The sequence below is a fragment of the Ursus arctos genome, unplaced genomic scaffold (genome assembly GCF_023065955.2).
Source record: "Ursus arctos isolate Adak ecotype North America unplaced genomic scaffold, UrsArc2.0 scaffold_5, whole genome shotgun sequence".
NCBI lineage: Eukaryota > Metazoa > Chordata > Mammalia > Carnivora > Ursidae > Ursus > Ursus arctos.
This window is the reverse complement of record NW_026623067.1, coordinates 16,846,419-16,968,314: the sequence shown is the minus strand read 5'-3', so window position 1 is coordinate 16,968,314 and position 121,896 is coordinate 16,846,419. Positions and strand designations below refer to the sequence as shown.

At 44.5% G+C, this 121,896-nt stretch overlaps 3 protein-coding genes and 1 long non-coding RNA gene across 7 annotated transcripts; 3 read left to right on the top strand and 1 right to left on the bottom strand.

The window, feature by feature from the left end:
- The first annotated feature begins 3,745 nt into the window (after positions 1–3,745).
- TMED7 (transmembrane p24 trafficking protein 7) lies at positions 3,746–17,692 on the top strand. Its single transcript, XM_026507789.3, has 3 exons — positions 3,746–4,219; positions 8,954–9,199; positions 13,147–17,692. The coding sequence occupies exons 1-3, from the start codon at positions 4,028–4,030 to the stop codon at positions 13,381–13,383; spliced, it is 675 nt and encodes a 224-aa protein (XP_026363574.1). The 5' UTR covers positions 3,746–4,027; the 3' UTR covers positions 13,384–17,692.
- Positions 17,693–19,701: 2,009 nt separating this feature from the next.
- LOC130542797 (uncharacterized) lies at positions 19,702–33,991 on the bottom strand. Its single transcript, XR_008957632.1, has 2 exons — positions 28,433–33,991; positions 19,702–22,059 (listed from the first exon to the last, which is right to left on the bottom strand). It is a non-coding gene; the product is annotated as an uncharacterized LOC130542797 (long non-coding RNA).
- Positions 26,833–101,955, top strand: FEM1C (fem-1 homolog C). 3 transcript variants are annotated; one of them, XM_057307447.1, is made up of 5 exons: positions 26,833–26,976; positions 34,660–34,770; positions 72,489–72,574; positions 78,318–79,048; positions 97,185–101,955. In XM_057307447.1, exons 4-5 carry the CDS (start codon positions 78,505–78,507, stop codon positions 98,492–98,494), a joined length of 1,854 nt encoding a protein of 617 aa, XP_057163430.1. In that variant the 5' UTR covers positions 26,833–26,976; positions 34,660–34,770; positions 72,489–72,574; positions 78,318–78,504; the 3' UTR covers positions 98,495–101,955. The 3 variants fall into 3 exon arrangements, with proteins under 3 accessions (XP_057163430.1, XP_057163431.1, XP_026363569.1); XM_057307448.1 differs by lacking the exon at positions 26,833–26,976 and having other exon boundaries at positions 34,689–34,770; positions 72,489–72,584; XM_026507784.4 differs by lacking the exons at positions 26,833–26,976; positions 34,660–34,770; positions 72,489–72,574 and adding an exon at positions 77,159–77,469.
- On the top strand, positions 26,889–47,918 carry TICAM2 (TIR domain containing adaptor molecule 2). Of its 2 annotated transcripts, none has more exons than XM_044387338.3 (2): positions 26,889–26,976; positions 43,883–47,918. In XM_044387338.3, exon 2 carries the CDS (start codon positions 43,942–43,944, stop codon positions 44,644–44,646), a length of 705 nt encoding a protein of 234 aa, XP_044243273.2. In that variant the 5' UTR covers positions 26,889–26,976; positions 43,883–43,941; the 3' UTR covers positions 44,647–47,918. The 2 variants fall into 2 exon arrangements, with proteins under 2 accessions (XP_044243273.2, XP_057163432.1); XM_057307449.1 differs by lacking the exon at positions 26,889–26,976 and adding an exon at positions 34,669–34,770.
- Positions 101,956–121,896: the final 19,941 nt, after the last annotated feature.

Sequence of the window (121,896 nt, the reverse complement as noted above, 5' to 3'; positions counted from 1 at the left end):
AAGATAGTAGTCTTTTGAAGGGGAAATATACAGTTTCTACTGCATTCCAAGCAGTTTCAAGTGTGCTATTTGGATATTATTTCATTCAGTTCTTTCAGCCACCTACAAAATAGCTATTATTCCTTCACTTGATGGATGAAGAAACTGGGCATCAGAAAGGTTAGGTAGGGGCACCTGGGTGGCACAGTGGTTAAGCGTCTGCCTTCAGCTCAGGGCGTGATCCCGGCGTTATGGGATCGAGCCCCACATCAGGCTCCTCTGCTATGAGCCTGCTTCTTCCTCTCCCACTCCCCTTGCTTGTGTTCCCTCTCTCGCTGGCTGTCTCTATCTCTGTCGAATAAATAAATAAAATCTTTAAAAAAAAAAAAAGAAGAAAGGTTAGGTAACTTGCCCAACCCTGCATGACACCACCCTTCCTGTTAGGAAGGGATTTGAGACCACGTAGGCTCAAAGACAGTTTGGATCAAAAGTTCCATTGCTGTGTTCACTGTAAACTGAACAAATCACAGTTTATTTTTTCCTCATAATATTTTGTAGTTTCTAGGAAGAGTGTGTACCTGACATAAAGATTATATCAATTTGTGTATTTTATAAAGCTTTTTCACATATACCTTCACTGGTTCTTAGAATAATTATTAGAAATGAGGAAAAAAGTCAAAATCTAGAATAAAACCAAATGTGTATTTTCTAGGTTATGAACACTCCAAGGGCAAGAATCTAGTTTTATTCTTTTTCTGCCCTTATCCAGTTCAATAGATTGATTTGGAAAAATAAGCACAATTCTTCCCTCATACCCATTTCCCACTTTTGCATATTAATTTTTCGCCTTTGATTGTGAAATCAAACACACATACAAAAAAGTATATCAAACATATATAAGTTTAATGAATAATTATAAAGTGAAAATACATATAACTGCCTCCCAGTTCAAGGAAAAGAGTATTGCCAACACAGAGGGGAGCCCCCCCTTCCCCTCTTATGTTGCTTCTTCCTGATTGCTACATTCTTCCCCGCTATCCTGACTTTCGAGATAATCATCCTCTTGCTTCTTTGGATAACTTCACCATGTATTAGGGAAAAGAGTATCCTTCAGTTTTGTATACTGTCAGCCTTTATATTATTTACGATTTCCTTTTTGCCTAGCTTATTTTGCATAATGTTTATAAGATTTCCCCAAAATGTCCTAGATAACTATACTCTGTTCACTCTTATTGTTATGCAATGTTCCATTTTATGAATGTACCCCAATTTACGTTTATGTGGGGGGTATTTCCAGTTTAGGTATTTCCAGCCTATGACTAGGCTTTGGCTTTAAATATTCTTCTATATGTATCCTAGTATACTTGTGCAAGCATTTCTCTAAAGTAAATTTTGATCCCAGACTCTTACAATCTAAAAATTAAATAAAGTACATTAAATTAAGTAATTAAAACTTTTTTAAATTTGAAAATTTTAAATTATTGAGATCTGAGACACTTAGAAAACATTTCTTACTTAATTCATTTAAAATAACAAAAATAAACCCATTACATGTTCTAATTGTTTCCTGAGACTGTTGTAACAAATTTCCACAAACGTGGTGAACTAAAAACAACAGAAATTTGTACTCTCAGAGTCATGGAGGCCAGATGTCTGAAATTAAAGTGTTGCCAGGGTTGGTTCCTTCCGGGGACTCTGAGGGAGAATGTTCCAGGCCTTTCTCCTAGCTGCTGGTAGCTGTGGGCAATTCTTGGCATCCCTTGACTTGTAGACCTATCACTCCAATCTCTGCTTTTGACTTCGCATGGCATCATCCCTGTGTGTCTGTGTTTGTGTCTCTAATGTCCCTCTCCTTTCTTTTATAAGGACACCAGTCACTGGATTTAGGGACCATCCTAGATCCAGGGTGATCTCAACTTGAGATCCCTAACTTAATTACTTCTCCAAAAAATACCCCGTTATTTCTAAGTAAAGTCTCATTCACTGGGATGTGGAGTTAGGACTCAGACATGTTTTTAGGGGACACACTTCAACCCGTTATACATGTCAACATAAATAACACATTTTAAATGAAAAACAGCTATCTTTTCCAAATAAAAATTTAGTGATGAGTGATATTGCTGCATATTTTTGTAAATCTCTTTAATATTTCGATTCATATAAGGAGTTGGGTGCTCGTCTGCTTTTACTCTCAATTCATCATTTGTTGTTTTGGTTGAGATATATGATGAATAAAACTGACAGAGATAATCTCAGCCCTCCTGGGAGGGTTTCAGAGGCTCCCGGGGGTCTTTGGGGGACACTTTGAGAAGCACTACTCTCAAATTTTACACTGTAAAATATATGCAAAGTGGAATTTCTGGGCATATGTATGTATCTCCTGCTTTGCTAGATAATGCCACACCGTTTGTGGTTTGTATCACTTGACACATGGACTAGCTGTGTCTGAGGGATCTTGCTCCACACACTGCTCACCAACATCTGATATTGTTACACTTTACAAATGTTTCCTATCCGGGTGTGCACTTGCTCAAAGCCAAGAGTTAGAAAATAGAACCGGGGGCCCCTGGGTGGCTTAGTCCGTTAGGCATCTGTCTGCCTTCAAGCTCAGGTCATGATCCCAGGGTCCTGGGATGGAGACCCACCTTGGGCTTCCTGCTCAGCGGAGAGCCTGCTTCTCCCTCTCCCTCTGCTGCTCCCCTTGCTTGTGCTCTCTCACTCTCTCCTCTCTCTCTCTCTCTCTCTGTCAAATGAATAAATAGAATGTTAAAAAAAAAAAAAGATAAGAAAATGGAACCCATTTTGAAACTCATTCTTCCTTCCTCTCACAGACACAAATAATGCTTCTGTTTCTGGCCCGGTTCTCACCAAGGTGCAATCTCCTCCAAATCGTATCTCCTTAGGGCTCCTCTCCCCGCTGCGGAGGCTTTGGGCACCCCAGGCCACTGGAGGTCTTGCATCTCCCCCTTACCAACACCCCTCACGCCCACCCTTCCTCTGCCCCCACCTCCCTCACTTCCCTGCCGGGCTCCTACCCCCTCGCTCTATTTACTTCTCCTAAAGCTCTCTACCACCCTCTGCTGATCATCTTCAAGCGTATGAGCCTCACCATGGTCATTTATTTAAAAAATGGAATGATCCCTAATTTGCGTTTATATGCACAAGAAAATGTATAAGAAATCAACACCTCTTACTGTAAATATTACCTACTATTTTTTAAAGCATTCCAACACACACCAGTGTGTGATCATAGGCAAGTTACTCAACTCTTTGGATCCTCAATTTCCTCATCAGTAAAATGGATGTCATAATACCCGACTGTACAGAAGGATCAAGAGACTCGTGTAATAAACTTAGCACGGTGCCTGATAAGGAGCGCTCAATTGATGTTTATTTTTATTTAACGAAAGCTTACCTAGTCCTTACTCTATCAGAAAGTAAGGTACTTTTTGGAAGTATGGAAGCTTGTAGTAATGCTCTGGGTTAGGTCGTATTATCCTCATTGTACAGATGTAAACACTGAAGCCGACAGGTTAAAGTGGTACCTGCTGGGCAGCACGCCCCACCTAGACACCAGCGGAACACACCCTTTTCTCTGGCCCCGCCCCGCCACGTTTATTATAATAGCCCCGCCCCTTGCCTTCGACGCCGACGAAAACCAAGCCGACGTCTCGCGAGCTTCCACGTACACACTCCAACGTCCCTCCGCCTCCGCCCGCGGAGAGCACATCCGGGTTGCTGAAGCAGGTGCCTCAGGCCCCGCCCCCTTTTACCAGACACTCGTCCCACTTCCGGCCATCTCAGGCCTTTTCCGCCCGTGCTTTGCCGGCTTTATCTCTGCTCTGTAGGTCGTTCCCGGCGCCGGGCCGCGGTCCCTCCGGCTCCCAGCGGGTCGCCCCTCCTCCCGAATCTCTCCGAGGCTCGGAGCGGCTCTGCCGTGCGTCTCCGCGGGCCGCCCGGGCTGAGGCCTGCCCCGCGCGGCGAGTCGGCTCAGACCTGACCCCGCGTCTCCCCGCAGCTCCGTTGAGGCCGCCGCCGTCGCCTCGGGATGCCGGGGCCGGGGTCCGCGCAGCGCTGGGCGGCCGCCGCGGGCCGTTGGGGCTGCAGGCTGCTCGCGCTGCTGCTGCTGGTGCCGGGGCCCGGCGGCGCCTCGGAGATCACCTTCGAGCTGCCGGACAACGCCAAACAGTGTTTCTACGAGGACATCACGCAGGGCACCAAGTGCACCCTCGAGTTCCAGGTACTCCGTGCTCTCAAAGTCCAGGGGCCCCAGCTCGCGGTTTCGGGGTCGGGTCTGCAGCCTGCTTGCTGACTCCCTCCTGCCGAGGTTTTTCCATTCTTTGGCTGAGTCAGGAATCACCTCTAGGTAGTCAATGCGGGGCAATTGCCTTTCCTGTTCTAAACCTGGAGCGAGAGCCATTTTAGACCAGATAGAAAGGTGCATGAATTCCAGAAATGCTTCCTATAGCTGTGACTTTTCCTTCCATGCTCTAATGCCCTTCTCTTTAACGCCTGTGGAACTTTCCTCTTTCAAAGACTCTCCTTGTAAAAAAAAGTTTTTGCTGTGCTGTGGTGCTCAGTGTCCCTACTCTCCCTGACCCCCCACCTCCACTTTAATCAGATTTGAACTACTGCCAGTATCTCATTCTACCGCTTTTCAGTTTTTCCATTGATGTTACTAGGACTTTTGGTTAATTCTGCCTCTGTCATAGGAGGGGCTCCGTTGGAGCCCCGACGAGCACCTGCCAAAGGTGTAGAACGAATGGCTGTGATAGTGAGAGGCCCCTTTTCGTCTTTGCGTTTTTATGGAAAACAAACTTAATTTCACAGAATGTAGTTTCTTAAGTTTGTTACAACAATCTTTATTTCTGTTTTTCTTGGTGGACTGACTTAACATATTTGAGCAGCTGTTGAGTGGTAGGTGTTGGTGATTGCAGAGGTGGTCCAAATAGATTGGGTCACTGCATCATTCTTGATTCCCTACCCATCCTACCCTTTTCTTAGTTAGTACCTGCTCATTCTTCAAGACTGTGCTTTAAGAGCAGAAAATAGGAAATAAAACAGTCTGATCTTTGGGATTGATGAGGGCTTCCTTTGGGAAGTGATTTTAAGCTCAACTCTAAAGGATTAGTTGTAAATACTTTGGTAAGGGGGGGTGAGGGAATAGCCTTTGCAAGAGTGACTGGGTATTTGAGGACCATCGAGAGATCTAGTATAGTTGGGAATAAGGAGCCGGAGGAGGGGAGGTCAGGGGCCAGACCATGTGCCTCGCTGGCCTACTTAAGGATTTTAGTTTTTCCTAAGAGCATGGGAAAGCCCTCAGAGGGTTGTAAGCAGTGCGGTGCCGTGAGCCAGATATTTTTGGTAGCTGCTTGGAAATTCACTTGTACAGGTAGAGAAGGTAATTAGAGTCTTGGAGAGTGGCTGTGGAAGATGGATGAGGAGACTGTGGGCGTGGTCCAGGCTTCTAGGATGGGAGCTGTGGGGAAGGAAAAAGTGAAGGGATTGGAGAGAAGTTAATAGGTGAAATCAGCAGGACGTGGTGGTGATGTGGCTTTTGTGAGTGAAGGGAGGGAGGCTAAGGATCACCCTTCGGTTTTGTTTAACTTCATGGATTAGAGCCAGGGGACAGAAAAAAAGAGCAGGAATTGTAGTATCAAAGTGTGAGCGTACTTAAGGTGTCAGTGTAAGACACCGTGCTTGGTGCTGAGAATACTACCACTACAATTCCGTGCTCAAAAAATTAGCATCTGTTACGTAGCAGACAGTATGTGAAGTATTTCAGGTATGTTACTTAATTCTCAGGACAGCGCGATAGAAAATAAATATAGTTCTTTTTTACTTATGAAGCTGAGGCATTGAAAGCTTTAAACCCAAGGTCACAGAACTAGCCAGTAGCAGAATCAGTATGCAGTCCCAGGTTAAATTCTCAACTCCTTTATTATATACACCACCTCCCAAAGATCAGTAAGACTGACCTTGACCTCCTTGAGCTTCCATGGACACATTACAGTCCTACAGTGTTAAATGCAACAGGGAACATGCACGCTCTGTACAGTGCTCGCCAAAGGCGGAGGGATCATCAGGGGAGAGGTGGCTGAGGGGCCGATGTTTGAGCTGTGTCGAGGAGAAATAGGAGTTACTCTACAAGATGGCTGAGGGGAAAGGGCATCCTAGGCAGGTAGAGTGTTTGTGAGACTCAATTCCTGAAATCTGTTTGAGCCCGCTATGAAATACAGTGAGTAATAGCGTTGCTTTGTAATGGTGCGTCCAAGGGCTTTAGGGTTGGTTGCTACCAGTTTGTCAGCACTGTTCATTGGTAATAGATTGATGATGAACACCATCGTGGTGAAACTGCCCCCAAAAGGGCTGTGTCATGGAGACTGGTTACATGGCAGGAATATGTCGATGTGACCAGCAAACTAGAAAAAACCCAGCCAGGCCTCGATTTTGGGCTCGCTGGTTCCAAGGTGTTCCTTGCACGCTTGGGTGGTTTCTGATCTGAGAGTCTGAGTCCAGCTCCAGTCCTCAGAGAGGGAGGACAAAGGAACCCACACCTAACCTCCCCAACCTCTTTCTGTGAGACAGCTTTTGATTCTGATCATTTATATTCTTTTCCTATAATAAGCTGTAGATTGGTAAGCATTGTCGTATTGGGTCCTGATTCTTGAGCAGACAGGACTTGTTTAACCTGCTGCAGTTCGTGCAGGTGTAGAACAAAGACTTGTTCGGAGAACTTCTGGCAGTCTGCTATTTTTGGAACACAGAGGAAGGGTATAAAAGAGGTGGCGAGGCTACCTTGAAGAGGGTGCAGAGGAGTGGTGTGGCATTGTTAACAGCTTTGGATCTTTCTGGAGGCCACAGGAATTGGGAAAAGGTTTTAAGCGAATGTGGGATGGGGATGTGGGGAGGTGGGGAGATTGCCCCCCCAAACAGGGTGGGGGGAGCTGCTACTGGCATCTGGAGGATGGAAACCAGAGAGGCTGCTAAACGGGCTGCAGTGCCCAGGGCCGCACAGTTCCCTCCCACAAAGAATTATCCAGCCCTGAGGGAGCTGAGGCTGAGAACAAACCCTGGGTGAGAGGGAAGAGCAATCGGGTTGTGGAAGACCTTTTAGGAAGTTGTGGCTTTAGTCCTGTCTAGGCGGTGGATTAGGAATGGAAGAGATGGGATGAATTTGAGAGAGGCAGTAACGTCAGGAGATTTCTCTGAGAACTGGACAAGTAGGGACACTTAGTTCGGGATGATTCCCAGTTTCTAACTTCCGTGACCAGACCGATTGTGAAGGGGTACTTTGTATCTGAAGTAAGATTATTTGTTGTAAAGTCTGATGGAGGAAAAGTGGCGTGGTGATCAGATCCGGTCCTCTTCCGTTTGTGTACTTAGGTGGCTGTTCCAAGTACAGCGGCCACACATGAACACTCGGGTATATAAAAATGAAGTCATGACTTTCACCTGGAGGAAAGGTTGTTGACATTGGGAGGAGTAGTAAATGCCCAATTGTTAAGACACTTTTTATATCGAAACATTATAGCCCTACATTAATATTTACATATTTTTGCAGTTTCCTAAGTATATAATTATATTTCATTTAATTGTCAAAATGATCTTGTAACATAGTCAGTTATTCATCCTGTCTCCTAAGTGACAAAAGGTCACACTAGCAGCCAGTCCTTCTTTGAAGTGCAAAGTTTGATCTCTGTCCTACAGACCTAGAATGTCAATATTACGCTAACCAAGAGGGTTCAAGCCTGAAAGTACAAGCTTGTGCCCCCCCTCCCGCCCCAATGTCAGGGTGGCTGGCAGCCCTCAAACCCACGTCTCTCCCTCACATCTTCCCAGCCTTGCAACCTGCGCCCTTTCTTTCCTATGTCCCTCCCTCTCCCTGCTTAATTCTCACTCCTATAAGGAGGCCTTTCTTCTCCCTAATCCTTTTCTGACTATGCCTGTCCCGTTATCTCAGGAAAAATCGCCCTCCCCTTCTTCTCTGCAACCCCAGTGGCCTATAAACTGTAACTGATTAAGCATAAACCTTTGAAAACAGCTCCAGAATCCTCTTCAGAATGTGTCGTTTACCCCTGGCTTTCTTTTCAAAGGTGCTTTGCCCTAAAATGCAAGCTTTCCAGATAAGCGGAAGATTTGTTTGCTTTCGTTTTGTTCTGTTTTGGTTTTTGCTTTAATCACGAGCGTACAAACAATATACTTTGGTCCTTAATGTTTTTCTGGGGAACAAGTTTGTAAAATAATGATAAACCCTTAGAATAATCCACAAGTCTGTTCAGCTCATAGTGTAGTTCAAAACAAAATGTGTGTCAAATTCCATAGAACCGACCTATAGAAGCACTTACGAAACAAACCCGTTTGTCATTTGGCAGTGGAATGAGTTGAAGTTCTGTAACAGAAACATGCTTGGGTTGTCATGCCAAGGTCCGATCGACTTTATTCCTTCCCGGCGCTATCCATGTGTGTGCTTGGAAGGTGCTCTGAGGAAACCGAGGGAGAAAATTTGGGGAGGGAAGTACTGCGTGGCAGTGAGCTCCAGGGTCAAGAGCCTGACTTGGGGGTTCAGCTTCTGCCTCCGCCTTTTGCCAGATGAGCAGTCTTGTGTAGGTTGCTTCTCTGAACACCGTGTCTCAGCTTGTCAAATGGAGGGCGAAAACCCTCTCTCCTGGGTCGTTGGCAGAATCAAGTGATGTAAGAGCCCTCCCTTAACTAGAGCAGTCTTCTGGCTGGTCAGCTAGTTCCCTCTCTCATGTCAGGAGGAAATGTGTGCAGTTCCTATAAAGCTTCAGTTGAACTGACATCTGCCTCCCAAATTCCATCCACTGCTGAAAAGAAAGAAAAATGTAAAATCGCCTGTGATGGGGAAAGTCCTTTGCCAGTAGGCTCATTGTCATTTTAACAGGAAATCTGGTTGCTTTCTCACACTTGTCAGTTGCAGTGAAATCTTCCTTTTTCCTCTCTCTCTTTATAGGTGATTACCGGCGGTCACTATGATGTAGACTGTCGGTTAGAAGATCCCGATGGTAATGTGTTATACAAAGAGATGAAGAAACAGTACGATAGCTTTACCTTCACAGCCTCCAAAAACGGGACATACAAATTTTGTTTCAGCAATGAATTTTCTACTTTCACACACAAAACCGTCTATTTTGATTTTCAAGTTGGAGAAGACCCACCTTTGTTTCCTAGCGAGAACCGCGTCAGTGCTCTTACCCAGGTAAATAAATCGTCAGCAATATAGTGGTGTGTTTAAAGAGGGGAGAAGCATAAGTTAATATGCCTTCACTAACTGACAAACCAGAATTTTGAGACTTTTATACAGTCTTTAAGATCTGTCTTCATTCTTGCAATAGATGAAGCATTTCACAGACAACTTTGGACATTTTTGGTGAAAACCACTGTTAAAGGATTTTATGAACTTTTAAGTGTAAAGAAAATAAGCCTTGAAATAGGAGGAACACTTCAATGGGAAAGGAAGGTTAGGAAGACTGGACAGTGCTCCCGCATTCTGAAGTCATGGAAGGACGTGACTTATAACCTGGCAGGTTGCTATAACTGGAGATGGCATGATGTCTTAATTGATATATAAATATGCCACAGGGTAGTGTTATACCAGTATTTAGTGTCAGTTCACGCTGCAATTAGAATTATGTTTGCTGTAACTTAAAGTAAAATATTAAAGATGAGTGGTAAGTCATCTAACAGAAAATAGTTAAAGGGCGCCTGGGTGGCTCCGTAGGTGATGCAGTCGATTCTTGATTTTGGCTCAGGTCATGCATGATATCAGGGCCCTGGGATTGAGCCCCAAGTCGGGCTCTGTGCTCGGCAGGGAGTCTCCTTGAGGTTTCTCTTTCCCTCTGCCCCCCATCTCTAAAATAAATAAATCAGTCTTTTAAAAAAATAGTTAAGGAAGCTAAAGGTAGGTTGGATTTTATTTGGAAGAAAACCTTAAGGAGAGAAAGATTAGGAAAGAAATTTAAAGTCAATGAACAGACGCTGCTCAGGTGATAAGAAGGACTCTTTGATTTCCAGTTTAAATATAGTCTGAGCTTAGATTGTATCTAGAAGACACTCAGTTTTGGATCAGAGGAATTATTTACCACCTGCTTGTTAGGGCCTTAACCTGGTATTTCATTCTTCCCAGATTCTAGTTAGTCTGTTGGCCAAAGTCATGTGGTGATAGGGGCGGTTTTGCATAGTGTGTGAGAGCCTGAATTCCTAAACCTACTGTGAGCACTAGCAGGATGTATTCACGTGGTCCTGCTTTGAGAAACGTTCTTGTATCTTAGCGTCCCGTATGAATGGCACGCTTTGTAAAAAGATTTTTCTCTGGGGCCTTTGTTTATAACTCAACCTTCATGAATCTTGATTTGAATAAGAGGGTAGCTTGCCCTAAAAACCTTAATAGGTATGCATGGTAATAAAGCCGTCAGGATCCATTAATCTCCTTTATTCATCTCACATTTAAAATTTTTTTCTTAGTCATTTTTTTCTCCTTTCAAAAGCTGGTAAGTCCCTCATGTGGTAGTGATACTTACAAAGCCACTGTTCACACTTTAAAATAGAAAAATATTACCAGCTGGTAAATGCAGAAAAATTCTAGAGTTGTTGTCAGTCACCATTTTTCACCTGTTAATAAGACGATGGCTCGGAGTAGACCGTGATTACTGGTCACTCCTGAAACCACTAGGCGGAAGGCCAAGGTGAGGTTTGCAGTGACTGCATCACACTGGTATCACCGAAACCTAATGACCGGTTCCAGATGGAGAGTGAACTAGGCATCGTGTGTCTTCTCTGTGTCTTCGCACTGACGAAGTACACAACTTTGCCTGGAAGGTATTCCCACCCAGAACACTGCATCTGAGTCCCTTCAAGTCTCTAGCTCCAACTCCCAGTTTACAAGAGAAACAGAGGATGGAGGAACACCATGAGGATATGGTCATCAAAACCCAGGAAGTTGGAAACGCTGCAGGACGGAGGACCCATTTCTTCAACAGACAGGAAAGGAAAGAACCAGGAAGGGAACCTAAAGATTCAAGGAGACTTAAAAGACACATCAGCCAAATGATTGTGTCGAAGTTGTTTGGATTCCCATGTGGAACCAACTTTTTTGAGATATTTGGGGAAATTTGAACATTAACTTTCTACTGAAAATTTTTAAAAACTATTTTTGATTATTTTATGTGTGATAATGCTCCCAGGGTTACAGTTTTTAGTGTTGCCGTTCAGAAATGAGTATAAAGAATAAGAGTATAGCTGAAATGATAACACACAAGGGATTTGCCTTAAATTAATGGGAGCGGGGAGGAGAATAGGTGAGAAGTACGTGTTGGTGAAACAAGATTGGCCATGCGTTCATTACCGACATGAGGGTTCGTTGTACTGTGCTCGTGTGAATATGAACTTGAACACAAACATTTCCACTTAGCGTTTCCCTTTTTTCCTTACATTTTCTGTCTCAAAAATTATATGACTCCATGAAATTAGTCCCTTAATTTCTGTGATTTTCTCTCATCCAGCACTTCTTAACCCTCACTCCATGTCGGGCTTCAGGGAATCCTTAAACATTCTGAAATTGTGTCAGAGCCTTGCTTTTATGCATACTTCCAGGACTAGCCCACGTACCGCTCTGAGAATGCGTGGAAAGTAGACATGGGCTGGAAGCACCGCTGTAGCCTCCTACCACAAATTAGAAGTCAGTCATTTTAGCACAGTTGTGCTCATCTTTGATTCTTAGGGGCCTAAACAAAACAAGAACAGCAAAAACAGCCATGTATTCTAATAGGTACATGTAATTTGTGGACCACATAATTGTTCGCACTTTGTAGAAGCATTTTAATGGAATATTTTTATAAATGATATCTTTCATACTTACTTTGGTAGAACTTTACTAAATGTTTGAAATCTTTTCTAGTGTCCATATTCCTTCACTAAAATTAAGGCCAGAAAAAAATATTCCCAGAATCTTTTGAGAGACTCTGTGGATTTATTAGTAAAAGGTGGGAAGAAGCTGTAAAAGTTATGAACACTTGAGGAGATATGAGTCCAAATAACTTTGTGACATAGAGGTAATATAGTGACTGAGCTAGCTTGACAATTTTGGGGTCCAAAAGGGGAGCGAGGAGCAGAAAGGAACATTAGAAGGTTGCTAAGAAAACTTCATTTACTGGCGAATTTTCCAGAATACAGGAAAGTAGTAATGTTCACCACCTTCCTCCCCGTGCTTCCCATACTCAGTGGTCCTCATCACTGTCCTGTGTCATAAAAATATTTTTCCTTTGTATGGCTGTGCACAATATATACAACAGTTCCTTCCTTAGTGATGAGGGAAAGAAACCTCAGATTATTTTAAAAATTCTTAATACGTGGTTTGTGATGTAGAATAAGTATAACTTAATAATAACGTATGTATTTCATCACTAGGATTAACTTTTCAGCAGAAGAATACTAAACTCTGCTGTATATAAAAGAAAGTTTAGACACTTAACCCCTCTCAGAGCAGATCGTGTGATGACTGTGTAGAAAGGTAAGGTGCCATCAGATGAAGACAGACTGGTGACACGGTGAGACTGAAACTTCCCGTTGGGAACAGTTGTATTGGTTCAGTTGACGGGCGGGAGGGAGGAGACCGACTGACTTAGCAAATTGGTCCATTAAAAAACGAAAGACATTGACGCTCTGACCAGCACTCGCAGACTCCTCTGCTTTTAAAATAGTTAATAACTTTGACTAACTCCATCTGTTTTTATGTCCTACTTGGTTTATTGTTTGTATATATTTGGGCTTTGATTTGTATTCTTCTCATTCATCAAATTTACCGGCCCGCCGTTCTCATCCTCCTGGTTCTTCACGGGGGAACCTGAACTTGAACTTCTGTCACCACCAGCTGTAACCTATGAGCGTTTGTGCCCCTGTTAGCTCAGCGTGCCGTCTCGCACCTTACAGGTGCTGCCGCGGTGACTTTCCACGGTGGGGCAGGCGCCCCCTCGCCGAGCGGCCGGCCTCCGCAGTCGTCCTGGTGGGGATGGCCGAGAGGGCCGCACTGCCAGGACCGCGGGCCTGCGAGGGAGCGAGGGCCACTGTAGTAGCGGGCTAACCGGTCGAGGAATGGAGATCAGATGGAAAGATGACTGACACGTACTAACCAGAACTGTTTCTCTCTAGATGGAATCTGCCTGCGTCTCCATTCACGAAGCTCTCAAGTCTGTCATCGACTATCAGACTCATTTCCGTTTGAGAGAAGCTCAAGGCCGAAGCCGCGCAGAAGACCTAAACACCAGAGTGGCCTACTGGTCCGTGGGAGAAGCCCTCATTCTCCTGGTGGTTAGCGTAGGGCAGGTCTTTCTCCTGAAAAGCTTTTTCTCAGATAAAAGAACCACCACGACTCGCGTCGGGTCCTAACTACGGTGTGAGAATTGACGCACCATTGCCACCATAATATTGCTGTCCTCTAATTAATTTAGGTACCGAAGAACTTAATACCGGCAACACTTTTAAACCTTACTCATACACTTGTGGGGGGGGGGGGGATGTACAGCGCATATCCCCAAACTGTGGAAAGGACACCTTTTTTTTATTTGTAAAGGTAGGAAAACTTTGGAACTGATTTTGGGCTCCCCATGTTAAATAGCACCAACGATCTTGCTCGTTTCTATCTACTCTTCGCACACTAAACTTTGGTATTTGGATTCCTTTTAGCCATTTACAAGTACTTTTCTTATAGGTAGTGGATATTTTAAAAACCTTCACTTTAATGTCTGTGTGTTGTGGAGGAAGAAAATTGCCTTTTAATTGTTTATAGTAAAGTTTTGTTTTTCAGAAAACCAAATGTGATTAACCGTAGCCCAGGCCCTCTTCTGCACTGTTTAATTTGGGGGTGGGGGGAGCCACCGTGGAAATATTAGTCAATATCAATATAATTTTAAGTTGATGCATTATGGTATAATTTATTTCTCGCTAGCTCGGAAGATGTCAGTTTTTTGTTTTTTTGTGTTTATTCTATGATTTATAAGCAGATGTGGTTTTTTTCATGAAGACGTTCTTACCACAGAGAAAATAGTATGTTTCAATAGCGTAACAGGTTATACAGGCCTTAAAAATCAGACGGTTAAAACAGGTAGAGAAATTACAGAAAAACTTAAGATTCTATAATGGGAAGCAAATGAGAAAAGTTTTAGTGAGTTATCTGCACATACTACATTTTCAGTGCTTTTACAAAGAAAAATGGTGGTCTGTTTCATTTTAACATTTTGATTGGCTGGTTTGTGCCCTAATGTGGCTTCAACGTCTGAGTCATTCCCGGCTTAAATTAACAGTAGTAATCTTCATATTGTAAAAGTGCCATATATTTTATCCTGATGGGTGTGATGCACTGAGAAGTTAGTTTCTTTGGCTTTTTCTTTCATTCTTTCTATTTCTGTTTTGGTTTGGTTTGGTTTTTGGTTTTTGTCTTGGCTATGTAATTTGTACAATCTCTGGTTAGCCACCTTAAGATGATTTAGAACTTCAGAATGCTGTGTGTTTCTTATTTGATAATCTTCATCGATTGTACTGCATTTAATGAATATTAAACCGTGCATATTCTGTACACTATAGGGTTTAGACTGTGTTTGTATTTTATAACTTGTGTAGACTGAGCTGATCGAAGTAAGATTTGTTCAGGTATTCTAGAAGAGAATACAAGACAAATGCGAAACTGTATAGGTGTTTAAAGCTTTTCTGCTGTTAAAAAAAATGCAACTGCTTTTTGCCCTGCGTCCCTCCCCCACCCAGGAGTGATGAGTGCTGAACAAGACTGTCCTATTGTTGAGACTTTGATAAGTGGCACATAGCTAGAATACTGCTTGAACAGCAGTTCGAATCACTTATCACTATGGACTGGAAGTTAACTCTTCATGCTAAACCGGCTTTAACTGTCTTCAAAAAGCATATACACTTCTGCGTGAAAGAGCAAAACAAATTCACAGTTGGCACTCTTGCTAATTTCAGATGCTACAGTGTAGCAAGGGACGAACCCATTTTCAGCCCTTGAACACTAAAAAATTCGAAGACCAAATAGCAACTCCTTAAACTGCGTATCGGGAACTGAAGTCTAAGATTTTGCAGATTTATCTATTCGGGTTCTTGCAGTGGAGTCGTCCTCTGCTTTCGAAGTGGCCTCTAGATTTAGATTTGCACATTTTCAGCAGTAGCGTTAATGTGATTGAGAAGCATGGGCGTGTGTCCCGTGTCCTCCCCCGGTTGCCTGTCTGTCTGTCGCGTTCAGACACGTAACACCATCCTGAAGCAGAGTCGGGTATCATCCGTGCACGGAGTTTAGCAGGGGTAATGCAGTCATTTGGTCTGTGCCTATCAAAAACTTCATGATACACTAGACTATTACTACAAATAACTTTTGGTGAAACTACTGCGATCTGCTAAAATTTCTGAAATCACCACTGTCACCCGCTGTAGAAAATAGTACAGGCTTGGTCTAGTTTGTATGTAACTGGCTCAAGTTTGATGGCTGTCTATACTCAACCGGGTATGTATATATAAATCAGAAAATGCATCTCTATCCAGACCTAAATGTTAAGAACTTATTTCTTTCTTCCTCCTACTATATAATTTGTAGCTCATCTTTTTTCTTTAATCCTTTCATAACTTTTGGAACAGTTTGAATTTCCCAAATATTTATGTTTAGACAGATGGCTCAGAATATATATTTAACATCACTAGCTGTATATATTTTTAAAGTAACATAAATAATAGAAAGGGACTTGATACACAGGTTTATTACTAAAATTTCAGCTGTGTGAAGATCCATTTTAAGATATTACTTTGCTAATAATCTAAACATTCTTTTTTCTATTAAACAAATGGTTTGTGGTTCACAGCTTTCGTCCTGACTGATAACGATAATCAACTTTGAAAATACAGTGAACTGAAAAGCAATTTTATTCTTTGAAAGATTTCATTTAAAGCTGTACATCCATTCTTGCTTCAGTTTGTAAATGTGTAACATTTATAGTTAAATAGGACAAAGCAGACCCTATGACTATTGTTTTAAAAAATTAAACAACTTAATATATAAATAATTCAAAGGGGGTTTTCATTTACTTTTGAAAAGAAAAATTAAACACATGTTGGTTCTGCAGGATTGCACCAATCAATTCTTATAGAATTAAAAAATCTTTCAACAAACTGACTTCACTTGTTTCTGTTAGGATTTGTCTTTTTAAAGCTCCTTACAAACTTAGAGCTTGGGGTACAGTTTGTAGCAAGAGAGTGATTTTTTCTTTTAAGCAGTCTCCACACTCAGCATGGAGCCCAACTCAGGGCTCGATCTCACGACCCTGAGATCGTGACCTGAGCCGAAATCAAGAGTCAGATGCTTAACTGACTGAGCCACCCAGGTGCCCTGAGAGAGTGATTTTTATTTGGTATTTCATTTAAACATCTCAGGGGCTGGCCAAGAAAGAAAGTCAAAGAAAAGGAATACCACCTCTAAACTACCTCCTTTTTAACCTTTTTTGCATTTCTTACTGAAAGTTCGGGTGAAAAGGAGTTAAGCCCTCAGTTCCCTAAAAAGCTCTTTGTTTTTTTAAGTAAATTAACCTTCGGTTGTTTGATACCAAGTTTCCTCAAGTTTTTTTCTTTCCCTTCATAATGCAGTCATAGGGGACGTTCTGGTTCCCAGGCAAAATTCAGCAAAAGTAGCAGAGAAGGAACAGTAAACATAGGTGAATATTTATTGAATGCTTACCCTGTGCCAGGTGCTATGCTAAGTATTTTACTTGTATCGACACATTTCATCTTCACGATAATCCTGTGAACTAAGGATACTCTTCCCATTTCACAGATGAGGAGATGGAGGCACAAATAGGTTAAGGAACCTTCCTATATCTCAGTAGTGAGCAGCAGCGGTGTGACCCATGGCAGTCCATCTCCGGAGCTCTCTCCAGCCACTCTGCTGCTCTGCCTTACACACACGCATTAAGGGTAGATCTCGGAGGGCCTTGCTATCTTGATTTCAGCATAGCTCCACAGCCGTTCAGGGCGTTGGCTTTGGAGTCACAGCCAAGTTCAAATGATGGGCGTGTGACCTCACACAAGGGATTTTATTAACTCTGTATTTCTGTTTTTTCATCTGTTCCTAAGGTAATATCTACTATAATGAGAGGTGTTTATGAAACACTTAGGATCAGTGCCTGTCGTATGTAAGCACTTAAACGGCTCTATTTTTCTCATTGGTCCAGGTCTAGTCTCTTGATCTTTAGTTTCTGAAGTTCTTACCGTAGCCTCTATTCATATGGCTCTTAAGTTATATGTAACACAAATGTGAAAGTGTTTATCTATCATGTACTTCATAGTCTGCTAGACGTTTCAAAAACGAATAAGATCGTCTGACCGCCGGGAACTTAGTTGAGGGAGACAGGGTAGCTCTGCAAGCAGCTCATGTTACATGAGTAGTGAAGCGAAATTGACTTGGAGAGTCAAGACATTCTAGGATGCTAGAAGTCAAAGAGAACATATGGATCTGAAGACTTACTCTCCCAGGAGTTTAACTCTGTCTCCCCACCGGGGAAGCCCATGGTTGTCTAGCTAGGCCCGTGATTAAGTGAGTTAATCTCTAATTCAGGGATATGGACTCTTAGCCAGTCTCCATTGCTACGTATTGAAAAAACATGTTCTTTAACTTTGTTAATAATAAAAGTGATATTTGATCTAACTTCTCTGTCATGGTTGTGTCCAAATTCTGGGACGAAATACAAGGATGTTCTCACCAAATGAGCTGTTTTTCAGTCCACATTTCTCCATTTTTATCCATAGGATATTAGAAATGGTCATATTGCTTGCTGGAATCAAGATAGACTCGAAGTAACACTGGTATGGCACGATCTGTTTTGGGGCTGGTAACTACCAGTGATTCCTACTCCTTTAAAAAGAAAAGGCAGCACAAGAATTTGAGCCTGAATGGTTCAAAGAGTAAAATCCACTCCATCCCACCAGCCACTTGGATGTATTTTGGTTACTTTTATAGGTACGTGTATATATTTTAAAGAATTGGTATTATAGTGCCTGAACAAGAGTTTCAGCTTAAAATGGTGAAATCTGACATCATACAGGAGTTATTAAATATGTATCATTTAAAGAGAACTAATGTAAAGCATACATGCATGTAACCAGTGCTCCGGTTAAATGCGGCACTGCAGGCACCGTAGTAGGCTTCTGTGTGTCCCTAACTGACCACGTCCTTGACCTTCCCCACTAGACATAACCAGTGTTCTGATGGTAATGAAAATAACGCTATTAGTTTTCTTTATATCCTCATCAGTTACGTGTAGTAGTTCTTCTCAAGCTACTTTTTAAGAAAATTTCCAAACCATCACAAACTGATACTTGTATAAATATGAAATCACGTGCTTGAATAATTTGGCACCGTCAAATTCCTGTCAGCCTTTGTGACTGCTTGCTTCCTAGGCATGCTTAGTTCTCTCTTTGTGCTCATCTCTTCTTCAGCCAGTAACAGTTGAGCACGACCTTGTGGACCACACTTTGAAGAGCACTGGCGATTGTTTGTTTATTTTTTTTTAAGATTTTATTTATTTATTAGCGCAAGCAGGGGGGAGGGGGAGACGGAGAAGCAGACTCTCTGCTGAGCAGGGAGCCCGACATGGGGCTTGATCCCAGTACCCTGGGATCATGACCTGAGCCGAAGGCAGATGCTAAACCCACTGAGCCACCTAGGTGCCCTTTAATAAAGTTCAACAGAGTATTACATCCTATTTAGTAATTAGGATAGTGCATGTATTCTCTTGTGACTATTTTGCTGAGTCATCCATGTTGATGCTATGGCTGTGGTTGGTTTCCATTACCGGGCAGCAGTCCATCCTCGGAGTATGCTGTAGGTGTGTGTCTCTTCTGCTGGGTTGGCACCTGGATTCTTGCAAAGCCACAAAGAACATTCTCTTACGTATCTGTCCCATTACATATGTGTAGGATCTCTTGGGAAGAATACATCCCAGAGTACAACTGTTTGCGTATGGAGTATATGTATCTTCTTCTCTACTAGGTCATAGCTCACTTTCCTAAAGCAATGGTAGCAATCAGTGCTTTGGCCAGCAGCAGTGGGAAGGCGCCATGTTTGTATTGTCAGACGTGAAGACTTCCAAAAATCTCCTGAGCATGTGATCTTGTAAGGGCAACACTAGGGCAAGGACTGCAATCCACCCATAATCCATCATCCATTTTAATGTATTTCAGTTACCTCTTTAGATACATGTATAGGTTTTTAAAGAAACTGGTATTCTACTTGTTGCTTAATTTGCATTTCCATGAGATTCATTGGTTTTCTTCTCACAGCTTTGCTTACCATTTGGATTTCCTCTTTCGTCAAGTCCCTGTTCACATCATTTGTTGTTCCACATTTTTTGGTTTACAGAATCCCCTTATAAATTCAGGCGGCTAATCCTTTGGTTATAACTGTTTCACATATTTTCTCACAGTCTTTATCTTTCTGATCCTAATGAAATGTATCCGTTTTTGTTCTGTATTATTGGTGGTTTTGTGTCTTGTTGAGGAAATACTTCTCTGTCCTGGAGCCATGAATATCTTTTGTGCTCTGTTCAAAAATATGTATAATTTTGTCTTCTACTTGAATCATTTTGTGTACAGGATAAGATAAATAACTTGGTTCTTGCTTTTTTTCTCAATTCCCTGAGAACTCGTCTTTCTCTGTTTTGATTTGCCATACTAATTGGGCATTGATCAATGCCCATATTCGCCCGAGTCTATTTCTGGGCTCTTCGTTCTATGCCATTGGTCAGTGTGTCCATACATCAGTAACATACTACCTTAATTACTAAAGATTTTTAAATTCTTGATGTCTGGTAAAACAAGTCTTTATACCTTTTCCTTCAAGATTTTGGCTGTCATCTCTCCTTTGGCTTTTGTACAAAGTTTGGAATTAGCCCAAGTTTCAACTAAACAAAATAATCTGTCCCTTTTCTGTATCACTATCATGGATATTTAGCTCAGATTTTCAACTTTCTAGTCTAATATATATTTAAAACTTGAGATTTCCTTCTAAATGTGACGTTAGCTGTATGTTCATTTTCTCTGCTCAGTGACAAGTGACCACAAACTTACCCGTCTAAAACAGCATACTTCTATTAGCTCCCAGTATCTATGGGTCAAGAGTCTGAACACAGCTTAGCTGGGTCCTCTGTTCAGGGGTTCACAAGTAGTGTACAGGTAGTCATCTGGACTATGTTCTCAGCAGGTTGCTGACAGAATTCAGTTCCTTGCGGCCCTGCCTGCCCATATAAGGAGATCACATCTTGACTGTATGCTGCTTCCTGGCCAGCAGGAGAGACTCTCTGCCTTGAGTCTCTTTCAGAAAAGGCCAGCCAGGATTCACCTGATTAGGTCACAACCACCCAGAATAAGCTCCCTTTTGACTACCTCAGAGCCAACAGAATAGGAGCATTAATCGCATCTCCAGCAGCAAGTTCATAGGTTCTGCCTTCATGAGGGTATGAATATGGGGATGGGGAGGGAATGCAGAGGCTGTCTTGGAATTCTGCCTATCACAGACTCCACTTTACACGTCCAGTGATTTAGTTACTCATTAATTTCGAAGAATTTTCTGATTTCATTATTACTTGTATTTGGCCCACAGATACTCGTCTTTCTGGGCGATACTCATTAATTTCGAAGAATTTTCTGATTTCATTATTACTTGTATTTGGCCCACAGATACTATTTGGAACTAGAGTTCTTAATTTCCAGACAAAGCTATCTAAGTGATAATTGCTTGTTATTAGAGGATATATTCTCTGTGTGAGTGCAATTCTTTGACATTTGTTGACAATTGACTATGACTCCATTTACCTCCCTCTCAATTTATATGTTGTCATGTATTTTGTATCTCTTTAAATATAAGTCATGACTGTTGTTTTGTGTAGTCAGTATTCATTTAGGTTTACCCATATATTTACCATCTTTTTTGCTCTCTGTTCCTTGCTGTGTCTTTCAGCTACCATCTGGAACAATTTAGTGCAGTTCGACTGGTGGCAGATTCACTTGAAATTTTTTTTTTATGTCTTTATTTTTCCTTCCTTTTTTTTTTTATGATTTTATCTACTTGAGAGAGAGTGAGGGAGAGAGCATGAGCAGGGTGAGGGGCAGATGGAGAAGCAGATTCTCTGCCCAATGCGGGACTTGATCCCAGGACCCTGGGATCATGGACCTGAGCTAAAGATAGACGCTGAACCAACTGAGCCACCCAGGTGCCCCCTTTTCCTTCATTCTTAAAAGGAATTTTTTTTTCTGGGCCTGGAATTCTCTTTGGATGAAGATCTTGGAAATATCTTCCCATTGTCTTCTGGTTTCTGTATCACTGCTATGAAGAAATCAACTATTAGTCTCTTGTTTCATTAAAACGAACGGAATCTTTTTCCTCTGGCTGCTTTCAAAGTTTTTTCTTTGCATTTACTTTTCTGCAGTTTTATTATGCTGTGTCTAAGTGAGGATTTCATTATATTTTTCCACTTTAGTTTTGTTTGGCATCTTGGGTATGTGGATTGATACATCAGTTCTGGGAAATTTCTCAACTATAATCTTTAAATATTGCCTCTGCCCAGTATTCTCTCTCCTTGACTTCTGGGGCTCCAAGTAAACACCTGTTAGACCTTCTTTGGTGTATTTCCTATATCTTCATTTTTCTAGATGTTCTGCATTTATTTTCTCTGCAGCATACTAGATGGCTGCTGCTTCTATAGCCTATAAATCATGAATTCACTTTTCAGCTATTTTTAATTGGCCATTAGCCTCATTCATTGAGTTCATTTCTGTTTTTATATTTTATAATTCTGTTTTTTTGGTTAGCTTCTTTTTCTTATCTGCTCTGTTACATTTTATGGTCTCCAGCTCCTTGCTGCATTTTTAAGTGAGAATTTTATTTGCATTCATTATCCTTTGTGTCTGGTAATTCCATTGTCTACAGTCTGCTGTGGTTGTTTCTGCTGTCTCTAGTTCATGTTGCTGGTAATTACTGCTGTCCCGGCATTGTCTTTAATTGTCTGCTTGAAAACCCTGGAAAAAAATATGGAAGTAATTTAAGATCTGTGGGACGCCTGGGTGGCTCAGTCGGTTAATTCTCTGCCTTCAGCTCAGGTCATGATCTCAGGGTCCTGGGATCGAGTCCTGCATTGGGCTTCCTGCTCAGTGGGGAGCTTGCTTCTCCCCTTGCCTGCTGCTCCCCCTGCTTGTGCTCTCTCTCTAATAAACAAATAAAATACTTTTTAAAAATGATATAAGATCTGGGATGATTTTATCTTCCTTAAGAGGTTTTTGTTTCTTTCTGCCAAGTGCCTGAGATCCTTAGGAGTCTGGAACTTAGGCTTTAGATTCTCTGTCCCCCTCCAGATGACCCTCTGCACTGCACTCTGCACCCCAGGCCAGCTTACAACCCTTGGACTCCAGTCTTTGGGTGGATACCAAACCCAACTGTTGCCTTTCCAACTCCAATTGTTGATGAAACTACAACTCTGCCTCTCCACTAATTCCTCTAGACTGGCAGTCCATCACGAAGGCCAAGTAGCTCTGGCACTATTTCCTGAACTCGAATCCTCTTCCTTAATTTGACCTGGTAAATCCTATCTGTTATGTCTTCAAGAAGACGCTTACTGTGTTTCCTCATGTTTCATCTTCAGTGAGGACATTGGTCCAAATGACCTCTTTTCTCATCACCACCTCCAGAAATCCAAGGTTACACTTGCTCATGACTAAGACATGTAACCCCTGTTCATTGATTCTCCACCTCACCCTTGGGTGACTCAAGGAGTTCCAGGTGACCCCCAGATGATACATACACTTTTATCAGCGAGTGACTCATCTGTTCATTCAACAATGATTTTTTCAGCACCAAGTATGTTCTATGCTTTGTCCCCAGAAATAGGGATTCAGGGATAAACAAGAAATTACTGTTTTGTTCCAGGAGACAGACGTGTCAGTTTTCACATGAGAAGTGTTTAACCTGGGGTAAACCCCTTAAAATGATTTACAAGATTTTACATATATCTTCAGTCTTCTGGAGAGTTTGTGGTTTTCATCACATTCTCAAAGGAGTCCATGACTCAATTAGTTTTAAAGAATCACTGTTTTGTGTGATATTAGAATAATTTTGTTTTTTTCATATCGACAAAAAGGTTTAGAGTCTAAGCCCAATTTCTTATTTATTCTGCATTGTGGGATTTGGAGGGGTGGGTGTGATTAGCTTTAAATAAAGCTTTCTACCATTCAGTAGATGCTTGACTAAATGTCTGCTGTGTGCTGACATAAATGTGATAGTTTCTATGCTCAAGGCATCTGGGCACAGACCCTAAACAGAAAATTACAGTATGTTACCTGAAAGTAGTAGTTCTCAAACATTGATGATGCAAGACTCAGTTAGTCTACTTGTAAAATATGGATCTTTGTCAGGTTCCTTCCCCTGGCCCTGAGACTTTGATTCTGGAGTGCATCTTGGAAATCCTCCCAAGGATTCTGATGAAGTGCTGTTAGTCCACTGGTCTACTGCTCACCTCACATGAGTCCACAACCTCGGGTTGGCGGAGCTATGGGCTTTCCCCATTTATTTCCCCTCAAGTTTGCAATTTTTATTGCCATCACCATTAGGAATGGACTTTTTGCCATCCATTGCAAGCCAGTTGGCTCTCTCCAGCAGCGGAGCTCCTGGCTTTCAGTGTCGGCCTCAGCCTCGTAGCAGTGGGGCACCAGCCAAGTTGGGGGAGCTGGCGGGGAGTTGGGAGATCCAAACAGCTTCTGGCAAGAATGCCACAGGCTCCCACTACTGCCCACAATTTGCAGGGTTTTTTAAAAAAAATGAATGATTCTCAATTTGTTGTTTGCCTTTGGTCAATTTCCAGAGTCCTCAAATGATTGTTTTGACGATTTTTTCCAGTTTACTCTTTTCTCGGTGGGGCGTGCAGTGGCAGCAGTGAGATTTGACATCTTCACTCCATCATCACTAGAATCCCACCTATCCCATTTTGTCAGGTCTGAGATTTGATTTTACCCCACTTACCATCTAATAAATTAGCCTGTTCTGTTTCATACGTGCTGGCAGAAAACACCAGACTCCCAGCACAGAGACAAAGGACTTGGTTACCCATGGCAGAGCAATGGGCATTACCATCAGCATATTTGCAGTGGTTCCTCTTGCTCACGAGTCCTGTGGGGGTGACACGACAAGGCTTAGGTGGGTGCTACACACGCAGTGGGTTTGTGTGACTTCCGAGGAACACAGAACTTGAGGAACCCACCACTTTTATAGCAAGCAGTAGGCAAGCCTGTTCTTTATCCTGGAGGGAGACATCACCTCATGTCTCAAGGTGGCTCACTATAAACACCAGCCTGGGAAATGGCTCAGACGAGGAGTAGTCGGGGTCTTGCGTTCTTGACGTACCCAGCAAGACACGGAGAAACATGAGAGACACATGACAACTGTCTCTCCCAGCTCATTTTACCCAGTTTATTGGAATGAAGTTGTTCATAATATCTTTCATCTTTTAAATTTCTTATGATCGGTAGCAGTGCTTCCTTTTTCCTTCTAGTATGATTCGTGTCTTTTTGTCCCTTTTTTTCCTGAGTAGTTTTACCAGTGGCTTATTAATTTTATTAGTCTTTTCCAAGAACCATCTTTTGCTCTTGTTGAACCTAGGTTACTTTTTTCTACTTCTCTGATTTCTGGTCTTATTTTCATTATTTCCATTTTTTTTCCTCTATTTGGATTTCATTTCCTGTTCCTCCTCATCCCCCTGTACGAATTTCTTGATATGGATGTTTAGAAAGTTGATTCTTTGGCTTTGTTTTCTAATATGTACTCTTAAAACTAGAAATTCCCCTTGAGTTATATTTTTAGTTATGTCCCACAAGGTGTGATATGTGGTATTTTTAGTAACACCCAGACCAAAATATTTTATGATTTCTGTTGTGATTTTTTTTTACCCATATGTTATTTTGAAATGTGTGATTTAATTTCCAAACATAGGGGTTTTTCTAGTTATCTTTTTGTTTTTCACACTAATACCTAGGTCAGAGAACTTATTCTGTATTTCAGTCTTTTGATTTGTTTTGATTTTTCTTTGTTGAGATGTGCTATGTGGCCAAAAATATGGTGCAATTTTTTTAATGTCTGACTTTGTTAATGTTCCCTGTGTACTTGAATATGTGTCCTGAAGTTGTATGGGGTGCCATAATCTATGTATGTCAATGAGGTCAAGTTCATTAATCATGTTCAAGTCATTTCTGTCCTTACTGAGTTATGTGTGGGTATGTTGGGCATAGGTTAGATATCCAGGGAAATGGTTGAGTAAGCTAAAGAGGTCAGAGGCTCAAGACCTTGAAAACACCAGCGTTTAATGCCAAATGCTTCAGGGGTGGGAAGCCACAGGAAACACATTTGACATGTGGAGGAGCCATCTCTTCTCTGGTTTAATTAGCACTCCTACCCACTTTGTTTATTTCATTCATTCATCATTACCAATGAACGGATCTTGAGTTTCCTTGCTTATTCTCATGTTATTGTGTTTCTTTTCGACTAGACTGCATGAGGACTGGAACCATGTGTGTCTTCTTGACACTATATCCCTCCTGCCCTGTACAGAGATGATACCAAATATTTGTGACGTAATGGTGCTTTTTCTTGAAATGTATACTTGATCATTTGGGGAGAAAATGAAAGTAATTAACTCATAGCCAATTCAACACATTTTCTTAGTACACCACGTGAATATGAAGAACAATGCAAAATTTGGATCAATTTAAAATATAAAATGGAACAACTCAAGTAAGTTTGCCCTTGACACTGGTGACTCAGGGTTGATTTCTGCATGCCACGTGCGTGGTGAATGGGGAAATGTTTATAACATTTGTCCTTAGTGGTATTTCAGCGAAAAAATTGAAAAGCACTGATTTGAAGAGTTGTCAAATGAAGTACAGGCAGAGGAAACTTGGACAGGAAGTAGAGACTGCGTGAGGATTAAAAAATGGAGGTGGAGAGGATTTGTGAACTGGGTTGATAGGGTATGCCTAGGATTGGGGGCTTGAGGTAGATAGGGTAGAATTAGGTATTTGGCTTTATAAGGCTTTTTATGCTTTTACTTGATTGCTTTCTTCTCCCTCCATATTCAGCGAATTCCAGTTTGTTTCCGTTGGGCAGAAGGAACCCTGGAGAGGAAACTGACACGGTGGCTCTTTCGCAGGGATGTGGCCGACGACAGCACTAGTCAGTGAGGGGGCCCCCAAAGGGAAAGGAGAAGCCACAGGGCAGCCGAGGACCGGGGCAGCGGCAGGACCTCGGGAAGGGTCTAGGGTTTGGGTAAGCCCGGGGTTTGCTTCCTTCGGAGTTTAGGGGCTCCTGTCTGGGATGCGCGAAGGCAGCGGCTGCAGCCCTCATCCCAGCACCCAGGTCTGTGCGGAGTAGACACACTGTCGTCGACGGCACCCACGGCCTCCAAGTCAGGGTGTCCGGGGACGTTAAAAAGCAGCAGCAGCAGCGCAGGGAGCGTGCCTATTTGCCTCGGTGACAGTGCCCCCGCGCCACTGCCGTTCCTCCGCCCCTTCCGGCCCTCTCGTCCTGCGCAGAGACCCAGGAAGGTTCCTGGGACCTGCTGCCGCGGGGACACCCTCTGCGTGCCCGCGTCCAAGCGCCTACCGCAAGGAACCTGACCGCGGGACCAGGGCACCGCCCCCCCTCGCCCGAGGCGGCGCGCGGGGGCGGTGGGCGTGGGCACGCGAGGGGCGGGGCCTGCGCGTCGGACCCGGGCAACCTCCGTCACGCCTGCGCGCGGGGGCGGTGGGCGTAGGCACGCGAGGGGCGGGGCCTGCGCGCCTTGACCGGCACCGTCCGTCCCGGTGGACCCCGGGAGGTAGCAGCTGGTGGGGTAGTTCACGCGGGAGAGGAAGACGAGGGAGCCGCGGGGCCGGGCGCTGGCCGCCGCTGTGCAGGCGAGTACCGGGCGCCGGGGCGGGGGGGCGGCGGGGCAACGGGACTTGGGGCAGGCGGGGCGCGCCTGCGTCCCTTCAGTGTGCGCTTGCCTCCTTCTGCCGTGAGAGTCCGCGCAGCCTTCTGCTTTGCTTCTAGTTTCCCTTTGACCAGACAACCTGTTTCTGGGAAAACCTCAGAACAGAGGCAAGTGGCCGAGAAGTTCTGCGTGAGCCTCAGCCGGACACACGGAGCCAGTGCTGAAACTTTCGGTTTTGGTTTTTGTATTTGGCTGGCGTCTTGGCCAAAAGCTAATTTGGATAAAAGCACTTTGGACTGGCAGCTGTGAGCTAGTTTTCAGGCAGTCAACTAAAAAGGAAAGCAGTCTTTAAAGGTATGATGCATTTTAACGCTTGAAGTAGTGTGTTGATTATAAATGGAGTTCAGTAACTATTTTATACCTCATTTCTATCGGAAAGTAGATGAGCAGGTAAAGAAAACTGCCTTATCTCCTTTTGAAGCACAGTAAATGTCACTCACGTGTCCAGCTGTAGGGAACTTGAAATATAATTTACGTTTAGGCTGTGGAATCATTGGCACCTTGTCTGTTGTCATTTGCTCCTGGTGGTGTTTTTATTTATTTAACCAGTATCTGCTAATCAATCTCTTGTCTTTAACACCCCCTTGACCAGACGTCCCCTTCTAGGTCCCACTCATTTCTTTGTTCCCCTTTATTTAAGAACAAAACAAAAAACCAGCTCTTTGAATGAAAGACTTGCTTCCAAGGTTCTAGTTCCACTCCTGTTCCCTCCTGCATCCTCCGTCTCAGGCTGCCTCCATCACCCTCGTGGCACTTGGGAAGTCTAGGGTCTGTGCAGGTTTTCACGTGACATGACACGGTTGGTTGCTCCCTCGTCTTCCATGTTTTTTCTTCAGTTGGCTTCCAGGTCACCACATTCTCCTCCATTCCTTCCTTCTCCCCGGCCCCTCCTCCTGTGTCTCTAGGTTTCTGTTTCTTTTCCCAGCCACTGAATGTTAGGGTGCCAGCCACAGCGCTCAATGCTTGGACGTACTCTCTTTCTAGCCACACTTTCTCCCAGTGCAGTTTCCATCCCAAGCCCTATTCCCTGGCTGTAAATAACATCTGTAAGCTGGTGACTTCCAGCTGTTTCGCTTTATTTCTGTCCTGAGTTCCAGATGCATATTTCCATCTGTTTACTCAGCATCTCCAAGTTTTAGTCTGATGGGCATTTGAATTTAGGATGTCCAAACACACTCGGTGATACCACACACCCCCAGTCCTCCCTTCTCCTTTCCCCTCATAGACCTTCCTTACCACATTAAAGGTTATTGCCATCTTTTTAGCTCAGACCCAGCATCCTAGCATCCAGCAAATTCTGTTCACTCTACCTTGAAAAGATATCTCAAATCTGACCACATCTCTATCCCTCTCCAACAAAAACTGTAATTCCCTCTTACCTCAATGACCGTAAGTCTCTGATTTGATCTTCCTGCTTCTGCTCTTGTTCCTCTATGGTCTCTCTCCAAATAGCAGTGATTTTTTAAAAAATATAATCAGAACTTTCACTTCCCTTCAAAACTTTCCAGTAGCTTCTCATCAAAATCATAAAAACCAGACTCTGAACGATGGCTTCAAAGTCCTGTGTGATAAAAACTTCTCTGATCTCAGCTCTCCCCTTCGCCCTTGCTTACTCCACTAGTGACAATGACCTCACTGCTGTTCTTTTTGCCTGCAGTGGACCTGGGGTTGACCCTCACAGGCTGTTCACTTCGCTCCCCTCGCTTCCCTGTTTAAATACTATCTCAGGGGTTACTGCCTTTTTGACTATTTTAGCAGCCCTTTGCTCCGGACCTTTGGTGCAGTATTTCGCAAAGCCTGTGGCACCTTTAAACCCTTGTTGGCATCTAGGGTTCTCTAATATTAAAAATGCACAACCATCTTGGGCCTCATTTTGATAAGACATACAGTTTGCTGTTACATTTTCCGCGTTTTTGTAAACTGTGCTTCCTGATTTGGAGAAGATTTGCCCTTTAAATATAGAAAATGAAAGAAAAATGGTCACTTTGCGGAAAAGAATGTGCAGTAAATTTTGTGTGTGTGTGTGCGTGCAATTTCTTTGTTTCAGTAGGAAATGATAGTCTCTCATTTGGAGGTTTTTTGAATGGTACCAGGAATAGGTAGGTTTGTTTTTTTTTTTAAGGTGTTATTTATTTATTTGCCAGAGAGAGAGGGAGTAGTAGCAGGCTGAGGGAGAAACAGGCTCCCTGCTGAGCAAGAAGCCCAAGGTGGGACTTGATCCCAGGACCCTGGGATCATGACCTGAGCCGAAGGCAGGCGTTTAGCAGACTGAGCCACCCAGGCGGTCCAGGAATAAGTAGATTTAATGGGAAGAAGAAGAATGAAGGCCCTTGTTCAGGGAATATTATACAAGTTTCTGAGTTGTGTGGTGACGAAGCCACTGTCAGAATATTAAGATTTTGTAGCAAATTTCAGGTCTTTTTTTACAATACGTGGGGATACAAGCGAAAAACGATATTTTTATCTTTAGAAAAAAGGCCTTTGGGGGATAAAAGACTGTTGAATCTTTAATGCTTCTTTCTCATCTTCTTCCCAAGGAACTAGTTCTGTGATGACGTTAGTAGCATGTGTACCTACCTTCCCTTCTTTTAAAAGAGAAGACAGAGAGGCTCTCATTTCAGGATTGGGATTTCAGGTGCTTGAATAAATATGTACAATGGAGGATTAAATAAGCATTTGAAATGAGGGCGTTTGGAGTACGGAACAAATTGAAGATACGAACAGGTCAGTTAAGGAGAAGCCAGGAGTGAAGTTGAAATCAGAACACATGGCACAGGCTGCCGTGTGTTGTGTGCTCAGTAACCTGGAGCTGCCCAGCAGCCGAGTCAGGAGGCCTCACGGCTGAAAAAGCAGGTGCCCGCGGAGATCTGTTTGTGTGTTTTTGTTTTTCTACCTCACAGAAGCAAAAGTTTTTACATTTGTTTCTGTTGTTTTATAAGTGACTAAACATTTACTTGCTCTAAGGACCTGTTTTCGGTACAAGGGAGGCACATATTCTGCCTTCTAGTGCTTTACGATAAAGTAGAAAATTGGAGGAACCCTGTTTTGATTTAGAATGAGCAAACCTGGACTCTGGGGAAGTTTATATGTACATTAAACAGCAGGAGATCAAACAGTTGATCATGGAGAGGGGCTAAACCCATCTGGAATGCGCAGGTATGGCACATAAGGAATATACCGTCTGGACATCAAGTTAACATGACTTCTATTTAAAAATACAAAACCTGGAAAACCATTTTTTTTTATTTACTAAAAAGCGTTTTTCTTTACAGATTGCATTATCATTGTAGAAAAAGAAAATACATATATATATAGAGAGAGATGCATATAGGTATATGTATAGTCACACATCTACGGTACCCAGATAACCAGTGTTACCTTTTTAGTATACTTTTTAACCATCTATTTTCTCTACAGCTTGTTTTGCAAAGCTGAGATCATACTGTATATAAGATCAGACTGTGTGGTCTACTTTTGTTCACTTATGATGGAAATATTTTCTTAGGTCCTTCCTGAAAATGTTATCTCTAGCAAACATTTTTAATGATTTAATTGGATTCAGTCATTCAAACGCTAGGGCATAGTTTATGGTTCTCCTTCGCCAGTGTTTGGATATTTTGATTCTTGACCTTCAGTAGAACTTTGACTAGCCAGTGATACTACGTCCACGTTCTCTAAAAATGAGAAAATAGAGTCCTGTACCTCAGACTTCAGAATTGCAATGATACGTCCCCATGGATCCTGTGACAGGAGAAAGCTGAGCTACCTGTGGAACTGAACAAAGAGACCATGTGTAGGGAGCTGGAGGAACAAGGGGAGAGACGTGCGATGAGGCTGGAGCCCATCATTTGCCTTATTACGACCTTTGTGGGAGGTAACTAGACTTTTGGGGTGGTCACTTTGTAGGGCATAGAGATGTTGAATTATAATCCTGTACACCTGACACTTGCATAATTCACAAAAATTTTTTATTCTGAGAGCAATAGGACACCCTTGCAGAGTTGTAAAGGGGAGTAATGTGATCAGACGGATGTGTTTGTAGAGATCACGTTAGCTGCTGAGCGGAGAAAGGAGCAGACTGACCAGGAGAGCATGTACCAGACCAAGTGGGAAGCAGTGTGGTAGAAAGGTGTCGATCCAGAGCGAAAGTGTGGTGCAGAGGGAACGTGGGAGGACTTGGGTTGTATTCTGGGGGTTGAATAGACAAGGACTTGGGGAACAGCTTAGAAGTGAAAGCATAGGAGGAGAAGGGAAGGCATCGGGGAGGCCTCCAGGTTCTGGCTGTGGTCACCGGGCAAGTGATGGGGCCATTTACCATCATGAAGTTTGGGAAGATGAGGCGGCAAGGAGAGGCCAGCAAGGAAATTGGAGTGCTGGGTGATACATATTCTCAGAGATGGGAGCAGGATATTATGGGCATCCAGAGGGGCAGTAATTCACTCAGCCTGGAGAGAAAAGAAGATGCTTTCTGCCACATATGATGCTTGGGATGTGTCCTGAATGTACCGTATTTACATTCACATCATTTTTTAAAAACACAAACATAATGGCTCATTTTAAAAAATCCAACAAGGTCTGCTTGGATTGGCTGGTTCCTCTTCCGGTTGAGTCAGTAATTTACCTGATAGTGATGATGATGGTGATGGCAAAGAGCTCTCTGTGGAGCTGGCTCTCTAAACCTAGAAGTCCGCGTTCGTCTTATATTTGGAACGCCGTCTCATTCATTCAGAGGCTCTTGAATGCTGACAGTACTCTAGATCCCAGAGACACAGCGGGGAACGGGGCAGATTTAGTCGTCGTTCCGGTGGAGTTTACATTCTAGGGGGGAAAATGAGAAACTAAGCAGATACACATAAGCATCATAAGCCGTAGTTGTGATCAGTGCTCTGACACCACGGTACAGGGTGCCGGGCTCCCATAACCCCGACCTTTCTAATTCAGGCCTGGTACCTAAAATGAAAAATGCAGGCACTGGTTCCCTTTGACCCTAAATAAATAACCAGTGGGGAATATTTAACAGTTAATCCTTGTATTTAAGTTGGCCTTTGCTATCCTTATGGATTCTGCCCAAACCCCAAAAGAAGAAAATAAATACATGACGGCCGATTGTCAATAATGTTATTTCAGTATAAGATCGAGTGGCTTCAGATTCTACTTACTGTATTCCTGAACTCACTGAATACCCGAACGGGATTTAAAAAGATTTCCAGTGTAAAGAAGTCAAAGAAAAGTCCACGTGTTCCTCCTCTGGCTGGCATAGGCGCCTGTTCTTTGGCATCCTGGCAGCCTGACGGAGCTCAGCACTCCCATGCTGTACGTAGTTCGGGGAATTGCTGTAGTTGAGCAAACTTTTTCTGGAATGTGCTGAACAGTAAATATTGTGGGCTCTTATGGGCCATACAGTTCCTGTTGGAACTACTCAACTCTGCTTCTGTAGCATGAAATTAGCCCTAGACAACACATCAGTGAATGTGCCTGGCTTTCTCCCAATAAAACTTTATCTACAAAAACAGGTGGCGGCCGCGTTTTGCTGCTGACCATTGCCGTAGTGTCTTGTGAATGTGGATGCTCTATCCGTCACGGTTCAGTTGCCGAGAACAGAATCTACTCCGGCCAGTTGCAGCAGGAAGCTCTGCATTTGAGGATATTACAGGATTTACAGTATCGGTGGGACAGTTGAAGAGCTAGACTCCAGGTTGAGTTTCTAGGAACACCTCAGAGCCCCACTTAGCAGCCTCAGTGTAGGGGGGCTGGGCTTCTGCCCTGGAAGCAACCTGCCAGCTCCTGCATGTCCCCTGCTGGAGCTTTAATGACTAGCTGACTAGCTGCCTCCGGCTCCGCCTCGCTCTCTGTAGTTAGCTCAGATGTAGGAGTTCATCTGATTGGCAGGGCTGTACCTTCCCGGAGCCTAGGATATTCAGCTGGTAGCCCTTGTGATGCAGGGGGTACAGGCAGGTCCTGCTAACAGGAAGTTGGAGCGGATTTCGGATGAGCACATCTGCAGCGGCTTCACCTCCAGCCTCTCCCCAGTCTTTGCATACTCACCTTTCCAGAAAGTGCTAGCAGCAACCGGACGCAGTCTCCTGGTATCTCCCGGTATAAAGCAGCTACCCCTTCTGGAAATAGAAGGGCAGGCGCTCGCTTTCTCCCCAGGAGTCCTGTAGGTCACAGCATCATCACAGGCCTTATCGAGGGACCCAGCACACTCAGGAGTCAGATGTCCTCTCTCCTCTCCTGGAGAGGGGGAGAGTAGGGGAGACCGAGCTCCCCAGCGACCAGGAGCCTAACAGCTCAGCTCGAAGAAGCTCACATCCATATCTGTCATCCTCTCTCCACGAGCAAATTGCCTCCATCTCTGAGCATTCCCAGTTTCTCTCTTCTTGAGATCTCCTCCTGGCCCTAAATTCCCTTGTAGCTGCTGGCCTCTTCTCTCCTTAGCGAGGCTTTCCCCTTCCTGACGCCCCCACCTCCTGTAGACTGTTGAGCACACTGCCGGCCCCTTTGGTGATACCTCTGTAATTGCTCCCGGGGGTCCGTGAGGTGCTAAGTGCTGTGGGCACCGACCCCTGCCTGAAGCCCTCTCGTCTTTAGGCTCCCGGTCCCATCCTGGGTCTGATTTCCCTGCTGCCCCGCCTCGTCCAGCCCCCCTTCTGGCCTCAGCTGTGTCTTCAGCTCTCTGCTCTCCTTCTGCGTATTCCCAGGTGCTCACGATTTCATTTCCGGAGCCCCGGACCTACATGTGTGAGTGCCTCCTGGGCAGCTCCTCTTCTAGGTCACGGGCAAGCTCCCTGTGTCACAGACCGGAGGAATAGGTCACCCACCCCCACCCGGTTCCCATCAGCGAATGGCAGCACACCCACCAGGTTACACAAGGCACCGGCTTGGGAGGCATACCGGCTTCTCTGTGCGCCCCCATGACTCCCTGCATATCTTTGTGTCCCCCCGTCCCTTCTTTGTGCAGTGCTCTGTGTCCTCTCCTGGGTTACTGCCACAGCCTCTCCGCGGTGGTTCTCCCAGAGTAGAGCTGTAAGCGCCCCTCTCCCAGGCCTGGTCTCCTGCCCTGCAGCCATGTGAAGCCGTCCTGATCAAGTCAGATCGTGTCTCTCCTACTCACCCCTGCCAGGGGCTCTCTGCCAGCACAACCACCTCCAGTCCTGGGCGCCTGGGTGGCTCAGTAGGTTAAGCATCTGCCTTCAGCTCAGGGCATGATCCCGGGGTCTTGGGATCAAGTCCCGCATCGGGCTCCCTGCTGGATGAGCCTGCTTTTCCCTCTCCCTCTGCCCCTCACCCTTGCTTGTGCTCGCTCACTCTCTCTCTCAAATAAAGAAATAACATCTTAAAAAAACAAACAAACCCGAAAGTCCTCAACAGAATATGTCAGGCCCCTCACTCGCTAACCCTGTGTATCTCCATCCTTACGTCTCACTGGTACCTTCCCCCCTCCTGCCCCCACGTACGCACGCTTGAGCCATATAAGCACCTAGTGCGAACCGATGCTAAGGTACTTCGCTCTGCGGTGCCTCAGTGGTTTTGCAAGTGCTGCTGCTCCTGTCTGGAGAGCGTCCACCTCCCTCGGCCTTACTCACGCAAGTGTCCTCTGCGGCAGGGGTCCCTCCTGAGCGCTTCTGCAGCGCCCCTTTCCTGCGTGGAGCACCAGTGGGTGATCGTCGACTGATCCTGGCTTCACGTCGCTAAAACCCGGATGTCGGGGTGCAGAGTAAGTTTCCCACAACCCTTAGTTACTACTAACCACGAAGCTTACTAATGAAACAAGAGACCATTGCTGTTACGTGTATTCGCCACAAGGTGGCGCTGTTCAATAGGAAAGAAGAAGGTTCCTCGCGGCCGAGGGATTTAAGCCCTGGATGCCTTCATCTGAAATGAGTCCTATTTCAGAGGCAATGAGTTCAGCAGTAAGGTTTTTCTGGGGTAACTACATGGACAGACTGAGAATTATATACGTGCGTGCGTTTTATTCTCAAATTATTACCGATCCTTATTTCACTTACTGCGGTTTGAGAGCCTCTCTTCCCACGTAGTCCAAATGTTTTTAAAAAGCACCTATGAACTCCTAATTCTAGGGCAACACACTCTTCAGGAAGGTTCTCGGTTCCGAGTGTGGTTTCTACTGAATGCGTACCACTTTCGCATCACCGAATTCAAAACGTCAGTCAAACCGTCATAAATGGGAACCAGCTGTATTACTCTGAAGGCTTTCACCTAACGGGCAAGGACCACCCACATTCGGGGGGGGGGGTGGTCTGCTTGACTCACAGTCTACCCCTTTACGTGGTAATCCTGTCTAAAAAATACCTTCCCAAGCAGCATCTGGATGGGCGTTTGAGCAACAGCTGGGCTCAGCCAGGTAGACACAGAAAGTTAACTCACAAAGATCTGGGTGAGAAAAGTCAACTGAGTATGAAGGAAAAAGTTGCAGTGGTTTTGCATGTAGCCAGGGACAGGGGGACTAGAGATCTGATGGCAGTAAGCACCCCAAGGAACCCCTAGGCCGTTTCTGAGAAAGAGGGGCTGTCCTGGGATGGGAGCCACTGGCTGCTGTCCCGAGCTCTCCTCCTGCCTGGGACGTCTTCTGCTGGGGGTCTTACCGGCACTGGGGCTTGGAAGGAATAATAACCTTGGGGACACAGCAGTTTCCATCCTGTACCGTTTATGTTTCAAAAGGAGGTGGAGGTTTGGGACAGTCCCGAGGAAGGGGTTTGGCTTCCTATTTGACTGAGACTGTTGAAGCGGTCAGAAAGGAACTTACGCCAATGTCCCCTGCCGCACCCATGCACCCACCCCTACCTGTCCTGTCTTCTGCCCTCTTTCATTTTCACTGGGGAACACGGTCTCTTTTCTCCCCCGCAAAGGCAGACCTCTCCCTTTGCACATTGGATCCCCCCGCTTGCCTCCATGGGCCAACCCTCCAGCAGCCCTCGTCTGTCTTTCCAGCATCACTGAACAGCCCTCCTCCACTAGCTCTTTCTCCTTAGCTAACAGTCATTTTTTTTTAAAGATTTATTTACTTGAGAGAGAGAGAGCAAGTGAGAGAGAGAGAGAGAGAGCATGCGCACAAGCAGGGGGGAGACAGAGACAGAGGGAGATGCAGGCTCCCCGCTGAGCAGGGAGCCAGATGCGAGACTTGATCCTGGGACCCTGAGATCATGATCTGAGCCGAAGGCAGACACTTAGCCGACTGAGCCACCAGATGACCCGTAAACAGTCATCTTTATAGCAAATGCTCTTAGGGTACCACACTTCCCCCAAACTCTTACCCCGTTTTTCTCCTTTTGTGGCAAAATGTTTCCAAGTCATTCTCTGTACTCAGTCTCAAATTTCGTTTTTCCTTCGAAGCCCGTCCAGTGAGGTTTCCCCTCCCTCTCGTGTGGCACAAGTCCCCTGAAGCTGATGTTCCCTGACCCCACACACCCTCCATCCATGGCTCCTTAGGCCGCCTGGCCCATTTTGCCTTTGGAAGCGCTGGAAAACCATTCCATGCTCCCTTCCCCTCGAACCTCTTCCCTCCCTTAGCATCTTAGCACCACTCTGCTGGTCTCCTCCCACCTTCCTCACCACTCACTCTCTCTTCGTTGCTGGTTCTTTCCATTCTTGACCCTATAACTCTGGAGTGCCCTAGGGCTCAGCCCTTGGACCAGTTCCTTCTTCTGTCTGTACTCCCTTAACAATCTCGTAAGTCTTTAGGTTTTAAATACAGTCCATACACTGTTAAAAGCCAATTACACACCTCCGGGCTGGCCCTCTCGCCCACACTCCTGACTCTGTATTCTCTGCCTACTCAGCTTCGGGAGCAAATCCCGTCCCTTCTACTTCCACAATGCACCCCAGATCCAGCCACTTACCACGTCTGTGTGCCCTGGGCCAAGCCACCAACCACCACGGTCCTCCTGGGCTCCCACAACAGCCTCCTCGCTTGTGTTCTTGCTTCCCTTCACTCTGTTCCTGGCGCGACCGAGGGCTCCCGTGAAACAGAAGTCCTATCCTGTCGTCCGTCTGCTCAAAACCTTCCCCTGGTGGCTCCTGTCCATTATCTCCTCCCTCCGACGCCTGCTTACGAGCCCCACTGCACCCCCAGCTTCCGTTCCTTGTTAGGCCCTCTCCTGTCTCAGGGCTGGGTGTTCTTCCTCCAGATGCTCCCACAGATGACGACTTCCTCACCCGGGTCTTATTTGGATGCGTCCTTTGTTCCCTGACTGCGCATTTAAAAACACCTCGACAAAACTTTCTCCAACAGTCCTTATTAGCCTTCTCTTCTTTATCTTTTTTCCCTAGCACTTAACCACTTTCTCATGTACCATACGAGTGTGCGTATGTGTGTGTGTGTGTGTATAGTGTTTTATAGTCTATTATACATTACATATATTTCCCTTTTTTTTTTAAAGATTTTATTTATTTATTCGACAGAGATAGAGACAGCCAGCGAGAGAGGGAACACAGCAGGGGGAGTGGGAGAGGAAGAAGCAGGCTCATAGCAGAGGAGCCTGATGTGGGGCTCGATCTCATAACGCCGGGATCACGCCCTGAGCCAAAGGCAGACGCTTAACCGCTGTGCCACCCAGGCGCCCCCATATATTTCCCTTTTTATCATCCATCTCCCTTTATCAGAATTTAAGCTCCATGAGAGCAGGGATATTTTCTGCTTTGTTCACTGCTGAACTTAGGCTTCTAGAGTGTTGTAGATGGTTAACTACGTATTTGCTGAATGAATGGATTCAGACCGTGCTTTTCTTTCCCTCTTAAGAACACCAGGCTTCCTCTTTGGAAAGTTGTTTGTGTTTTTTCAAGTTTTTTTATTTACTTACTTTTTAGTAAGCTCCCCGCCCCACGTGGGGCTCGAACTCACGATCCCGAGATCAGGGGTCGCACGCTCCACCACCAGCCAGCCAGGTGCCCCTGTTTGTATTTTGTAGATTCAGCCCCAGCGTATCATCACTTACACATCCTCAGCCCGCGGTCCTGAGGGGCGGGCCCGAGTCTAGTGAGAGGGCAGCCTGAATTTTAGAATTCATAAGCATCTAGAACACAGCTCTGGAAGTACTACGGGTTTTTAAAAATAAAAGGCAGAGAGTTTCTCGAGGATGCCATGTGGACGACGTGGAAACGCTTGGAAGAAGAGGGGTGATCAAGCCGCCCCCTGACGAGTCTAAAGGAATGCTCTCTGTCTCTGTAGATCGATTTGCATTTTCTGGATTTGGGTATAAGTGGAATCAGAATGTGTACTTTTTTTTGGTCTGGCTTCCTTCATACAACATAATGAGTTTGGGATTCGTCCACATCAGTAGCTCATTCCTTCCTGTTGCCAAACGGTCCTTCCACGATAGGGACAGCGAACAGACTTTCTCCCTTCCCCTCTTGGTGGCTGTTTCTCATGTCCTCCTCATTTCTATAGACTGGTGATTGTATCTAAAGACTTGGTTGGAGGTGGGCTAAACGTTTTTGGCAAGACTCCTTGATACGTTATGCTGGGTACGTCATACCGAGCTGCATCAGGAGGCACAGACCGTCTGGTTGTGATGGGTAAGGCTGGGCATTCGCTTGAGGGCGGCGAATCTCTTCTATCTTTGAATTTTGTGTTAACATTCATCGTATTTTCTATTTCAGATGCGTTGGTTTTTACTTTGATTTTTTTTTTTTCCAATCTGTAGCTATGCATTTTTTTTCAAATTGCTTTACTGTCACGGCCTTTTTCCATTCCACATTCTCTGATTTTTTTTCAAGCCTTTCCACCATGTTCATCTGATTTGGTTTTGATCGTGTTTATGCTATTCGTTGCCGTCTCTGTTTTTTCCTAATGGTGTTGGACCCTTGATTCATCTGCAGTCTCTCTCCGTGTAATTCTGTTCTCCCAGCTTCGATGTTCTCATTTCTTTGGTTACACATTCTCTTTAGGGTGTGCTAGGGCAGCGCCCCCCAGAGTGGTTGTCTACGATAATACGAGAAGCACGCACCGAAGGTAAACCGCGCAACTTCCTTCATGGAAAATGTCCCGCAGGGACGCCTGGCTGGCTGGTCAGAAGAGCATGCGACTCTTAATCTCAAGGTCGTGAGTTCAAACCCCATGTTGGGTGTGGTGATCACTTAAAAATAAAATCGTCCCAAAAGAAAGAAAGCAAGCAACTGTCTTGCTCTGAGAAAAACGTCCGGTGACCTGAAAAGCGTACTTAGCTGATGTGGTTATTTACATGCTGGCACCGTCTGTCTCTGCATCTTGTCCCGGGCTGGCGCCAGACCATCCAGAGACCCGCGTCTTGTCCCCGGACTGCACTGGGAGTAGCCCCGTCCGAGAGCCTACACACTGCTTGTGTCAGTTTTTCTCTAGCTCCCTTGTTACGTGTGTAATGACCGTTAACAGCTGCCAACGTGTATGAGAACTGTTCTCAGCCATTTTGATCTTCATAAAAACCCTCAAGGTGGATGCTGTAATCGTCACCACTTGATATATGATGAAACAGAAACACAAAGATACCAGGGACTTGGGCTAAGTCACAGTATTTTTATAGCAGGGTGCTGGGATTTACATTCAGGCAGGCAGATTCCAGAGCACATAGTTCTTTTTTTTTTTTTTTTTAAGATTTATTTATTTGAAAGAGAGAGAGCAGGTGTGTGCACAAGCCAAGGGAGAGAGAGAATCTTAAGCAGACTCCCCGCTGAGTGCGGACCCCGATGCAGGGCTCGATCCCACAACCCTGAGGTCGTGACCTGAGCCGAAACCAAGAGCTAGCCGCCCAGGTGCCCCCAGAGCACAGAATCTTAATGAAATTGGAATTTTTTTGGTCATTTGCATGCTATCTTTCTTTTTTTTCCTTTAATATTTATATATTTGAGAGAGAGAGAGAGCGCGCACACAAGCAGGGGGAGCAGGAGAGGGAGAAGCAGGCTTCCCGCTGAGCAGGGAGCCCAATGTGGGGCTCGATCCCAGGACCTCTGGGATCATGTCCTGAGCTGAAGGCAGACGCTTAACTGACTGAGCCACCCAGGTGTCCCACTGTTATTCTTCTTAGTGTTTGTTTTCATTTCCTGGAGTCTGTACGCTTACTTGCCAAGAATGCCCATCGATCACTGTTCTTTTCACCTTACTCCTTTTAAATGCGGGGGATCCTATTGGGGCCCTCTTTGGCTAGATACAGGGTGGGTACATTCTAGACTCTCTTTCCTTCCTTATCTAGGACGTGTTGCTCTTCCCTTCAGAACTTCAGCTCAAGGACTCCATTCTGACAGGTTGAGTTTTTCGGCAGAATTGTTGCCCCAAGAGGCTGTCATTAGTTCTGTGGGGCTGTCGTCAGTAGCGGTAATCAGTAGCTTTGGTCTTAGATCTTTCCTGGGCAAAGGGTGGAGGTAGGGATACCATTTTATCAAGTTCAAAGCATACACACACTCAGGTTTCAATCTTAGAGTAATTTGGCCAAATCTGTCATTATTACAAATGCATTTGTCCTTTAACGTAAAAATCCCATTTGGGGAAGTTATTCTGGACGTGAACTTGCACACCTATGAAATGACTGTTACACAAAGCTGTTCTCTGCAGCATTGTTCGTAATAGTAGCAGACTGGGAACAGCTCACATAGTCGAGAACAGGGAACAATTATAGTACAATCACGTGGTGGAAGATTTTGTGGCAAAGAAAAGGGAAGAAGTTATCACTACTGTGGAAAACTCTTTTGAGCTTAGAGTATTAAAGGGAAAAGCAATGTATCTCTGTCTCCTGCTGTTTTGCAGTAGGGGTGTGTGTTTTTTACACATACATATATATAAACGATACTTTTTTATGAAAAGGAAAGAAATCTTTCATAAACAGTGGAAGGATCTAGAAGACATTAATGAAAGTGGTCACCAGTAGGAGGCCATGGGGGCAACAGGCGGGATGGGGAAGACACGGATGGAAGTGTGAGTTTCCAGTATAAACGCTTTCAAAGTCATTAGGTATTTCAGCCACTACCTTTTCTTAAAAAGTAAACGAAAAAATGTATACCCAGACGTCTTCATTTCTGTGACCAGTGACCTCGTGTGCCTCTCCCTAGCAGCTGCCTTCACGCTTCTCCCATTTCACAGAGGGGAGGAACGCGTTTTTGCCCTGCATCTACCTGTCCCCGACGGGGAGGGGACCTTCCAGAGGCTTCCTGGCCTGCTTCCGTCAGCCTTCCATGCCTGCCTTGTGTTGTGGGAAAGGCCTGTGGTAGACGGCATCAGTGGCTCAGCAAGACCACAGTCCTCGCCCGTCCTTCCAGCCTTGAGGCCCCAGTCCCGGATGGAGACCATTTGCCCATCTAGGAACCACTGTGGTGCTCCCAGAGGCCGCCCTCCAGGTCACAGCTTTCCACGTCCCTTCCCCGTGGCCAGCTCCTCACTCTCTGCGTCCACATGAGAAGCTTATAGTGAAGTTTGTCACTCACTCTCTCCTCTCTGGGCTGAGGAGGAGGGCTCGGGAGGGCGTGGGAACAGCACCGTCATAGATTTCCAGAGGCATTTGCTCTTTTTTGCTGACCAGTGTTTAAGAAAAATGAGACCTAAAGTTGCAATTCTTTCCTTTTTTTCTTTGCGTTCATGGGAAGAGATTTCGTGAGTCTGGCTTGACACATCATTTTTACCCCAGTAGTTTGGGACCCTTTTTATGACTCTCTGTTGTCGTACTGCACGCGTACTTACCTGCAGCAGCCAGTGATGAAGGTGCTGGTCTTAAGTTGGTTTCACAAACTTATCTCAACAAATAAGTGAAGGTCGTTGTAACTGACACTGTAAATCGTGTCTCCTGAACGCTTTCACCATTTTTTTGAAATCGTTCTATCGTTGACATACAGTGTTGTGTCAGTTGCCAGCGTACGACATAGCGATTCAACAATTCCATACATCGCTCAACATTATTATTATTTTTTTTATACAGGAGAAGCTGCTTTCTGCAGCTTTGCAGGATAACACCTTTTTTCGTGACACAGGAGAGTCAGCAGAGAATCCTAACCAGTGACGAGAGTCCGAGCTCACGCGGTTTTGTTATGGGATGTACGTGTTACTGCTGTAGAGCTCTGCTGTAACGTAGCTCTTGGAAGCTGTTGTGTTGCACTGTGGAGTGGAATCGGAGGTACAGACGTCATGGATTCCCGGCGCTGGCCAGCAGTCCCCTCACTGTGCAGAGGCAGTAGCAAACCCTTTCACGCCTCGGGAACATCCGAAAGACGTTTTCTGTGTTTTTCATTGTCTTTTCTTCCCATCCCAGTTCTTCACCATTTTTTGCTGAGCGGTTTCTTCTAACCTCGAATTATTGTGGTGCATGTAAGCTGTGTTATCTATGGCTTGATGGTCATCAGCCTAATTAAATTCTTGCCTTGAACTCTACTCTTTGTTCATGAACAATAAATTTAAAAACCTCTGGAATAGAGCCCCCCCCCTTTTTTTTGGACATATGAAACCTGTCTTTATCTGTTCTAAATCTTCTACCCTTTGATGAAGAATCCCTCTTGAAACTGCCTCTTTGGGGTTCTGTTAACAACATTGCCAGCGTCATCTGAAGATTTTTTTTTTTTAAAGATTTTATTTATTTGACAGAGAGAGAGACAGCCAATGAGAGAGGGAACACAAGCAGGGGAGTGGGAGAGGAAGAAGCAGGCTCCCAGCGGAGGAGCCCGATGTGGGGCTCGATCCCAGAACGCCAGGATCACGCCCTGAGCCGAAGGCAGACACTTAACGGCTGAGCCACCCAGGCGCCCCTGAAGATTTGTTTGAACTAGATTCCTGTGAAGCACTTTTCTTTTGCAGCTGATCTCATTCTTCCACTCTGACTTGAAAATTTTTAAAATAACAGAAGGCAGGGCGCCCGGGTGGCTCAGTCAGTTAGGCGTTCGACTCTTGATTTCAGTTTGGGCCATAATCTGGGGGTCGTGAGATGGAGCCCCACTCAGCGGGGAGCCTGTTAGGGATTCTCTCCCTCTCCCTCTGCCCCTCCCTGCTCGTGCTCTCTCTCCCTCTCTCTCAAAAATAAATAAATCTATGAAATAAAACAGCAGAATGGAGATAGACTATAATGATTCTTTGTTGATTTCACTGGAGATCAGTAGCCTTTGTTTCCAGATTTCACTCCCAAATCCAGAAGTTAATTTTTCCCGAGGTGAGTACTCAGTTTCCTGAAGCATTCCCAGGATTAGCTAAAAAAAGATATTCCTTACTTTTCACAACCCTTACCGTAATCACCCCACCGCCCCAACACGTGCCTGACCCCTGACACGGAGAAGAGCTCCGAGCCATTGAACCCCCGACGTCATTTCATTCGACGTTTCAGGTCTTCTCTTTGTGCTGACTTCGTCGAGATGTCAGCTCGTCATCTTGGTATTTGTCTTCTGTTTTGTGTTTGTGTTTGATACAGAAGTAAGTTGTATATTTAATATTTGAGTATTCTGTCGCTCTCGACTTTTCCTGTTTCTGGTTTACACAATAACTTGGTAATGAAGAAGTTGGATTTAAACTCCATATGGACAGACTGGCGTGGTACCGTCTCGTCTCCCTCAAATACCAAAGAAGTTGGCTGTATTCTGGAGGCTTCTAGCGCTCACAGAATACCGTGTTAGATTTCCGAATGTCTCCTGTTACATTAAACTGACTCTCTGTTCAGCTCCCCCTTGACCACCCGTGGTAGTTCTCGCGAAGCTCACAGAAGACGAGGGATTTCCTTTCCCCAAGATCCGATTGGCATTTCTTTCTTAGGACCTCTATATTACAATCTCTTTGAGGCTTTCGGGTTGAATGAAAAAAATTTTTTTTCCGTTTGTCACGTTTGGATGACATTTACAACACTCGTCTGCTTTGTTATTTCTTCTCTTTGTAGAATGAAAAGAAATGTTGAGAAAGAAGTAACGCTGTCCTCCTCTGCCTCGGATATTTGTGATGGGTGTTGGGAAGTCTAAAATAGACCCCTGCCCTCTCTCTCTGTCCTGGGGAAAGAGTCCCGGGGTGGAAATGAGTCAGAGGCGCCAGGAGTCCGCTTCCAAGAAGCCCGACGACCTCCCCCTGAGCGATCTGGCCGAGCCTAGCCCCAAGGCCCTGGCGCCCACCGGGGAGGGCGAGGGAGCCGAGGACCGGGGAGACACGTCAGAGGAGGAAGAGGACGAGGTGTTCCTCAAGTTCGTGATCCTGCACGCGGAGGACGACACCGACGAGGCGCTCAGGGTCCAGAATGTGCTGCAGAATGACTTCGGCATCAAGCCCGGGATCGTCTTTGCCGAGATGCCCTGCGGCCGGCAGCATTTGCAGAACTTGGACGACGCGGTGAACGGGTCAGCGTGGACCATCTTGCTCCTGACCGAGAACTTCCTGAGAGACACCTGGTGCAAGTTCCAGTTCTACACGTCGCTCATGAACTCGGTGAACAGGCAGCACAAGTACAACTCGGTCATCCCCATGCGGCCCCTCAACAACCCCCTGCCCCGCGAGAGGACCCCCTTCGCTCTGCGAACCATCAACGCCCTGGAGGAAGAGAGTCGTGGCTTTCCCACCCAAGTCGAAAGAATCTTTCAGGAGTCCGTGTATCAGATCCAGCAGTCTCTGTGGAAGGAGACGAAAAGCAGCGTGCGAAGGCAGGTCATCTCCTGAGACGGAGCCCACAGCACGCGCCTGGCTCTGTCCGGCGAAGCCGACCGCTCGTGTCCGCTTGAGAAAGCACATTTCTGGCAAGAAGTTTACAGAATTTTACAGAAACCCGGGAGCTCAAGCAAGATACGTTTCTGCAGGACACCGCATAGACTTGAGGTGCTTTTCGATATTCAGATAAACTTGAGATTGTCCGAGTTTCAAGAACGTTCGTCTCACGGTTGTCCCGGTCCATGCGTATCACGCAGGGTAGCCTTAGCTCATATCCTTGAACTTGGACTTCCTGAGAGTCGTTTTACAAAGACGATGACACTTCCATTGTGTTGGCAAAGGACACGCGTGAGAGGAGGTCCCCGGGAGATCTGACCACCCTTCCTCGGGAAGCCCCTCTCAGAGATGTCGCAGCAGAGCGTGACTCCTAGCGTCGCCCAGAAATACGGAGAGCCCCACGGGAACACTTAGCCTGTTGAGTAATGATAAATACGAAATTAAAGGCCAATGTGAGAATGGTGGGGCGTTTTACAAGAGGCCAATGAGCTGTGTTTTTCTTTCTGCTGGAATTGGGGGATTTGGAGGCAGTGCCACCACGGACTAGCCACGCATTTGATGGCGTTGCGGTTAGGGGGCTCCGGGGAGCCGTGTCGTGAGGTCCCCTGGAGCCTCAGGCTCTTGTGACGTCATCTGTAACTAGGGCTTTATGTGCATGGTGTCTGGACAGTGCATGTGTCCCTGGCTCTGTGTTCGCCGTCAGCTCTCTTAGGGCAGCCTTTAAAAATTCCTCTCACTCGCAGGAAGTAATTCGCACTCGGTGATCAGAGCAGCCTGACCGTGTGCATGCACGTGGGCGTGTGTGTACGTCGTAGATTATTCGCAGACTTAGGATGGAAGTAGGAGATGCGTTCTGTGGCCTCCTCTTCCGTGGCCCACACTCACAGCACACAGAAGAGGCCCACGCGGCCCTGTTCCTTCCCCTCACGCCCTCCTGCCCCCGCTGAGGCTGAAGGGGAGCCATCAGGGACAGATGGGGGGGCGGGGGGGACACACAGGGTGGAGTGCGGGTCATGTCATGTCGTAAGGAGGAAAGCGCCCGGTGAGGGATCAGGAGACCTGGTTCCCGTCCAGTCTCTGCCGCTGGGGCTCAGTGTGACCTTCCCCTCCTTTATCTGTGAAATCAAAGGCTTGAATTGATGGAGCTCCAAAGGGCTTTTGTCCTCTCTCAGAATGTGAACAACTAGGCACCAGAAAAGAGAACAAGCAAAAAAAAAAACAAAAACAATTTTGTAATGTGATGTGTAATAAGTTGCAAGGAGGCTCGAGCTAGGCTCCCAATGAGAGGCTATGCTAATGTGTTGACAGCATAATTGATTTGCTCTGCTCTCTGTTACACTTTTATAGTCCCAACCAAATTACAATACTTGCTTACTCAGATTCTTTTAAAATACATTTTCTGTAGGGATTGTTGAGCAAAGACGTTCTGCCTGATTTTTCTCTCTCGGTGTCTCCTAGTCCTGGGGTCTGCTCACATCTTTCTGCATCCACCTCTTCATAGCCATGACCGAATGTTCCACGAGGAACTTTTCCCAGAATCCTGCGAGTAAGTCAAACCTCCTCCCTTACCGGTACTCCTTGAAGAAGAGATTGCTTTCATTGCGCGGTGACATTTTCTTTACTTAAAGTCCCTTTTTGTCATAGTATCTCACTACTCCCTTTTTCTTTTTCAGTTTAAATAATAACTTTTCTTTTTTTAATCATGTGGCTTCTTTGTATATCTCCGATTTCATACAGTAAAAAAACATTAACTCACCCTTCCTGCTTACTACCAATGCGGGAGCTAGGGATGCTGGATGGTGTTTTTTAAATAAATGTTTTTATTCATTACCCTTGACTACACTTGATTGTTTCCAGCTCCAGGGAAGACTATGGAAAAGTATTTTGAAAAAAAGCCATTAATCTGTACTCCTCCATACAACACCAGGCACAGTGTCTCCTTCAATCTGGAGTGAAATAGATTTTTTTTTTAAAAGATTTTATTTATTTATTTGACAGAGATAGAGACAGCCAGCGAGAGAGGGAACACAAGCAGGGGGAATGGGAGAGGAAGAAGCAGGCTCATAGCAGAGGAGCCTGATGTGGGACTCGATCCCATAACGCTGAGATCACGCCCTGAGCCGAAGGCAGATGCTTAACCGCTGTGCCACCCAGGTGCCCCTGGAGTGAAATAGATTTTTGGTGATGAAGAAAAATGTGAAGTCCTGAATAACTGTGTATGTTGAAATTAACTGCTGTAAAAAGGAAAATAACCAAGATGACAAGAAGTCAAGGTGTGGCCTTAGTTGTATGTTTGTGTTTGTACACGTATGTATAGATTAGATTTACACACGTGCATGTGCGTGCACACACACACACGGAAATTCTATAGCATTCTGCCACACACTGGAGAGCTTCCGTGTGGAGGGCTCTCTGGGCCTCATTGCTCACCTGGAACTTCACACAAGAACCTGGGTTATGCCTAACAGGTTGGTTAGGATTCTTCCAGCCGCAGGAAACAGAAAACCCAATGCCACATGACCCACACCATAAGGTAACAAGAGGTCCCCTAAGGTTTGGTGTCTCTGAGTTGTCATTAAAAACCCAAGTTCTTGGGCGCCTGGGTGGTTCAGTTGGTTAAGCATCCAACTCTTGATTTCGGCTCAGGTCATGGTCCCAGGGTCCTGGGATCAAGTCCTGCGTTGGGCTCCTTGCTCAGCAGGGAGCCTGCTTCTCCCTCTGCCTGCTGCTCCCCCTGCTTGTGCTCTCTTCCTCTGTCCAATAAATAAATAAAATCTTTAAAAACAAACAAACAAAACCACCCCAAGTTCTTATAAACAAGGAGATATTATTCTACCTTAAAAAGAAATAAAATTCTGAGACATGCTCCAACATTAGATGAACTTGAAAACACATGAAGTGGGGAAAAAAACAACAACACAGACACAAAAGCCAAACACAAATGCTATATATATGATTCTACCCTATGAGGTACCTGGATCAGGTGAATTCAGAGCCACAGGAAGAACAGAGGTGACCCCGGGGTTGGAGGGAGGGAAGACGAGGGAGTCATGTTTAATGGCTATAGAGCTTTTGTTTGGGGTGATGGGAAGGTTCTGGAAATGGATGGTGGTGACGGTTGTACAACATTGGGAATGTTCTTACTGCCACTGAACTGTATGCTTAAAATGGTTAATTTTAGGTTTATTTTACCACAGTAATAAACAGAAAAACCCAGGTTCTTTTCATCCTTTGGTCCTGCTGTCCTCAGTGTCCCAGTTGCGCCCCCTCAGCATTGTACCCTGGCTGCTGTGGTGTCAGGCCCCATCTCTACAGCTGGGGGAGCCTCAGCCTCAGGAGATGGTGGGACCGGGCCACCCAAGTGAGGAAAAGTATATCAGTGCTGCATTATTGAAAATGGCTTATATGTGGTGATGATAAAGAGCCGTCTGACTTCTAGTTGGTTTTACTTTTTTTTTTTTTTTTGATGGATTTATTTATTTCAGAGAGAGAGAAACAGCAGGGGGGAGAGGCAGAAGGAGAAAGAGAATCCCAAGCAGACTCCATGCTGGCTCCATGCCCCAATGCGGGGCTCGATCCCACAACCCTGAGAGCACGACCTAAGCCGAAACCAAGAGTCAGACGCTTAACCGACGGTGCCACCCCGGGCGCCCCGGTTTTTTTATTTCTTTTAAATTTCCCTCCCCCTGCACCCAGCAGACCCCTCCTCCTCTTCCCCTCCCCTACCCCCTAAAACACCACTGCTGTGGAGTCAGACCCCTCGGGTTTGAACACCACCTTTGCCCTTGATAAATTGTGAACTTAAGCGAGACCCCTCACCTTCCCGGTCTCAGTGTCCTCGTCCAAAAGCAGAGCTAAGAATACCTGGCTGGTGGGATTATTTTGAGGATGAAACGAACTAACTAACGCGCAGGTGAAGTGCAGGAGAAGTACCTCCCCCTTAGCCCTGCTACTATAGTAAGATGGGAGGGGGGAGAGTGCAGATAGATTGCCCCCAGCCCTACTTTAGGCACCCTGGCAACTTGCAGGGAACAGATTTTAAAGAAAGTGGGCCTTGTCTCCACATGCAGTACAGATCCCGTCCCAAACCCAGAGGAGCCCCTGACCGCAGGGGTGTGTGAGCTGTTGATGGTGAGTGTGGCTGTGGACACGCTGGTGCGGGCAGGAGGGGGGAGTGGGGGCCCCAAGGCCAGAGCGGGTGGGGGGAGTAGGGCCATCCACCAGAAGAGCAGGAAAGCAGAGTTGGGTAGTGCCAGCCCCGAAGCCAGTTCAGGGGAAGGGCCCAGGGCCCGCCCGCCTGCCTGCCGTGTTCTCTTGCTCCTAACACTCCCTAGTGGTGGATACATTTCCTGTACATTTGAATTTGAGGCGGGCCGCCCATTCAGCTCCACTCCCTTCTGGGGCTCAGGAACTCCCTGATGATTTTTGCCTGGTTTGTGAGTACGGGCGGGCGGACGGGGTGAGGCTTAGACTCCTCTCCCTCGGGGTGGGTGGAGCGTGGCCGGGGTGGGGGTGGGGTGAGCAAGGAAAGCACGCCTCTGCTTTGCCACTTCCTGTCCTGACCAAGGACTTCTACCCTGAGTTCAAGAGGCTGTCTGGGCTCAACGCCTCGCAGTTGCGGTCAGAGCTGTTCCCCACTTGAGTCTTCGTTGGTACGGAGCCTTGGAGGGCACCCCGACCTCTCCCAAGGGCCTCCGGCCTCGGTGTGTAGGAAGAGGATCCGAACAACTGGTTGACAGGAGTCAGGACAGCTTCCTTGCGTCCTCTTGGGGACTGAAGCTGGCTCCGACACCCCAGGGCAGGTTGCTGAGGTTGGACATCGTTCCAGAAAGCCTAAAACAGCCAATCACTTCGTCTCCACTAGTAAAGACTAAATTCACATGCGGACGAAATGTTGCCAAACCATCTCCCTCCGCGCAAGACCCCCCAAGAGAGAGGCCACGGTGATTTGCACTGACTGTCATGGAGAAGTCCGAGCTGGGACCCCAGCTGCGTGGATGTGGGGTGGCTCAGCGTAGATCCAGTTCCCAGTTCAGAGGCACTGTCTCGTGCAGGTTCAGAGACCACAAGTCACACTTCATGGTGGGGTCCGGCTCTTTGGGACTTCAGGTCAAGTCTGCGGACCCAGGACTGGGCTGGGACTGGCCCAGGCAGGGCGTGTGAGCAGCCGCGGCCACAGCTGCCCTGGGTGGTGGCCGGTCCCGTGTCCCTGGCTCTCCTCCTGCACGTAGCCCGGTCTTCCGCCACCTGCTGCTGGGCCGTCCCAGAACGTGACTGTCCCTCTGTGCTTGCGGGAAGGTCAGAAGGGCAAGGAGGAAATTTCAGAAAGCTGCCAAGCGCTTGGTGGAGTGAAACCAGAGCATCTGAAAACGGACCTCCTTAAGCCAGGGACGAACAGGAATGAACCAGTGAGAGAGAATGGATGTTGTCCTTGAACCTGAGGTTTCCTACGAGATGCCGCGAGGAGAGAGAAGCTTTCATTTTCGGACTTTCCGTGGCTGCCTGAGAACAATGTTCTTAGAGAAATGTGTAGTCTGAGACCTGCTTGGCCATCCGCGTCGTTAATACGTGAAGCATGAGTTGGAGTAAAGAGTGCTTGAATGTGCCATTAATGCGTAACTCCAGGCATAGGAAAATTATTTGATCCAAAGCTCCACGAGTGAAGCTGTGGGGAGACATAAGAGAGAGTTGCTCTCTTTGCCAGTGCACTAGCTTTCACAACTGTTTACTCCAACATCCATACTCAGTTCACACCTCCTTCCCTTCCTGGCATGAGCAAGAATTGTTGGGGGGGGGGGGGTCGGGGGTGGTGAATAACGCCTTCATTTGGAATCGTACTCTTCTCCTTGTCTTCAAATAGAGTTAGCTCTGAGTCACTTTACTCGAGGTGAATAAATAGGAATGCTTTTTTAGCAGACAACAGGAACCTGCATTTAAAGAGGGTTTTTTTTTTTCTCCCCCATAATCTAATTAGGAACATCCCTGCCAGCTATCTCCTCAAACCACAGGTTTAAAACAAGGAAATCTCGACCCACTAGCTCCTCCCAGGGGATTTTTGTGGCCACGGTTGGCCAGGATGCGTAACCAGCTTTACAGATTTCCTAACTCTACTTATAAATAAAAACATGAATCTGGAATTACATTGTGGTGATGGTTGCACAATTGTGCAAATATACCAAGGCTGCTGAGTTGTACGCTTTACGTGGGTAGATTTTTATGGTGTGTAAGATACAGCTCAATAAAGAATGAAAAGCAAACAACCCCCCACCCCCGTAAGCTGCAACAATAAAATGCTCTAGCCCTTTGGAACACAGTCTGGCAGCAGGGAGTGATGTTGAAAATGGGGCTATCTCGTGAACCTAGTGACCTTGCCCCTGGAGCTGTGGCGTTGTACTCTAGAGAAAGTCTCCGGCAGGTGTTGAAAGAAGCACGTATAAGGAGGACGTCTGTTGCAACATTCTTTGTGCTAGTGAAAGACTGGAAGCAATTTAAATCTCCAGCAGTGGGAGAATTCAGAAATCCATTATGGTAGGTACTTACAATGGACTAGAGCATTTAAAATAACTTAACAAAGCTGCATCTATCAACATGTGTGAAGTCCCCAAGTCACAACGCTGGGGAGGGTGCATCCAGCTATAAAATAATATGGGCCATCTGATAACCGTTTATATGAGGTGTTAAAACACACAAGGCAAGACGGCACTCTTTCTTAATGGATACACACATAGGTGATGGTATGTTATTTTCTGTGTTTTTCTCTATGTTTGAAATAGCTAATCATTTTTTTTTTGTTAGCCCACACTTGCAGTCATGTTCAGTGCTGTAGGAATGTCTTTACACATACAACGATTTGAGGAACGAAAAAAAAAAGAGAGAAAGTGTTGACAGATAATTTAGAAAAATATCTGCTGGTAATAATAGGTTTCATTTTTTATCACCTCCTGTGTCGGGCACCGAACTTTACATCATGTGTAATATTCCGTGGTTTCTAGATGCTTAGTCTGATCGTGTGCCCTATGAGTCCCAGGAAACCGAAGCTGGAGACATGAGTCCTAAGCCCCAGGATCACAGGCTGGGAGATGATGGAGTCATTAGAACATCCCACGGTCTGGCTCCTAAGCCTGGTGGTTTTTAGGCTCCGTAATGCTCTTTCTCAGTGGATCTGCCTGCTTTCTCGCGGTGGAGAATCTTAGGAGAGGTCAGTGGTGCAAGAAAAAAAAAAAAAAACAACATAGCAATTTCTAAGTTAAACCCTGGTGTCTGTGTGTGGTGAGGTTGCCCTATTTTTAGCCGTCTTTGCCTGCTGTGAATAACTCACGACTGGGAGTCAGGAAATGCGTGTCCTGACGCCGCGGAGCCGTCTTTCCTAATGTTTTCAGTTTTCTGTCTTCATTCGGCTGAAACTGTGTCCTCAGTTTTGCTTAGGACCCCTGTTTCGTTTTGCTTTGTCTTAAACTTGCTTTCTTCGCGCGCACTAGAGGTTGCCGATGGTAGATGAAACACTAATGTAGAGGGAGGAAGAAGAACGAGCGGAGCTGGGTGAGTGGACATTGCCTTTATTTCAGGAACATCATCGTTGCAGTGCTCCTGGATACACAGAGCCGTGGGTCATTTCTGTGTACCTTTAGGAAGACAAGGTGGTTTCACAGCGTCACGAAACTTTGACTAAGGGAACAAATACAGACGTTCACATACGCTATGACCTGTGAGTTTCAGGAGGGGCTAGTTGTAACACAAATTATTTTTCATGAGTAGATGATACTATAGATAGAATTCCTTTGACCTAGGATGCCATACGTTTTGATGACAGGGCACCCTGTGAGGCCACGTTACCTAAGTTCACGTCTTAGGGCTGCTGTGAAAGGTAAATGAGTCAACCCAGGCGAAGGGCTGAAGACAGGGTGGGTGCGGCTTTCCAGGAAGTCACTTTCCTCCCGATCCGGCCCGTGACTTCTGGCCGACTGCTAAGTGATTAGCGAAGCAGTGACAGCCAGATCTTCGTTGTTGCCCTATTTTTTTTTTTTCCCCTCCAGACCATATGGGTTCACTTTTCTCTGAAAAGTTTGCCAAAAGCCAAGGAACAATCCATCTGCCACTTAAACAAGAACAGATTTATTGCTTTTATCTTAAAAAAAAAAAAAAAGATGTCAAGATGAGCCCCCCTCCCCCGTTGTGGGCCTCATCTGTGCTGCCACGTCTGGTGGCTGATGCAGTCCCGACATCCATTCATTGGAGCAGAGCCAAGACAGAGAGCTACGGGGCCGTGCTCTCAAGCGGGAGGTGACAGAAGGATCAGTAGTCGCTGACCCCGGGGGCTCTAATACTTTCTTTGTTTCACTGGATTTTGTATTTGCTAAAGGTCTGGAAGGCTCCCAGCCGTTCGTGCACGGGTCAGGCTAAGTGTGTGCTCTAGTAGGTTCTCCAGAGCTAGTGACCAGGAGAAGAAAGTGAGGGCAACCCTACCCCTGCTCTCAGCTGCCAGGGACATTCAGGCGCTGGTCATTGCCCTGCGACACGGTTGACATGGGGAGCGGATCACTCAGCCTGCCTGACAGTTGGGGACTTAGGGGAACAATGGGTCCTGGTCATTTTCCTCTTGCCGAGATAGTTCCTTTATTCCTTCTTGGGCTGCCTCGTTAGGACCCAAGCTATTTTCTGTGGTCACAAAGACCTGCTCGACTTAAAAAGTTTACTTTAGTTCCATTTAATTTTTAAAGTAGATAATACATTCGAATGCTTCGAAATTCAAACAGTAGTGTGAAGCAATCGAGTTGCCATTCCCGACCCAACTAATCAGAGACGCTGTGCGTACACCATCAACACGTGTACATATCTACGTATATTACACATTTTTCAGTCCATACCTATCAGTCAGTCCATCTCAGAAGCCATCCCATATCGATCCAGGAAGAGCTTCCGCATTTCGCTCTTTTTATCGACTGTCTAATATTTCATTGTTTCAGTGTATCAGAATTGATTTTAGCCAGTCCCTATTTATGAGCTTTTAGATTGTTTCCAGTCTCTAGCTATTCTGACGCTATGACAAGCTTATACATACGAAATTTTGCACGTGTATGGATGGGTATATCGGTAAGATAAAAAGCCTAGTAGTAGGCTCATTGAGTTAATGAGCATGTGCACGTGAAATCTTTATAGATGCTGCCAAAGAGCTCTTCACAAGACTGCATCATCTATATTTCCACCAGCATTATATGAGAGGGTGTGTTTCCCCAGGTCCTTCTGAGAAGGTCAACAAACTTTTCGATCTTTGCCACTCTAATAGGTAAAAACAAAATAGCATCTCAAAAAATACGATCTTATTGAAGTGTTAATTGTACTTTTTTAAAAAGGTGTGGTTAAACATCTTTTCATGTGTAAGAGTCTGGGCAATCCCTTTTTTGTGAACCATCTGTATACACCCTTTGCCCAAGTTTCTATTGGATTATTGGCCTTTCATACCGATTTATAGAAGCTCTTCATGGGTTGGATAAATTAGCCCTTGTCTGTGATTGAAGTTGAAAAAATTTTTCTCAGTGTAGGTTTTGACTTTGCTTAGGGTAGTTTTTTCCCCATGTAAACACTTTTTATTTGTAAGTAATAGAATTTATCACTTTTTTCCTTTATTTATTCCTTTATTTTTTTCCCTGAGTTTTCTTTACCTAGGGTTTTTTTGTTTGTTTGTTTGTTTGTTTGTTTGTTTTCATTCTTAGGAAGAACTTCCCCATGTGAAGATTATTGAAATTATCTTCCTTGGGCTCCAGCCTGGCTCGGTTGGAAAAGCATGTGACTCTTGATCTGGGGGTTTTAAGTTTGAGCCCCACATTGGGTGTAGAGATTACTTAAAATTAAATCTTTAAAAATTAAATAAATAAAATAACATTATCATCTGGTTTCTCCTAGTCCCTTTATGGGTTTATCATTCACATTGAAGTCTTTGACCCTTGTGGAATTTATTTTGGTGTAATGTGTGAAATGTTGCTGTAATAACCTTTACTCCAGTTACATCTTTTGTGACCATCTTTCCCTGGTAGTTTTATTTATTTTGATTATTCATTTTTTAAATATTTTGTTTGTAAGTCATCTCTGCACCCACCATGGGGCTTGAACCTGCAACCCGGAGGTCAAGAGTCGCACGCTCCACCCACTGAGCCAGCCAAGCGCCCCACCTTCTCCGATAGTTTTAAATGCCATCCCTTCACCTATTGAGTGCTCCTAGATGTATTTGGGCCTATTCCTAGACTCCACAGTGTTTGCTGTTAATCTGTCAAGTTATTCATGTATACCCATCACACTGTTTTAATTATTGTCACTTTAAAATATGCTTTAACATCTGAGAAAGCTAATCCACCCTCACTGCTCTTCATTTTCAGAATTTTCTTCTCCTCTACTTGCGATGTTTACTCTTTCCTGGGAGTGTGAAACATTAATTTTAATAGATTAATCTTAAAATATGCTTATAATCCTGCAAAAATCCTTTTGTTACTTTTATGAGGACCACATTACATTTACAGCTTAGTTTATGGAGATGTGATATGTTGAAGATGTGTGTCTTCCCCTTGAAGAACATCTTATGCCAAAGGGCAACATGGATGTACCATCCTGGGAGCTTTTAACAAAAATGCCAAGGTTCTGTATGCATCGCGTGTGTCAGAGTTTAAAGTAGGTCTTGAACTAGTGCACCAAAAATTTTTACCTTAGGACTTGGGAAAAACTTTTCAAATCTGTTTTTTGTGATTGTATCTCTAAAATTAATAGTAATCATTTTAAATTTAAAAATATGTACTAAGAGGTGCCTGGGTGGCTCAGTGGGTTATGCGTCCAACTCTTGATTTTGTCTCAGGTTACGATCTCAGGGTCGTGAGATCAAGCCCTGTGTTGAGCTCAGCACTGAGCATGAAGCCTGCTGAAGATTCTCTTTCCCTTCTCCTCTCCCCCCAGCTCACTCTCTCTCTCTCTAAAAAAAAATGGATAAAAAATAAAAAAATATATGTGTATTAAAAAACTTAAAAATTCCCATTCTAATAATTGTGTTCCAAAGCAAGTAAATAATTATAGATCTATAGGAAACGTTGTATATACTAAGTGTAAAAACACTTATTATAGTATTTTTATGATAACAAAAATTGGAAATTATGTAAAGGCACAGCAGTAGATGTTTGACTAAATTATGGTAATTCTTATCTTGAAGTACCATTGCGCGATTCAAAATTTTTTCTTCTCATAAATATTTATTAACATAAAAACCCCAGTTATAATTTTAAGTGAAAAAGCAAAAAGCCAAAGTATATTTAGTATGGCTCTAATTGGCTTTAAAAAGTTGACTGGGGGCGGGGGGGGGGGGGCAGAAGTTGATGGTGTATATATTATATATACTTTGAAAAAAGACAAGAGTTTAGTAAACCAAAATGTTAGCATGAGCCACCTACAAGGTTGGATGGTGGGTAATTTTAATCTTTTTTCTTGGTGTTTTGTTGTATTTTCCAACTTTTCTACAAGAGGCAGTATACTTTTATACGTGATGGCATTGTTCATGGAAATCGTAACAATTTGCTTGCGTAACAAGGTTGTGGTTGATAACAGTCATGGGAGGCATATTGGTGATTGAAAAATAGTTTCTGAAGTCACAGCAGCCTACAAAGTGCTCAATGTCCCTCCATTTTATTTATGACATACCTGCCCTTCCTGAAGGAACTCTTATTGAGATCATGGTGCCATTCATTAATGGCTGCCACATACGAATCATCGCTTTAAATATGGTGGCTGACAGGAAACCATTTGTTCAGGAAACACCGTAGTAAAAGTAAACGTGCATTATTAAAAGGAAGAGGAACCCTGAGACGATTTTATTTGCCGGTAGCCTGCCTGTGTATTTCTTACAAAACAAAACAACAAAGAAAGAAAAATCAATGATTGTTAGAGTTTTACTGTCCAAAGACAGTTTTAACCATCCACAAATCAGCAAGAAGAGAAAAAGGCTAATGCTGTGCTTTCGAGGTGGAACATGAGCCAGGGAGGACGCCAATATGGCTGCCGCATTTTCCCTACCTCTGAAATACCTATTGCACGCAGAGCGGCATCTGCTTCCCACAGCGCGTCTCCGCGCTCTCAGGGTGAGTGTTGTCAGCTGTGGGCTCCTCACCTGTGCTGAGGAATTACCGTTACTATCCTCAGATACAGGGAAACGGGAGAACTGGAAGGCAACTTTCAGAAATGAACGTCTCTCTTAAGTTTGGTTTTATCTGAAATAGTTCTAGAATGCGTTTTCCTCTTCGTCCCCAAGTATTTTATTGCTGAGTGTTTAAATGTTCTTCCTAATTTTTCTAAGAACGTCAAATGTATCATACACATGGCTTTTTTTTCTGGACACTTGAAAGACCGCTTTGAGCTGAAATTTTGTTGACGTACCACTATAAATTTTAATCAATGAACATACATCAAGGTTTGAAATGAAAGAAGATTTGTATAATAGTAGCCTTTCCGTTTATGAATTCAGGAGGATAAAAAATTCTCTGAATTAAAAAAAAAGGGCCCCTGGGTGACTCAGTTGGTTAAGCGTCTGCCATCAGCTCAGGTTATGATCTCAGGATCCTGGGATCGAGCCCTGCATCGGGCTCCTTGCTGTCAGGGAGCCTGCTTCTCTCTCTCCTCCCCATTCATGCTCTCTCTCTCAAATAAATAAACAAAATCTTCACAAAATTGTTTTCTCCGAACATATGCAGTTTCATTCAGTGCTGAGCCTGTCATTTAGACGTCCCTGTGTAAGATATTTGCAATCACATATTTTTCTGGGAAGTGATGATTTTTCTAAGGTTGAGAAATAGGACTCCTAGTTTCCAGTTGTTGTAATACAGAGCATTCCTACCCTCACCACCATTCAAAATCTTTTATGGAGCACATACCACACACCAAACATTGTGCAAGAGGCTGAAAATAGAAAGATAAGTAAGGTGTGGTCTTTGTTCTCAAGGAGTGTTCATATGAGTGAAAGACACAAGCCAAGGAGATGTATGGCCACAGTAACAGAGTAAATGCCACGTACCAGGTCCTGTGGAAGACGGAGGAGGACCTCCTGGACTTTGAACAACCACCTAGAAATTTCACCCGGTGGGGTGGTATCCTCGGTGCACTTCGGTAATAATGCTGCCGACTGATGATGAAGACGATGGTGATCACAGGGCCAGGCGCTGTGCTCAGCACTTCGCACGTTATCTACTTACTCTTCACCACAGCCAATGGAGTAGGTCAGGACCGTAATCGTAGTACGAAGTCACCAACGAAAAGACGCAAAGTTGAGCAACAGACCTGGGTCTGTCTGACATGGCGTCCCAGCCCGTAAAGAATGAGGGCTTTGAAATGCTACAGAGCTAGATTCGAATTCTGGCAATGCATGTTCTATCCGGGTAGCTGTGGGTCCATCACTTCACCTCCTGAAGCTTGAACTTAACTCTTCTATAAACTGGAGGTAATTACAACACCTGTGAACAATGCTGCCCCTTCCTACCTGAGAGCTGCTACCTCTCTCTCCCTTGCTGATGGAGCCCACCTCCGATTAACTGAGGCTGAAAACTCTAGATATTCCTCTTCTCAATGGCCCCCTTGCAACTAGCGTCTGGGCACATGACCAAATCCTGACCAACGCGACTCAGTGGGAGGAACAGTTCTTCTCTAATGCAAATTAAAGCGAGGGGCACACTTGGGTGGCTCAGCTGGTCAAGTGTCTGACTCTTGATTTCAGCTCAGACCATGATCTCAGGGTGGTGGGATTGAGCCCTGTGTTGGGCTCCACGCTGGGCATGGAGCCTGCTTGGGATTCTCTCTCTCCCTCTCCTTCTGCCCCTCCCCTTTCATTCCATGCGGTGCAAAGCCCAATGCTACTGTAGCCAGCTTGTGGTCCAAAGAGGGGTCCCATTGACACACTGAGGAGAGCTCCAGAAAAGACAGAAAGCAAAGCAGTCCTTGATATCCTCGAGCCAAGAACATCAGGGAGCGCTGTGAACACCATGAATAATACATTTTCTACATTTTTTAAGCCACTTTTACTTGGGCATTCTGTTACTCTTAGATACTGCATATTTATTGAGTTTTAGAGGAGCTAAAGTGTATGAAGCACTTAGTATAATATTTGCATATAGTAAGGCTCAGTCACAGAGGCTATTATAATCTTTTTGGTCAAAGTTAGCATAATTTTTATTTTGTAGCATTTGATCATTAGTATAATATGGAGTTTTCTCTTCTTTTTTTTTTTTTTTAAGATTTATTTATTTGTCAGAGAGAGAGAGCACAAGCAGGGAGAGCAGCAGGCAGAGGGAGAAGCAGACTCCCTGCTGAGCAGGGAGCCCAATGCGGGACTCGATCCCAGGACCCTGGGATCATGACCTGAGCCAAAGGCAAACGCTTCACCAACTGAGCCACCCAGGTGTCCCTCTTCTTTCTTTTTTAATACCTAAGTTGACCAAATCTAAGCGTGTTTGTAATGTATAAAGCAGAGTCCATACTATCTGAGTTCTTAAGGGATTGAGCAGCGCAAAGTCACAGCTAGGTGAATTGGCAGGGAGTATCGAACTATTAGATGAGTCACTGCATCAATCATTAATTGCCTTCCAGACTCATTCTGTGATTGGCATTAAAGGATTATGGACATCCTAACGGACCGTCAGGAACGCACCTGTAGCTGTACTCTCTGCCGTGTTAGGATATAGCGAGAGGTCAGCAGTCTCCAACTCAGAAGAGAGCTCTCCCCCGAGTCCCACCGTGCTGCCACCCCCATCTCTGACTTCTAGTCTCCGGAACCATAAGAAATAAATTTCCGTTGTTTATGAGGGAAACAAATGCCCCTGTAGTTAGCTTGGACTTATTGCCCGCTGCAGAGAGGGAGAGCATACCTCTTAGGGAATGATGGAGCTTTTCATTCAGTAAAAGGGTATTGGAAAGAACCTGTTAGGGGAGCCTGGGTGGCTCAGTCGGGTAAGCGTCTGCCTTCAGCTCAGGTCACGATCTTGGGGTTCTGGGATCCAGCCCCCCCCAAGCATCGGGTTCCCCGCTCAACGGGGAGCCTGCTGGTCCTTCTGCGCCCCCCACACCCTGCCCGCTGCTCGTGCTCTCTCTCACTGGCTCTGTCTCTCTCTCAAATAAATAAAGTCTTTTAAAAAAGAAAAAAAAGAAAGAACCTGTAATAGGATTGGGATTCGGGGTCGGGAATTTGCAGGGGGTGGGGAATCTAAAAAAGGGCGGGGGTTTGTTCTCGGTCAGATGCTACAAGAAAGCAGGGCCAGTTCTATAGTTGGGAATCAATCAATCTTATCTATGGAGAGGGGAGGTTAAAACAAGGGTAAAGTTGCCCTTGACTAATAAGTAGCAGTCAGTCCAGCTTAGCCAAGTGGGGAGATGTTTGGTGTTTTCTGAGTGACACACTGACTTTGTTTTTTGTCTCTGCTTGGACAGAATTACGGAAGGGCCTTATTTTGCCCTCACTCTCTCATGATCTTAGAGTGACGTGAGCTGCAGTGGTGTTCTGTGAGTTGATTTATGTCTCGTAGGGGAGTAGCCTGTGTAAGGCAGGCTTCCGAATGTCAGGGGCTGTCATTGCTGTGTTTTTTCTCAGTGCCAGGTGCAACCACAGAAGACACATGCCATCCTCTGCGTAATGCCGTGTTTTGAAATTCGGAATGAAAGGCAGTAAGGTGATGGTGCTTTAACATAAAGGGAGCAAAATGCTGTGGTTTCTATTAATGGTTCATGTTGTTGGGAGATTCTAGAATTCTCTTGGGCTGATTTAAGGAGGTTAGGCTGCAAGTACCCCACCAAGAGCGGGAAGATCTTTGCTTAGAAGGGTATAGACTGGCCATATCCCTCACCCTGGTACGAAAGATAAAAAAGGTATTCTTCCTATGCGTGTTATTCAACCACACTTAGTTTTTGGCAATCAAATCTCATTTGTCATTCCTGGTTTAAAAAAAAAAAAAAATCCGGTGTTACCTTTTGGAAAATCCTTTGACTGTCTTTGGTTTCTCTTTGTGTTTATTCTTGTTTATATATTTAACAAGAGGTGACAGAAGATCATGGTACTAACTTGTTAATTAACATGCAGGGAGTGGTATTATAAGTCACAGATGAGCTTCAGTTGTTGTGAATTCAGTTCTCAAGTCTAGAAGTATTTTATTTTATTTTTTAAAGATTTAATTTATTTATTTGTCAGGGAGAGAGCACAAGCAGGGGGAACAGCAGATAGAGGGAGAAGCAGGCTCCCTGCTCAGCATGGGATATGGGACTCGATCCCAGGACCCTGGGATCATGACCTGAGCCGAAGGCAGACGCTTAACCGACTGAGCCACCCAGGTGCCCAGTTCTAGAAATATTTTAGAGCCACATGGCCACTTGCAAACAGATAGTAAACCATGAAACCATAGGAGTAATAATGACAACAAAAGCTGCAATTCAATTCTGGATTGCAATTGGGAAATACATCACATAGGAACTATTCAAGGAGACCCTTAATAAAAACATTTAATAAATGTCATTTCCGGAAACCAAAATTTTGAGATAGTACTTGGATAATAAAGGGAATAGATGATTGCTGAATAGATGTTTGCAAAACGGGCACAAAACTTCCTCTCACACGCTTACAGCACTATTAATATATGTGGTTTTAACTTAGGCAGCGTTTTCTTATTTCATTTTTGTTGCAAGAACCATTTTCTTCATTCAGAGAAACTAAGCACCCACATTATAAAATCTTTTTGTTTTTCATGCAAGAGGTCTCAAGGGGGAGGATTATCTTCGAGCTTTCGCGTTGCTTTACTTTTCCATTTTGTGCCTGGCCGTGATTAAGTTGCTAATTGTTCATTTTTCCCCCCTTCTCTCCTGGATCATATTCCGCTTAGACTTGTTCCTGCAGTAATAATTTATGATCCCCTATAAACCCGTCTTGAATTAATATGCATGCATCCAGCTCAACAATAGTCTGCTTTAGGATCTGCTCAAGATGAAAAGCGCAATGAATAGCATTTGACTGCTGCCTTCCCCTTCCGTGGGTCCCGACAGAAAGGCTTTACTGGGAACATCGAGGAAGCCAGGCTAATGGCTTGGCTCTGCGGACCTCAGGGAGAAGGTCAGTGGAACGTACGGGTGAAGACACCGATGCATGGTTCTCAAACCTTATTGCGCATCAGAATGCCCCAGTGGGCACATTAAAATGCCAGTTGCTGAGCCCTACACCCGAGAGTTTCTGATTCCTTTGGTTGCAGATAGCCCTGGAGAATGTACGTTTCCAGCGAGTTCCCAGGGGGTGCTGAGTCTGCTGATCCGGGGACCACACTTGAAAAACCTTCACTCTCTTGTAAATTTCTATCTCTTGAAACTCCCATCTCCGTGGGCTGTATGTTCCTGCTTTCAAGTCTAACCTTTCACCATGATGAGATCACTCCGGGGTGACCCAGGGTGAGGTCTCCTCCTGTGGCTACTGCCCGGGGTGGCTTCCTGGACCTTCTGGTGAGAGCCTGAGTCTGGAGTCCCAGTCTTCACAGGCTGGTTCCTGACTGGTTTTGCAGGCTTTTTGCTCACGTTCCTGATCCTTTATTTCCCTAATATCTTACCTGGGGCTCTGGATCCTTGAAACCTCTTCTCTTGGCCATACCTCCTGCCTGCCTCCTGCACCCACGTGACTTGAGGTGCCTGCCACCCGCTCTTCTGTTGGCATCAACTAGTGGTGGCCCACCACATTCTGCTGTCACTCAAGTCCTTCAGGAAACTTCTCACCTATAGAATTCTGATTCCGTTCAGTTCCACTGCTGGGATTATTATAACCAATTAGAATTTCTCTGGGGGATTTCAGGCACTTGGAAATGTGTGATTTGATTGGGTTTGGATGCGGGGGTATGTGATTATTAGCTGTCGAGTCATCATAACTTCAGGACAATGAGCAGTGGATGATTTGAGTAATAACTGACTTCTCCAAAAGTTCTCCAAAGGCAAACTTAGACCGAGCAGATGCAATGCGTATTTAAGAATTGTGTTAGTTTTGGGGCGCCTGGGTGGCTCAGTCGGTGAAGCGTCTGCCTTCAGCTCAGGTCAGGATCCCAGGGTCCTGGGATCGAGTCCTGCATCGGGCTCCTTGCTCAGCACGAAGACTGCTTCTCCCTCTGCCTTTGTCCCTCCCCTCTGCCCACTCTCTGACTACTTCAGTTCTCCCTCTGACCCCCAAGCATTCATGTCTGTCCCACAGGCAAAATACACGCACCTCCTGCAGAGGTTTCTGGGGGATTTATTCCTTTATAGTGTCAGTTCAAAGTCCCAAATCTCAGCCCCAAATGGTCAGCTCAGAAGTCCAAAATGTCGTCATCTGAATCAGATGCTGATGAACCTCCTGGATGTCATTAGTTCTGAGCATTATTCCTTTATATTTGTGGATCTGTGAAATTAGACAAGTTATCTGCCCCCCACATGCCCCAGTGGCAGCACGGGCAGGAGATGACAGTGACAGGCATTTCCATTCAACAAGGGGGTAAATAAAGGCACATAGGAACTATTAGTCTAAAGCAGTTTTTTTAAAAAAGATTTTTATTTATTAGAGAGAGAGAGAGAGCACATGAGCACGGTGGGGGGGGGGCAGAGGGAGAGGGAGAAACAGACTCGGCGAAGAGCAGGGAGCCCAACTCGGGGCTCGATCCCAGGACCCTGAGATCATGACCTGAGCCAAAGGCAGATGCTTAACCGACTGAGCCACCCAGGCGCCCCAGTCTAAAGCAGTTTTGATATCCAACGGGGCCAACTTCCTTGGGTTTCAAGAGTTGAAAGTAATCTTCCCTGACTCTTTGTCTCACTCTCCAGGCTCTTGGTTTTTCCCTCCTGACTCTTTTTTTTTTTTTTAAGATTTTATTTATTTATGTGACAGAGAGACAGCCAGTGAGAGAGGGAACACAAGCAGGGGGAGTGGGAAAGGAAGAAGCAGGCTCATAGCGGAGGAGCCCGATGTGGGACTCAATCCTGGAACGCCGGGATCACGCCCTGAGCCGAAGGCAGACGCTTAACAACTGCGCTACCCAGGCGCCCCTTCCCTCCTGACTCTTGGTTCTGCCGGTTGGGTGAGGGTCATTGGAGGTCATTCTTAGACTGTTGCCTTCCATAGCAATGATGGGATTTTTTGTGTAGCCGACGTTTCAGGTATCTTGGGGAATTTATGGCCGATCCATAGGAACACATGATACAGTGATAAGCATAATACGACCCGAATGTTTATAAAGCTAATAAAATGGTTCCCCAGTTTTCAAGCCCGGAGCTGTTAACCACCACATGTCAGGTTGTGAGTCATTCCCCCCAGCAGTGAGCTCACACTCATAAGACGATGACTTCTCGAAGGAAGGAGCATCTGTCGGGAATGATCATCTGATAGACGATTATCTCAAGAACAAAACACGAGGAAAGCAAAGAATTTAAAAAAAAAGGTTTACAATCAAGGCTTTAAACAAAGTCCACTCACATTTCCTTAAGCCAGGGCTTCTCTAGAATAGTCAAACTCATCAGTAAGAAAAAGCCAACTGAATCCATTTGCGTTTGGGTGGTTAACTTCTTAATATAAAATAAGAAATCACCAAGACCTACTCTGGGCACAGCGTCCAGCACACGGAAAGCTCTTAGGGGGCCATTTCGGCAGTGGAGTTAATTTAAAATCCTGTAACGTTGGTGAGCACTTCCACGCAAAGCTGTCTTGAGTGGGGCCCTTGGACAAAGTCACGAGAAGGCTGAGACAGGCAAAAAGGAGGGATCTTCAATGATCTGAAGGAGACAGAGTAGAGGAAAGGACCACCTCGTAAATGAAACCTAGAACACAATCACGAATGTGCTTCTGATTCAGAGGGAGTCTTTGAGATTTCTGGATAGAGGAGAGGGGATAATGGTGTTGGAACAGCAGACCAGAGATCACGTTAGCAACAGAGCAGAAAATGGACTAGTGGACAGAGTGAGGAGAGGACAGGGGAGGCGGACACATGACAGCGATAATGTGGACATTTCGTTCTTCACAGAATGAAACAATGGTCTGGGCCCACCATCAGCACAGAATGTTCTCTGGGGCATTTCTGGAGGAGCAGTCGTGGATTGGTGCTAATATAATCGTCATTTCTAGTTGGGTTTCTCCCGTGAACAGGGGTAAGCATGACAGTGGGTTATTGTTGCAATTACAGCAGTGTGTAAGGTTCTGTGAAGATTCGGTGTGTGGTCGGAGACGCGCACAGATTCAGCTGGTACGGACAGGACGAGAACTCCGGGTCTGGCCTTATTAGGATAATCTAATGGATACTCTTTATAGAGTTCCTCCTGGATGCAAAACCCCATATTGAGTGTCTTACAAATGTTATCTAGCTCAGTTCTCAAAGCAATCCCTGGGCAGTAGGAACTTTCATGCTGTTGTGCAGTTCAGGAAACTGAGGCTCCAAGAGCTATTGCTATTTGGCCTAAGGACACACGATTAGTCAAGAGGTTTGCCTGTGCAGTGCTCTGTATACTTTCCTTCATAGCTTGTCCATGAAATTCAAATGACCTCTTAACATGTCTGTCACCCACACCAGACTGTCAGGTCCCGAGGAGAGGACTCTGTCTTATTTCGCACCCAGTACGGGCCCTACGTGGGTGTTGAACTGAACTGTCTGCCTGAAGCCTGTGTTCTTGTCATCCGGCAGGTGTGCCAAGTCCCCAAACTCGGTAGCCTTAGGAATGTCCTAAAAATGTGGCAGGGACACAATTAGGGCCCAGAGGCAAGGAGAGCACAGAGTCTTAGAAGGCCTTCTAGAAATGACCTCTGTTCTCGTCAGAGGAATCGTTCTCAAAATTCTTCATTCATGCAAATTCTTATTTATTTTAAAAAAGATTTATTTGAGAGAGAGAGAGCACAAGCAGGGGGAGTGGCAGGCAGAGGGAGAAGCAGGCTCCCCGCTGAGCAGGGAGCCGGATGCGGGACTCGATCCCAGGACCCTGGGATCATGACCTGAGCTGAAGGCAGACGCTTACCCCACTGAGCCCCCCAGGCATCCCCATTCATGCAAATTTCTTGATGATGAGGAGAAACCGGACTCCATGAATAGCACTAATGTTACAGAGACACTGTTACAGAAATTCTTTGTTCTTCTAACATCCTCTCCCCTCCACCTCCCAGAGCACACAGCATCACAAGAGAAACTGGGCAAAGAGTCGTTGCATGTGTCCTGTGTTCCCGGCATTGCTGTTCGGCACCAGGTAACAGCAGGAGATGGGGCATAGGCCCATGGAATGCACAGATGAGCAGACAGTGATGAAGGCCCGACAGCAGCAAGGAACACGTCTGGGACTACATGCTCCAAATTAGCCTTTCCAGGTAGAGAAAGTACGGAGGACAATTAAGAGGCCTACAGGCAGCATGGTGATGTAGACATTCCCTCGCAAAGGGTTGTGTGTGAAGCCTGAAGCCAAGTGCTGAGCAAGGGTGTGTCCGAGAGGCAGGGTCACGATACCAAGATGGCGGGTAGGAAGGCTTGGAGGGGGAGAATGGTTAAGAACCGAGCACATGGGGCAAGTGGAGGCCAGATCCTGGAGGACCTTGTAAACCACATGGCCATTTGTAGCCTTCTCCCTAGGAGCCGCGAGAAGGCCCTGAGCACAGAGGGGAAGCACGATCTTCATGTGTTCCTCTCTGGGCAGTGGAGGGGAGCATGAGCTGAAGGAGGCAAGAGCCATTGTAGGGAGTTAGGGGAGGAACGCCTCTGTCTGCGAGGGTTAACAGGACCACCCCAGGAAGCACCAGGACCACGTGCATCACCAGGTTAATTCTCTGCCCGGCGAGACCTACTTTGCCTCCATCATGAGTCTGTCTGGACACTTGCTCAGGGTGGAGAGAGATGGATGGCGGACTGGCTTTGCCTACTCCTACAGCTTGACCCATCCAGACTCTCTCCTCCATGACGTCCCACTCATGTTTGACTTTCACGAGTGCCTGGAGCTCTTTTTCTTTTTTTTCTTTCTTTTTTTTTAAACTTGAATTCAATTAACCAACACACAGTACGTACCTAGTTTCAGATGTGGTTGTTCAGTAATTCATCGGTTGCGTATAACACCCAGATCTTTTCTTTTTAACTTGGCAACAGGCCTTTAATCCATGATGTTTTCTCCTCCTCCCACCCCCCAACCACTCTTTCTCCCTGCTCTGCTCATTCCCACTGGATGGCTGTTGTTCCTCCAGCTTTCTCGTCAAATGTCCTTTCCTCAGGGCAGCCCACCCTGACCCCTGAGATACGTCAGGCCCCTGTCGCACTCGCTCGCAGACATCCCGTGTTTCTCCTTCCTAAGTGCGTATCGCCGTTTGTATACATTATGTTTAGTTGTTCCTGCTGTTCAAAAATCTTTCAATAGCAAATGAATGAAATCCTACTCGAATGGGCTGAAGCCCAACACAAAAGAGGTAGCAGGACAGAGAGGCTAGTTCAGGGTCAGCGTGAGCGGGAGCACCGTGGTCCACGGTCAAGAGCTTGGGTTCTGCAGTGAGGCTGTCGGGATACTGACTCCACCTGCTGCTGGCCGACTGCCCACGTGATTTCCAAGTTACCCTATCTCTCCATCCCTCAGTTTCCCCATCTGTGTCCCAATGGTTCCAGCGTTAGGAAGATCAATAAAGCGACCAGCCTCCAGGTTTTCTGCCAGCCCCTTACACAGAGAAATGAGAAAGAAATGCTCCCTGTTATTGTCCGAGGCAGAGCTTCTAGTACTCCTTAGCGACAAAGGAAACTGAGAAACGGACACCTGATTCCATATTCCTGGAACCTCTTCTCCTGCCGCTGCATGTGGCTGCATTCCACGCCTCCTTTCAGGTCTCGGCTCACACATCCCCTTCTTGAGCTTGAGGCTTCCCTTCTGATGAGTAGGTGAAGGGGCTTGGGGTCCGCCTGCCCCGCGTCGGGTTCGGTCGGTCTGGGAACCAGGGCAGAGGCTGAGTTTCTGCCTGATGTAGAAACAGACTCAGCCTCAGCGATGAGTTACGTGATCCCAACTCGGGGACCCAGTCTGCTGGTTCTACCCCCCAAAACCCACACCCTGGATATTGTTGTTTATTCTAAGGTCCGAAGAGGCAGAATTTCTGGGCAGGAATAATACGGGATTCTAGCCCCAGAACCTACCGAATAGACAGATGCACTGGATTAGAGTTTGGGCGTGGACTTGTTTATCTACGTGTTGTGTTGTCGTGGATTAGAGATCGGGTGTGGGCTTGTTTATCTGCATGTTGTCGTGGATTAAAAATCGGGTGTGGGCTTGTTTATCTGCGTGTTGTTGTTTGAGAGGGAAGTGGATCTGGACAACTCAGGCTTTCCGACTCGCTGATCCGGAAAGGAGACTTTGAGATCTGGGTGAAAGACTTGGGTCTGGGACAGCCCCTTGGCTGTGGAACCAGCGACTTGGCCAGGTGTTTTTCGCATCACGTCCAGCTTTCTCTCAGTAGAAGCAGAAGTCGATGGTTACCTGGCAGGACTTAGGCTAGCAGAGGCCAAACGGTGCCCTGCCCGGCCTGCTCAGGGAAGTTGCATGGCCACAGCGTCAAGTCCAGCTTCTCTTGTGTGGCTTCCTAGGCTGCTTCAAGCCCTGACTCCTTCCAGACTTCACCTTCATTTCTCACCACTCGCCTGTCTGGGTTGTTTCCCAGCCACACGGAACTTCTGTCAGTTCCTCAGCAGCCAGGCCCTCTCTTGCCTCTGAGTCTTTCATTCTTACTGGAAATTTCTTCACCTCTTTCTCTGTGACAGCACCAACCGTCACTGCCTCTGGAAAGCTCTACTCCCAGCCTCCCCCAGCCCACGCAAGACGCTCCCAATGCTCCAGGAGGACCTGTAGGACGTGATCTTGCTTATATGTTTCAGGTCTCGTCGCTGGGCATAGTGCATATCAGCAAAAAATACACATTGAGAGACAAAGAGACCAAGTGAAGCAATGAATGAATGGATGGGCAGAATATACCTATGCTCCACGAATGACCAATCAGAGGGTTACTTTCAATAGGGAAAGACCTAGAAGGTGAGGGGTGTGTGGGTGTTCTTGGACTGGGTGCTCTAGACTAAGGAATTGAAGCCTGTCCAAAAGCCTTGGGAGAGCCCCAGGTCAAATAATAAAGTAAAAGAAAATAGTAAACTGATGTAGCCGAAATACAATGAATTCTAGAAAATGGACTGATTGTCATGAGCCCAAGTAGGATGGATAAACAGCAGCACTCAGCTTCAAGGACACATCTGCTAGCTTGCTCCTGAGGATGCAATCTACACTTCTCGAGGAGAGAACCTTCCATCTATAACACAGGTCTACCACCAACGTCGTCTTCAGACAGTTCCTCAAGGGCACTCTGCAAGAGCGCGGAACTCACGAACTGACACTTAGGGCCTTTTCCCCTTCTGACCAGGAACCATAACCCAAGATTGGATTGTAAGAACAGTAGGCTCCTCTGGCCATCCAGGGCAGGAAGAGAGGCTGCGACTTAGCTTGGCGCCTCCCTACCAGTGTGGGCCAGGCTTTGAAGAACTAGCTTCGTTGCAAGGAACACTGCCAGTAGAAGGGCCAGACAGGAGCCACTGTTATGAGCAAACACAGCAGCTTTGGTTAACAATTCAGGCAGCCAGTGGCCAGAGCGTTTCTAATCAGAAGTATTGGGAGTTGGAAGGTGTGTTCATGAGTGGCTTCAGCCAGCGTCAAAGGAACAGAATCCTCGGCGTCAGGGTTGAGTTCAGGGTTGGGGTCGGCACAAGTTCACGTGGGAACTACCAGCTGGTGGCTGGAGAAAGAAGCCAGGAGCAAGTGGAAGGGGTCAGGGAAAGTGACTCTGTTGTAGCACTGGCCTCTTCAGAGCGAGGTCAGCAGGGAACCATGTTAGGGCCTTCCTTGCAGGAAGGACCTAAAGATGGGGTGGCAGACCCAGAATCAGAGGACAGGGTCCCTAGATGCTCAGGAAGTCACAGGGATGGGAAACGAGGGGGGCTGATCCTCAGGGAGAACCATCTTACAGAATTCTGCACTAGGACATAGCAGGTTCCACCAGTAGGACAGATGGCGGCCTGTGGTTTCTAGAGCCGTGAGCACCTGGGAGGTATGGCAGCCACCCTCTGTCACCTTGGCAGAGAAAGAGAGTCATTACTAATGATTCATCCCAACGCATGGGGGGTAGGGGGCCTTCCAGCTGAGTGCCCAAGGAGGCGCCCGGGAGCTCCTGTGTCAGGGTGCTTCAGTGGGTGTGGGAGAAGGCAGCTTTGAAGTGGAGTCTGGAACTGAGGCAGGATGGTGAAAACACCCAAGGGGGGAGGGTGGTGAGAGCCAAATTCACTTTCAAGGCTCTTTGTGAAGTAAGGCACCAGATGACCATGCAGGGGCTTACGGGCAGGAGTGGTGACTTTGTTCCCAGGGCTGGGAGAAGGGGGAGGCATGCCCTAGACCCAGGGTGGGGTGGCAGTAGGGGACCTAGGTGGGCTACTGGATTAGAAGTGGTCTGACTCCTCCCTCTCTACTAAAGTGTGGTTCCTAAGACATTGGGTGGAGTCTCACATGTTCGCAACTGACATGAACCCAGCCTATGTGACGTCAGTCTGGGCAGCGACAGAATTCAACACCAGGATTTCTTACTGTGGCTCATCAGGGTGTAAACCAGGTTGGTAAATTGCCCAATAAGCAATTCTTACAGCATCGGTGGGGTCATCTGTCAGGCATACTGCCAACATCCTTGGGCCTGGGCTGAATTTGCTCTTGGCTAATGACGGTCCTGGGTTTTCTGTCCAGTGAGTCCTATTGAGCAGACACTAAGGTAATTGGAAGAAACCGGGCTGGGACACACACTGGTGAGGTCACGTTCTCTTTCCAAAGTTGGTGGACGAGAACCCATAAGCCCATGTTCTCCAGCTTAGAGCTCGAAAGAGTCATCCGTTGGACTTGTTAAAAAACGCAGACTCTTGTGTTTCACATCGAAGCTAGTGAATCTGAATTTCCAAGAATGTGTGCCAAGCCTCTGCCCCCTCAATGACTTTCCTAGGTGTTCCGTATTCTTAAGCTCTGTGCACCATACTCTAGGAAACAATAATGTCGAGGCCCATTCTGCTGCAGGAAGTAGAGATGGGTTTTTCATCTTCTGAGGACTGGATGAAATCCGCCCTCCCCCGCCCCCATTCGGCTCACTCACGATGGCCTGGATGCGGCTGTAAGAAGTCTGGGAGAGATGTGGTCTTGAGACCCGAGCCCAAATCAAGAGTTGGGCTCTTAACCCACTGTGCCACCCAGGCGCCCCCTAGAGTTCACCACTTCTTTTACATCGTCCTCGTGGTGAGTTTGTTCTGGTGGCAAATGGAAGAATTCAATGGGTCACATTTCCTGTTACTAGTCATTTATTTTGAGAACAATCTAAGCATCTCCCCCACCGTACTCATCACTAACTCTGTGTTCTGGTGGAAGACCTCGGCAAAATCAAGTGTCAGTGCGGGTGCAACCGTAGTATTTTTTACCTGCTCTCTTATTAACAGCAGCTAGGACTTTTTTCAACCTCGGAGCGAGTTTCCCAAAGGTAAACACTTCCTCTGTTCACCAGTCCTTGGTCAGCGTGCAACTGGTCCACCTGAAAATTAGCCAACATATCATTTGGGTCATTCTGTTCTTTGTAAATCAAGATGTTCTGTATATCCTGCCATGAAGGACTGGACCTTTGGCTGCTTCCTAAGGAAAAAAAAAATGTAGATTAGTGGTTATTATTTAGAGTGTAGAAGCCCATTGTTAGCACCTTGCATTAGGAAGTCATTCTGCTGAAGATGACAAGACTCGGTCTGGTTCCCTAGAGGACCAGCCCACCTGAGTTTAATTCTGCTTCCTAGCTCGCACAAAGGGACGCATTCAGATACTCAAAAGAAATGAAAATGCCGAAATCTGAAAAAAGAAAAAAAGACGAGATGGATAAATACTCAGGGTGGGTAATTACTAGACTCGGCCACCAGACTGGGGCTGAGGCCAGCGAATTACTGGTGAGGAAGCAGCTATTCGTGGTTGATTAATGGCCACCCACACAGCCGTGGGCAGCCAGTCAGGGGCAGGGACAGAGGTCAGGGCAGGAAGAAGGGCCGAGACAAAGGTCATGAACACACAGGGACCATTGACAGCTGCTCTTGATGTGCTCACAGGACTGTGCTCCTGACAGTGGCCTCATATCTGGGGTGACTCTGGCCTCTGTCATCTGGACTCTGTTACCTGGGAGCCTCTCTTAAGCTCTTCAAGATCCGCAGAACAGATTTCCAGCTCTGAGTGACCCATTACATCCTCACCTCTTGGAGAAATTGGGGCTTCTGTGTCAGGAGTGCTGGACGTTGTTGCATGGGCTGGGTTGGGATGTATCAGGGGTGGAAACCAACTCTCGAGAATTTTCAGGATCTTTCTCGTCTATTGCTCCTAGAGAGCTGGAGTCAGGGCTCTGACAACTTCAGGAAATGGGATGACAGAGGAAAGAAACAGATATTCTTACAACGACGCGAGATTTCTAGCTTGTGATAATGTGATGAGTAAGATGATGGCCCTGTACCAGCGAGGGAGACTGTGCCAAGAGACGATGATCAGAATTTGGTGATCGAGTTGCTGCCTCCTCATTTGGCATTGTTCAGGGAAGGAAAGAGAGGCTAGGCCAAAACGCACGGGGTGGGGGTGGGGGGATCCAGAGATCTCCCTGCTAAAATTCTGCTCTGCATTCCTTCAGTGATTGTGGGATTCATCAGAGCTCACGAGTTTCCTTTGCAAAAGGTGAGTACCCCCTGGATGTACTTGGATTCTTGCTTCAGGTAGATGACTTCCACCCGGCCGAGCTCCTGCAGCCTCTAAGAGGGCGGCCGACCTAGAGAATGGGAATTCTGTTGGAGTTGCACAGGTAAGGAATGGTGAGTTATGATGCACTTTGAGGGAGGGGAGTGGGGGCTTTGCGCATTCAGAAGGTTGCTTAGGGTTCCGCCCTGTGTCTGGGGGCGGGGCGTGTGGGGAAGAAGGGAGGGGCCATCTGCCTGTGTCTTGCCAGCCCCCCCCCCCCCCCCCCCCCCCCCGCGCTTTCTCCATTGGGCTCCCTCCCTCCTCCCACTGCCTTTCGGCTGGGCCTACTCCCACTCATTCTTCTGGATCCAGTTTAACCACACCTCCTTCCCGGACTCGCCCAAGGAGCCTTGGCAGCGCCATCCTTTGGGCCCTCGTGGTTGTTTACATACATATTTCACTCTGATCTGTTTATAGCTACATTTCTCCCACAGACCATGAATTCTTTGAAAGCAGGGATCATATATTCACTCAGCATCTAACAGAGTACACGATGGGACCCAATAACGATGCCCACGATGAATGGATTTATAACAATCAAAACATTTCGCACCTTGGTTAAACAAATTATGGGTGTCGATGAAACAGGTTTCTCATACGAGAAAGGCGATTCTAAATGGCGTGGGGAGCCTACGTGCTATTTTTGTGCTACTTTTTTATCCATTAAAGCAGGTTCCTTTCATGCTTTTCTGAATTAAACTGCTGCCCAGTTAGTTACTAAAAACAAAAGGTATTTTTTCATTCACCCGAATCAGATGAAATGAATGAAGACCACCAAAACCGTGCAGGCAGAATGTTTCATTGAGGTTTCTGGTTTAAGCAGAGGCCAGCAAGAAGTAAACATTTGAAAATCCCCAGAAGAGGGGCGCCTGCCTGGCTCAGTCAGTGGAGCGTGCAGCTCTTGATCTCGGGGTCATGAGCTCGAGCCCCAGGTTGCGTGTAGCGATCATGAAAAACTAATACACGTACGAAAAAAATCCCCAGAAGGAAAACTGTAGAAAGAATACCCTGCTAATTACAGGAAATTATGTGGACCCCAAAATCACAAGGGTGGCCAGGCAAATTTGGGAAAATTTGATGCATCATTTTACACATTCTAGCAAGAATTTAAAACCATGTGATCTCAGGTGGGTGCACGGTTTGGTGAATTCAGCACACTCCTTTGCTGCTAGTATAGCTGATTGGCCTAACTCTTTGGGAAAGTGGAATGACAATATATATGAGAAGCCAAAAAGAAGTTCCATAATCCAAATCCTGGAAATTTATCCCAAAGCAATACAGGAAAAGAAGAAAACGTACACGCTTGAAAATGTATGTTGTTCTGGTAATAAGGGTGCCCTCTCTCTGCTAGTCCAGTTGGTCTCCATCACCCTTTCAGGCGTGGGGTGGTACTGTCTCTGGGCTCCCAGGGTCCTGGGGGCCTCACAGGCACGTGTAAAGTGCTGGGTGTCCAGCAAGGCCAAGGAATCAGTGCGTGGGTGCAGTTCCCACCTGCACCATCTGGAGGAGCCTTAAAATTTGAGTCCACCGTTCTTCTTGTTACATAGCCCCCCAGAGCATTCTGAGGCTTTTAGGAAGACAGTAATTGCTGATTAAACCAGAATCCAGGGACGCCTGGGTGGCACAGTGGTTAAGCGTCTGCCTTCGGCTCAGGGCGTGATCCCGGCGTTGTGGGATCGAGCCCCACATCAGGCTCCTCCGCTATGAGCCTGCTTCTTCCTCTCCCACTCCCCCTGCTTGTGTTCCCTCTCTCGCTGGCTGTCTCTATCTCTGTCAAATAAATAAATAAAATCTTTAAAAAAAAAAAAAAACAGAATCCAAAACCTTAGCAACCTAACCAATCCCTATCCAACCAACCCCGCCAAACAAAAACCTTTTCCTTCCATTCAGAGAGGGTTGACAGGAGGCAGGTGTTTTGAAAAAGAATGTAAGACCATTTAAGAAAAAAAATGAGAGGAATTTTAGTTGAGGTTCTATAAGAAAAGTAAAAACTAAAAAAAAAAAAAAAAAATTAGAAGAACAAGTATTGCCAAACTCTTTAGAAGTGGAAACAACTTCCAACAGGGATTGATGAGTAAAATTTGTGGTCCTCAAACATTTTTGCTTACTACATGAAATACTGTTTACCCTCGTGCATATTTTTAGGTTAACATTTAAAATTTTCATCATAAGTTTAAGTAGTTGTGAAGGAAGCAATTTCCTGCATACTGTAAACAGTGACATTTTAAAATGGAATAGTCACTCTCTTAAATGAATCCAATAAAATCTAAACACCATAGCAATTATGCCTACTACTCGCCATTTTAAAAATATTGAAAAGCCTCTTCTGTACCTACAGTGTATTTTAGCTAGTTCATTTCTCTCTTTACACTAGAACTCCATTCCACATTGTCACCCCTCAGGATTATATCCCAATTTCATGTATTTCTGTTTTGGAATGTATTTTTCCTATCACCCTATTAGATTTCTCGGCAATGAAAAGATATATACATTTAGATTTAATTTTTTAATTTTCCTGTGGCTGAAAGACTGTAAGTGCTGCAACATTTTCTTCTAGATTGAGATATCATATTTATTAATAATAATCAAGTATCCAAAATAATACAAAAATATATTTCAAAGTTTTTAAATTATTAGACATAAGTATTTTTTTTACAATTGTGTATTTGTTGTTGAATACTACTTCTTACCAGAAAGAGATATAATTTAGCATCAGTGTTTCCTGTTTTTCATTTTTGTAAATTCTGTTTGTATCATTAATAAGTAGATGGGGTTTAAGGTGTTTTGAACTTTTCAGTTCTTTGAACTCCTTCTAATTTATACACTCATTTAGTGATATTAAGGTCACTCTTTATTGAAGGCCATTATTTGGAAATCATATGACTTGCAGAAGAATTTGTTACACAGCCCAGTATATACTTTCTCAATACAGCCCAGTATTTTAAATTTATAAATAAAAAAAAAAAAACTGACAAAAGATTCCCTGAAGTTTTTACACCCTGGAATAATGCACCCTTTTAAGATTCTCAGTGAATGAGAGTTATGCCCCCTCCTTTTTTGCAATTTGGAAAATATACGGCTATGGTGATTACAGTTGGGAAAGGAAACAGGGAGACACGTTGACTGCATTCTTTAAACTAGCAAATCAGTTTCTGGAAGTAATATAGATGCAAGTTGAAGATTCAGAAATAAGTGGTCTTAAAATGATCTTAAGTGTGCACCTAGCCCTTGAAAGTGCCCCGGGGGGTGCACGTCTCAGTTCACCGGTCACTTTCATCATCTTATTGGATGTGGTAAGAGACACAAGTCAGCTCAGGCTAGGTCTTGGTTGGGACGCTAAGTGGCTTCTGTATGTACCTTGGGAGTATAGAACTGTGACTTGCACACTAAGGATAAATCAGCTAGTCCTCTGGGTTGGTTGATTGTTAAAGATGGCTGCCCTGTTCCTTTATATTCTGTTCTATATTTTCTTCTCAATGCTGAAGTTCAATTTTGGGGTACCGAGGTGGAGCCTGTATAATACTGACTACCTAAATAAAAAATGATTATAATGATTATTACGACTGTAAAAACATGAGAAATCTTTACAGTACGGTAAGAGGAAAAAGCAAAATATGTAGTTGTATGAAAATTAGGACTTCAGTTATGCAAAACTACATCAGCTACAAAACTACAAAAATTTCTGGACAACACTGTAAGTCAATAAGCAAAAATGAAGTTGCGATTTGTGTGTGTGAAATGTCTGACTTTTAAAATAATGATTACCTTTGTGAGGCTGGGGTCAGATAATATGTCTAATCTAATATTCTCTTACCCGCAGTGGTACCCAAGGAATTGGGTGCGAGTCTAAGTTACCCAAAATAAAGCATTCAAGAGACTGATGATCAGTTTTTCAAACACTTATTTTCTCATCACGATTCGCTAGGGGTGTCATTCCCCAAACATGCTTACACTCTTCTTCAAGCTGCTTTGATACATCCCATAGCTTAACGTCATAAATTTGATAAAGTTTTCTTCCTGCTGTGTGATATACCCTTCATTCATATTAACTTTTTAGCTTTCTTTCATTTCCTGGTTTTATTGTTCAAAGAGTAGGAGCTCGACCTTGTTGACTTACACTGCTTTGAAATTTTACCGCTTTTAGTAAATTCTTATTTTTTAGGCTTCTTATTTAAAAAAAAGAACAAGTTATGATTGGCAGCCCCCCAAACGAATCTTTTTCTCAAATTTCTGTTTCTAGTGTTTTTTTTTTGTTTTTCTGAGATCTAAGAGCTCGGTGTATTTCCACCAAACGGAGAGAAGAGGGTAGTGCGAGAGCGTTTATGGGTGGAAGAAAGCAATAACAGCCACCACCCTTCTGGAAGTTCTGGCCGTGGGACTCGAAAGTCCCGCAAACCAGCCTCCCAAAACGAGCGCGTGGAAACCGGAGCCGAGATGCCCGCGAGACACTCGCACCACCCCCACGGACCCCGGACCCCGCGGCGCGGCGTGCCCCCGCCCCCTCGTGGCGCCCCGCCCCCCCGGCGTGCCTCACGCCGGTGCGTCCTCCGCCGGGCTCGCGGCCCCGCCCCCTGCGGCCCCGCCCCGCCCCTACGCGGTTGCTCGCGGCAGCCGCCGCCCTCCCCCGGCCCAATGGCGCGGCTGCCGCGTCAGTGATGTGAAACCTCGCTCAGGCTTGTCCGGCCCCCGGCCCGCAGCCCATTACACCATCCGCCGCGGCATCCGCTGCAGCTGCTGTAGCCCGCGCAGACTGGGAGGGCGGGAGGCGGCTCGGCGTGGCGGGGCGGGGCGAACGGCGCGGCCGGATTCATTCCTGTGGGGCGCGGGGCATGGAGGAGCTGTGCGGCTGCAGGCGGAACAGGCCGGCCCGGCTGGCGGCGCGGACAACGGTTTCAATTTAAGGGGGGCGGCCCGAGCCCGAGCGGCCAGTGGCGGCGGAGAGGACCAGCCCCCGGGCAGGTAGTGGCGGCGGCGGGGACCTGCCGGAGCCCGGGCTGCGGCCTGAGGCGCCCGCGGGGAGGCCCGGGCGGGAAGGGGAAGGAGGGCGCCCCCGGCAGCGGAAGGCGGGCGGCGGGCGGCGGGCTGGAGGCCCCAGGCTCCGCGGCCCGGCGGGCGGGGGTCGGGGGAGCTCGGGGAGGAGCCGCCCGGGTCTGGGGAAGGTGGAGGTGAAGGTTATGGAGGGGCGACGGTGGTCTGAGGAACCTGCGATCCCTGGTAGGGGGGAGGGGGTATCAAAATGGGGCGGGCGAAGTTCTCTAGAAGGCGGCCGGATTTCCTGAGAGCCTCGAGTAGTTTTCAAGGAAAGAGAACATTGAGGGCGAGGGCTTTGGCGTTAGCTGGCCGCGGTTTGTTGTGTCCGACCTTTTTGTTCCTTCTCGAAACCCATTCTGGCCACCGCGAGGCCTTGAGCCTCGCGCCCTTGGCTCGCTCTCCTCTGCAGATGTGAGAGAAACATTTCTGGACCCGCGTCTCTTGCCTCTTTCGGTTGTACTCTCCCTGGGCGTGTGCAAAGCAAAAACTAGAACAAAGCTTGGCCGGTTAGGAGGCGAGAAAACTGGTTGCCTGTACTGTTTCAATTTACCGAATGTAGAAAAGAAACTGCCTGCCCCCAAAACATTTGGGTCGGTGTGCACCTTTTTGTATTCTTTCCCACCGTGTTAGGGTGGCTTGAGTAGTCCCTAAGGTATGCACAGCCCCCCCTCCAGCCCCCGCCGCCTAGAAGTAGAAATGAAGATAAACCTGCATAGTGTTTTCGCCTTTACCCCTGGAAAATTCAAAACTGCTACTTTTCCTTTTCCTTCTTCTAGTTTGGTGCTCTGGTTGTCAGATGTTGGAAGGCGGTAAGACAACAGACTCTCCGTGGTTTTATATGCGTTTGGGGTGCAGCGATTAACACTGAACTTTGGTTCCTGTAACTCTTGCCTGTGCCGATAGAGTTAAGCTGGAGCTTTGCTTTGAAGGATAAAGAAAGCGCAGCCTCTCGACTGGACATAAATGGATCTAAAGACCGCAGTCTTTAACGCAGCTCGGGATGGCAAACTCCGGCTTCTCACCAAGTTGTTGGCAAGCAAATCCAAAGAGGAGGTTTCCTCCTTGATCTCTGAAAAAACAAACGGAGCCACGCCACTGCTGATGGCCGCCAGGTACGGGCACCTTGACATGGTGGAGTTCCTCCTAGAGCAGTGCAGTGCCTCCATAGAAGTGGGGGGCTCCGTCAATTTTGATGGCGAAACCATCGAGGGGGCGCCCCCGTTGTGGGCCGCCTCTGCCGCGGGACATCTGAAGGTGGTGCAGTCTTTGTTAAATCATGGAGCATCTGTCAACAACACAACTTTAACCAATTCCACGCCTCTTCGAGCTGCCTGTTTCGATGGCCATTTGGAAATAGTGAAGTACCTCGTGGAACACAAGGCTGATCTGGAAGTGTCCAACCGACATGGGCATACGTGCTTGATGATTTCGTGTTACAAAGGACACAAAGAGATTGCGCAGTATTTACTTGAAAAGGGGGCAGATGTGAATAGAAAAAGTGTTAAAGGTGAGTTCAGCTTCTTCATTTCGGCTTTCTGAGTGTTTGCCATTATTTTCAGGAAGTCTGATGCCTAACTATAAACAGTGGCTGCTGAGTCAGCCAACATCGACAGACCTGTTTTGATGAGGTGTCCCTTCCAGCATAGCCTTGTTGGTCGTTTCTCTGGTATTTGAAAATACACTGAACAAGTGTGATAAAAAGACCTCTGTCACGATGTTAGGGAGCATTTGCTGTCTCTTAGTGGGAGTACCTTCCAATCCCTGGGTTCCCCAGAATTACAGGGGATGTTAGTGGCTGTTGATCTGAGCCCTTAGGCTTGCCTTTAATCCACTTGAGAATATACTTCAGTGTAATGTATTTTTCTTAGCTTTGATTTTGTTTTTTTTTGAAGAACACCGGTGGAGTAGAAACTACTATATTTAGTGAGTCATTGTCTTATGTGTCTTAGCCAGGCATTTCATTTGTTATTCTGTCGGGGAAGGCCAGGCCACACTGACCTGGAAGGATTAATATCAGTGGAAAGGGAGAAAATCTGTTGCCTTCTTCTCTGTTTATTGTGTGGCCAATAGAAAATCCTCTCACATAGAAGATGTATTAAATATAGCAAGAGAGAAAAGAGATTTTAAAAACTGCTACAATCCTGAGAGCAAAACAAGGACTAGGTGAGACAGACGCACGATTTGTTGGCTAGCAACAGTGTAAACACCTTTGTCCCAAAGAAGAGCTCAGGTTTACTGTTGTGTGTAATTTTCAGGGATTGTAATAAGCCTCAAGCAGCAAATGATAGTTGAGAATTTTTTTTGAAACTTTTAAAAACAGCTGTCTTGATGGCATATTTTGATACTTGGAAACCTTTTTTTCCTTCCTATTTATTTATAGGACAGCAAAGTAATTCACTGCCCCGTTAAAAAAAAAAACTGGTAAAACTTAAAAGTAGCCTACCCATATGGTGAAAAACAAAACCAAAATATTCAAACAACACGAATCGATTGGCAGTGTTTACAGTGAAAAATCTTACCACCTCCGATTTCTAGACCTCCAACCCACTGGCAGCTACTAGGTATACAAGTGCTGTTTACGAGGTGTTGTGTGTCCTGGAGATGGTCTGTGCAAAGACAGGTACACTTGTCTATGTCTCTTCCTCCCCCTTTCCCTTCTGTTAGTTGATACATAGTGTTGTGTTTTGTTTTTTTTTTTTTAAACCTTAAATTATCTTGGATGTCATTCAACTCCAGCACACAGAGCTGCCTCATTCTGTTTAGCGGGGGCACAGTATTTCATTGTATGAATCTACATAATTTATCTAGGCCCTATTGATGGACAGTTAGGTCACATCCAGTGTAAGCAAAGCTTCTGTAAATATTCTTGAACAAAAGTGTGTCTTTGCACACTTGGGTGAGAATAGCTGTAGGATAGATACCTTTAAATGGGATTGCTCAAAGTATGTGTTTATCATTGTGATGGTGTCGGATTGCCTTTCAGAGAGGCTAAACCACACCATTATGGGACAATAACGTAGTTATTGGACAGAATTTACTGAAATTAGTATGATCCTTTTTTTTTAAAGGCTTGCTATAAAATGATGCAGGCTTATTGTGATTTTCTGTAAATTTTTTCTTCAGAGAAAATGTAAAAATCTCACAAAATGCCACTTAGAGATAATCATTTCAAAGATATGTTTGAACTTATTATATAGATACATGTATGTAGTTTTATATGCCCTTCTATAAACTTTTTTAAGCTTAATCAGTAATATCTTTAATGGCATTAATTAGAGCCCTTTAATTTCAATAACTGCACACTCTCCTAATGGAGTTTTCTGTTGCTTCTGGCTTTTCAGTGGGAGAAAAAACAAGACAGACATTCTTTCTTAGACATTTTTTCATTTGTTCCTGATTATTTCTTTGAGGTGGGATGTTGGTTTAGAGGACAACGTGACATTTTTGTTTGTTTTAAACATTTATTCCTTTAAAGAATGCCTGTTTTAAGAGAACAGTTACTGTTTACGTGACCACGTTACTATTGGGAATGCTTTGAAATCATGACTAGCAGAGAAAGTGTTAAAAGGTACGGCTGCTTGTATAGGTTTGTTGGATTTTTTTTTGTGTCTTTCTTTTGGGCTTTTTATTCATTAGCCTAATAACGTACAGATTGTCGAACTTACATATTTAAGTGAAGTTGTTTTAAACTCTTAGGTCATTGGAGAGATGAGTAGTGGTACTGTCTCCCTTATGGTTTTCAAAGTTGCTTTATATACTTGGAGATAGGATGTGTGAGAGAACTGTACTGTAAGTAGCTCATATTTTTGTGAGCATTTTCCCGTAATGAACTGAATGGTATCTAACTTGATTACCTTTGCATTTTCAGAAGAATATTCCCTTTATCGCCATCATCGTACAGCCTTGTATGTGAGGATGTGGTCAAATGATCTAATTCTAGGGTTGTTTTTGGTCAAATGATCTAATTCTAGAGTCGTTCCACCCCACCCCCACCACCTGTGTCAGTATCTAGTACTTGTGCCTTTCAAAAAAAATTACACATAACAGGAGAACACAGTTTTATACAAAAAATTGTTTTCAGATAGTCTCAATTTTATATACAAATATATGTTGGATATATTTATATAAGTATTTATATAAATATATAAGTGTATAGATCATTTTGTGTGCAGTGCTCTTACCTGTTATGGTCCCTTTTAATTTCGACAGTGACTCTTAATTAAATTGGGGGCAGATTAAGGTGTATATGTACTCTGATCCCGAAGCTTCCATTCCTTGATAATCACTCTTTCACTGACTCTAGATTTTTTTTATGGGTTAACGCGTAATAAAAAAGCAGGAACCATTTGAAACTGAGGCAGGAATACTGGCGAAGGATCTATCTGACAGAGCATCAAGAAAGAATCCCCCCCCCCCCCCATTTTTGTCCTATCCCAGAAGTAGAAAAGAGTGATGAGGTTAGGGATAAAATGGAGACGTTTCTTAGGAAAAGGTACGTGTCAGCTGTTGGAAATGGTTGTGAAGAAAGAAAACCCCAGTAGATTATGCTTTGTCTGCTTAAATACCAAACGCACAGGACTTCCACACCACATTCCTTTACTTTTTAACAGGCAGTTGGCATTTGCATATACTATTGAGCTTTTTTTTTTCCCCGTGACTTTTTAATAGGCTGTTGGCATTTTGAACAGGTTTTAACCAAAGGTGGAGTTCATTCCCTAATTGAGAGAGCACTTACTGAGTCCCTCCATGTACCAGGCTGTTACACTGCTCTTGAGCTCATGGTTTGATCAGAGAGACAGGTTCATATGCAGATATTACACCACAGAATGCTAAGTGCAGCAGCCGTGCTTTCTCGGGTTTGATTTTTGGAAATACTTTTTCCCCAACCAACTGGTTACCTGAGGGGACCGTGGGTTCTTTCTTTTCCCGTGGCATTCACAAAGAGGAGAAACACTTTGAGATATTTGGGAATTCTTCTCCAGTTTAACACAGCAGTTGATTTTTGAAGCAGGAGAGTGGATGGCGGTTTAAAACCGTAGACCCCACATCAGAAGTGATTAGACAAGCCCATCTCAGAGCTACCACATGGATTTCAGCACTTCATGGTTACGCTCATCTTTGGCGTCCTTTATTTTCCCTTTTTCTTTTCTTTTCTTTTTTTTTTCTTTTCTTTCTTTCTTTCTTTCTTTCTTTCTTTCTTTCTTTCTTTCTTTCTTTCTTTTTTAACGTTCTTGTTGGATTCAGAATAGGATCTACAGTAAAGTTACTTTAGCTCTTAAGCTTTTATACCCAGACGCCACTGGGCAGTGATTTGAGTACTACAGAGCAGTAGAAGAGGTTCTCTGAGTTGGGGCTGGGGAGACTGGCCCTAAGAGGACAGGCTATCCTCCCGCATGGGTTGATCTTTTTAAGTACCCAAAGGTAATTAGGTAAATTGGTAATAAGAGAATCCCGGTGCATTTTCTGTAGGCAGGAGACTGTGTTGGACATTGTGGAGCCTATGGGAAGATAGAGGACCTCGCATTTGTTACCTGCTGAAGGAATAGTGTGGATCTCCACTGATGGATTTTAGGAGTGTGGTCTTCATGGAGACATTGAGCTGGGCCTTGAAAGGATTGTCAAGGTTCAGATCTGTAGAGTGCATTTGATGCAGTTTGAAAGGCTTAGGAAGTGGCATAAGGAAAGGCACGTTGAGAAATATGCTCGGAGGGTCCAGGAAGTGGAAAAGTAGGCACATTTGGACCACAGGGCACTCAGGGCTAGATTATAAAGGACATTGACAAAGGAGTTTGGTTCTTTATACAGAGGTAAGCTAGTGAAAGTTTTCAGCTGAGAAATAACTGGGTTTTTTTTTTTTTTTTCTGACGGCAGGGGGTGGGAGGGTGGGGGGACCCACCTAACTGCATTCTAATTCTATTACATTGTGAGCTCTTCAAGGCTAGGGACCTGGTGTTTGTATGCATGTGTTGAGAGTGTCTGGCCCATAGTAGGTATTTGGTAAATGAGTTCGTTGAATGAAATAGGTTGGATTGAAGGGAGAAAGGATTGTAAGCTCCTTGATGGCAAGGACTGTTTTGTTGTTCTTTCACTACGGAAATAAATCCTTACGTGAAGATATGAAGTAAGAAATTAAGGCTGTAATTGTGAAAAATGAGCAGCACAGGTAGAACTCTAGGGGTTCAGAAATTCGAGAAATTCATGTAGGTTCCTAAGTATAGCTGGCCTTACAAGTGTTTGAGAGAGAGCTAGTTCCGGCAGTTTTCTTTGCCTTTTCATTATGGAAATTTTCTAATTTTTGCGTAAGTGGAGAGAAGAATGTGACTTGAACCACCGTGTACTTACCACCTCGCTGCAGCAGTTATCCACATGTGCCAGAGTTTAAAAACTCTATTTCTCTCTCCTCTCCTTTTGTTTTCTGCAGTTGTCTAAAGCAAACCCCAGGCATGTTATATTCGTTGTCTCCCATAGTATAGGCTTTTTTGGGTATAGATATATTTCAGTCAAGAAAATGTGAAAAAAAATCCATTTTTTTTTTTTAAACCCACCGTAAATTCAGAGGTAAGAAAATCTCCTCTGTAAATTATGAGCGGTTGGTGTTAAGATCAGGGACAAGGAAAATGACTCTTGTCCTGTTGGTTGGCTCTTTCATTGTACTTGAGGACTGTGCGTGTGGGAAGCAGAAGTGGTTCATTCTGTTTTTCTCGGCTGCTGGTCAACTTCCACACACCTACTTTTCGAGAAGAATTAGAGAGAGGGACTTAGAACTTCTCTCCCGTCTGTGGAATATCTGTGTTTGTTTTGATTTAATAGTGATGCTTAAATGACTTACTGGTTGAATTCATTACCATTTTAATGCCGCCTCATCAGGTTGCTCCTGCAAGGTGTTACGCATCGTTTGTCTTTTCCCTCTTGGGTCCCCTGGCACACTTCTCCGTGTCCCCAGGATAGGAAGTGTATAGATTGAGTGCAGTGGGGAAGTATCCACCGTGTTCTTCTAGGCCTGGAGATTGGATTTTGAACTGAAGTTGGAGAAAATAAGTAGATCCTGAACTCTCCTGCCCTTTCAGCCGCACAAACTTAAGACAGAGGCTGTTTCACTTACTGACCACTGGGTACGAGTGGTTCCCTCCCTGAGGTCTGTTGAGACATCAAGAACGTATGTGATGGAAGATAGAGGTGGGGAAAGGCCCAGGTAAAGAAATCACTCGGGGGCAAATCTGCGAGAAACATCTGTCTTCGCTTTTTCCCCCATGCTTGGGGAAGCACGGCCGGAAAGGGAATTTTAATGAAGTCTCAGTTATAATGTTGATGCTTTGACATTGTGTAATTTTCACCCAATTACACTAATATTGGGTTGCTTTAGTCCTGATCCCTTAGCTCAGTTCCTCTTAGTCTTAAAATTCCACTAGATGTCAACACCCATCTCCCAGGCACTTTCTGATTTCCCCTTGAGTCGTAAGAATTGATCTTACCTCTGGATGCAGATGTTCTTAGCGATCAACTTTGTTGTGAGCTTCAAGGGCCTCTGTTGTTAAATTTCTGTATGCTCCAAACTCAGTGCCTTATACAAAGAATTAATGAAGGGAAGGCACATGGTATCCTTGGCACAGTTTGTATTTGATCCTGTTCTGATTCCTTTTCTTTGGACTCCTGTCCTTGAGTATCTCAGGTGTTAGAATATACATGGCTAAGGGAAGACTCCTAAGGGGAGGAATGTTCTAGTGCTCCTTAGATTCCCTGAAGTGTTTCTCTCTACCCCTTCTCACTTCTTCCCTTAACACGTACCATTTAGTTATTCCAGGAATAAAATACTTGGCATCAGCAGTGTTCCGCAGTTGAATCGCAGGCCCCTCCCCATCTTTGGAAGTGGGCCTCTTACAAGTTCCAGCTACAAAAGTTGAAGAAGAATGGATGGCAAGCACAGTAGGCTAAAGAGGAGAGGTGAGAATTATTTTTGTGCATTTCCAGCAAATCCGTTATAGTAAGAGACCCTTTCATTGCTGCTTCTAAAGGTCAAAACGTACACTTTTACCAGAAATACAAGTACTTTGATTTTAAAACAGCTCTGAGACACAATTCACATACCATTCACCCATTTAAGCGTTCAAATCAGTGTATGTTCACAGAGTTGTGTGGCTATCACCACAACCACCTTTTCATCACCCCCTCCCCCAAAACCCATATCCAGTAATACTCCTCCTCTCCCACCCCGAATGCAGTAACCTTAGGCAACCACTAATCTTTCTGTCCTTATGCATTCGCCTGTTCTGGACGTTTCGTATAAATGGAAGCATAATATGCTTCTTTCCCTTAGTGTGACGTTTTCAAGGCTCATTTATTTTGTAGCACGTGTTAGTACTTTATTTCTTTTTATTGCTTTAGTCTTTATTGTATAATCCCCTTGTGTAGATAGACCACATTTATCCATTTATCAGTTAGTGGGCATTTGGATTGGTTCTACTTTTTGGCTCTTAGGAATAAGTTTGATACGAATATTCACGTACAAGTTCTTGTGTGGATGTAAGTTTTCATTTCTCTGGGGCACAGATGGAGGTTGGAATTGCTGGGTCACATGGCAACTCTCTGTGTAACCTTTTAAGGAATAGCTCAGCTGCACCATTTTACATTCCTGTCAACAGTGTAGGAGAGTTCCAATTTTTCCACACCCTCACCAACATTTTGTTGTTACTCTTCTTTTTTGAGATAGCTTAGTGGGTGTGAAGTGGTATCTCATTGTGGTTTTGATTTTTCTTTTTCTTCAGGGCTGTGATGTTCAGCATCTCTTCATGTGGTTGTTGGCCATTAGTTTTTCTTCTTTGGAGAAGTGTCTTCATGTTGTTTGCATGTTTTAAAATTGGGTTATTGTTTTATTACTGAGTTGTAAGAGTAATTTATGTATTCTGAATACAAGTCCTTTATCAGATACATGATTTGCAAATATTTTCTACCATTCTGTAGATTGTTTTTTCACTTTCTTTTTTTAAGTAAATTTAATTTTTTTTTAAGAAAATGAGGGAAGTTAAGAGTAACAGAAAGGAAGTCGGGTATATGAGTAAAAATAAGAGGAACAAGTGAAATGAGTACTGGTCACAAACTTAATTTTTTTTTGTAAAAACTGAAGTAATTATAAAATGTCTCTCCCATTTCTTTTCCTTCCTTTTTATTGAAGTATAGTTGACATACAATATTGTATTAGTTTCAGGTATACACCATAGTAATTTGAGTTAAACATATGCAGTGTTCACCATAATGAGTGTAGTTACCATCTGTCACCATACCATGTGATTACAGTCTTATTGGCTATATTCCCTATGCTGTACTTTTCATCCTCATGACTTATTTTATAACTGGAAGTTTTTACCTATTAATCCCCCTCATCTATTTCACCCGTCCTCCCTCACACCCTCCCTCTAGAAACCACCAGTTCTCCATATTTATGAGTTACTGTTTTGGTTGGGTTGTTCATTTCGTTTTTTAGATTGCACATATAAGCGAAACCATGTGTTTGTTTTTGCTTCTCTGACTTTTTTCATTTACCATAATACCTTTTGGCCCATCCATTTGTCACAAATGGCAAGATCTCATTCTTTTTTATAGTTGAGTATTAATCCATGTATATACACACACACATTTTCTTTATCTGTTCATCTGCCGATGGACACTTAGGTTGTACATAATGCTGCCATAAACATGGGGTTACGTGTATCTTTTCAAATTAGTGTTTTTGTTTTCTTTGTGTAAATACTCAGAAGTGGAATTACTGGATTGTGTGGTATTTCTATTTTGAACTTTCTGAGGAAACTCCATACTGTTTTCCCCAGCGGTTGCACCAGTTTACATTGTTGTTTTTTCCGCTCTTCTGATGGTATTGGTTACAGCAACTTGGATTTTCTTTTACAAGCTAATTTTTGAAATATCCAACTGGAGATCACTTAGATTTGACTTAAACAAGAAAACTGTTAAGAATACACTGCAGGGTTTACTGATACCCTTTACTACGTAGACAGGAACGTTTCTGTGGGTCAAACAGTGTAATCTGGTTGTAGAGCGCACCCTTTTCCAGCTCTGGCATCTCATGTTTTCATTTAGCATAAGGAGGAATGGTGAAGCTTCGTTTTCTGTGTGGCGTAGAACAGGGCTGTGACCTAACCCTTCTTTTCAACTTATTTTCATATTACTTGATACAGCTCTTAGCTATTTAGCTTCATGGCAGATACCTACATAACAAACAAGAAAATAAGGTTCCTCCTTGATTTCCTTACTGCTCGAAGTAGCAAAGACCAGCAGCTTAGGCTTCACCTGGATCCACCCCAGATTACTGTCATCCTCCGGTGATTGTGTACATTAAAGTTTGAGAAGCACAACTATATTTGACCAAAACACACAAAACTTGAGCTGTGTGAGGACTTGACAAAATAGCAGAATCTGTTGAATTGATATTTCTAGAAAAAGCACTTCAAATTGTAATAGACATTTTGTATTTGTAAAGTATTTTACAGCCCTTGTGAGAGCATTTTTGTTTCAATAAAAATAGAAATTGGGAGTGGTTTAGAATCTGACTTAATTCTGATCCTGGAGAATCTAAGTAATCTTACCCGAATTGAGATATTTATAAATTCTGTGTTGAAGTTCTTGTATGATTTAAGTCGTTACTTGATTGGTAACAGTCTCACGCAAACAGTCACTTACTTACTGTTTAGTCAAACCCAAACATCTGGTTGGGAGCGAGGGAAGTCTTAGGGCTCCAACTAGTTATTACTCAAAATACTGGTATGTTTTGGGATTACTTATTTTAGGAAAATCTTGACCCCTTTGTTAGGCACCTACATGAATCCCTGTCTTTTATGTGCCTGCTATCACAAGACTACAGGTCTCTCTAGAATTAACAGCAACTAAGGTTGGTGCTTTTAGATAGGTCTTCTTGAGAAGTACTACCATGTTTTTTGTTTGTTTGTTGTTTGACTAAGTTGTTATTTTAATTCCAGTATAAACATAACTGTAATATTAGTTCCGGGTGTACGGTATAGTGATTCAGCACTTTCATGCATCACCTGGTGCTCATCACAAGTGCCCTGCTTCATCCCCATCACCTGTTCGCCCCCCCCCCACCTCCCCTCTGGAGACCATGGTTTTGTGCGTGTGCACTTGCGTCATTTCCTTCCCTTAGTGTCCATCCCAGAAGCATCTCAGCGAATATGGCTACTTTTTATTCTTCCGGATTTTCTTAGCACTATTTCAAGGTTAAGTTACGTAGTTGAAAATTAATATATTTAGATGATACTATTTTAACTTTCTGTATAAATACTTTAACTGAATTAAGACTTCATGGACCATTAGCTTGATTTTTAAGAAATGTCCATTTAACAAGTATGTCTTTTGAGAAATCCTGAGAATTTTCCATAATGAATTCAGTGTCAGGAATTTTATTTTTTCTCCAAATGAACATGTTCTGAGTCAGACACTGAGAATTGTATAATACAGTGTTTATTTTCTTTCTTTTCCTTCTTTAGTTAAAGGTGAATTCATTAAATTTCAATGCTAAATATCCTTAATTTCATTGAAGGTGCCTGGTAGTATTTATTTTTGAACTTTGTGTTCTATTTTTAATTGTCTTTCTCACTCTGAGGATACAAAATTAAGACATGGTGAGGTAGAGATACCAAATCTTCCATCATATTGTGGAAACATAGAGGCACGTAACCGAGGGAAAGTGCTTCAGTGACTATTCAGTAAGTACTTGGTATATGATGTTAGGCACCAAAAGTCTAAATCACTGATGTTACCTAGCAAAAATTAAATGTAATTTTATTGGTCTTTGGCACAGACGGGTCACAAGAACATAGTAACTTGGGGCGCCTGGGTAGCGCAGTCGTTAAAGCGTCTGCCTTCGACTCAGGGCATGATCCCGGCGTACCGGGATCGAGTCCCACATCGGGCTCCTCCGCTGGGAGCCTGCTTCTTCCTCTCCCACTCCCCCTGCTTGTGTTCCCTCTCTCGCTGGCTGTCTCTCTGTCACATAAATAAATAAAATCTTTAAAAAAAAAAAAAAAAAAAAAACATAGTAACTTGATTTTCTAAATCAACTTGTTATATTTTTTCCATAAGAACTTGCATTTCATCCTGAAAGCATATCTCATGAATGAAACAGTTAATAGAGCAAATATAGCAGATAACGGATTATCATTTTATAAAATGAATAGAGAAAGTCAGACTGATAATTCCAGAAACTGCAACATAAATAGACTTGCCATAAAATAAAGTTTGTGAACAGACATGGGAAAGTGTCCTATATGCCTAGGTACAGAAGTAATACAAATTAAAATTCAAAATTAATTCTGGTGCCAGAAAGAATACTATAAAAGTGGATCTTTTAAAAGATTGTCTAATTCCTTTAGAATGAAATAGAGATGTATCTTAAGCTGTCACACACTTGGGATTCTGTTTTATATTAGGCGTAAATTTTTCTGTCGTTTAGTTATTGGAGTATAATTTATACACAATAAAATCCATCCTTTTTAGTATATAGTTGTGTAAGTTTTGGTAAACATACACTGTAGTTTATCCACCAGTACTATAAAGATAGAACAGAAAGTTCTTCATGCCCCTTTGCAGTCAGCCCTCTCCCAGAACCCACCCCCTGGCATTCACCTGTTACCTGTCCTCATAGGTTTTTAGGCGTTAATTTTAATAGTGAAAATTCTGAAGCAGTGCAGATGTCCCTCAACGAGGGAGGTGTTTATGTGAACTTGGACACGCCTCCTTTCTTGAACTTCTACCATAAAGCCATTAAGAATGAGGATGTAGTATCCGTGGAGTTCATGTAGACTCTTGGTCACTTAACGGGAGAAAATGACCAAGATGTGGGAGAAAAGCAGGTGACAGTCGTATATGGACTGGCGACAACTTTATCAAAACATCTATATAGAGATTTGGACCTGAGACAAAATTTATAGTTGCTTTAAAATTAAGCTTTTTGTTTGTTTGCTTTGGAAGATTCTCTTTTTAAACTTTTGAGTCAAGGTTCTAGGCTATAATTCGGAAGCACTTTTTTAGGGCTTCGAGGGCATGAGAGTGTGACAGTCATATACTTAACTTGTTAGAGTAGTTACGATCTCTCTCCTAAGGCTTGACTTTTTAAACTTATTTTATTGCCAGAAGCTAAGTTTAAATCACTTTTTGTGATAATCAAGTATTAAAAATGTAAGACTCTCACCGTAGCAGTGTGCTAACTGCTATTTGGGATATAAAGGAAATATCATATAGGATCTGTGTCCTTTAGGAATAGACCGTCTAGGTAAGAAAACTGATGTGTGTGGCAGTAACATTGTACTGTTACAAGGTATTACATCATATCATGATAGTTCATGTAATAGGAATACCCACCAGGACGAGTGACACATTTATTCACCAGGCATCCTCAAAATGACAAGTTGGTGTGGTTATAAACAAGGAGGTCTCTTTAGGCAGCTGAAGTTGCTGTTGAAACTTGAAGGACAAGAAGTTAAAACGGGAAAGAAGAAAGATTATATTACAAAAAAATGAAGAGCAGCGGTGTGGAGGTGGAAGTGAGCCAGCCTGTCCCCGGTGCTGGGAGGGACGCTTAGGATGGAGTGATAGGACGCGTGAGTAGGGTCTCCGCCACGTGAATGGCAGGTATTGGCAATGTCTCAGAGAAGGTGTTGGCAAACTAGGGCCCAGGGGTCAAAGCCTGCCCACCTCCTGTTTTTGTACTGCCTGACAGCTAAGATGTTTGATATTTTAATGGTTGGGGAAAAAATTGAGTGAAGAATAATATTACCTTATGGCACCTGAAAAAGCCCTGAAAGCCCTGTTTCAGTGTCCATAAGTCGAGTTTTGTTTGAAAAAGGCCATCTTCTGTATTGTCAATGGATACTTCTGGCCATGGCAGCGTTGAGTGGTTACAGTGGAGACGTAACAGTTTGCAAGACCTAAAAATACCATCGAGCCCTTTATAGAAAAAGTTTGCCAACTCCTGGTGAGATTCACAGTGCAGCATTCCCGTCACACACAGTGAGAAATGAGGCTAGACAAGTAGGGTAGGTAAATAATGTCTCAGTCTTTTAAAATCCATTTCTCATCGTGTACCTTGTGTGTTCCCACTAACCAAGATTAAGCTTTACTTCGTATGTTTCCTGAAACTCTGGATTTCTTCCCCGTTGCCCTCCTGCCTTACACAGATGGTGCTTTGAGAATCAGTGTTGTAGAATTTTGAAAGCCATCTTTAAGGTTTTCAGCTGTTTCTTTAGAGGAAGCATGAAAGGTTTTGAGTTGGAAAGTAACGTGATCGGTGGAGTTCCATTATGAGGTTTGGCTTAGATAGAACTTACTCATCAGATTCTAGTCTGACTAGTATTTGAAATAGGACCCCAGGAATGCAGAGTACAGTGCAGTGACGATTGGGAGACATGGATTTATGTTTTACTACCAGTTTCCCTGCTTTCTGTTTGCAGAATAAGTATTTCCTCTGCTTTGCGTAGTTATGTATATAAGATTACGAAGGGACAACCGCTAATACATACCACTCAGGAACAGGAAAGAATGCTGTGCTAACGTATGGATGTCTTTTTCTTCTCCCTTAATGTCTGCTTTTATGATTTGCTTCAGCTTTCTCTGGGTTTAATTTACTGTTTTTCTCCTTCAGTTTCTTGAGATGGAAACTGAGCCATCTTCTCAAAGCCTTTCTTTTCTAGGGTGCACATTGAAGCACAGTTTCAGCCACATCCCACAGGATTTGTTCCTTAAGGTTTTCATTTTCACCCGGTTATAAATATTTTCTGTTTTTCCATTGGGGTTTCTTCTTTGACCCATAGGTTATTTAGCAGTATGTATTTAAATTTTCAAATCTGTATAGATTTTTCTAGTGTGGTGGTGGTGGTCTTGTTGTTGCTGGTGTGTGTGTGTGTGTGTGTGTGTGTGTGTGATTTCTAACTTGCATTGTGGACTTAGAAGATAATCAGTGATATCTGCCCCTTGCTGTTTCTGTGAGTCTCTCTTTGTGGCCAGAATGTGGTCAGTGTGTCTATTCTTTTCTGTATCCTTGAAAGAAAGTGGTATTCTATACGTGTTGAGTCCACTGTTCCTTTATACACTTCCCTCAATCAAGTGGGTTCGTTGTGTTCAAATCTTCTCTACCCATAGTGTTTTGTTCTCTACTGGGAAAGGTGTGTCCAAGTGTCCAGTGATGGTGGGTTTGTCTGATTCTCCTCATAGTTCTCTCGATTTTTGCTCCAAATAATTCAAACCTATGTTTTTAGGTAAAAATAAATTTGGAAATACTGTATCTTGGTGTTGTTTTGGATTTTATATCCTTGTAAAATGTTTCCCTTTATCTCTAACCATGCTTTTTGCCTTGAAGTCTCCTTGGTCTGATATCTTAATATCAGATACCTTTCTTATTTATGGTTCATTTCTGCATAGGGTATAATTTTTTTCACTTCAGCCTCTTTCTATCTTGTATTGAAGATTGTGTCTCCTGTAAGCAGCATGTAGTTGAGTTTTACATATTTCTGTTTCCAGTCTGACAGTTTGTGTCTTTTAATGGGAACACTTAGTTTGCTTGCATTTAATGTAATTGCTGATATATTTAGGTTTTACTCTCCTACTTTCTGATTTTTATTTGTCCTGCCTGGTTTGTGTTCTTTGACTCTCATTTTGTTTGGTCTGTGTTTGAATTATTTTTTCTTATTTCATTTTTTTCTCTGTATTAGAGAGTATATGGTAATGAGATGCATACCCTCTGTTATTTTAGTGGTTACTGTACTACTTTGACTTCCCAATGGAATAACATAAATTTCTGAGTTTATCTCTGTCCACGTAATGCAAAAATCTTTAGAATACTTTAATTCCAATTGCCCTCCGTACTTTTATGCTCTTGCTGTCAAGCATTTGACTTCTGTATGTATTTCAAGCCCTATGAGACACTTGTTATTTTCAAAGTCAGTATTTCTCCCAGATTTACCCCTTTTGTGGATGCTTTGTCCGTATCTCCCTGCTTCCATGCGGCTCGTCCTGCTTTTGCCTGGAGAACACCCTGTAGTACTACGTCTGCCGGTAATAAATACCTTAGGTTTTCTCTTTTTGTTCTCACCTGAAACAGTCCTTCATTCACATTGATTCTTGCTCTGGGTGTAAAATTCTCCGTTGGCAGTTATTTTCCTTTAGCGCTTGCAAGCTACCATTCTCTTGTCCTCCAGCTTCCTGTTCCTGGTGAGAGCTTTGCCATCAGCTGAACTGTTGCTCTTATGCAGGTCCTTTCCACCTGTTCTCTGGTGTAAAATTTTTCTCTTTGCCTGAGTGCTCAGCAGTTTCGCTGGAGTGTGCCTCAGGGGGAATCTCTTTGTATTGCTCTTTCTTGGTGTTTGTAAAACTTACTTAAATTTATACGTTAATACTTTACCAGCTTCAGAAATTTCTCAGACTTTATCTTTCACCTATTGCTTTGGGCCCATTTTCTTCCTCTAGAATTCTGGCTTTCAGAGTGTTAACCTTCTGACATCGTTCCTCTGTCTCTCACTGTGTCTGCTTTGCCAGCCTGTCCCCTCCATGCTTCTTCCTGTATATTTTCATCTGACTGATTTTCCAGTCACTCATTCTCTGTTCAGCTGTGCGTAATCTGCTTGTAAAGCCACCCACTGAGGTTTTCAGTTCTAGAACATCCATTTTGTTCCTTTTTGTAGTTTCCAGTTTTCTAATTCTCAGAATTGTTTTTTAATCTCTCTTACTTTGCTCAGCATAATTACTGTTTTAAAGTCTGTCTGATGATTGTATGATCTGGATCTTCTGTTGGGCTTTTCCATCAGCTCTTACTTCCTTTGGTTTTGTGTTGCATTTCCTTTGGCTGGATACCAAACATTAGCTATAAAGAATATGAAAAATAATTTGAGCCCTAGTAAATAGGTAATATCTAGATAATATTTTCTGTAAGTAAATTTCTATAAGTAATATTTGCTTTTGGCTTTTGGCTACTTTCACTAGCAATCCTGAATTTCTTTAATTCGGTATTGACATGATCTTAAATTGGATTTTGGTTCCTCCAATAGCTTGTCTGTTTGTAGTTTGTCTTTAAGTACTAGGGTGCAGCCCTTCAGAGCTCTAACTCAAACTTGGGGGGGCGGTTTCAGAGTTCCTGTCTTAGTGGGTTTGGGACTCCAGTTTCCTCCTCTGGCCCTGCTCAGCTGTCAAAAGCTCCACTCAGTTTTTTAGCTGCTGCTTCCAGAATCGGAAGAGGCCACTGGGGGAAGCGTCCCTAAATTCTGGACTTCTCTGATTTTCTTTCTTCTTCTGGATGTTGTCCTCTTTTTTAGCTCCTTACATGCTGTCAAACAGATTTTTTAAAAAGAAATTTTTCAGCTTAAGTTAGTACGGGGAGGGTGATCATATCACTTCTGCCATTACTGGATGTGAAACTACTCTATAGGTTTTTTATTAAAAAAACAACATTTTTTTTCAGTGTTTGGTGTATTCTAATATAGCAGTTCGGTTAATTAAGAAAAAACTGGCTTCTCTTGCATTCTTACTTTTGATTTTATGTGACTGAATGGAGAAGACTCCCATTTCTCTTATATTGTCTCTTTCTTAGAGGAAAAGGGATTCTTATTTTAAAAGAGCTTTAAAAAGTACATTTAGTAGGGGCGCCTGGTGGCGCAGCGGTTAAGCGTCTGCCTTCGGCTCAGGGCGTGATCCCAGCATTATAGGATCGAGCCCCACATCAGGCTCCTCCACTATGAGCCTGCTTCTTCCTCTCCCACTCCCCCTGCTTGTGTTCCCTCTCTTGCTGGCTGTCTCTATCTCTGTCGAATAAATAAATAAAATCTTTAAAAAAAAAGTACATTTAGTGATAGCTGTGTTTACTTGAAATTATTTTGAACAATGAACATTAGTATTAGTAGGCAGGAGTTCTGGGCTTGCTCTCTCAGTGCTTGGTTACAGACACATTGCTAGAACATTCCTTCAGACACCATTCCATTATAGACCTTAGAAATCCTGAGTCAGAATCAGTGTATGCGGATAATATGTACTTCCTGTAGGTGTTCTGGAGGACCAAAGACAGGGTGAACCTGTGAAGAGAGTTAAGTCCCAATGTGGAGTAACTGGCTCTTTCGAAATTTAGTTGCAGACTTGTTACGTGAAGCGTTCAGGTTTAAACTGCTTTCTAGTACGCATGCTGTGTCAGGGGTCCCCCAAGGCCTTCCCCGTCTCTGGAGGTGAGTCAGCATGTAATGGTAATCATGGCTAATGTTTATTACAGTGGCGTGATGAGGACATGCGGCGGCATCCCAAGGGGAAGGGCACAGGTGGGGCCTAGAGGAGTCCGTGTGCAGGCTTTTTTTATGCTGTCCCCTCATAAGAAGTGACACAGAGAAGTTTCTGTCCCGGAAAACCCATTAGGAGACTCAGAGCCCCAGGTTTTTATTGGATGCTGTTCACGTAGGCACCCTTCCCTGAGATACTCCAAATTCCAGACTCCCAGAAGGAAAGCAGTTATTTCGCACACAAACTGTATTGTTCATACAGACAGTGAGCCCCCCTTACCACAGAGGGAAAGTGTTCTGAACTGTTTACCAGGCAGACGCGTTCTCCCATGTCAGCTGAGGGCTGGCCCCGAGCGGGCAGCTCTTTGCAAGGGTCCCGGTGTCGGCCGGTGACAGTAACTCTCCGCTGCGCTCGCGCCTGCAGTGACTCACTATTGAAATTTTCTGTAAACACCGTAGGTAAATATCAAAGGTCCACGTGGTAATTTCTGTTATGATACGTGGTGAAACGTTTGGCATTAAACTTGGGCAGCTAAAATACCTGCGTGGTTATAATGTCTTCCCGTGTTGCATGCGAGCTTTTCCCGATGTGCCAGTGTCTCTTGTCCACTTGAATCCACGTGTGGGAAGATCACGACAGCGTTGGAACATTTAGTGCGTCTTCAGAGAACGTTTTAGAAAGTTAAATTACAATGGGAAATAATCCATTACGAAAGGACACTTCAGATGGCTCCTTTTAAATTTCCAGTTGAACCACCCACATATTTTTTTTTTCACATTTTACTGGATTTGTTTTTCTCCTGGGAGCTTTCTGAGCAAAGTACTTTGTCACCGAGAATTTTGACTAAGACAGCTGAAGTACATTTGGCAATCAGAAATACGGGAAAAATAATTTCTGACTCCTAGTAGAATCAAACTGGAGAATCTTAGATGTCGTAGATTAGAGTTCTCGCTTATAAAAGTGGAAGCTGACCCAGAAAGTTAAGTGACTGTCTGCAAAGCTGAATAGCCGGTTAATTGCATTCCATCGCTTTTTAGTCATAGGATATGCACTTGAAAACGCTGCTGAAAAAATTCAAGAGGCTATGGATTCATTTTGAATTTCATTAGTGACTTTGATGATCTTTTCATGCCTAATTTGGTCATTTATTCAACAAACTTAACAAGTATTTATTTAAGCCCCGCAATGTGTCACACTAGTTTTAGGGGCCGAGGATCGTTTTTTTTCTCATTTGTATTCAGATTAAAGTACATCCCATTAAGGTCAGCCTGGAGCGGCCTGCTTTTCGTGAGGTTCCTAAGCTACATCCATGTACTCCATTGTCTCCTGGTCCCTGAAAACATGTTATCTCTTTTTTTCCTCTCCTCAAGGTAATACTGCATTGCATGATTGCGCAGAATCTGGGAGTCTGGACATCATGAAGATGCTGCTTATGTATTGTGCCAAGATGGAAAAGGATGGTTATGGAATGACTCCCCTTCTCTCAGCAAGTGTTACTGGTCACACAAATATTGTGGATTTTCTGACTCACCATGCGCAGACCAGCAAGACAGAACGGATCAATGCTCTAGAGCTTCTGGGAGCTACATTTGTAGACAAAAAGAGAGATCTGCTTGGGGCCTTGAAGTACTGGAAAAAGGCAATGAACATGAGGTACAGTGATAGGACTAATATAATTAGCAAACCGGTACCACAGACACTAATAATGGCTTACGATTATGCCAAGGAGGTGAACAGTGCCGAAGAGCTAGAAGGTCTTATCGCTGACCCTGATGAGATGAGAATGCAGGCACTCTTAATTAGAGAACGTATTCTTGGTCCTTCTCATCCTGATACCTCTTATTATATTAGATACAGAGGCGCTGTCTATGCGGATTCTGGAAATTTCAAACGATGCATCAACCTCTGGAAGTATGCTTTGGATATGCAGCAGAACAATTTGGACCCTTTAAGCCCCATGACCGCCAGCAGCTTGTTATCTTTTGCAGAACTGTTCTCTTTCATGCTCCAGGATAGGGCTAAAGGCCTGCTGGGCACCACCGTTACATTTGATGATCTTATGGGCATCCTGTGCAAAAGTGTCCTTGAAATAGAGCGAGCTATCAAACAAACTCAGTGTCCAGCTGACCCTTTACAGTTAAATAAGGCTCTTTCCATTATTTTGCACTTGATTTGCTTGTTAGAAAAAGTTCCGTGTACCCTAGAACAGGACCATTTCAAAAAGCAGACTATCTACAGGTTTCTTAAGCTGCATCCGAGGGGGAAGAACAACTTCAGCCCTCTTCATCTGGCCGTGGACAAGAATACTACCTGTGTAGGGCGGTACCCCGTGTGTAAATTCCCGTCTCTGCAAGTCACAGCCATACTGATTGAGTGTGGCGCCGACGTGAACGTCAGAGACTCCGACGACAACAGCCCCCTGCACATCGCTGCTCTGAACAACCATCCCGACATCATGAATCTCCTTATTAAATCAGGTGCACATTTCGATGCCACAAACTTGCACAAACAGACTGCTAGTGACTTGCTGGACGAGAAGGAAATTGCTAAAAATTTGATCCAGCCCATAAATCATACCACCCTGCAGTGTCTTGCTGCTCGTGTCATAGTGAATCATAGAATATATTATAAAGGGCATATCCCAGAAAAGCTAGAGACCTTTGTTTCCCTTCACAGATGATAATCTGTCTGGTCACACTGTTGAAAGCACGGATCGCTGACAGTTGCCTCATCAGTGAGCACTGTTGTGAGAACACCAGCATTCACTTAGCTTGATATTCTCGTGCTCTCATTGGCTAAAGCATTAGAAGCATCAGCTGTCCAGGATTGGTTTCCCAGTATTTAATATAAATATACCATATAATATATTGTTTGTGAATTATTGAGAAATGTAATGTCCTATTCGAATTTCTAAAATTGTCTGCCAAAGGCTTCTCTGTTCTGGTTCTGTTTGCTGTTGGGTGTTTGGGGCAGAGTTCACCGTTATTCAGTGGTGTCTTTATACTTGACTGGTTTGTGAATTTTATACAATTGAAGGTCTTTTTTTTTTTTCCCCCTGCTTCTTCCTTCTCTTGTCCAAGCTTCTTCCCTCTTTCCACTTGATTTTTTTCCTCACCATTTCTACTTACAGGTTTTTACCCCCTGATGGACCCCTGCTTAGGCTGTATACCCTTTATGGACCTGTTACCATTTGCAGTTACCATAAGTGCTTTATCTTCTCTATGCACCGGCTTAAACTTGACTGTTGTATGTTAGCACATTTTTCTATGCAGCAGTTGGTCAACTTCGACTCAAAACACTGTTACGTTTGTTACAAAGTTGATTTTTTGAAAGTAGTACTCTTTGTAGCATGACAGAGCTACAGGTTAGCTCCCTGAGCTCAGGCTTTTCTGTTTGTTGGGTTTTTTTGTTTTGTTTTTGTTTTTTGTTTTGCCGCCTTCTGAGGTTTCTCTCTCTAATCCACGGAAATTATTGTGTGCTAAATTTGGGAAACAGATCTCTTCGAACTCATTAACCCAGTTGAAATTTAGGTCTGTCATCTTAATATATCATGCAGTAAAAGGAAGAATCTTTATAAAGTGACCCACCTTTCATGCTGCGCCAGCGTTGTCCTGCTTGTGCTGATGATGTGATTAGGTGTAGAGAACTCGCTTCGATTTAACCTCAAAGTTTATCACACCGCTTTAATGAGTCACACTGAACTCTTCAGCGATTGAACCGCAGATCACTTTTAGTTACAAAAAAGAGCTACAGCATGTCAGTGGCATGATGCTTGCCGAGCCCGATCTAGGCATTTAGGATAATTAAGGTATTTTCGTATGCAATTTACTGCCTTAGTATCCAAGGTCAGTAGCAGTGTCCTTTCTTTCTTCCAGCTTGAGTATACCTTTCAAGATAACTTGCATGAATTACTTTGGTCTCAGTTATTCGCCACCCTAGTTAAACACAGAAGGTTGCCGCGCTTCCTGTCCCCTTACTGAAAGTTAGCTTTGCTCTGCTTTTCTTTCTCTACGGTTTGTTTTGTTTTGTTTTGTTTTGTTTTTGGTTTGGTTTGGTTTGGTTTTTTTCTTCCACACAACTTCGCTAATGCCACAGAAAGGGCTCTTTTAAGAAAAGATTAAGTGAAAAGTACTAAAAAAGATTCAGGTAATTATCCTTCAGCACTTTATTGTTAGAATAAAATTTATGACGGCACATTTGCCCTGCAAATGTCTTAATGAAATTGTTCTGAATAAAAAGCTCCTTATTTGTTTGAGGAAAAAAACTCAAGTGTACCTGTGAGTTGAATGAGCTGGATCCACTTGGGTTTTTGCTCGCATTTTATCCTGAGGGTTGATGTCATGGTCTTTACGGTGTCATCACTGCAAAGAATCACCTTAGGTTTATTTCATCTTTATTCAGTAAAACAAAAAAAAAAACAAAAAAACAAACAAACAAAAAAAACACGTGATGAATAGTAGTAAATAAAAAAGCATTAGACTTACTTTCTGGTTAAATAATTGAGGTTTAATTTTTTTTTTTTTTTTTAAAGATAGCCTTATTTTACTAGGTTGTGAATTGAATTTCACCGTTGAAAAGGGTGAATGGGATGTAACTGGTCATGGTCGCTCTCCAGCCTTTTGATGAAGAGGCTTTAAACCCTGTATTTACCACGGGCAAATTCGGTGGAACATTTGAGCTGCCACCTATATTAACAATTTGTGATTTAGACACACATTCTAGAAATAGATCATCAACATTTTGAAATCATTTGCCTCTAACCTTGTGGTACGTATGCATGAGCTACTTTTTTTTTTTTTTAAAGGGAAACTCTGTACGTGCAGTAAGTCGACACTAGGAGATCTCAGTAGTTTGGGGGTAAAAGATGAGCAACTGGATTTTTCAGTGATTTAATATTTCCCACTCCTTTTCTGGGCGGGTTTATAAGAGGGCTCCCATGCTCGTTTGGTAAGGCACACCTCACACTGCCTGACAGGTGACCCCACACCGCACAACTCCAGTGGAACTAAGGGTTTCTTCACAAAGCCTCTTGTACCGCTAAAGATGGATCGCTTAAAACCGTTCTTCAGTCTCGAGCAACTGAAATGCCTTATTTCAGTTCGGACACGCTTCTCTGTTTGCCACACCCCCTGACCAATCAGTTGGCCTGATAGCTCAAAATTGTCCACGATTTTATTTTGGAGGGGGTTGGTTAATAAACGTGACCTCAGGCACTGTTAAGGCCTTTGTCAGAGAGTAGTCTCAAAATTGTTGTTGACTGAATTAAAAAGATACATCCGTTTGTTACTTTTTTAACCACAAGCGAGTACTTTAATAACTTAATGAGCTAATTGTACTCCTGTGAGTCGAACTGAACTAAACTATACACTGTTGCAAGGTGATGTTGGCTGGAGTTTATAAAATTTTGATTACGTTTCTGTAAAAATGCCTTGTAAGGCTGGCTGAATTTTAGGTGTTCCACTGTTGATCATTCCTGGAAAAGAAATGGTCATTTTACTCAGATTAGATACCAGTCTACTTTATAAAGACAGGTGGATTATAGATTTTAAAGAAGAGTCATTTTCTTATCCATAAACCTGACAGGGCATAAAACCCAAATCAGCAAAAAATAAACTTGGTGCCCATTCTGATTCTGAAGTTAAGTGATTGCTCACTTGTAAAGCGCCTACCTTAATGTATAATATTTTAGAGACCCCCATCTCCTGTGACTTGGGAAAATTCTTTAAATTATATGTGAAAAAGTCACTCTTCAAAATCCTATCACCCAGCTGAAACCTTAGGTTGACTTTTACAGGTAAAATGATCCTTGTAATTATCAGAGTTGTGGGGGCCAGATGAGATAATAACCATATTCTCGCACACAGCGGCAGCATTATTGTTGCTTGGAACTTTAACCATTTTAGAGTTAGATCCTAAGAAACTAATTGGTCGTCATCCTTTTTTCTCTTTTCTTTTTTTTCTTTTTCTTTTTTTGCCCTCATATATCACTAAACAACTAGTTTCTCCCTTTTGTCACTTCCCATTGTGTATTTTTCAGAAGAAGTACTGTGTTCAGATGCCAGCCAATAAATTGTCACATAATGGAAAATGATACGCCACAACATTCATTGTAAGGTTTAATAAAATTAAATTTGCACCAAATACAAGCGTATTTGTGTTAACTCTTCTTCTTTCAAGATTTTATCAGAGAGAGAGAGCGGGGGTCCTGGCGCAGAGGGAGAGGGAGAGAATCTCAAGGAGATTCCCCTGCCGAACACAGAGCCAGACTCCTGGGGCTCCATGTCATGACCCTGAGATCATGATCTGAGCCAAACGAAGTCGGGTGCTCAACCCACTGAGCCCCCCGGGCACCCCTCATATTAACTCTTCATACTTGACTAATGACATCTTAATGCTTTGACAGTGTGCTCTTGTTGCAAAAAACACCTAGTTGGTAATTTATGGTCCGTTAGAGCCGTTAGAGATAGCATTTCTTGTTCATACTTCTATGTAAAAAACAAAGATGGTTTTTGTACAGTTTGTTCTAATTTCTTTTCCAGTGACGACCACAGAAACTAAGATACAGAAAGACTTCTGTTGTTCATTGCATGGGAGAGGGGCTGCTTTGAAGGCTTACTCTTGTATTGTAACTGGTTTGGTTTTACGTATCGGAAGTATGTCATAAGTACATTACTGTGAAGGCGAATTTCATCAGTTCATGTCCACCACTTTTACATCGTAAAATCTGGGTAGTCCTTGCCTTTTTCTTGTATGTAAGTTTCCTAATATAAAGAAGTTTTAATAGGTCCGGAAACTGCTCCGGCCATAATTTCTGAACTCTCGCCGTAAATTGAAATATCCAGCTGTATAGGCTTTCCCTACTTGAATCATTAACCTGCTTTACCAGTAACAAGTACAAACTTTGTCGTCTTTCTGACGGAACCCTTTTAAACCTTAGTCTTCCTTACCCTTGGTTCAACGGCTGTTCCCTGACCACCACCAGTATTGAAGAGAAAAATCTTCCAAATGTATAAGGATAAGAAAATTGTGTTTTTAAGGATTTGAACAAGAAAAGTCTTATGTCCTAAGGATACTGTTTCTTCAAGATACTTTTTATCCTTTTTTCCCATCTCTGTACTATCAGAATGTTCTTTTTTTTTTTCTTGCTTCTTAATCTCCCTTATCTATTTTGCCTGCCTCCACTCTCCTCCCCTCCGGCAACCACCAGTCTGTTCTCTGCCTTTAAGAATGTCTGTTTTGTTTAGATTTCACAGAGAAGTGTTGTCAGACGGTATTTGTCTTCCTGACTGACTTCACTTAGCACGGTACCCTCCAGAATGTTCTCTCTTAAGTAATTTGGGGTTGTGGGAGTCGTAAAATCATTGGTTCCAGGGTGCCACCGTGTTACCTTATTTTTTTGTAAAGGTACGTTTAAGTAAGATTTGCTCTCCTAAAATTAACTCAGCTTAATAGAATTATCTCAGTTTTAGTTTCCTAATCTAATATTTATGTCTGATTTCAAAAGTGAATACAGATCCCTGCCTTAAAAAATTGAAAATTTAAACTTACAAAAGGATACATTTCAGACCTATTCGTATTGAAGAAGGATTTGGTGAGTAGTAGTTCCCCTAAAACATCTTGGGTGGTTATGAACCACTGTATACTTTGGTGTGAGTCAGGGAGTGGAGTGGTTTAAAGTATTTGACATTTTTGCCAAAAATTTTTAAATGGGAAAAAAAATGATGGCGTCTGTTACAGAAAAATTATACGCAAAACTTCCCAGTAATCAGTCTCCTGTAACGTGAGGTCTCCTTGGTTATTTTAGATCTATGTGAACCTTATCTATTAATTTACTCTTTTCCTTTTCCGAAAGACCATACATAGCTTTGTTAATGGCAGGTTTCCCTTGTTTACATAACAGATAACCAGGACTAATTGATTCTAGGAGTGATATTTTTAAAATATTTTCATCCTTCTAATTGAATGTCTTTGTAGATGATAATATCACTTGTGATGATACTTAGTTCTAAAACTTAGTGGGCACTGTGGGGGCCCCTGGATGGCTCAGTTGGTCAAGCGTCGTCTTGATTTGGGCTCAGGTCATGATCTCAGGGTTGTGAGATCAAGCCCCTTTCCGGCTCTGTGCTGAGCGTGGAGCCTGCTTGAGATTCTCTCTCTCTCTCCCTCTGCCTCTGCCTCTGTCCCTCCCCCACACATGTGCCCTCTCTCTCAAATAAATAAATGTTTTTTAAAAATTAAAAAAAAACTTAGCAGATACCTGACACTTTGATTCTCTGTTTTAAAAAATATGTTTAATATATTCATTACAAGGGCTCAACTGGAGACTATTAAAAAACCAAAAGGAGAAAAATTACATCACAGCTTGAAATAAGAGTCCTGTGCAGACCATCTAGGGAAAAATAAAAAGACAACATAGTGAGGCTGGACAGCCAGGGTCAGGGCTCTTGCAGGGACACCTGCTCTGAGGACGTTTCTTGCAGATACTTCAAGGTTGTGGGTGTTTCCAGAACTTAGCAGCCTGTGTTCACAAAAGACTGCCAGTATTGGGTCCTCCCAGCAGGCTCTGCTTGGAGACCTGGATGGTCCTTAACATTACACAGGCCAGTCTCCCCCCCTCCCCCCCGCCCTGCATCCTCCAGAATGTCCAGGCAGCGGTGACTGTGGTGTCCCTGTGGTGGCGGTCGCAGGGCTTGGGGGCTTCCCCCACGGGCACACTGTGACAGCAGCCAGTGGGGACCCCCAGGGAGAGCTGCTACGTCAGGTCTCCCCAGACTCTTTCGTGAACAGTCCCCACCCATTTGCAGAGATGGTCTGATGGAGAGAAGGCAGAAATTCCCTTGTTGCTGGGCTTCCAGAGGATCATTGGCTCCTACCAGAGCCTCTGGTCCACAGGGCACCCTGAGCGGCTGGTCCTTTATGGCCGGAGGCTGGGGCACGGTTCTGGGAGCCACCCCCACGTTGATTCTTTAATAGTACCTGGCATACCAGTTCCGTGTTGAGTTGATAATATCGGATTTCTGCTGTACCAGGCACTATGCCAAATGATGATGATGATATCTGCTCACTATCGAAGGCTTTGGGAAATAAGCAAAAAAAAAACCACCCGTCTTGCCTCCCGGTTAGACACAGTTAATGCTAAGGTGTGTTTTTGATCCTTTATTGTACCGTTTTAAATCTTAAATCCTTTCAGGACAAGTAAATTCTTAAAATAGTGGATGGTAGCTACAATTCGGGAGATGCCGAAAATAGAATCAGGTCAAGAATGAATTTAAATGAGTGTGACCTGTTTATACGGGAGCGTTAAGGGAAAATTAGAGATATTCCCCCACACCCTCTCAGGGTCTTGATACATAGTCGAATTGTGAATATTGTTTATTTCACAGATGACGCGTACAAATTAGTGAGAACTGTAGGATATTTTTCTTTGAATACTCCAACAAAACTTTCTAAAATCTTGGAGTAATTTTGTATTTACAGAAAAGTTGCGAAGGTGGTATGCAAGTATTTCTGTGCGAACTCCTCATGTAGTTTCCCCTGATATTAACACCCGACACACACAGTACCTGTTTATGAAAATCTAGTTTTCAACGCTAAGAAATTAGTATTGGTACAATACAGAGAGCCAAATCTACGGACTTAATTAGTATTTCAGTTTTTCCAGTAAAGTCCTTTTTCTGTCCCTGGGCCCAATCCAAGATACATTGCATTTGGTCATCATGTCTCCTTTGTCCATAACAGTTTCTCAACCTTTAATTGTTTCCCTAGACCTTGACATGATTCACGAGTACTGGTCAGATATTTTATAGAAAGTGCTTCAATGTGGACCTGTCTGATGCTTTCTCATGTTTTCCTGGGATTGTGATTTTCTAGGGAAGAATACCACAGAGGTGATAGACCACGTCTCATCAAGGGTTCATGATGCCGATGTGACTTAGCACTGGTGATATTAACCTTGAACATTTGGTTACACTGGTGTCAGCCAGATTTCTTTCTCTGTTGGAGACTTACCATTTTTCTATTCCATATGCTATTTTTTGGAAGTGAGTGGCTAAGCTCAAGTCTTGCTCAAGGAGAAGGGGAATTAAGCTCCACTTCCCAGAGGGGGCTATCTGCATATATCATTTGGAATTCTTTTTTCTTTTTTTTAAGTAGGCTCCATGCCCATGATGGAGCCCAACGAAGGGCTTGAACTCATGACCCTGAGATCAAGACCTGAGCTGAGAGCAAGAGTTGGATGCTTAACCAACTGAGCCACCCAGGTGCCCCTATTATTTAGAATTCTTAGTAGAAGGGAAACTGGTCCTTTCTCCCTTATTCAGTCATTTTTCAGCACAGGCTCATGGATATGTGTTTTTGTGTGTTACAGTCAAATACTATAACTAATGTTTCATCACTCAGATCATTCCAGCTTTGGACATTGCGAGCCACGTCTTTTTGATTTTTTTTTCTTTTGAGGCTTCCTTACTTTCTGACACTACAAAATACGCCAGGCTCATCTTGCATTCTCCACCCCAGCCCTAGAACCAGCCATGTCTCCAAGAAGCCCCGTTCCTTTTATTGGGGAATGGTATTCAGAACCTAAGACTTGGTGGTCAGATGCTCTTCTTTTGTTGTTATTGTTTTTTTTTGTTTTTTATGTTTACTCTCTATTAATTTATTTTAGGTTACAGATGACATAAAAATAAAATTAAGGGAGCACCCTTCTGGAAAACTTCCAGATACAGGATAACAGGTTTATAGACCCACATAATCCCGTTGGAAAGTCATGTTCTGGTGGATCTTTTGGATTATGTCCCCTCTTTGGCTTGATTCTCCATTTCCCCTCCCACGGGGTTGTTATAATGAGAAGGCTGGTCCTCCTGTCTTCTAAAGAGGGCATATCTCTGCCTTGACTCTCATATATATATATATATATATATATATATATATTTATTTATTTATTATGTTCAAATAGCTGAAATATAGTACATCATTAGTCTTTGATGTAGTGTTCAACGATTCATTAGTTGTGTAGAACACCCAGTGCTCATCACAACATGCGCCCTCCTTAATACTCATCACCCGGTTACCCCTTCCCCCCACCTGCTACCCTCTGAAACCCTCAGTTTGTTTCCAGGGGTCCAGAGTCTCTCATGGTTTGTCTCCCTCTCTGATTTCTTCCCATTCAGTTTCCCTTGTCCTCCGTGCTATTCCTCATGTTCCACAGATGAGTGAAACTACATGATAACTGTTTTTCTCTGATTGACTTATTTCACTTAGCATAGTCCCCTCCAGTTCCATCCATGTTGATGCAAATAGTGGGTATTCATCCTTTCTGATGGCTGAGTAATAGTCCATTGTATGTATGAACCACATCTTCTTTATCCAGTCATCTGTTGAAGGACATCTCGGCTCCTTTCACGATTTAGCTATTGTGGACAATGCTGCCATGAACATTGGGGTGCATATGGCCCTTCTCTTCACTATGTCTGTATCTTTGGGGTAAATACCCAGTAGTGCAATGGCTGGGCTGTAGGGTAGCTCTATTTTTAACGTCTTGAGGAACTTCCACACCGTTTTCCGGAGTGGATGTGCTTGTTGGATATATATTGACCCAGGGACACACATGTATCTAGAGTTATGTCTCTGTCAGCAGTGCTGAAAATAAATCTGAGTTCATGCTTCTGTCTCCAGCTCCTCCTGCAGCACCCCAGCATTCATCCCAGCTTTCTCCCTTTGCTTCTTTGCAGCTTCTTTCTCCGTCCGTGAGAAACCCGACTCCTATTATCTGTAATTTATTTACTTATTTTTTTCAACCCTGGAATACATCTAAAGCGGTTTCAGAAACGCTAACCCAATACCCCTGCAAGAGATCGACCTCCCAGAATACAGGGCTCCTATACATTTCTTCTTTATTTCTTTTTATCCTTGGCCTTGCAGTATCCAGTCAAATGATCATTTTCCACGGTTACTTAAGGCAACACTGTTCTTGCTCAACAAAACTCGCGTGTGATGGAAGAGTCGGACTGCAAAGCTGTGGCCCCCCCATCAAAAACAAGGAAATGTAGAAGAGACGTAATGTACAAAAGCAGAAATATAAACGTTTAACCTGTTGCCAACCCACACTGTTCTCCCTGTCTCCGCTGGTGGCTCAGCAGATCTGACTCTACTATCTTTTCACTGCTTTTGCTGATTTCCTCGCTTTTTCACGTTCAATTTAGAAGTCGTGATTACGGAAATAGAATCGCAAGTTCCAGATGCTGAAATTGGTCTTCCTGCCATGTGAATAGGCCTTAACAACGAAGTGATGTTTGAGGGTGGTTGGGAGTAGGTGGGGGGCAAGGTGAGGGAAGAGTCTTTCTTTTAATGAGCTTTCCAAGAGTATTTATTACAATGATCGTATCCTCCGTGATTGCACACTCCAGCACCTTAGGCAGCTTGTGCTGAAAGCCGAAATAAGAGAATTGTTAGCAATCCTCACAACACATGGCGCTGTGCACTAACTGGCTTTTCTTGGGGTCCCGACCATGCATACGGTGTATGCACCCCGACATGAAGGGACACTGTTGGGTCCGACTCTCAGAACCTAAACCCCTCCAGCCTGTCAATGTACCGAAAGGTTAAGAGAAGGAGTCTTTATGGCGGAAGGAAAATAAATTTGGGGGCAATTTATCACATAAATTCACACGTTCGGGAAACGTGTTGACCATCAAGCACGACAGGGTGAGCCAGGGATATGAACATTCCAAACACAGCCCTGCTGTTGAAGAGGGAGCCGTCTTTGGGGAAAGGCAAACAAAGCCAATTTTCAACAGTTCTGGAGGGCCGAGGGTTTTTCTGACTTTTAGGGGGGTTTTTTTGTTTTGTTTTTTTGTTTTTTTAAAGATTTTATTTATTTATTTGACAGAGAGAGACAGCCAGCGGGAGAGGGAACACAAGCAGGGGGAGTGGGAGAGGAAGAAGCAGGCTCCTAGCGGAGGAGCCTGATGTGGGGCTCGATCCCATAACGCCGGGATCACGCCCTGAGCCGAAGGCAGACGCTTAACCGCTGTGCCACCCAGGCGCCCCCTGACTTTTAGGTTTAATAAAAATTGAGATAGATCTTGAATGGAAATTGCTTCTGTATTACCTTGAGCACCTTCCCTGCCCCACCACCATCAAAGCGTAGTTCACGCTGTTAGGACTGGCCCTTTTATCTTTTTATTGAAATGAGGTTTAGAGGAAGAGTACATAGTGCAACCAACTGAATTTTCTTCATCTCTTTGACATCATTATGGAGCTAAAATTTGTACTTTATATCTTATTGGAAATGTGTGCTTTTTCTTACATAAAATCATAGGAGCTATCCTCTGAATATGCGTGTGTGCAGGCAAGTGACCTTTTTTGTATTCTGCACTCATTAAATCTGGCCCATACTGTGCATTCAGAAAGTGTGCTCACCACGATTGAAAATCAGTCAGTCTACCAGGTTTGGTAACAAGATCTGTTCTCTGTAGTCTGGAATTTCAGAGAATTTTTTTTTTTTTTAAACTAAGATGTAGAATTGGAGGAAGAATAAAGATGAATGAGGGATCAAAAAATACATCTCGCAGCTTTAACCTTTTGTTAGTCTTTTAAGCCATCTAAAACTACTTTTAAACGATCTTGAAACTGTTCCAGAAAAAGTAACTTCTTAGCTACGATTAGAATGGGGGAATTTTGGTTTGAAAGCAATGTTTTTCCTCTTTTCTGTTCTGTAGCTTCTGTTTATAGTCTTTTTTTTTTTTTTAATGATTTATGATTTGAGAGAGAGAGGGAGAGAGAGAAAGAGCTTTCGGGGCAGAGGGAGAGGGAGAGAGAATCTCACGCAGACTCCGTGCTGAGTGCAGAGCTGGACACGGGGCTCAATCTCACGACCCCGAGATCACGATCTGAGCTGAAACCAAGAGTCGGACGCTTAACCAGCTGTGCCACCTGGGCGCCCCTATAGTCTGTTCTTAATGTTGACACAAGTAAAAATGATTTCAGGACATTCGTCCAATGAGAATGGAGTACTGCTAAGCTATGGAAGATAGGAAAGAGACTATTGCCCAAGTCTGTAAATATTTTCATCAGCAATGGTGTATGTCGGTTTGGGTTTGTTTCATTTTTAACCTAATCTGAATCTGTCTTGTAACAATTGCATCATAACTTACTTACATGTAAAGTAATTTCTAATTCATTTGGATCTCTACCGTCTTCTTTTACCATACTTTCACTTGGTTTTTGTGTCTCCTTTCCTCCCTTCAGGGAGATTGTTCTCTTTATTTCTTATTCCCTCTATTTGTTTAGAATTTTTACATTCCGCTTAAAAGAAAAATTAAACTAAACTTTGTTAGTGACTACTTTTACATTTTTTAAGCATGTATACCAGACTGAATTGTCACCGCAAACTATATGTCCGCTCAGAACCTCAGATGGTGACCTTATTTGGAATAAGGGTCTTTGCAGATACATTTATAGGGCAAGGATTTCAAGATGAGATCATCCTGGATTAGGATGGGCTCTAAATCCAATGAAGAGTGTCCTTATGAGAGACAGGAAGGGAGAAAGCCATGTGAAGTCAGAGCCACGTGCACGGAGATGTGACATTGAGGGCAGAGATCAGAGGGTGGTAGCTGCAGGTTAAGGAACGCCAAGGGCTGGGGGCAGCCACCCAGAACTGGGACGGGGGCACGGAAATGGATTCCTCCTCGGATCCTCCAGAAGGAACTAATCCTCTTGACACTTTGCTTTTGGACTCTGCCTGCCACGACTGTGGGAGGGTCAGTCGCTGTCATTTGAAGCCGGGTTTGTGGTAAATCGCTGCAGCAGCCCTAGAAAATGCAAACAGCATGTATGCCGGCTTAATACCGCACGTCCTGGGATGTCTGCGCTCCTGTCCCCTCCCTCTCAAATTTCTGGTCTCTGCCCACCTAAGAGGATGGCCCACCTGGGATTTAACACTCCTCCCATACATGTCAATTATTTTCTTGTCTTCCTTTGTGTTCCAACATGCTTATTTACCAGTTTTGCAAACAGCACTATTCATTACCTGCAGCCCATTTTTTTCCTTCCGGGAAAAATTCTTCCTAGCGTACAGAAGACACTTTTATTTTTTTTAAAAAAGATTTTATGTATTTATGAGAGAGTGTGTGCGCAGGAGAGCGTGAGAGCAGGAGCAGGGGCAGAGGGAAGGGGACAAGCAGACTCCCCACTGAGCAGGGAGCCGGACGTGGGGCTTGATCCCAGGACTCTGAGATCATAACCTGAGCTGAAGGAGACGCTTAACCGACTGAGCCACCCAGGCATCCCAGAAGACACTTTGAAGATGTATATGAACAGCTTTTCTATGGACAGCGTTCCCCCTCAGCATTTTGAAGACACTCTTCCATTGTCTTCTGGCCTCTAAAGTTGCTGAGAAGTTCCGTCATTCTTTGTTCCACTGTGGGTGATCGATTTGGGGTCTTTTTTTCTCTCATTTACTTTGAGATTTTCTGTCTTCAGCATTTTGCAGTTTCTGGATGATGTGACTAGGTTGGGATTTATTTATCCTGCCTGTGACTCACTATGATTCTTCAATCTGTGGACTCCTGTCTTTCCCCAGTTCTGGAAAATTATCACCCATTGTACCTTTGTGTGTTGACTCTGCCTCATTCTCTGTCTTCTTCCCTTCTGGAAGTCCAATGGGACCTATTGTGGGACTTTTGTGATCTCTTCTTTGTCTCTTTTCTTACCTCTTCACTGTCTCTGTACTAGACTTGTTTTCCTGAACTGTTCTCCCTTCACTAATTCTGAGATCTCCTAGATACATCTGCTGTCCAGACTATTAAGTTTTTACATTTCACTGCATCTATTTTTACTTCTAGAAGTTCTCTGTTGTTCAAGTATCCTTGGTCCTTTTTTCAGTTTCTCCTGACCACTGTGTTAACATTCCTGCTTCACGATTCCTTTTCGTTAGAGTGTCTCGAGTTCGTGGGGTGCGAATCCTGCTGTGTACGGTGCTCTCTCAGTGACGCCTCCTTCCCCCCCGCCCCGAAGGGTGTAATTTTATTTTTATAGCTGTCCTCAGCAGGTGGTAATTCTTCAGGTGCAAGACCTATGCATCCAGGAAATATCCCTACAGAGCAACCAGGGCCCCAGGGGTTCCAGAATTCATTTTTACATTAAGTTTTCAGCCCGAGCACCTTATACAAAGAGGGTGGAATTAATTTGGATCCTGTGCACAGCATGTGGGCTTCAAGCTAGTTTCACGCGAGAGCATTTTGCTATTTAACCTGATGTGGAGTAATGAACGCACAACGAAGCCTCCTTGCTACCTCTCTGGACTAGGAGGCTGAGGTTTTCTTGGTCCCTTCTACTCAAGGACTAGTCTTCCAGGGTTCCTGACGTTATGTGCAGACTTCAGTTCCAGCTCCGGGTCTAACAGGGACTCAGGGAGCTGCCTTCTGTGGGTGTGGAACCCTCGATCCCTAGCCATGAGACTACCCCCCCCCCCAACCATCCGTGTTGGTATTAGCTTGTGCACTCAGTCTCTGGCTTCGAATCCCCTCTTCATTTCTGAAACTTAAGAGTTTTTCTTTTTCTTTTCTTCCTTCCTTCCTTCCTTCCTTCCTTCCTTCCTTCCTTCCTTCCTTTCTTTCTCTTTCCCTTTCTTTCTTTCTTTCTTTCCCTTTCTTTCTTTCTTTCTTTCTTTCTTTCTTTCTTTCTTTCTTTCTTTCTTTCTTTCTTTCTTTCAAGATTTTATTTATTTATTTGACAGAGATAGAGACAGCCAGCAAGAGAGGGAACACAAGCAGGGGGAGTGGGAGAGGAAGAAGCAGGCTCATAGCAGAGGAGCCTGATGTGGGGCTCAATCCCATAACGCCAGGATCACGCCCTGAGCAGAAGGCAGATGCTCAACTGCTGTGCCACCCAGGCGCCCCTCTTTCTTTCTTTCTTTCTTTCTTTATTTCTTTATTTCTTTTTGATTTTATTTATTTATTTGAGAGAGAGAGAGAACACAAGCATGGGGGAGAGAGAGAAGCAGGCTCCCCGCTGAGCAGGGAGCCCGATGCAGGACTTGATCCCAGGACCCCGGGATCATGACCTGAGACAAAGGCAGATGCCTAACTGACTGAGCCACCCAGGCGCCTCAAGAGTTTTTTTTTTCAAGCTTGGCTATATATTAAGAACAAGTTTTTTTTGAGGTGTGGGGGCACAGTAGATTCATCTGACATCTATCTCCAGGTGTTTGTAATTAGACAGCAGTCTGCACTAAGCAGGACCACCAGCCTCATTTTCAAACTGATGGGTCACAAGTCCAAGGGTTATTAGAGGGTTTTCAGTTTTCTAAGTTAGAGGGGAGTCAAGGTCGTTCTTATATTGATATTCCCCCGGAATTCAGTGACACTTTGTCAATGGATTGGGAAAGTATAGAATTACAATTGTGCTGAGAATCCTAGATGACCTTGGGAATGCCCATGGGAGTCACTTCTGTGAACATTGTTTTTCCTCTGCCACAATAGAAAACAAAGTTGCTTAGAGCAACTTGGAATGAGGCCAAGATCAGGGGCTGAGACTCTTTTGAGCCACAGAGAGGTCTCCCATTTTGTCGTTGCAGACTGTAGACTTGGCTCCTGCGAACCTGCCTGCAACATCCAGGGCAAAAGAGAGGGTGAAAGTTTCATGTAGCGCATTTTGTCTCCTTTACTAGAAAAATTCACTCAAGGGCTATTTTGGTGTCCAAAGTACAAGTTCTATTTTTGTTCTTCTTTACACGTCTGTGAAGCATTTAGTGTTTAAGAGAATGTCATACACCTCAAACAATGGACTGATATCTCAAGGTAGCTGAAAGAAGAAATGTGTATTTCATGGATCTTGCATCATTCCATTTTGCCAGAATACTGGAATTCTAGCATTCCGCTCAATATATACATTTATATATACATATGTATGTTTTATATATTAGAGCAAGATCTAGATATATGTATATAGACATACAGACACACACACATGTATATATAAAGAGAGAGAGAGAGATCCCTCTCAAGACACTGTTGAACATAGAGCGAAATGGTAATGCACTTGTTGGATCGTGTCGACAGCATACCAGAGAGTATATTTGCTGGAGTATTCGTGCTGAGGCTAAGGATGGCTTATTAAATTATAATCACAAGACTGCTTTTAGTCATAGAATATGATAGCCGTTCAAATGTCAGGTGTCTAAGAAAAAATTAGATCCATCAGATGGGAACGCACTTTAAATAATCGTGACCACATTTGTTTTGCCAGTCTCCTGGTAACCCACGGGCCATGACAGAATCGCAGACACGGAGAAGACTTAGTAAATTACCCTGATTATCAGACAGCTGAAAAAATAGTTTGGCTCTGGCGGCTGAGAAACGTATCGGTTCAGAAAAGAAGTCAGAGCTCATTGAAGTTTCCTTTTTGGTTGGTTGGTTGGTTACTGCTTTGGACTCATTCAGTACATCCTCTTTGTAGCGTACAAGTGCAGCGTTGAAGGGTTTCGTGTTAATTATTATTATAATTATTATTTATTATATTATTATAATATAATTATATTATTATATTATATTATATTATATTATTATTTATATATTATATTATTAATTGTATTATTATATTATTATAATATAATTATTATTAATTTCGTGTTCACGTGTCCTTAGTGTTCACTACCGAAGAGTGCCTTTTCTGGAAATGCAACATCACGCGTGGTCTTATTTATTCCCTCAATTAGATGCAGCAAACTAGGTCAAAGGCAGCGATGAGCAGAACACAAAATCACAAAGGGAGCTAATGAGTAAAACAGTCGAGAGGAAAGATTAACTATTACTTAAGTGCATGAGTGCCTCTTACTCGCTGTGTGACCTTGAGCTGGTTACTTAACTCTTTGAAGCCTCAGTTCTATAGTTAATGAGAATTAATAATACCGATCTCACGAGGATTTTTCAAGGAGTAAATAAAGCCCTGAAAGTGCTACATAGAACACCTGGCACATAATAATTTGCTCCTAAGTGTAGTAGCTAATAGTACCGTCTGGTGGAAAAGTAGTGAGAAGATAAATACTAGAATCGCTGGGATTTTTACCTTTAAACGAACTTGACATGTGCGACGAGCGTATCGTATACTTGATGCAAAATTTTTATTTTCTGAAATCCAGACTATAAAACTGAAGAGGGCAGCTGGTCTTGGCGGCTAGCAAGCTGTTAAACTTTCCTGGAAGATGGACTTGAAGGTAGTAACAGGAAAGAGCTCAGCACTAGAAAAGCTTCATTCTTAATTTTGAATCAGGCAGAGCAAGGCTCGAACTAATACACTAAAATTCTGTAATACGTTTTTTAAAAAGCCCCATAACAACAGGGGCCGGGATAAGAAATGTGCTAAGCTTTTCAAAAGCTTTCCTTTGAAGGGTCCTCTGCTGGATTGTCTTTTCAAAGGTGGCAAACTGATTTCTGATTCTGCCTTGACAGGGAGATTGGCCACATTTTCCGTATTCCGAGCAGACTCCCAATGCCCAAAGGGAATTATGTTCTGTCTTCTATTGCCTGTGGGAGGGGTGTTGCTAAGAAACAGAATTCCTGATACATTCTGAGGCAAGCGGCTTGTCATTTTAGTGATGCACTGAGAATAAAATGCAGCAGAGGCAATGTGTTTGCAAAATCGAAAGCTGTTACTATCCAAAGAGGACCACATCTCTGGCTGATCAGGCATAACTCATCTGATTATGTGAGGCTAAGAAAACAAACCTTGAAAGCCTGTATATCGACGCTCGAGAAAGCATACATGGCATGCCGCCAGATCCTTCTTTGGCGAGTGTCTGAAGGATGGAGGGAAAAGAGCTACAGGGTCTGAGGGATGGGGAGGTGCTGCCATGCTCTGAGCTCTTGGGCACAGGCTGTGGGCTGGGCTCCACCGTGGCCAGACCCTGCCGACGCCCGCGAGAACCCGTGAAGTCGGTGGCATCATCTCCCCTGTACAGTGAAGGGAGTGAGTTTATCAGACACTTGGCCAACATCACCCGGCTGTGAAGTGTCAGTGCTCATGACTTCAAACCTAGATTTTCTGCCCCGAAATGCAGCGTTCTTACCATGATCCTTCCCCCACCGACGGACTCCTGTTTGTAGAGACTGTAGTAGGGTTAGGGGGAGGCCCCAGCAGCCGGGGAGAGCACGCAGATTCTATGATGTCAAAGTGCAGGCCTGGATTTCTCAGGACGCCTTCAGTTCTGGGTTCCTTTGCCGAAGTGCAGGTGCTCCCACTGTGTTCTCGAGTGAGTGTGCATTCTTGCCAAAGACTGTGAGGGTACGGGGAGTTGGGAATTGCTGGAACTGTCACCGTCTCAGTGACTGTGCAAGTCTGGTACGGCAGAGGAGCCTAGGTGACACGATTGGGACCTCCAGGGTCCCTTCTGATTATGCTCCCGTTCTGCCACCACATTGTCCGACTTCCCTCCTCACCTTCCAGCCCTCAAGAGAGTCTCCTCAGGGAGGATAACTGGGTTCCTAAATAGCTCACGGGAGAAACCCTTGTACTCAGAAGGCGGAAAATTCATTCCTCCCACAAGTCTTGACCGAGAACATGCTGTGTGACGGGTGGCCAGGAGCTGGAGAACTGGCAGCGATGCGCACGAAGTTCCTGGTCTCGTGGGGGCTTATCTTCCAGGGAAAGACTGGTGTCCATACAGTGATTTCAGCTAGTAATACACGCTCTGCAGGAAAATTTAAGATCGACGTAGAGGGACGGAGAGTGAGTAGGAATGGGACCGTGGTGGCAGCTCAGGGCGGGTGATCACTGCAGCCAGAGACCGGAGAGACCAGAGAGAGGGAGAGAGAGAGAGAAAGGGGAGAGCTGTCCAGCCTTCGGGAGAAGGCCCCGAGGAGGGCTCCGGCTTGGTTATTTAAGGAATGGCAAGGACATAGCCGATGAGTGGGAGAGGTTGTCAGGTGCACTGTATCCGGCCCACAGGGGGTAAGGCTGGATTTTATTCTGGGTGTGATGGGACGCCCTTAGAGGGGGTAACCTCCAGTGGACAGGCTGTGTGTGATTGAAAGACAACTCAGCTACTGCGGGGAGCAGGGGTGGATGTGAGCGGGGCTGGGAGAACTGGAGGAGGCTCTCAGCACAGTCCAGATGGGAGACGGTGGCAGCTGCGCTCAGGGTGCCCGTCGCGGTGGCGGCTGCGCACAGGGTGGGGGTCACGGTGGCAGTTGCGCGCAGGGTGCGGGTCACGGTGGCAGTTGCACGCAGGGTGCGGGTCAGGGTGGTGGCTGCGCCCAGGCTGCTGGTCACGGAGAGGGAAATAGAAGGGTGCAGGCGGGCGTTCACACGGAGTCCCTACAGGGTTGCTGATGGGTTGGAGGATGAGTGGGCGGGGAAGAGGACTCGCTCCGGGACTCTAAACATAGTGCTTGGCGACTTGTCACTTCCTTAGCAGTTACGAAACCAAACCCACCCTCGCGGATGATTCCTCCGCATTTCTGGCCCGCGCTCGCCCCCAAAACAACAGCAGCAGCCGCGACTGGCGGGGCGCGGGGCGTGGGGCGCGGGTGACTGACGGCGGGATTTTAAACATCCAAGCTTGCCGGCGTTTTCTCTTACATTACCACTGTAGTCTTGTCTCGGAAAGGGAAGAGCAACTATTCCCTCAGCTGTCAGAATCTTTAAAAGGAAAGAAAAAACCCCAAAGGTACAAATAAATGAGGCCTGTGCATGCTCTTGGTTCACAGAATAAAAATAAAACCCACAAGGAAAAAGCCAACTTTAAGAATTGCTGGCCCCGGGGGCGCCTGGGGGGCTACGTCAGTGGAGTGTCCTGACTCTTGATCTCAGCTCAGGTCTGGACCTCCGGGTTGTGGGTTCAAGGCCCGCATTGGGCTCCTTGCTGGGTGTGGAGCCTGTTTTCTAAGTAAAAAAGTAAACAAATTAAAAAAAAATGTTGGCCTATTGAGAGACTCATGGGAGGGAATATCAAGGCAGTCTAACCACCCGTGTGTGGAGTACATATTTCTCCCTAAAATAACAATAGTGCAAAATGGGGGGGAGGGAGTAACAATTGTTAACTTATGGGTCTCTAAGGAGTGCACGGATTTAGATACACCTGAGTCATAAAACAGAAAAAGAGAAGCACAAGAGAGGTTTGCGGCGTGCACACCATGAGAAGTCAATGAAGAGAATTTTCCAGGTAATGAGATGGAGTGGGGCGGGGGGCAGTAGCTTCAGTGGCACCTAGCATATTCCCTCTGGTGCAAATTCAGGACAGTTGCCGTGCAGAGCAGTTGTCCCTGATTGCTAAGCCAAGGCCTCGCCAAAAAGGCTTTTTTTTTTTTAAAGATTTTATTTATTTGTTTGACAGAGATAGAGACAGCCAGCGAGAGAGGGAACACAAGCAGGGGGAGTGGGAGAGGACCAAGCAGGCTCATAGCGGAGGAGCCTGATGTGGGGCTCGGACCCAGAACGCTGGGATCACGCCCTGAGCCGAAGGCAGATGCTTAACCACTGCACTACCCAGGCGCCCCTGTTCTCTTTTCTACATGCTTTTTTGCATATGCTTTAAAACATCAACTACCTGCCTTGCACATTTTTTTGAAGACCCATCTTCTTTTTTTTTTTTTTAAGATTATTTATTTACTTATTTGACAGAGAGAGAGGCAGCGAGAGAGGGAACACAAGCAGGGGGAGTGGGAGAGGGAGAAGCAGGCCTCCCGCCAAGCAGGGAGCCCGATGTGGGGCTCGATCCCAGAACACTGGGACCATGACCTGAGCCAAAGGCAGACGTTTAACGACTGAGCTACCCAGGTGCCCCCATGAAGAACCATCTTCAGTTTATGTCGCTCTTTCGGTCTTGGAAAGTGTTCACAGTTCGTTAAAATGCCACCTTCCGACCTGTGATTACCTGTCAGGAGACAGGGAAATCCAGATCAAACACAGGGCACCCATCAGGCCAGGGTGACGAGGCCGGCAGAGTCACTGAGTGGGGCCAGCCTAGCGTTCAGCACGTGGAGAATGATGAGGGCGCATTTGGCAAGATGGGAGAAGGACAAGGTGTTATTTTCTTCTTTTTCCTGTTTTGTTTTGTTTTAGCACTTCCAACATGGTACCATTCAGCCCAGTAAGTCTCTTGCTTTCATCTTGCTCCGTTGGTTGAAATCAGAACCTACAATTTAAGCGAGATAGTCGCAGAGGCAGAAGGATAATAAAGCCACGGAAGAGAATGGCAAGTTAATTTGTAATTGACATGAAAGACAGGAGAAGTAGGAAGATCATTAACTTATGTAACTAAATTCCTGTAAGAGAGGTGTCCGTGCGCGGTAGGAAATAATTACGGTATTGAATCCCGCCACCAAGCCTGCGTATCTCCCAGTGCCGAGTCGTGATTGAAGAACGGTCTTCTAGAGATAGGGTAGTCAACTTAGTCAGCTTGCTTGCTTCTCAGCCTATTACCTCAAACGGTATTTTTTTATATTATTATTATTACCTTTAATTGAGGGCTCCCTCCTCCCCGGGCCTCAGGTTTCTCTCAGGTTTCTGTGAAGAATCTTCCACTAGCAGGCCTTTTCTCCATCCCTTACTCCCAAGAAAAATAGTCTCTGCTTGTAGAGTTGGTCAGGCTTTCCCCCCTGGCTAGCCCGCCCTTAAGATGGGGGCACTGAGCTTTCAGTCCTGTAACCCCTGCAGCCAGCCCAGAACCCACCTTCAACCTGCCCTCCTAGAGACCTCTGTCTCTTTGTCCTTCCTGTCGAGGTTCAGTAGGGTTACGAGGCGGCCATTTCCCATGGCGCTCCCTGGGTGAGTTTTGGGTAGTGTGGAAACCCAGTCTCTTCTACAGGTGGGTCCCCAGATCCAGAGGTCAACCTGGTTCAAGCCAAATGTAGGTGCTATGAAGAAATGGAAGTAGTGGGGGAGAAAAGGGGACAGCCCCTGGGTTAGGGAAGACCTCTAAGGAGGTGACACTGAAGCTGAGACAGGAATGCTGGGAAGGAGAAAACCATCATGAAGATTTGGGGACAGAGTGTCTCAGGCAGAGGACATGGCACAGGTAAAGGCCTTGAGCTGGGAACAAGCCTGGGTTCCAGGAACAGCAGGAAGGCCGGGTGGGGGTTGGGGAGCCAGAGGACGTAAAGTGAGGGAGAGGAGCAGAGGTACCCTTTGAGTCCCTGGGAAAGAGTTGGGATTTTATTTTGAGCAAAACCGGAAACCGTGGGAGGGTCTTGAGTACAGAGGTCATGTGATCAGCTTCGTGTTTTAAAAATACCATCACAGGGGTGCCTGGGTGGCTCAGTCATTAAGTGTCTGCCTTCGGCTCAGGGTGTGATCCCAGGGTCCTGGGATCGAGCCCCGCATCGGGCTCCCTGCTCCGCTGGGAGCCTGCTTCTTCCTCTCCCACTCCTCCTGCTTGTGTTGCCTCTCTCGCTGGCCGTCGTCTCTCTCTCTGTCAAATAGATAAATAAAATCTTTAAAAAAATAAAAATTAATAAAAATAAAAATACCGCCATGGCTCGAAGGAGAAGACAGGGAGGGAACAAAGAGTAGAAGCAGAGCCTGGTAGTAAGGATGATGGGAAGTGGCTAGAGGTAGAGTCTACTTTGGAATAGCTCATAGGTCTTGCTAAAGAAGGGTTTGGAGGTTGGATATGAAGGAGAAAGATACCTTCTTTCTCCAAGGATACCTTGAAAGATACTCTTTCATCAAGGATACCTTCTAGGCTTTGAGCCTCGGCAGCTGGGCGAACGTCAGTGCCATTAATTAAGATGAGGGAGTGAAGGAAGAGAGGGGTAGGGGAGGGTAGAGTTCTGTTTTGGATATGTTAAATTCCAAATCTTTTTGGATGTCCAAGAAGGAACGTGAAGTGTGGTCCAGTCTGCAACTCCAGTGGGGAGGTCTGGCTGGCTGTAAAGCCAATGCTTTGTAGAGGATGATATTTACATCCGTGGCCTGGCTGGTCTCACCTTGGAGAGATATCTATGGAGGAGATTACTGAGGACTGACCTTTGGAATGCTTCCAACGTTTAGAGTTTGGAAAGCGGAGACTGAGTCAGCACAGCAGAGTGATAAGGCAAGTTATATTCATCAGGATTCTCCAGAGAAGCAGAACTCCATGTATACAGAAGGAGGTTTATAAGGAATTGGCTTTCGCAATTATGGAGCCTGACAAGTCCAAATCTGCGGTGTGGGCCAGCCTGTTGAAGTTCCAGAGACCTTCAACAGAGAGCTGATAGCACAGATGAGGTCTAAAGGCAGTCTGCTGGAGAGTTCTCTTTCACTTGGAGGAGGGTCAGTGTCTTTGTTCTAGTCAGGCCTTCAACTGATTGGACGAGGCCCACCCACTAAAGCAATCTGCTTTACTGATTAAAATTTTAACTTATTCAAATGTTAAAAGTCTCTGGATTGAAATGCTAATTTCATCCACAACACCCTCACAGAAACACCTAGAACCAAATGTGACCAAATAGCTGGGCATCCTGTGGCCTAGTCAAGTTGACACAGAATTAACTATCCCAGCACTATAGTGAGGTAGGAAGGTCAGCTTCTTGGCATGCTCATAGCACTTTCTCATGCACATGCACGTGAGCTGAACAGACGTGACAAATAAAAACGACGCATTCCAGCCCACCTTTTAGCTAGAGCCATAGGACGCCAGAAGAGACCTCAGAGACTGGCCAGGCTGCTCTCCATCCAGTGTTGATCTTTCAGTCTCTGCTCAAACCCTTGCACTGCTAGGGAGCTCACTACTCAGCAGGATGAAACAGTTCTGTGAATGTTACTCTCTTTTTATTAAAAAAAAAAAAAAGCAAAAAGTCTTCCGTATATTGAACACAAGTCTTCCCCATGACGCCTGTCTAACTCCCAGCCTCCCCTAGCACGTAATAAGAATGCCAGCTCGGGCACCGCCCCCCCCCACCCCCCGCAGAGAGTTCTGGCTCATTGCAGGGTCTGGGGGGAGCTTTGTCAGTCCCGATATACAAGGCTTTTCCTCCCCAGAGTGTCGATATGCCACCCAAGTAGTTGGATCGGAGGGCTTCGAGCGTTGTTTCTCTGCAACTACTTACGCCCTAACGCTCAGGCCTTATTGCGGGGTCAGCCGGGCTGCTGCTAAACGGTCAG

What these genes read in the sequence shown, in the direction of transcription:
- TICAM2 (XM_044387338.3), top strand. Translation starts at nt 43,942, where the DNA reads ATGGGTGTTGGGAAGTCTAAAATAGACCCCTGCCCTCTCTCTCTGTCC.
- FEM1C (XM_057307447.1), top strand. Translation starts at nt 78,505, where the DNA reads ATGGATCTAAAGACCGCAGTCTTTAACGCAGCTCGGGATGGCAAACTC. An exon ending in GAATAGAAAAAGTGTTAAAG is followed by an intron (nt 79,049 to 97,184) that starts GTGAGTTCAGCT and finishes CCTCTCCTCAAG; the next exon opens with GTAATACTGCATTGCATGAT.
- TMED7 (XM_026507789.3), top strand. Translation starts at nt 4,028, where the DNA reads ATGCCGGGGCCGGGGTCCGCGCAGCGCTGGGCGGCCGCCGCGGGCCGT. An exon ending in AGTGCACCCTCGAGTTCCAG is followed by an intron (nt 4,220 to 8,953) that starts GTACTCCGTGCT and finishes CTCTCTTTATAG; the next exon opens with GTGATTACCGGCGGTCACTA. An exon ending in GCGTCAGTGCTCTTACCCAG is followed by an intron (nt 9,200 to 13,146) that starts GTAAATAAATCG and finishes GTTTCTCTCTAG; the next exon opens with ATGGAATCTGCCTGCGTCTC.